Source organism: Myodes glareolus, chromosome 21 (assembly GCF_982192425.1).
Source record: "Myodes glareolus chromosome 21, mMyoGla1.1, whole genome shotgun sequence".
In the NCBI taxonomy this organism is placed as follows: Eukaryota; Metazoa; Chordata; class Mammalia; order Rodentia; family Cricetidae; genus Myodes; species Myodes glareolus.
Genome location: NC_142046.1, coordinates 50,323,753 through 50,433,127, shown reverse-complemented (window position 1 = coordinate 50,433,127; position 109,375 = coordinate 50,323,753). Strand labels below are relative to the sequence as shown.

General features: G+C 42.2%; 1 protein-coding gene, 1 non-coding gene and 1 pseudogene across 4 annotated transcripts; 2 read left to right on the top strand and 1 right to left on the bottom strand.

Annotated features, from left to right (window-relative positions):
• Positions 1 to 17,713: 17,713 nt before the first annotated feature.
• Positions 17,714 to 107,917, top strand: Abcb11 (ATP binding cassette subfamily B member 11). Of its 3 annotated transcripts, XM_085680997.2 has the most exons (29): positions 26,297 to 26,393; positions 30,182 to 30,281; positions 37,550 to 37,652; positions 39,017 to 39,038; positions 41,605 to 41,656; positions 42,651 to 42,889; positions 48,537 to 48,624; positions 49,804 to 49,937; positions 52,296 to 52,467; positions 55,482 to 55,606; positions 58,813 to 58,987; positions 61,540 to 61,653; positions 63,751 to 63,861; positions 65,078 to 65,203; positions 65,779 to 65,982; positions 68,892 to 69,062; positions 69,463 to 69,664; positions 70,497 to 70,566; positions 74,141 to 74,240; positions 79,539 to 79,691; positions 86,369 to 86,473; positions 86,568 to 86,729; positions 90,478 to 90,681; positions 92,381 to 92,622; positions 94,378 to 94,534; positions 100,487 to 100,684; positions 101,935 to 102,141; positions 103,364 to 103,510; positions 104,751 to 107,917. In XM_085680997.2, the coding sequence occupies exons 3-29, from the start codon at positions 37,577 to 37,579 to the stop codon at positions 104,949 to 104,951; spliced, it is 3,957 nt and encodes a 1,318-aa protein (XP_085537123.2). In that variant the 5' UTR covers positions 26,297 to 26,393; positions 30,182 to 30,281; positions 37,550 to 37,576; the 3' UTR covers positions 104,952 to 107,917. The 3 variants fall into 3 exon arrangements, with proteins under 3 accessions (XP_087756162.1, XP_048282302.3, XP_085537123.2); XM_087900036.1 differs by lacking the exons at positions 26,297 to 26,393; positions 30,182 to 30,281 and adding an exon at positions 17,714 to 17,772; XM_048426345.3 differs by lacking the exon at positions 30,182 to 30,281 and having other exon boundaries at positions 26,241 to 26,393.
• On the top strand, positions 31,865 to 31,969 carry LOC125395138 (U6 spliceosomal RNA). Its single transcript, XR_007230464.2, has one exon. It is a non-coding gene; the product is annotated as a U6 spliceosomal RNA (small nuclear RNA).
• On the bottom strand, positions 36,524 to 37,335 carry LOC146890417 (large ribosomal subunit protein uL11 pseudogene; annotated as a pseudogene).
• Positions 107,918 to 109,375: the final 1,458 nt, after the last annotated feature.

Below are 109,375 nucleotides of genomic sequence, written 5' to 3'. Positions count from 1 at the left end.
TCACTACCTCTGTCACCATTCCCTCCCAAGCACTCTTTATCAAGTTAATGCTCTCTATTATATAAATGTACATATTATTAATATATATAATATTATATTAGTGTATTGTGTGTATGTAAAATCTGCTACGTTTGTTTAGTGTGGCATGTCTGTATAGTTTTTAGGGCTGACCACTTGGTAGTCAATAACCAAGGTCTCATCCCTGGTGAAGATTAGTTCTCCCCTATCATTGCAGCTGTTGAAAAATCTATCTTCCAAGAATTTACTGATTGTTTTTGCAGACCACACATGTGTTTAGCTACACACAAGAGGTCTGGCTTGAACGAGTGGGGCGAGGACGGTTACATAGGACAACCATTGTCCAGGGCAAAGAAAGGTAGCGGTGGAGGTAACGAGTAATCAGAGAGAGTAGGGCTTCCTGGTGATAGGGAGACTTGTGAGAAACAAGAACAGAGGCTTGATAAGAAAAATGTGACCCTTAAGAGGGAGAGGGAGGGCTCTCCTTCCAGTGTCAGCATGGCAATAAGAGAACATCCCAGAAGCATCCCTATCATCCACTGACCCGAAGAAAACCCGCAGGGGTCCATCCTACCTCGAGAAGGAAGGAGTGGCTTCATCTTAGGGAACACGGGGATATACCAGCTTTATCAAGCTGTCCTGGTTTTATTGGCTTAGAGTAGTCTTTGCCCAATTATAGTACTGTCCAGCTACCACTTCTCACCTAACCCAGCGTAAAAAACACACAAGGTTCCCTGCTTACTTGAGGGTCTACCATTCTGAAAGCTTCCATGCCACATAAAACCTACATTAGCCTTCTTTAAAAAAAAATCGGGACATCAGTCATAATTCTAGCTATGTGCAAAGAAAGGTCATTAATCCTGGAATACTAATGTTATCAATAAAAGCAGGAGATTTTATTTATTTTATATATATGAGCGACCTGTCCTCAGGCAGACCAGAAGACGGAATCAGATCTCATCACAGATGGTTGTGAGCCACGATGGAGTTGCTGGATTCTCCCTGTCAGGTCTCAGTATCATACTTTGTCCCCAGCAAGGTGGTTGTCATGGCTTTGAACCTGGACATTAACCAGGACACTTTGTGGCTGAAAGTTCTTCCAGGCATCCGCGTCCAGAATGCAGAGTTTCATCTGTATTGAAGATGTCCTCTGGGAAGCAAAAATGAACCAGTTTGTCTAGCGTATCCAAACATTCTTTGTCTTCCCGCATGGCACTTATGGGCAACCTTTGCATGGCACCCAGAGCTAATAGCGTAGTCAGTGTCATAGTGGGATCCAAAGTTCCTCAGTGGGGCAAGCGCAGGGTTCCCTTTGGCTGTGATATTCCAGGACCTGGGCTTCTGTGTCTGGTCAAAACTGCACATCTTTAGAAATCTCTCCATAACTGATAGGCCCTTCCCACTGTATTGCTGTTAATGTTCTTTTTAGGTTTTATTTTATGTGTAAGGGAATTTTGCCTGTGTGGATGTCTGCGCACCCTGTGTGTGTAGTGCCCAGAGAGACTCCAGTTGCTTCCTCTCTGTAAGTCTTTAATGTTTGCTTCACTTAATCTGTGGTTTTTTTGATTTTATGTGTAAGTGTATGTGTACATTCAACACATACACTCAGTCACATACACTTACACATAAAATCAAAAAATAAATTTTAAAAAGAAACCTGTTCATCATACTGAACAGATAACAGAACCACACTGTTCGCTTGGTCTCGGGGTCTGTTTTCCCCTTTCATTTTCAGTTTTGTTTTACGTGGTTGCGAAAATAAAAGGCAAAGTCGTGGTGAAAAACTTCAAAATGGACTCAGAAGGTCCTTCCAGACCTGCAGGATGGAAGCTGCTATCTGGAATGTGAACTTCCTGGTGACCTCAGGCTGCAGGAATAACCAGGAAGTGACTGAGTTGGTGATTTCATGCCCAGAGGCTTCAGATACCTTTCAGACACACGTTTCCATTCTGTTCCTGCGTTCTTCCCCTTTTAAACATCTTTTATTGATTATATATTGTTTCTTAACCTTTTTCTTTTGATTTGCTTACTTCTTTTAAAAATCCATTCGCGCTTTTAATGCCATCTCGGTTCATTCTGACTTTCATGACATCTACTGAGAAGCCAGCTGTTAATCTTGCAGGCAATCATTTGCTTTTCCCTTGGTGCTGAGTGTGTATGTATATGTCCGAGTGTGTATGTGTGTGTGCATGTGTGTGCATGTGTGTATGTACATGTCTGTGTGTATGTATACATGTCCGTGTGTGCGCGTACATGTGTATATGTATACATGTCTGTGTGTGCATATGTATACATGTCTTTGTGTATATATGTATGTGTGTGTTTTTGCAGGTACATATACATATGAAAGCCAAAAGGTAAAGTTTTCCTCTGTAATCACTATCCCCCTAATTCTTGAGACTGGGTCTCTCACTGAACCTGGAGCTTACAAACTCAACCACACTGGCTGACCAGCAAGGATGAGGGAGCCTCCCATGTCTGCCTCCCTGGTGCGGGGTTACAGGCTTACTCTCAGTACTAGCTTTTTTACCTGGGTGCTAGCAATCTGAACTGTCAGGGTGGAAAGACAACTCCCTCCTCCAAAGAGGTAAGAAACAGTACATTTGTGAGCAAATACCACTGACCATGCACTGGGACTACAGATCTAACAGGGTAAGGGCTCTCCATCTTGTCTCAGTCGAAGCCTTCTTTGGTTTCTATCCCCTGCCCTGAAAAGTCCCACGGGAAAACACCCAATCCCATTCTAGAAACTCGGGTCAAAATGTCCCAGCCAACTGCATATTCTTGGCTCTTGCTGAACTGCTTGCTTGCTTCCCCCTGTAACTGCCAACCAGGAAGGATACAGTTTTTCTGAGTTCACTGTCCTTAAAAACTCCCTGCAATGTGCATTTGTAGCTGTTTTGTGGGAAGAGTTTCTGTCCAGGCCGTCTCTGGTGGCTCAATACAGACTTTCAATTCGAACTTTGGTCATGTTGAGTGGTCTTTGGGTCTCTACCCCGCAACACTGATTTCGATTACTCCAAATTCCATGTTCCAATGTGGTAACGGTTTGATGAAATTTTTGTCATAACAGAACAAAGAGTCAAACACATCCTGGAAAGTTTAGGTAGGTGGGGTGAAGAGGGGAAATCACTGCTGTGGGACTCAGGGGCTACCTGACAACCCTTAGTCTTTTGGTTGGTGGAAGCTAAAGATCTGTTAAATTAATGCAATTTAAAAAGTTTGCTTGTGAGTCACAGGCCATGGGATCAGAGATAGAGCTAGGCAAAGAATGGCTGCTAAGGGGGATTTTATAGTTCAAGATAAATGGTAACTAGTCTTTGGACCTGCAATATTGGAAACTCCAAAGAATCCATTCTTCTGCTGCATACAAGAAACACACCTCAACCTCAAAGACAGATATCATCTCAGAGTAAGGGGTTAGGAAAAGTTTTTCAGTCAAATGGACCTACGAAACAAGCTGGTATAACTATCCTAATACTTAACAAAATAGACTTCTAACTAAACTCAATCAAAAGAGATAAAGAGGACATTTCATATTTGTCACAAGAAAAATTCATCAAAAGGAAATCTCAGTTTTGAACATCTATGCCCAAGTAAAAGGGCATCCACATTTGTAAAAGAAACATCACTAAAGCTTACATCACACATAAAGCGCCCACACACTAATGGTGGGAGACTTCAACACCCCACTCTCCCCACTGGAGAGGTCTACCAAACAGAAACTTAACAGAAATAAAGGCACTAACAGATGTCATAACTCAAATGGGCTTAGCAGACATCTTTAGGACATTCCACTCAAACATAAAAGAATATATCTTCTGCTCAGCATCTCATGGACCCTTCTCAAAAATTGACCACATACTCAGTAACAAAACAAACCTCAACAAATACAAAAAATATACAATAACACAATGTAACTTATCAGGTCACCATGATTTAAAACTAGAAGTCAACAACAATACTAATTCCAGAAAACCCACAAACACATGGAAATTAAACAATGCTCACCTGAATCATCAATGGGTCAAGGAAGAAATAAAGGGAAAAATTAAAGACTCCCTAAAATGCAATGAAAATGACCACACGACATACTCAAATTTATGGGACACAATGAAAGCAGTGCTAAGAGAAAAGTTCATAGCACTAAACGCCTACATAAAGAAGCAGAGATCTACAACTAACCACAGGGCCAAGCTCCAGGTGAGGAAAGGGACTAGCAACAATATGAACAAAGGGGTCAAGATCATGATGGGGAAACCCACAGAATCAACAGACCTGAACTAGTTGAAGATCATCGACTTTGAACTGACAACTGGGGAGCCACCATAGGACCGAACTGGGACCCCGAATACAAGTGATGGTGGTGGGGCTTGGGTAGTATATGGGGCCACTGGCAATGGGACCAGGATCTAACTCTAATGCATGCACTGACTTTGTGGAGCCCTTTCTCTATGTAGAGATACCTTGTTCAGCCTAGGCAAGGGGATGAGTAGGGGAGGGCCTTGGTCCTGCCTCAATGAGGTAGTGGGACAGAATTAGTTGACTTCCCAGGGAAGGCCTTAACCTCTCTGAAGAAGGCATGGGGGATGGGGTGGGAGTAAGTGGGGAGGAATCTGAGGAGAGGAGGGAGGGGGAGCTAGAATTGGTATATTAAAAAATTAAATAAATGAATGAATAAATAAATAAAGGAAAGGAATGAAGCAAGCAAGCAAGCAAGCCTCAAGAAGTGAGAACACATGGGATTGAAATTGATGTATCATGTAAACAGATGGAACTAGAAAAGATCAAACTGACTGAGATGACCCAGGTCCAGAACGGCAAATGAAGCCTGTCTCTCACCTGACATTGACAGACCCAAGTCTTTGATGTGAGTACACAATCTGGGATAACCTCAGAAAGCAGGAAAGCAAAAGGGGCCCACATCTGGGCTGGCAATGCTACCCCCAAGAGCTATACTATAGAAAATCTTACAAAAGCCCCCAACACCAGACATGAGATGCCCTCTTTTGAATTGTTGTTCAGGGTTGTCCAAGACACTCCCAAACTTGTAGATGAAATGCTATTGCCCTTGGTTGACACCACCCCCTCTACTCCATGGGTGGAAGGTAAGTCCCTATTGCTGCAGACATTGCATGTCAGACACAGGACCTATAAGACTTGAGTTAGATCTGACCTGAAAGCTTCCTTTCTGAGGACTAGCTTTTACAGGGTCAGAGGTACTGTATGGGCTTCCAGAGGAGGGAAACAGCCAATCCTCTACTAATCTATGAAGCTTATGAACCACAATGACCAGAATGGCAAGATAACCATAAGGATGCCATACGGGCATACATGCCTAGGCAGTAAACAATATCTTCCCAATTGGACTGAAGACCTGGTTAACGGGATGGAGAGATGGCTCAGAGGTTGAGAGCACTGGCTGCTCTTCCAGAGGTCCTGAGTTCAATTCCAAGCAACAGTATGGTGACTCACAAACACCTCTGAGGGATTTGATACCTTCTTCTGGCAGAAAGGGAAATATGCAGATAGAGCACTCATACATAAAATAAATAAATATTTTTTAAAAAGACCTATTCAACAAGAGAGAAATCCTATCTGGTACTGGAAACCTAGTCAATTCCCTGGGGCTAGTAAAGTCATAGATCTTGGAGGTGGGCATACAACCAACACTTCAGTAAATCAGCAAAAATCCCTAATTACATTTTAAACATGTATCCTTATTCCGATAGATAAGTATAGTTCTCACTCTTCATGCAGTAAGACGGAGGCCATTACAGAAAACTGCAACTTATCAAAGGGTAGAATTGTGAAATCCAGTCCCAACTGATTCACCCACAACACAATTCCTGCACCTAAGGGGCAGGGCTCATTGTGGAGGAGAAAGTGGGAAGATTGTAAGAGCCAGAGGAACAGGACACTTGTGAGACAGTTTGTCCTAGAAACACAAGAGACCAAGAAGCCTCACCAAAATGGCTGCCTAAACCCGAGCTTAACAGGGACACCACCAATAGACATGCGAAGGGGACAGGCTTACAAGGCCTCAGCCCTAGACAAAGAACGACAGGCAACGAAGGAATGCTGAGAACAGGAGCAATTGTCTTTCCTGGAGAAGAACACAACAGTTCATTTTCCAATACTAAATAAGTCCTGAAAACATGCATGCAAACAGCATATGGACTGAACCAACTGTATTTGTATATTTATGAATATACACAATGAGCAGGGTATATTTATATATTTCTAATACACACATATGTTACACATATACAGATAACACACACACACACACACACACACATATATATATATATAACAAAATTAAAGAAAAAGAGATCACAAACTTGAGTGAAAGCAAGATAGGGGTACTTGGAAAGGGCTGGAGGGAGAGAAGGAAAGGGGGAAATGGTGTAATAGTGTTGTAATCTGAAAATGTATATTAAAAAATAAGTCTGTCTATCAAGGGAAATTGAAGGTGGAGACATGATGGCATTTCTCTGCTGCAAGAAACAGTGACTAGTGGCGTGGATCTTTGGGGAAAGCAACAGAAGTTTATTAATGTTTTCCTTTCTTCTTAGCCATACAGAGCACACACAGAAGAAGATGGGGGAATGACTGGCATCAGCACCAGACTTGGGGGAATGGAATGGGAGAAGAGAGAAACAGGGGCATTTTACAGCAAAGCTCTCAAAAGGAAGTCGCTGAAGGGAACTCCCTAGCTTGTAGTGGAGCAAGGAGTTGTGGTCTGGACCGGTGCATCAGAGCTGGGTCAGAGGAGACGAAGAAAGAGCCTGAGCAAAGCCATTCAGAAGCGGGAACTGATGTCTGGTCATAGCTGGAGATCAGTCCAGGAAAGAACATTACACCCGGCGGGCAGGTGGCCTTCCTGTCATCTCTGCAGGAAAAAAAAAAGTTGCCCTGGTTCTTCATCCAGCTGGTTCATCTTCAAGGCCCCTGGGCACTGAGACCAGGAAGAAGGAGTGAGCAGGGGCAGGGACTTGGCGGGGGGGTGCTCTTTCTACCACAGCTGTGAGAGGAAGGAGGTCATCCGGACTGGAAAGAGGAGCCAGGAAAGAACAGAAGGAAAAGGCTGAGGTGGCCTTGGGATGAAGCCAGGAGGAAGGGAGTCATCAGTAGGGTTAGATTTAGTAGAAGCAGAGAAAGTCTTCTAGAGCAAGAGACTGTGTGTGTGTGTGTGTGTGTGTGTGTGTGTGTGTGTCTGTGCGTGTGTGTGTGTGTGTCTGTGTGTGTCTGTGTGTATCTGTGTGTGTGTCTGTGTCTGTGTGTCTGTGTGTGTCTGTGTGTGTGTGTCTGTGTGTGTGTGTCTGTGCGTGTGTATGTGTGTCTGGTGTGTGTGTGTCTGTGCGTGTGTGTGTGTCTGTGCGTGTGTGTGTGTGTGTCTGTGTGTGTGCGAGTGTGTGTGTGTGTGCGTGCCTGTGTGTGTGTGTGTGTGTTGGAGAAGTGGAATGTTGTATGGGATTGGCAGAGAAAGGTGTAATCCCCCTTGCCTTCAATAATTAATAAACGACAACCTGATACATGCCCCTGTAAAGTGTCCATTTCTTGCCAAGTCCACTATAGGGAAAACAAGACAAAGCTGGCAGGTCACATTTTCTTGGATCACTCAAGCAATCCACGTACTTCTCTGCTTCCGAGATTGCCCAACCCAAACTCCCTGCACTCAGGGTGAATGCAAGCCAGACAGCACGCTCTTCATGTGCATCAAAATCATAACATGACTCACGAGGTCTGCATGATCAGCCTTCTGCCGGAACGAAAATGAGGGCATAGCCTCTCTAAGGTATGGTTGAGGAGAAGGCTTTTATTGTAGATATGAGGGAGGGAGAGAGCATAGCCAGAGGCTTCTGGAAGAGTCCAGAGTAGGGAGAGAAAGCAGTAGACTAGGCATGGTTGTCAGACTGAACCAGGTCATGAGAGGAGGGGGGGGAGAGGAAGAAGAGAGAGGCAAGTAGACCAAGAGAGGAGAAAGCAAACGGCGCCAAGAGAGCACAGGGCCAAAATGGCGAGGTTATGTAGGAAGTCAGAAGCTGGGGGAGGGAAGCAAAGCTCAGGGGCTGGAGAAGTTTAGGGAGGGGGTAGGGTGAGAAGAGCTCAGAGAATCAGGGAAGCCAGGATACCAGCCAGGGACTCTATTACAGGTACTTTCTGGGGGAGCCAAGAGGCCTGCATGTGATTTGATATGCTAATAGGCATCACAGACATTCGTCCTGGGGTTTCTTTTGGACCTAGCATTGCCCACCTCTCTACCCATGGATCACAGTATCATTTGCCTTTCTCACTCTTCCCCGCCACAGCAGCCTTCTTCTATTTGATTTTTCCGACAGCTTTCCCCGCCTTGGGCAGGCCATACAGGCTGCTTTCTCCTTTTCCTTCTTTCCTTCTCTTGGCCAAGGCCTTTGGCACACCTTCCTCAGACTAGTGTTGTCTAAGTCCTCAAGATGTCAGGGCCCACTGCTCCGCTCTGTCTCTGGAACATTTATGAATAGGTCTTCTCAGATTTTTGTCACTCAAGCGGCAGTTTCCATGATCGTTTATTATTTATTATTGGTTTTCCTCTGGACGGTGAGCTTCATGAGACTACACCTGCTTTGCGTATTATCCCTGTCTGCAGTGTCTACCCAAACTTCAGGCTTTTCTTTGTTGGCTGATAGTCTTGTGTTAAAAAGGTGTTCTCTGAGTGAATAAATGAAAGGAAGCCAGGTTAGAGGGAATTACTATCCTAGTATGGTCTTCTTAGGAAGCAATGAGCTGCGACTATTTCTAAGATATGACCATGCATATGGTTAGATCATCCGTCATGTGGGTCGTGAATGTGGGTGGCCTCCCAGCATCTAGGCTAAGATATGACCATGCATGCTAGCAGTTAGATCATCTGTCATGTGTGCCGTGAATGTGGGTGGCCTCCCAGCATCTAGGCTCTGAGATGGAGGAATTGAAGACTGAGGTCAGTCAAGGAGAAGGAGAGGTCTTTCTCAGGCTTAAGATGAATCAGGAATTTCCAGTAATGGAGAAGAGAAACTGAACGCCGTGGGCTGCTTAGCGACCTTTTAAGGCCATAGATTAATAAGAGAAATTCATCAGAAATGTTAGGCTACTGTGCCTCAGATGAAAGTGAGAACAAGGGACACAGGACTAAGATGCACTCCGACAGCTTGGACAAAGGCTCAGCTGCAGGCCCTGGAAAGGGGGAAACTTTTATTTCTAAAGATTTTTATTTTTGCATATTTCTATTTTTTTGAAAATAGATTCTTTTCTTGTACAACATATCTTGATTACATGCCCCCCCCCCACTTCTCCCACTTCCTCCTTACATCCGCTCCTATCTGTATACTCTCCTGTCTCTCATTAGAAAATAAATACTAGGCTTCTGGGTGGCAATAAGGCGTTGACCCTGAAATGTTAAAAGCAGGTGTGAGGAACCATGGAAGGCCGCCAAAGTGTCTGCGACTGTCTCTCTAGCCAGCCACCATGCCTTTTTCTGGATTGTTTTATCTTATTTTTCTTCTTCTCTTTTCAAAGAATAGGGATCAAACCACTAGAAACACACTTTGGTAAGCCAGATGTTGTGTGTTGAAGGGAACTAAGAATACTAAGTATTTCGCTGTCGTTTCTTCACACCTACACATACGTACACACATATAAATGCACACTCTTGCCCAGAGTATATTAGAGCATTGGATTTCCTTTTCCTGCGGAAGTGGTTATCACACCGGGATTTTAGAAGGTTAGAAGATTTTTTTTCAGGAGAATAGATGGTACTCAAAACGACGAAAGATGACCTCTTAACTCTTTCTGTATTTCGTTACTTATTTTTTTTTTATTTTATCCAAGAACTGCAAATAACACTTGAACCATACTGCTGTTGTACCTTAAACAAAATCCCAGTGGTGGCCAGTGTTTAGTCTATTAAAACACCCTCTTTGGAAAAACAAACAAGCAACAACAACAACAACAACAAAAATCCAACTTTGAAACAAGTCTCTGATTAGCCAGGGTGCGGTATAGATCTTTGCTGAAACAGATAACGGACCGCCCATTTTCTTTGGGAGTGCAGGTGTGGGTGTGATGTGTGTGTTCTGTTTGCATTGAAATAATGTACTTTTGTGTCTCATTTGTGCTTTTCCTGACTTATTTCAGAAATTGAATAGTCTTTTGGGGGGAAGTCTTTTCTGTTAATATATTTACAGTTCATTAATGGAAAGTCCAAATAAATGACTTTTGAAAGCAATTTATAAATCAAAGTGTTAAAGCTGTGTAAAAGCTGTGCCATCCGCATCTGATCCTGAGTCACAGCGGTGCAGTGGCGAAAGTCGGTGTCATGTTCTACCAGAGCTGGGACAGTGTTTCTCGAGGTTTTACTTACACTCTTTTTAATATATATATATATTAAAGTTTATACCCTTTTTAGTATTATTTGGAATTTCAAGATAAATATTATGACAAAAACAACAGAAAAGAAACTATTAGGCTTCTATGAGATAACAACCAAACATAACAAAAGATATAATAAGATAGAATATGAAAAAACAACCAAAAGCAAACAAAACAAAAAAACCCATAAGCAATCCCATCAAATTTGGACAAGACAAACTAACAATGAAAGGAGCGCCAAGAGAAGGCGCAAGAATCAGAGACCCGCCATCCACACACTCAGGAATCACATAAAAACACTAATCTGGAAGCCATGATACAGACACAGAGGACCTGGTACAGACCCATGCCGGCCCTGGACTTGCTGCTTCAGTCTCTGTGAGGTGGTGTGAGCTTTGCTCAGTTGCTTTAGTGGGCCTTGTTCTCCTGTGTCCTCCATTCCCTCTGGTTCTTAGAGTCCTTCTGCCTCCTCTTCTATGGGATTGCCTGAGCTCTGAGGGGAGGGATGTGATGGAGACCTCCCACTTACAGCCGAGTGTTCCAAGGTCTTTCTGCGTGTCTGGTTGTGGGTCTCCGTATTTGTTTGAAAGGGGGACATTTTTAAAGTAAATTCAGTGAGAGTGTGAAGAAAGGGGGGTGCATTTCCTCAGAGGTGGAAGTTATAAGGAATTTAGGGGCTTAAATACTTAAAGGTAAGAATTGAGAAAGAGCATTGGAAATAAGGTAGTTGTACAAACTTACCATATATACATATATACATGTGTATATATATATATATAATATATATATGATATAGACACCCCCCCCACATGATCCTATTTTATGTAGACATCAGTCTGATCACACATGGTTCAATACTAAATTACTAAACTAAATACTAAACTATTATGCTAGTTTAGTATTAAACTAAACACGCAAATACTAAACTCAAATAGTCAGTGTTGGAGACTAGTCTTCAAAGCGGCATACTTTTGCTGATGGTCCCGCAGATAAAAAGCCAAACTGCAGCCCTGCATTCAACACAGCTTCTTTCACTGTCAACTCTTGGGAGCCACCAGGTTGACCAGAATTTTCTCTTTCCGGGCTTGAGGTAGGTGTAGTGGTCCCCCAGGGACTGGACAAGATGACTTTACCTTGGAGGCATTGCCAGAGGTTTAGCTCCGACTTTTAGCCTAGACTTAAGCTCATCATAACCATCATAGTCTTTTCAGTGAAGCTATGAGTCGACCATGTCATGACTTTAGCACACGGACAGCCCGAACGGCTGGCTGAGCCAGTATGATTGAGCCAAGCAATAAGAAAGAGATTCAGGAAACGGAGTGAGGAGGCCGAGATGCTCACCGCTTTAATAGTCGTTATGAACGAGTGACACATCAGGAACTCACGTAAGGGAGATGAAGGAAGTCAAAGGTCACTGAGGTCATGGGTCATGGGCCTAGGGATCTGAGAGGTGAACTGTCTTGTTCTTCCTTTTCTTGCTTTCTTGTATCACCTTCTAAATTCCCTATGTTATGTTAAAATCTACAGAATATATATAATTGCATGCGTGTGTGTGTGTGTGTGTGTGTGTGTGTGTGTGTGCTGTATGACACTATTCTTGAAGAGACATGAAAAAAAACCTGCCTATTTATCCCAGATATGGAGCTAGCTACAGACCAAAGGAAGGATACAGCTGAAGTTCGACTTAGTGCAATAATGAGTTTTATTGCGATTCCTTACAGGAGAATGAGTGAGAGGCTACTTACAGGAGCAGGAAGAAGTCAAAGATGGCTACATCATCCAAAGCCCACCCTGGTGTGGAAAAGCTGGAAACACAAATGCTGGAGACCTGGAGCTCAGTGAATAGTTTGCAGGCAACTCAACAGGTCAGGGACTGCCATTTGCAGGTCGTTCAGCTGGTCTCTGCCTCTCTCAGGCAGCTCTCCTTGTCTGAGAGTGTCTCTCAGCAGTTTTTGCTGCTTATGTAAGCTCGGGGAGGGAGGAGTTTAGTGAATCTGGTCAGTTTCAGGGACTTTCTGAAGCTTTCAAGTTGTTTACTTCCTGAGCTCAGCAAGCTTCCTTTCAAGGTAGAATGTGTTATCTCTGAGAAAATCAATGTGTGAGGAATCTCCCTGTACCTCTTTCTACAAAGTATAAAATGTAATGTCTGAAGCTTTCTGGGTATATAGGCATTGGAAGTTAGTGTATATGCAGAAGGGATATTCCAATGATAATGGCTTAAGTCATAGAGGTGATTGTTTTATATGCCATGAAACCTCACCATATTTGGGCTCAGGGTTGGTTCAATGGGTTAATGCTACCATCATGTCCAAGCTGTTTCTGTTCCCAGCCCCCTCCCCGGCATCCTCAGCACGTAAATCTTCATCATTTGTGTATCATGTCATGGTCACCAGGTGGTTACTGTAGCCCTTGATAGATGTTGAAACAGGAAAAAAAAATGTAAGTACAAAATAATTTCTCCTGTTAAAACTCCTAAAGGCAAGCAGTAAAGATCTTTTGCACTGAACAAAACTGGGTCACATATCTGACTCTCTCACTGAAAGCAGATGAGGGATATAATAACCATGTCTAGTTTGGCTGGGCCTGGGTCTTGTCCTGGAGCCAACTTTCCTTGAATGCGTCTTTGCCTTCAACTTCTATAAACTTGGAAGACTTTTAGTGGAAACTCGTAACATAAAACAGTGACTTTCGGGCAAGGTCCACAGTAAAGCAATGGTAAAACTCTCTAAGGAGCAACTTGACTTCGAGGGTAGGGTGTGAAATGTCATAGACCATAATGCGTCTTGAGTTTTGTTTCTGCTTGACACATGTGTTTGTTTCTATGCATACAGCAGTGATGAAGAATGGAGAGGGTGGAAGGGAGAGGGAGAGCGGGAGGGCGACAGCACAGGGAGAAGGGTATAGTAAACTGCCTTTAGCATATATCCTTAAGTAAGCATAGATGATGCTAAAATGAACTCCTGAGAGTGCAGGAAGTGGTTCTTCCATATCCAATAGCGCATCATTTGAGGCTATGTGAACTCTGGTGTGGGGTCTGTGGGACTCCAGAGAGGTTCTGCTGTTGTAACAGTCACCTCGCCAGCTCTCCCACAGTGGATGCAAGTTGGATTTGGCTTCCGATCTTTTTTCTTTTTCTTTTTTTTTTTCCCTGTCTTAGTTTGAAGGTTGGTGTTTAAGACAGGGTCTGCATAGCCAGCTCCCTTTGAGTTTGTTTTGGTTTCAGGACAGGGTCTTTAACAGAAGTTCCTCACGCTTCTCCTTCCGGGGTGTTGGGATTACAGAAGGGTACCACCACACCTGTGTTGGTTAAGGACTTTCCGTGATTATTTCAACTATGACTCTTCAATTATGTGGCTTCAAAGGGTTAGGGTTAGCAGTGAATTAGTGAATTGGGTCTAGGTAACTCACTGTTTGTCTGACTTTCTTTTTTAACTTGACAATTTTTTTTCTAAGACTTATCTGGAATGAGGGACTCTCAACGAGGAATTGCCTCCATCCTAAAGGATCCCAGGCAAGCCTGTGGGACAGATGTGGGAGGACACGGCTCACTGTGAGCAATGCCACCTCTGGACTGGTGGAATGCAGGCCGAGCATGTCAGTAAGCAGCACCCCTCCATGGCCTCTGCATCAGCTTCTGCCTCCAGGTTCCTGCCTTGTTTGAGTTCCTGCTCTGACTTCCCACAGTGACAACTGTGACCCGGGAGTAATGTGATGAAACAAACCCTTTCCTTTCTCAAATTCCCTATGACCATGGTCTTTATCAGAACAATAGGAAGCAAAGCTAAGAGGCCCGGCACAGGCTCCAGCTAGCACCCCGATCTACCACTGCCGCCATCAGTACCATCAGGTCTGCTGGATCATATGGTCCAGATGCACAGCAGCCTGGACTTGGTAGAAAGCCTCCTGCTCCTGTTCCCACTCAAAGCCAGCAGTTTCCTGAATTACTTGATATATTGGCCAAAATAACACACCCAAGCGAGAAAGGTACCGCTTCCAGAATCCAAAGAAGCCTAAATATTTCTTAGTGGTGGGAGTGCCCAGGTGCATCCTTTGTCTTTGAAGGGACACTTTTGTATGCCCCACTAAGGTAGAAGGTCTCTGAATTTTGGTCAGATATAGTTCCTATCCTCTGACGTGCACATGTGCTGCCAACAAATCCAAAGTGTTTGCTACCTCCTGCCCTCTTAGTCCAAGGAGCATGATGTTGCCAATATAGCACACCAGTGTGACATTGTGTGGAAGAGACAAATGATCAGGATCCCTTCAAACAAGGACATAAAACTGAGCAAGGGAGTTACTGTAAGCTGGAGGTAAAACTGTAAACACACACTGCTGGCTTTGCCAGCTGAAACAAATAACCTCAGTGGTCCCTATGGACAAGTGCTGAGGAAAAATACATTTGCTAGATCGGTACCTGCATTCCATGGACCAGGAGGTGTGTTAATCTGTGCAAGAAAGGACACATCTGGTACAGCAATTGCAATTTGCAATTGGGGTCACTATTTGACTAAGTTTGTGATAACCAACTGTCATTCTCAATGGTCCATTTGTCTTCTGCACAGGTCAGTTAGGAGTGTTAAAGGGATATGCAGGGGAACCCCATCTTTTTTTTTCTTTGTGTAGCTCTGATTGTCCTGAACTAGCTCTGTAGACCAGACTGGCCTTGAACTCACGGGATCTGCCTTCTTTTGCCTCCCGAGTGCTGGGTTAAAGGTGTGTGCCGCCACCACCATGTGGCTGAACCCCATCTTTCAAGTCCTCAGTATGACAATAATTTGTGAAGGCATCTGATTTTTTTTGAGGATATGTAGATTAGGAAACACAGAGGACCAGCAACTTTCTGGGCTCCAGCATCAGTACTGCAGAGACATTAGCCTCAGGAACTGAACAAGTACCAGATTCTTGGCCTTTCCATTAGGAACCAGACCTTGTGCGACTACCTGGACCACATCCTTAAGCCGGCCTAGTAAATCCCCTTTTATTATTATATATTCATTCTACCAGTTTGGGTCCATAAGAGAACCCTGATTAGTACCGTTGCGGTGGCATTTCACAGGCCAACGTCTCTGGCTCTTAAGGTGTCACCCAGCATTAATAAATAAGGGTCGAGAGACTCTATGCAGCCATTTGAAACTCAATAATAAAAACAACGTGCCGGTCTCATTTTCACTCTACATGTGGTTGAAAGTTTAACGAAAGATAGATGCAGAGTTCAGGAGTGTATTTGGTTGTTTTTCGAGACGCGTAGGACTAGCTTGGCAAAACTGTTCCCAGTTCCCAGTCTACATGGTGTGAAGCATGAACCACCTTGCTCTGAGCTAGGGAGTAGTAGACACCACCCACACCAAAGTTATAATTACTTGGCACACACCTCCGTGACCCAGGCTTGCCTGTAAACAGGCACCAGTGAAGAATCATTTCCAAGACGGATGCATCACCAGGAGGGAGGTGTTCTGGATAAAACTTAGACATGAAACCCATCAGCCAAGGCCTTAGGTAGGCTGGTTTCCCTCCAGGGACAAAAGAATCCACGTAACAGTAGTAATGACTGAACACCATGGGTGCAGTACTTACTAGTGACTTCTTTCAGTCTACAGCAGATTTCTCCCTGATTTTCTCATTTATTTTACTTATTCCTCTCTGTTGTAAAATTTCTGATGTTACCTGACATCATCTATAATGGTGCTTCAGGGAAAGAGAAAAAAAAAACCAAGAACAATTATAGTCAAGGTATATGTGTGTGTGTGTGTGTGTGTGTGTGTGTGTATCTATATATAAAGATATAGAGATAGTATAGATATATGTTGTTTGTTTGACAGGGTCTCAGTATGTAGTTTAGGCTAGCCTCAACTTATAATATATTCCTGCCTCGACCTTCTAAGTCCCGGGATCATGGGTGTGTGCCACCATATCTGTCCAGGAGAAAAGATTAGCCAATTAATCATGTCTTTTTGACTTCAGCACTGTGGCTGCACTCCAATCTACTACTATTCCAGTCAGCAATTGGGACTCCGCAGTTACCAGCTTCTCCGGTAGCGGTATGGTCACTCAGGCTGCACCTTGGAGGGAATTCTGTTTTCACAGACACCAGCTCTGTCACTGCCACTAAAGATAGTTTTTGTTTGTTTGTTTGTTTTTTGTTTGTTTTTTTTAAAGCTGTCCTGGAACTAGTTCTTGTAGACCAGAATGGCCTTGAACTCACAGGTCCGTCTGCCTCTGCTTCCCAAGTGCTGGGATTAAAGGCATGTCCAACCACTGCCAGACTGCTAAAGATAACTTTACCTAAATCTCTACCGTTCTATTTCTAAACAAGACTCAAGGTTCAAAGACTAGGGAGAAAACCTGAGAGCTCAGAGAAGCTGGGTCACAACTAGCTAATCTTCTCTCTTTGCTGGTGTCTCTGAAGGAGAGTGTCCTTCTGCTCCCCTAAAGCATAAAAAGCCCTGGTGTTCCAAATCCCTCCCAGTGACTCCCTGTCCATCTATTTAACTCTTCTGGATGCCCCTTGATGCTCTGTGACTGCTTTCTGTTGACTAGTTGCTGACTCAGCCTCCTGACCCAAGGCTAATTTTATTTAATGAACACAAACACAGTTCGCCGTGCGATCAAATATCCCCCGATAGAATCAAGTCTATATTCTAGTGCTTTTTCCTCCATTAGAGAGGGAAAAGGGAAATAAAAACAGAAGTTCTGTCCGAGAGCGGTGTGCTGAAGAAGACAAGCAGCTGGAGAAACCCACATTTCATCTATTTACGTATTTCATAAATTTCTTTTTTTTCATTTTCTTCTTTTTTTCCCCAAAGTTTATTAAATTATTAGTTTCCATTTCCGCCCCTCCTCCCAACACCCTCCCACTCCCCCCCTCCCCCTCCTCCTCCCTCTCCATCCCTAAGAGCAGTCAGGGCTTCCAGCCCTGTGGGAAGTTCAAGTTCCTCCCCCCTCCCTCCAGGTCCAGGAAGGTGAGTATCCAAACAGACTGGATCCCAAAAATCCAGTATATGCAGAGGAAACAGGTCCCAGTATCATAGTCAGTGGCTTTTCAGAAAGACTCCGGGCCAGCCACATTCAGAGAATCCGGCCACATTCAGAGAATCTGGCTGGATCACCTCCTCGTTCAGTCCCAGTCCAACTGGCCTTGGTGAACTCTCATTAGATCAGTGATGCAGGAGAATTGTCTGTATTCTGTCAATCATATTTTAATAAAACGCTGATTGGCCAGGCAGGCAGTATAGGCGGGAAAACCAGACAGGAAGTAGAGGTGATGCAATGAGAACAGGAGAATTCTGGGAAGCAGGGAGGTTCCTCTGCCACTCCTGCGCAGACCACTGAAGAGGCAACATGTAACTTGCCCAGCTGAGAAAGGTATGGAGCCATGTGCTAACATAGATAATGATAATGGATTAATGTAAGTTACAAGGACTAATAAGAAGCCTGACCTAATGGGCCAATCAGTTTATAATCTTATGGAGTCTTGTGCGTGATTTTCTTTGGGCTTGCCAGTTGTGGGGTACTGGGCAGGACAGAAACCCCAACAAGCCGGCCGTCATGTTACATATGGCGCCCAGACGTGGATAAGTGAATCCACAAAAAGCCTGAGAAAGCTTGGGAAAGAATAGAGTAAAGCACATTTTCTTGGTAGCAGCAATTTCTCGGGTCTGCTCTGCTTGCTAGAGGCAAGCAAGCACTCTCATCTAAGGGAGGCTTCCTGACTCAGCTTCAGCTGCAAAACCTTGCAGCTCTTTTAAAAGGTCCTACCACAAAACACGTAAACGGTGTTGGTGAAAAGCTGAACGCATGCTTTTCGGCTTTCAGCCGTAGCAGGAAAAAAGTTGTGCCGTTTTAAAACGCTGGCTTTCTGGGCTGTCCTGCCAGGGCAGTCTCTGACTCTTTCAGGCAGGCAGTACGACTGAGTGTGGTCTGTGAGCAGAATGCTGCAGCTTGCTTGCTAGCAAGGACCTTGAAACGCCATAGAGTTGTGGCAGTGAACACAGCTCTGGCTGGTATCTCAGCCAGGAGGCTGAAAGCTAAGGAATGGACTGGATCTAGCCGTCAAAGCCACGACTTTAAAGGAGAGGATTAATCTTCTCCTTAAAGACTCATGTAGTCAAAAAAGAAAGAGAGATACAGTAAAGAGAGGTTCAAAGATGAAGAAAACCTCTAAAGAGTTTACAGCGTATTAAAAATATATGCAGGCTAAAGGTTAAAGTCATTAAAAATAAAAAAGAAAGAAAGGGAGAAATAGGGTGTGGTGCTACACACCTTTAATCCTAGCACTGGGGAAGCAGAGACACGTGGATCTCTGTGAGTTCAAGGTGTGGTAGCAAACACCTTTGAGCCCAGTTCTGCGGAGGCAGAGACAATGGGATCTCTGTGAGTTCAAGGACAGCCTGGTCTACAGTGTTATTCCAGGACAAAGATATGCAGAGAACCAGTCTCAAAAAGTAAAAGTAAAAATAAAAGAAATAGAGGTTAAAATAAAGCCACATAAAGATGGAAAATACGCAGAGAATCTTGATACTATGTGTTATTATGCTCTCTTTGAATTATTTGAATGCTGAGGAAAGAGCAACAGTTGCTAAAATACTTTTGTTTATAAATGCTGCTGAATTAATCCAAGATAGATATTTTGAAAATACCTTTGCTTCAAAATTGAAGTCAAAAGGTATGCTACTTTGGAGAAGAGATTTTGCTATTGTTTCCACAGAAAATGAGAGGCTCTGGATTTATTCAGAGTTAAGAAAAATCCAGTTTGAACAAGGGAGGCCACCTGAAAAATCTCCGACAGGAATAAATGGCCAGATGGCTGAGTTCTACATCCAGAACAGATTCAGGACTGCTGCCTGAGATGATTGAGACTCAAAGGATACTCCAGACAGGACTTGATTATAACTCTAAATTTTCTTTAGGTCCCCATAAGATTATCAGCGCCCCCAACCAGCAGGAAGTAGCCTGAAATACTACGCCCACATTCCCAACAAATGGACTATGGGTATTTTCCTTTGTTTAAAAAAAAAAAGAGGGAAATGATGCAGGAGAATTGTCTGTATTCTGTCAATCATATTTTAATAAAACGCTGATTGGCCAGGCAGGCAGTATAGGTGGGAAAACCAGACAGGAAGTAGAGGTGATGCAATGAGAACAGGAGTATTCTGGGACGCAGGAAGCTCTCTCGCCACTCCTGCGCAGACCACCGAAGAGGCAGCATGTAACTTGCCCAGCTGAGAAAGGTATGGAGCCATGTGCTAACATAGATAATGATAATGGATTAATGTAAGTTACAAGGACTAATAAGAAGCCTGACCTAATGGACCAATCAGTTTATAATCTTATGGAGTCTTGTGCGTGATTTTCTTTGGGCTTGCCAGTTGTGGGGTACTGGGCAGGACAGAAACCCCAACAAGCCGGCCGTCATGTTACAGATCAGTCCCCTTGAATCAGTGGGTGATCACACCCCTCGCGGTCCTGAGTTTTTTTTTCATGTTCTTCCTCCTTCTGCCCCTCATTTGGACCATAGGGGGCTCAGTCCGGTGCTCCAATGTGGGTCTCCATCTGTATCGCCATCCATCGTCGGATGAAGGATCTATGGTGATAAACAAAATCTTCATCAGTATGGTTATAGGCCAAGGCTGGTTCAGGCACCCTCTCCTCTGTCTAGAGAACAGTCTGGGGATCTCTCCTTGGACCTGGAATCCCATTTATAATCAAATTTCTAACCTGTTTAAACAAGTTTGGATTCTTATTTTAGTGTTTTCTATGTAGGGTGTCTTGCCTGCAGATAAGTCTGGGCACCATGTGCCTGTTCATTACGTTTTTAGTAGGGATTCAAAAGTCACTGGTTTCCTGGTGACATTTGCATATTTATACATCTCTGGTCTTCCTTTGTTTTGCCACATTACTGGTCTCCTTTCTCCCAAACAGTCCTCCTTTTTCTTTCATGCCACAAATACAGATGCACAGACAATTAAACAGATTCCACAAATGAGAAAAACCTATTTTGTCTTCCCCTGTTATTCTCTCTTTTAGAGCCTTCTTTTCCCTCATAGTCCCCCTTTTTACTTCCACATCAGTTGTGTGTGTGTGTGTGTGTGCATGTGCAGACACACGCATTCTGGATCTGGCATATTTTATTTAATATGATGATATCCAGTTCTACCCATTTTCCTGCAATGCCATAATTTCATTCTTTATGGTTGAATAAAATTCATCACACACACACACACACACACACACACACACACACACACCACATCCCTCTATATCTCCCTATACCTGTATCTATCACAATGTTTTTATCTATTCATCTGTTGGAGGGCACCTGGACTTCTTCCACAGCATGAGCAATGTGAACAGTTTGCCAATAAATAGGAATACACAGGTAGATAAGTATGTGATGTTTTAATTAGTCTAAGTATAATCTCTGAGTGTATAACTGAATGCTATCCTTGTGCTGGGTTTAGTTTTGTTGGTGGGGGAGGTGTTCAGGAGACATTCTGACTAGGACCAGGGTAAGACAGAATCCCAATACAGTTTTATCTTCCATTTCCCTAATGGCTAAGGATGCTGAATAACTTTTCAAATATACTTTGACCGTTGGTATTTCTTCTTTGTGAACTGTTTGTTTCATGTATTTGTACATTTATTGGCTGGAGAATTGATCTTTTGCTGTTTTAATTTTGAAGTTCTTTGTAGATGCTCTCCAAGATTTTCTCTCTTTCTGCAGCCTGTCTCTTCACCCTGGGGCCATTCCCTCTGCTGTGCTGCCCTTTAACTTCGGGCAACCCCACCCATCAGTTTTTGGGAGAATTTCTTGTGCTGCTGGGCCGTGTTTCAGAAAGTGCTAACTTGTATTCCATGTTGAAGTATTTCCCCTGCTTTCCTCTAACCGTCTCAGGGTTAAGGTGGCTCACGTTAAGGTGGCTGATGCAGTGTTCAGTAGATCTTTGTTTAGGACAAGACATACAGGTCTGGCTTCGCTCTGATCCAGGCGAATATCTACTTTTCCAGCACACTTGTTGAAGAGACTGTCTTTTCTCTGACCCGTGTTTTCCTCATTTTTGTGAGAAGGTAAGTGGTCACAGCTGCGTGGGTCCTCTATTGTAGTCCTTTGATACTGTCCACTTTTGTGCCAGTATCATTTGGCCTCGTTACTCTAGCTTGTAGTATAATTTGAAATCAATCACGGTGATATCTCTAATGGTTCTTTGTCCTTAGTATGGCTTTGGCTATTTGGAGTTATTATGTTTCCATATTAATTTTTTTTAGTTAAAAGCAATGACATTTTCATTAATTCTTTGAGACCTTTTGAGAATGTGTGTTTTGAACACATTCGTTTGCCACTCTTCCTCTCGAACTCCCTCAAGACCTAGCCTGTCTTCCCACCCCACGCCCAAATTCATGTTCTCATCTTTCTTTTGTTGTTGTTGTTATTTTTAATAAGCCTTCAAGTCCAATTTGTGTTGCTTAAATGCTCATGGGTGTGTGTGTGGGGGGGCAGCCAGAGAAGCAAGGTTGATCTACCAGGGTCAGCCCTTAAGAAGAAACTCTGACTTTTCCAGAAAGTCATCAACTGATTATAGCTCCTCAGTTAGGTGTTATAGTTATAGTTAGTTATAGTTATAGTTTTAGTTATAGTTCTGCAGTCTGTCTCCTTCAGGTGAGAGCATTGACCGGTTGACCTTGTACAAGACCTGTGCAGGCAACCACAGCTACCCGAGTCTTGCATTTCCGGAAGACACTGCTTCTCACTGGTCTTTCGTAACCTCTGGTTCTTACAGCTCTTCCATCCCTCTTCTCCTGACGGTCCCTAGGCCTGCGGGGAGCATTCCCACGTGCGGCCGAGCATTCTGCAGTCACGTGTTCTCTGCTCTCTGACCAGTTGTGAGTCTCTGTGCTGGCCACCATGCGCTGCACAAAGAAACTTCTCTGTTGAGGCCTGAGAGCTTCGGGAATCCATGGGCAAAGAGATGAGAATTTAGAAGGCAGTTAGATGTGAAGCCCCTGTAGCGGCAGTAGTAGCTGGTTTAACTCTTGGATCTGTGAGTTCCCCAGCGTCCTGGTCTGCTCTAACGTGATTTCTCTATATCCTGTGACTGCTGTGTGGTCCCTCAGCAACGGGATATTACCATCGAGTTCTTGTGGGCAACCAAGAATAACGGCAACAGTTTGTATTTTTCTGGCTGTTTGAGAGACATCCCTGAACAATAATTTGAAGGGAGGTATCCCACACCCAGCACTGGCCTTCTTATTTGGCCACCTATGACTTCCATATGAAATTTATTTATTATTTATTTGTTTTAGTTCCGTATGGGATGTGGTAGGAACTTGAATGGGGACTGCATTGCACTGAATCTGTAAAGAAGCGCGGGTAGCAGGCAAATACAGCCCCGAGAGCTGTGTAAACATATTTTATCTCTGCTTTCCACACCCACTAAGCTTGAATCCTCCCGCTGGAGAACCGAGGCTGTGGAGGTTAAGCAGTCTGCTAGGGCTTCAGAGTTCTCTGTCGGTACAGCAGTGACCCACACAGCACATAGCTGGCTCCAGCGGGCCGTCTACCTCCTCTCCTCAGGCTCAGGGCTCTCAAACTTCAGATTTACTCTCAATTATTTCCCTCTTAGCCGCAAAGGGTGGGGTTCTTTTTCTCGGCACACTCCACGGCCTGCTCTGCGCCTCTTCCGGCCTTCACTTTTAGGCACGTAGAGGCCCAGCCTTCAGCGCTCGCCTCCACGGTCTATCTCCCACCTTGGAGTGGGAGCTGGACTCTCTGGTTTGATTATGCCTCGTTACAAGGCTCTCAAAGGATCCCAGTTTAAAGCAGCAAGTTCTCTCTCCAATTGCACCTAGCCATAGACCTGTGAGTCACGGAAAGCGGCGAAAGGAGCTTCCTCTCCATTCACTGGCCTGTCTGGCTGCAAGAGTCACTGATTCATCAAAATCTGCAACTGGACTTGGAGCTTTGTAACACTGTGAATAGGTTTGCCGATCTCTTTTGGACCTGGCCTCCTGGCTTAGCTTTTGGGTGAGATTTCTGCTGTCCTTCCCCATTCAGGGAGCTGAATGGGGTTTCTTTGTACTGAATTGCCCTTCTGTTTCTTTGTGAATTCCTGACTCAAACCCTGTGCTTGCTAACCTTGGAGCATGCTCGCTGGGAGACCTCCCAGGGAGGCTGCCAGTCAGGTGAGAATCTGCTCTGCCCCACATCCAAACTTCACACCTGCAAACTCTCTACCCAGAATGCACAGCACAAGGAGGTCCCAGCAGGAGTCTGGTATTCCCACTCCCTTTTCACAGGTGGAGAAAGGGACAGAGACACTGACTTTGGTCATATAAGTAGCACTACCTAAACCACAGTCTTTGTGATTTCAAACCCCATCTCTTGAGATTGTCTAGCTTTTAACAGGGTTTTGTAGGTACATAGTTAGACCTAATCTCCTAGTTTCTCTTTCAATAAGGGGTGGCCATATGACAGAATCCTTGCGAATGGAATGTGGCCAGAAATAATGAATGCCACGCCCAGGTTTGGCCCATAGAAACCGTTCATGTAAAACACCCCATCTCATCCTTCCCTGTGTCAAGGAAACCCCGAGAGCTGCATCTAAAGGACGATAGAAGCTTTGTCGTCCTAGGTCCTTGGATGAATAAGAACTTTCCTCCACTATCGACTTCATCTCACGCAAAGCCCGGTGGAGTTCATATGGGGGAGATGAAGCTAGCCAAGTCATGACCTTAGCTAAATCAAGTGTCCAGAAAACAGTAGAACCTAAATACGAGGCCATTTGGTTTTGCCTCCCTCTGTAATAAGTGAAACTACAGAAATTACCTCCTTCTATGTTACTTGCTTGAAAAACACGGGTACCCAAGGAAACGACGTTAGCTGTTTTTCTTTCTGTTGCTCCCGGCACTACCCAAGTACAGCCAATTGTATGTATTGGGTTAGATGACTAGGGCTGAGTGTCTACAATTCATTTGGAACCGTGGAATGATAATAATGAAGCCAAAGAGCTCATGGCTGGCCAGTCCCTGCTATTCTGTGCCACTGGGTTAACAGCCTCAGACTGCAACCCTTCTCTCTGCCTCTGAAAGTCTTTCTTGGCCTGTCTTCACTACCTTAGGTAAACATCATGCCACTGGATTGCAACATCCAGCCTTTTTGCTCAATAGCCATCTGTGGGCACGGTGGGCATGCTTTAAGAAGGACTTGCCAAGCACCATCGGTCTTCTTTAGGGTCCTCTGGCTGACCTGGAAGAAATGAAGACATACACCTCTCAATCTGACCATCAGACTACTGAAAGAGTGCACCCCAAAGAAAATGAAATGGCAATTTCCTTGAGAATCTCACGCTGGGAGAGGAAGAGATACCCATGACGGGGGAGGGGAGGGTGTGGGACTTGTCTCTTGAGGTTTCACACAGTTCTAACAACTTCTTAGACCACCTTACAGGAGCAAGAATGAAGCATGGTCCGTGGTGGGCAGGACCACACCTTGGCAGGAACCTCTAGGTGCATTTCTTTGGTGCTCTACTGTGAGGGCACACACCAATGTGCACCTGTTCCACCTTGACTAAAGGGCAGAGGGTTTGAGCTTAGTTTTGCTCTTACAAAGTTGTTGACAACAGGCATGGCTACGAACAAGCGATCCTGATCTAGAGTTAGTTAGTATTTTGGGTATAGAGGTGATCTGCTCCACCTGGACCAAAGGTCAGAGAATTCAAGTCTATTCTTTATGTCATGTTAATGAAGTCTGTTGCTTCCTCCCTCCCCTTTTGGGGTAAAGTATATAAGCATGTGGGGAAAAATGCAGGATTCAGTATTCACTGAATGACCCTCCTGATGCTGTCCTGTGTCTCTGTCTCTTATTTCTCTCATATCTCTGTTCCTTTTGCTTACTAATTCTAATCCTCACGCTCCTACCCTGGAACGTATGAATTTTGCCAAAGCTGGTCCCCAACACTCTGTTTAATAAACTTTGATCTCATTTCAGGAGCCCAGAGACTGGGTGCTCACTGGATCTCTGTCTCTGAGGACCACTGAATAAATCTCCCGTCTCTGCTTTCCGTTATTAACTTGCCTATTTTTATTGGCTTATGAATGACAGGTGGCCAATCCTGACTTGGGGCACAAGTCATGACCCCATGTTCAGTAATAATCCTACAACCATCCCTTTTCAAGGAGAAAAATAAAAAATAAGTAGCATTTTGAGTCATATGATTATGTTACTTTCAAAAGCAATGCAATTCAAATTAATAAAGAAGAAAAGTAGTAAAAAGAATCACCTTTTTTAGACTAACAGTAAGGAGGCAGAAGAAGAGGCCTGGTAGCTCTAAGCATTTTGCCTTGAGTCTTAAATGTGTTTTAAAACAGGAATGTGTTTTAAAAGTCATGCATTTCTACTGCTGCTGGTGGGCAGAACTTGAGGTTACTGACTTATCAGACCAGGGTCAAGGGTCATCTGTATGCTCAGAGCTCTGAGCAGAAGGCAATTGCATGTTATCAATCCTCCACAAAACTCTGGGGCTGGTTCCAGATCATGGAGGGCCTGCAACCCCGGGATGTCACAAGGGCCACCTCAACTTGAGGGGAGAAGACTAGAAGTATTTTTGTCTTGTTAGATTTTTTTTTAAGTAACTTTTTAAAATAAAGGGCTTAGGAAGGAAGAGCCAAGCCTCTCACCAGGCCCTGTACTGTTGGGCCACATTCTAAGGCAAATCAGTTGTTTCGAAAGCTTGTTGATACCCTCTGAAGGTTCCTAGTGCACTCTGGGTTGGGGTTACTGCTTTGAGTACGGTTGACCTTTCCTCTCCTGTCACTGACCTGTGCTAGATCTGCACGCTAGGACATTGACTTGTAAGCAAATAGTCCGTGTTCTGGAAAAAGCCTGATTTCTGTTCAATGCTTTATTACGATGAAAACTGATCTTGGGAATGGCTGTCCAACCCTGACTTTCCACAGTCGAGTTTCTGGCTTCTTCAAATTCACATCTGCAGGTAAGCGACTTGCATTTGCCTGTAGCATTTTAAGTCTCTGCTTTCCAAGTCTGTTCTTTTTTTTCTTCTTTTTAAATCTCAGTTTATGGGGCTGGTGTTTCAGATTTACCAAAAGCCCAGTGTTGTCGTATACTAGGGCTATAGCCCTTGGGTAGATGTGTGAAGATGCAGGGATGCGTTCTTGGTATAATCAACGAGGGAGGCCTGGTGACTGTCTTAGCAGTGCTATTTGTACATCAGTTGTCTTGAAAATGTGTGTGTGTGTTAAAAAAGTAGGTGAATAGATAGAAGAAAAAGTATCATCCAAAGTAAAAATGCCAGAGAGATGCTTTTTAACCTTGGCATTTATAAAAACAAGACCCTGCTTGAACTAATAATCACAAAAATCTCAAGGCTTATCCGAGACTTTAAAAGATCAGTTATTCTCTTCTTGCCTAAAACCTTTCATTAACTTCCATTGTTGATGGGATAAAGCCCCAAGACCCCAGCGTTAAAGAACCAAGGATCAACAGCAGCTCCAGAGGTAGCTTGCACTACCACCCCCACCCCAAGACCCGTTGTTATTCTTCAGTCCTTGCTCCTGTTCTGACTCTGGGTTCTGGGTCTTCCCTATGCTCTTTCCTTTCTTCCTTCCTTTCTTTCTCTGTCTACTTTGAGTTTCTCTCCAGGGCAAATCCATGGTGAATGTGTTCATTCCAGAGATTCCCAAGCTAGTGCTCATGCATCTCCTTCATCTACGGTCATCAAATCTGCAATTTTTCTAGGAGTCTATCATCCATCTTTTGTACACTCCAGAAGCTCCATAAGGGTGAAGCGAATTAGAAGGTTGATGCTCTAGGCAATAGTTTAGTTAAAAAAGACTCACGTTTTTGAGAATTTTCTCACTCTTCTGAACTGACTTCGTGGTAGTGGAGTGGGAAGACTTTCTGTAAAGAGCCAGGAAGTAAATACAGCGAAGGACTTTCGGTTTATGTTGGAGATACTCAGGGATGCGACCCAAGACAATAAAAAAGGGTGAATGTAGTAACTATATTCCAATAAAATCATGATTCAGAGAGAGAGAGAGAGAGAGAGACAGAGACAGAGACAGAGAGAGAGAGAGAGAGAGAGAGAGAGAGAGAGCAGGCAGTCATCTGGTTGCCCTTATTGCAATAGGAATACAAAATTCTTTACTCTGAAACCAGTTTCCGAGCATCTATTTCTCCTTCCTTCCTTCTTTCCTTTAAAAGATCAGTTAAAGCTCCTTTCCTCTTTCCTTTCTTCCTTCTTTCCTTCCCTTCTTCCTGCCTTCCTTCCTTCCTTCCTTCTTTCCCTCCCTTCCTCCCCCATTCCCTCCCTCCTTTCTTCCCTTCTGTAACAGAGTCAGTTGTTAGTGTGGACCGTGCCCTTCGGGAAGATCAATCCTTCCATCAGCTGCTCTAATCTGGAATTTCCATCAAGCCGCGGTGCATCTTGGCCACCATGAGGCAACACAAGAAACCGGTGGACATTAACATTTTGTGTTCCCAGGATCTCTGCCCTGCACCTGCATGGCTCTGAGGACCCTGTGTCTGTCTCCTTCATCTGGAGTGTCTGCCAGGCCAGTGTCTCCCGGGCAACCACGCAGTTTCTGGTCTCTGCCCCTTCTACTCAGCAGTGGTATTCCACAGGTTGCTGTCCACGCTCTAAGTTACGATCAGGAGACTGACCTTGAGTGTTTGTTTCTGAGTTGATAAGATTCCCTCTGTTATCAGCAGAAGTTGAGCAGAAGCTTATATAATAGGCAGGTTAAATATCACATGTCTTTGAACAGCGAAGGACCGTGGGATGTGGTCAGTCAAGTCTTCTTGAGGATTTCCTACCTAGGTAGCCATGTCAGCCAACCACTGCATAGAAAATTTAATTTCTGCCTTAAACTGCTTGATTCTCTGATGTTTCCAAAAACTGATTTTTCCAAAAGACCTTGAAAATTCTCAATCTTTTCCTGAAAGATTTGGAGGAGATAAAATAATTCAATATCTTAAAATTTAAGTAAAAAGAAAATAGCATGAAATTTTGTTTTCAGCTCTGAATTCTCTTATGCCTGTCAAAACATTATTATTGCAAATTGTTAAGAAATTCTGATTATAACTTTCAGCAACAGATAGCGTGGTTTGGGTGCTAATTAAGCATTATAAGGTATTAGCTGAGAAAGTAGTATTCGGTGGCATTGTGACTGCTTCTGTTGGTAAGGGAAAAAACAAAACAGAAAACAAAATAAATTTCCAAAGGAGGAAACCCATCCTCAAGATCCTGCCAAACAAGTATGTTTATCATTGCAAACTGGATTTTTGCATTGCTAGGGTTTCAGTCTAGGAGAGATGTCCCCCAGGACCACTGCAAGCCTTTTCTGAGATCTTTCCTAAATCAGTCAGTGGGTGAAAACATGCTCTTGTAACAGATGGGTTGCATTCTGCATTGTAACGGTATGAGACAATCCATTCTACATTGTAACAGTATGAGACAATTCATTGTACATTGTAACGGTATGAGACAATCCATTCTACACTGTAACAATATGAGACAATTCATTCTACATTGTAACGGTAGGAGACAATCCATTCTGCGGAAGAGTCACAAACGCCTTCAGTCAATCTTCCTAATTTCCCAGGCACTTTCCCCGCACTTAGTGTTTAAAAAGATCTTCAGTATCTTTGTGACCTGAACTCATTAAAATTTCAGCACAAAGGCTTTCACATGTCATCCCTGCCCTGACTGAGGTACCCAGAGATCATGGTGGCACCTTCTATCTAATTCTCACAGAAAAACTGAAGAATGTCTTTGGCCCTGCAGACAGATATCTTGTGAAATATGTCGAAAAGAGACTAGGACTGTAGTTCAGAGTAATGAAGAAAACCAGAGTGGAAAAGCAGCCCCTGACGTCCAGTAGCTGGTCGGCCACTTCAGTTAAGCTCGGCTAATTCTCCTATCAGACATCAGTCACACACACAGCATTAACCTCAGACATTGCTCTGAGAACATACATAATAAGATGGAACAGCAAGAACAGGCAACAGGTCTGCCAAAAATGCAGAGGACAAGTGAGGACTATTTCTTTTTCCATCTTAAAGCTTCCCAACCTTTTGAAAGTGTCTGTTTAGAGCCAACACTCCCTTCCTCATGCCCTTCCTCAACGGACCTGACGGAATCCCAAGTCCCATAGCTGGGCCTTTCTGACACTCTCTACTGAGGTACTTCATGACCACCAATGTTCCCTCCTCTGTCACTCAACCTGTTGATTGACTCAGAGTGCGTTCATGCTGGTCTTTGCTGAAGGACACTGATGATCTTATGTGCTTCAAAATCCACACTTGGAATAAAGCTTTGTCTTTGAGAATGTTTCATTTTTCAGAATAAAATAAAGACCACAAAAATGAATTATAAGGATGCCCAGAAAGACCCAAACTGTAGGAAACCTTGTATGTGGGATTGCTGAGAGGCTAGGGTAAGAGGATGAAGCCATGCTAGTGGGTTGACTGCAAAGGATCCTGGAAGGCAGAGTTGGGGAAGTAGCGAGGGGATTAGGTGTAGAAGCATAAAGGGCAAAAGAAACTTGCGTTCTCTTCCTTTGTGGGTTTCACCAGGATCAGCTTGTAGAGCTGAAGATGGATTAGTCAGGACTCAGAGATATCTTAAAAACCATGACTGGCTTAGTGGTGCTTACTTATAATCAGAGAGGCAAGTTAAAGACCAACCTCGGTGTACATAGTGAGTTTCTGGCCAGAGAGCTATGTAGTAAGATCTTGTGTCAACTCCCATTGTGCCCTCAGTCCAAAAACACCATGCAGCCGCAAAAACAACAGCACGACCTGTGAGAATCCAGAATCCGAGGGAAGACGCTGTACTTTAGTCTCTTACTTCTGCACAGCGGTGAGTAGAAACTTCTCAAATGAAGAAGTAAGTTAGGAAAAAGAATTGGTGATTGAATAAAGAAGAATAGGTCTTGTTGGAATTCAGGGACCCCACCCCTCACTGTTTGCTGCTATGATGCTTCAAGGAGAGGGCGAATCTTTGCCTTTGGTGTCTACTGTGACCCAGCCTCCCCCCCCCCCCAGTCTCCAGTGGATAGTTCCAGGACAGGGGTCACACAAGTGGCTCTGGTTGAACTAAATAGGTCACATAGTGCAACACAAAACTATGAATCTGGAAAAGGGAAAGCAGGGGTTAATAAGAATGGGAAGGAAATAAGAGGGGACACACAGAGAGAGAGAGAGAGAGACAGAGAGACAGAGAGAGACAGAGAATAAATAAGGACTTATTATTTATCTCTCTGAACCATACTTTTCTTGGAATCTCCTTGTTACATCATCTAGTCTGAATTACAAAAGTTCAGTACACTGTGAACTCATTTTCTTGTTATTTTATATTTTCTTAAGCTTTGGATTCCTAAGACATGCTGTAGTAAACACGCTAATACATGTCTCAGCTTGGATCTCATATAATGTGAATTTGAATCTAGGCTCCACCAGTTACTAACCAGTTACTAATGTGCTCGTGAGCACGTAGCTTACTTAATCCCTTCATGTCTTAGAGCCAGTGTCTGGAAAATGTGGAAAGAGCAAGTTTCCATCTCAGGAGACAAGGATTTAATGATTAGTTTTTTGTTTGTTTTTACCCTGCGCATGCCTGTGTGTGTGTGTCTGTGTGCGCTAGCACGCGCGCATATATAGAAGTCACAGGACAATTTGTGGGATTCATTCTACCATTCTACAATTTGGGCATTTAGGTTCTGGGAATTAAACTAGGGCATGCAGGTTAGGTGGCAAACACCTTTAGCTGCTGAGCCATTTCACCAGCCCCTACTAAATGATTTAAAGTCAGGACATATGTAAAGAACATTCCTGGCATATTCTAAATGCCATTTCAGTTTTAATTGTTTTTTAAGACAATTATCAGTGAAAATAATAAACTAGGATATTCTATAACCTGTTGTTAATATATTTAGTCTTGTTTGTATTTCCAATTTGCTCTCCAAAAGTTATTCGATCATCTTATGTTTTTATTACCTGGACGAAAGAGAACTCTCCCTCTGTCCTCTCAGCACTTCACACTTGGAGCTCAGTCCATGCCTGGATTTTGTCCAATGACTTTAGTACCTATTCCTAACCGTGATCCATTTCTTTGCTTCTCTTGCAAAACTTTATTTTTTCCCAACCTTTTAGGTCTTCTAAAACCAGGAATGGATATTAATGATATCAAATAGTTTTTGAGTCTATTAAAATGATCATTTGTCTTATTAACTAACCATATATGCTCTAAATCAACCCCATTTCATTGTATTTTGTAAGCTACTGAATAACATATAGTGTATTTTGCTTAATTTTTGAAAGTCAATTTTCTGGTAAGTCTGTTTTTTCCCCTTATAGCATTCTCTATCTGATGTAAGATTAAAGAATCCTTAGGAAATGAGTTGAGGAGCTGTCCTACTTCACTATTTAACAAAGCAATTGATAGTGTTCCCTTCAACAGCACCTATACTAAAGCAGGAACTGTACAGAGACATTAGAATGGCCCTGAGCAAGAATGGCATGCAAATTTGTGAAGCATTTCATACTTTTGATGATTTTGTTCTTTGCTTCTTGTATTTTTGTTTCATATAATGCACAAGTTAACTAAGACAGAAAGGTTCTTCCAAAAACCTATAAACTAAAATCTAATTTATGTGCAATATTAGAATCATTCAGTCTTTGAAGTTTTATAAAACTTATCTATGTCATTAATCTAAATCTATTTTTAGGGGGGGTTGGGGATGTTTCTGAATATCGAATAAATGTCCTTAATAATGATTAGTTTTTACATTTTAAATTTTTCTTCTAAGCAAAATGTGATAATCCATACCTTTTCTAGAAAATCACTCTTATCCTGGTTTTCAAGTTTTTACTTTATTACATAAAGTTTCTCACAGCATTTGATTATGATTTTAACTTTTTCTGCTTAATCTCCTGCCTATTCGTTTTCTGTTGTTTATTTGCGACTTACATATAATTTCTTGGTATGTTTTCTTGAGTTTTGCCTGGACTTTGACAATCTGAAAAGAATGGTTTCTAAATTGCCCTGGCTTCTCTATTTTTTCCTTTTCTTTTTTTAAGTAAATCTTATTAATTTTGAAATCGTCCTTTATCCCTTTGTTAGGCTGGGTTTTGAACCCAGGGCGTCTAGCATTAGGCCAGTGCCCTGCCACAGGGTGTCCTCCCCAGGCCCTTAGTCTTGTTTTTCAAAGATTCTTAAGGAGAATGGCATTCATTCATTAATCTTTTAATGAATTAAGTGCATTTGTGTTAACCAAACCTTTGAGTGTCCTTTTAGTGGAATCCACGGCTTTTCTGTCTGTATTATCAGGTTCCAAGTTTTTTCTAATTTTCATTCTGAGTTCATCTTTAGCATTCATACATTCTAAAGTCATAATACACACAGTGTGTATAGATCAACAACGTTTAATCTTTTATTTCTTACTCAGTTACATTGATATCAGAATGGATGCTAAAAGTTATATATAGAAATGTTTATTACCGGGGAAGGGAAGACTATGATCAAAATATATTTCATATGCAAAATTTTAAATAAAAATGCAAAATATAGCTACATAGGAAAATTTTGTTCTTTTATTAGTAGTCAAATTAATTTTTTATTTGTCTTTTTAATTATTTGATAACCCCCTACACGTATATAATAAATTTCAGTCAACTTTCATCCTACCTATTTTCCTCTCTTGCTGAAATTCTTCTTCTCACTTTCCCCATCTTACTTGTATATCTTTCTTTTCTGTGTGGCTCATCCTGCTTGACTGGAGTTGCTTGCCAGAGCATAGGTAGAAGGTTACTTACTGGAGCAAGGACAGTTGACGGAAGAAAATGGCTCCCCTTCTCTGGACAGTCGTTAATTGCTTATAGTGTCTCAGGGAAGGGTGGGGCCTCATGGGTCCCACTCTATCCATGACAAGACATTGGGAAGTCCAGCCTTGTGCAGGTCTGGCAGTAGAGAACTCACAGTTTCAGTGAGTTCATGCGTGCAATGACGGTGTCATGCCCGGAAGACACCTTTTTTTTGGCCACACATTCCCCATCGTTTGGTTCTTACGTTCTTTCTGCTCCTTCTTCCATGATGTTCCTTGGGCCTTGGAGGGAATGATAGAGGTTTCCCATTTAGTGCTAAACGTTCCACCGTCTAAACATTCTTGAACCTTTGGCCAGTTGTGGGCTTCTGTGTTAACTACTGTCTAGAAGCTTCTCTGATTAAGGCTGGGCATAGCCCTTATCTGTGGGTATAAACTTGAAGTATTTAGAAGATAGTTCGACAACATGACAATTTAGCAAAAATAATAATAATAGTTTTCCACGACCTCCTCAGCCATGGGGTCTTGACTAGGAAGCACAGACTCTCTCCTGTGAAGGGAATCTTCAGTTCAACCAGAGAGATGTTGGCTGTCCCCATAATAGGCACGCCAGTGTCGCACTAAACCACACATCGTGTCTAGTGTGATTGCCTATTAACTTGACAAGATACGGAAACACCTTTGAGTCTATCTGTGAGGAAGGAATCATCTAGATTCAATATCCTTTGCCTCTGCCTATGAAAGATTTTTTTGATTAGGTTAGTCAAGATGGGAAAACCCATACTAAATGTGGGTGGCACTGTTTCATGGTCCTGGCTGTGGCACCGCCCTCAGACATCAACATGGTCACAGTTGCAGCCTAGATCCTGAGCCTCCATGTGGCTCCTGGGGGCACCATGGGCCACCAGGCATCAACACAGACCCCAGCTGTGGTAGGACCACGGACCCAGACATGGTCTTCGGCAGCAGCCTGGACCCGGATGTCACCTTGGCCCCAGGTGGCTGTACATGCCGCTCAGATCCTCTCGGCCCCCTCAGTAGCATGGCCCTCGGTTGTCAACCTGGCTCCAGGTAGCAGTCAGACCACAAGCCTCCACAGGGCCCTCAGTGACCCCTAAGTGGCGGCAGAAGCCACAGGCGTCATCTCATTCCCTCTCAGCGCTCCAGGGCCTTGGCCCAAGATTGGCCCTTGGCAGAAGCACAGGCCCGGAAATGCACTTGGACTCAGGTGGCTAGCAGGCCCTTCACATTAGCCTATTCCTCGCCACCCTTTTCTCCTCAGATCTGGCTCTTTCCCCAGCCCATGAACGTCTCTACCTCTTTATCTCTTCCACCTCCCTCCCCATCCTGTATCTGCTTACCACAATGGTGTCTGACAATCTGGTGCCATGGGTGCCGGGCGGTACTTGGTTGAGACCCGCTCAGGCCAGCTTCAGGGCACAATGCGGTGCTGTTGCTCCTGCTCCTGCTCTGTTGCATCCGGGGTTAGAGTTACCAGACGGCGGCTCCTGTCCTCCACCTCCACCTCACCTCCTGCCAGCCACATGGCATGGCACAGAACTGTGTCGGGCCAGGGCTAGGGAACCTGGGCTGAATTTAATAACGTTTTTAAAACAGCGGCCATAGATACTTCTGAGAATTAGCTTAACACATTTCATCCACTCATTGAACACCTTACACAGTTTTACTTTTTGTGCCTTTGAAATATGACAGGTTCAACTCCATACCATAGCTTGACAGACTGCACCAAAGTATTTTGTTAGTTCTTATACTCACACCTGGTTCTTTTTCATGGTACTTTCTGGAAACTCTTTTTTGATAAGGTACATCCTGTACTAGGTGCTTGGGTTTGTGAATGGAAACTCCCTTGATTTTCAAAGTCAGGGTTTTTGTTTGTTTGTTTGTTTGTTGTCCAGGATAAATCATCAGGTTAAAAGTTATTTTTCCTTGCACTTTGAAGATGTTTTCCAATATTGGTTATGGATAAGAAAGTGTCTGTCAGTCCATTTCCACTGAGTAATAGATTTGAGGACAGGTTGTAGCTATTCTTCATGCTATACACTCTTGAAATAAATCATCTCTTGACTGAGTTTTGTTTATGCTGATCAGCTTTTGGGAGTGTTTCCAGCTGTCGCTGCTGTAACAAAACACCTTCCACAAACAGCTGAAAAAGAAGAAAGGCTAACTTGGGCTCGTGGATTTGGCTAAGCTCTATCACTTGAGGCCAGAGGCGAGGTTGAAATCATGGTGGCAGAAGTGGGTGAAGGAAGAGCTCTCGCCTTGTTGTGACCAAGAAACAAAGAAAGAGACAGGATGGAGCTAGGCCGTGCTCCCAGTGACTCACCTTCACGGTTCCGCCATCTTCCAATGCTGTATTCAAACTCTGGGTTTGGAAATGGATTGACACATTTATGAAGATAGAATCTTTATTATCTAATGATTTCCCTCACAGCCCCATCTCTGAACAGTGCTTGCACTGGGGACCAGGTTTTCAAGGCACGCAAGACATCAAGTCTACTGTTAATCATTTCGCTGCTCTTAGAAAACCGCTAGCTCTTATTGCTTTAATTCTCCTATCTGTCATTTCCATTCTCGGTGATTCCAACTGGATGAAGGTGGGAGCTTTCCACAAACCCACCTGCAACTCTTTTATCTGTATGATATGCACACACACACACACATACACACACACACACACACACACACACACACACATATATATATACACATACATATATAACGTATATGTGTATAATATATATCATTATTTCCTTATATAACCTTCCTAGATCTGCATTTCATTGTGAGATATAACTCCATAGACAATGATTGGCAGCGAGTTTTCAGGGGCTTCCTGGCAGTGCGGCAGATCCATAATACCCTGTGTCTCCACATGGAGAGAGCCTCTTTACTGCCCTGTTTGGTGTGGGAAGCTTGCAGTCCTCTCCGGATTTTAACTCTCACACCCGTGTCTGTGTCTGGAGCCTATAGTGAAAATACCAGCCATTGTACCCTCCTTCCACTTACGGTGCCTTGAGGTATTTATTTTTATTGTCTTGGGCCTGATTGTAATTTTTATAATATTGCCCGCCGTTGCTATGTATCTGAAGCAGAGAAAAATCGTAAAGAGAGCTGTGATCAAAACTCTTAACTTGCCTTTCTATTCAGTGCCTTCTCTGCTTCCTCGGCTCTGGTTGGACTCACCTCCCCTTGGGGCTCTGCTTACAAAGACCACTGACATGACTTGAAAGAACTTGGGTGTCATTGTACCAGCTACACTTAAGAATGCTGTTGGTTGTTTTCTTAGTGCTTTGATGAGATTCTGTTAAAAAAACAAAGCACAGATAAACAGAAAGAACAAATTAATTTAATAAACCAATCATCTACCCACCAACTAAATAAAACCTTTCTTCTTTTTTCCTTCCTTTCTTCCTTCCTTCTTTTCTTCTTTCTTTTCTTCTTTCCTTGCTTGCTTGCTTTCTAGTTTTCTTGCTTATCAGATAGTCTTTTATTGAAATATTTTTCTTTCATGGCTTTTTAACAAGCTGAGCATTCCACTGCATCAGTGCTGATGTCATGAGGGTCCAGGATCTCCTTAATATTTCCAGAAAGTTCTCTGGCTAAAGACAAGTGCTGCATCTGCTGGGCAATGTTAACAATCTCATCAAAAATGGTATTTCCACTGTGCTTCATCTTCATCTGTTTCTGTCTCTTGGTGGCTCTTTGAGGGCTCTGATGACCAGGCAGAGGGCACCACCTTATCTGGACCTGTCTGTTCTGGGTGGTCAGCTTCACTGTAATTCTCAGACCTTTCCAGTTACCAGGGGCGATGGCAATGTCATCACCAACCTTTTTTGGAGACAGACCCAGGCAACTGATCTCTGGGGCCAAGGCAGATGTGGTGCCCACCTCACCTCTGGCAACCCTCAAGTACACAACTTTGATCTCCTGGGGTTTGACCGTGGGAGGCCTGGTGGAGGCGGCCGGTGATGGATGAACCTGGATTCGGGATGACTGAGGAAAGTTGTACCATGGCCTCCTCTGAGCCAAAAGTCGAAAAGCAAGAAAACTATTTTCAATTGGGCTAACTTTTTGAAAAGTTGGCAAAAGTCATTTGAGTAACAATGAAATCATGACTTTATTCCAGTTTTTAGTTCATCTTTCCTAATATTTAGTCTATTTCACTGAGATGTTATTGGATAAAAGATTTGCTTTTGTTTCAGATTGTCTACAGAAGCTTGCTGATTTGACTACTTTTGTTGAAGAGAAAATATATAATAATTGCAGCAATTGTTTTATTTTACAGGGCTGTTGAGTGCAGACTGCAAACACCATGTCTGACTCAGTAATTCTTCGCAGTGTGAAGAAATTTGGAGAGGAGAATCATGCTTTTGAATCAGACGGAACGTGTAAGTGGCCTTTGAATTTCCTTGAGTCTTATGCAAAGAAAAATAAAGACAAATTGAGACTAACCCATCGAGGTTTTAAGATGAAGAGAGAAGTCAGCTACAACATGTGGAGCTATTGTTGGGTACATGTCTGACATACAGCATCCAGAATCAATGTCATGCCACATCTGGAAGCTCCGTGTTGGTATGCACAGCCTGTGACCGAGGGGCAGCATCTCCCATGAGAACCTCCTTCCTAGATAGAGTAGAGTTGTTCAGCACTGGCCATTATGGTAACTTTATCCCGGTATCATTAATGATCACCGTGGCAACAGTAATTGTTAAGGGCTTCTGCTCCTGGCAGGAATGAGACTGTGTGGGAGGCGCCCTGCAGCATTAGTCCCTGGCATGTTGTGAGCACCGACTCTAAGCTGTCATTCGTTGATTAAGTCGTATGCTTCTATATTTTCCAGACAGAGAAACCAAGACACTGCTAGCTTCTTAAAAGTTGGTAAAATCACAAGAGTGATGACTCACGGAATCATGATTCTAGTCCAGTTTTCCGATTCTCAAGCCCTGTGTCTACATTGTAATAGCTCTTTAGTCTTACTGCGATTGTGTTAAAAATGCCGGTGGAACCAATAAATGATGGCCATGATAACAAATACTCCTTAGGGCTCTTTTCTCTGTGGTTCTTTTATGCCCCGATAGACCCAGTTCCTTTTCTTACCGACATTTGCTGTATGCATGCTGATAAAAATAATACATAAAAATAATACATATTCAACACCAGTATAAAAGACATCTTACAGTCAATTTGTGATCTGCTAAATACAGAGATTTTGATGTTTCTAAGGAACCAAACAATAAATTAATTCCCATTTCCATAGATAATTTTAAATAACCATATTCACTTCAGCCAATTTAGAATTGGGAACTTCCATCAGGCACGGTGACTCACATCTGTAATTCCAGCCCTTGGGAGACTGAAGCAGGAGAATTGCCAGGAGTCTGAGTTTGAGGCCACTCTGGGCTACATAGCTCCCAGCCCAGCTTGCATGACAGAGCGAGAGACCCTGTTTCAAAGAGGAAAAACAAACAAACTACCTTTTGATATTTAGAAAATACAAATATTTTGTGATCTGAAGAAAAAAAAAATCCAAATATATCGTCAAAGCAGTAGGAGGGAGGGATAGAGGGAGAGAGAGAAAGAGAAAGGGGGAGGGGGGATAGGAAAAAAGATGGAGAGAGGTAACAATTATTTTATAATATTTTGTGAGTAAAAGTACTGCATAGAAATGTTTTGATTGGCTAACGACTACGATTGTGTTGCATTTGGACATGATTTTTTTTAACCTCTCTATACATTGTTTTCATCCTGACAGATAACAATGACAAGAAACCAAGGTGAGTGGCCCTTTCAACAACACAGCATCTTCTCTGGAAGGATTTCAGAGTATTCCTAAAAATACAGTAATGGCTCAGCGGTTAAGAGCGCTGTCTGATCTTCCAAAGGTCCTGAGTTCAATTCCCAGCAATCACATGGTGGCTCACAACCATCTGTCATGAGATCTGGTGTCTTGAGGAAGAGACCTGGTCAGTCGTCCTCATCAGCTTAGACCACGAATCCCAATATGAACAAGTTCAACAGAGCCTCCATATACGGGCTGCCCATGCGTGCTTCAGCATTGCCAGGGCATACATTTCATTTCATTCATTTCTGCAAACGCAGAGCAGAGCATTTTCATACCCATCACTTCCCACGCGTGGGCACAGCGCTTCCTTCTCTTTAAAGCCTCACGGGATATCCCTTCCTGGTTAGTCCAGGCTTCTGCCCGCGCATCCCAGTCCACTGCCAGCCCAAACAAGTAGGAAAGCGTGGGACTGTAAGTGTGGTTTCACGAGTGTGAGGAGCTCTTCCAACTTCATTTCTTTCCCCCTGAGGCAACTATACACACCTCAGATTGAATTCCTAGAGCTTTCTCTTCAGCACGCCAGCTTGAGCTGACAGGTAAACATGTGTACGGGGCAGGATTAGCTGGCTCTGCCTCGGAAAGGCTGCATCACGTGAGCTCCTCACGTGGAGGATGGCAGAAGGTTGGTTTGAGAAGTGTGAAGGACTTCATGACAGAAGGAGGTGTGGTAAGATTAACACTGGTCTAGGAGGGATCACGTGGCCACAGTCCTCAGGAAGTCCCACTGGAGGGCAGAGAAGAAACAGAGTTGCTCCGTTACCCAGAGGAGGTGATTTTATTTTGTTCACAAATTTTTTTCATACAACATATTTTGATCATATTTTTCTTCTCCAATTCTTACCACATCCTCCCCATCTCCCTAGGATGAGATCTCTCTCTCTCTCTCTCTCTCTCTCAAAAAAAAAAAACCTCACAAAAATGAAAATCAAAACAAACAAAAAAACCCCAATAAGGCAAAGAATGTCAAAAATAAATAAATAAAATGAATTTAAAAAGTCCACAACAGACACAAGTTATTAGGGAATTTATTTTGTGTCAGCTACTCCTGGGCAAACTATACGCCCCAAACTATACACCCATCGACTATATATACCCGACACACAACTGGAGAAAATGAATTTTCCCTTTGCTAACAGGTATCGATAGCAAAAGCTTCTCTGTTCAGGGTGAGATCCCGTGTCTTCTTTTTCCTCTCAGTTCTGGGACCCTGCCTGGCTTGAAGCTGTGCAGGTCCTGTGTGTGAGTTCACGTGTGCATCAGTCCTGTTACAACAGGACTTTGTGTCCTCCATCACCTCTGGCTCTTAGAGTCTCTCTGCCTTCACTTCTGCGTAGATCTCTGAGCCTTGATGAAGACATCCCATATCGGACGGAGTGCTCCGAAGAGATAGAATAAACAATATAAATTTAGAAAACTTTGCATGATAGCTACTGAGAATGCGTAACTTTTTTTCTCTGATAAGAAGCAAGAATTGGAAGTGAAGGTTTAAGATGTGTGTGGCAGGGCGGATGTTATTAAAATCTTAACCATCCCTGCTGAGGAGATTGAGGAGACTCAGAGTGAAAGTCCAAAGTTAGAATAACTGTCTAACTTTGTGGGTGTCTAAGGAAGAACTTTTTGGGAGGAAGACATTTTGGGAGGGAGCACATTTGGCAAAGGCCAAATACCTGGCTTAAGAAGAACTAGACTATGTTTATTTTATATCTCCTGCTGATTCCACTTACTATTACCTATATATACATGAGTCTATGGCTGACCTCTGGAGTATGGGCAATCCACTAAGGGTCTCATTCTTGAAGAAAATGGACCCCCCTATATACACCTTCAGATGCCACTGACTGCCTGTGACTCATCATCTAGGTGTGGGGCTGTTGACTGAGACTTCTGTCCCACCCAGCCATCGTTCAGCCTGGTTCACGCAGTCGTTAAATCCCAAAGAAATCACACAGAGGTCTATATTAATTATAAACTGATTGCCCCTGTAGCTCAGGCTTCTTATTAACTCTTGTAACTTATATTAATCTATTATTCTTGTCTATGTCAACCACGTGGCTCGGTACCTTTTTCAGCAAGGCATTCTCATCTTGCTTGCTCTGTGTCTGAATCAAGACTGCAGATTGTAGAATCCTCTTCCTGCCTGGTCGCCCTGCCTATACTTTCTTCCTGGCTACTGGCCAACAGCATTTTATTAAACAAGAACAAGAAACAAATGTTTACAGGGTAAAACAATTGTCCCACAGCATGGGGCCTTGTGAGCCTTTCCCCCATCCGTGCTGTCATGTTGACTAGTGTGACCCTGTGTAGGTCTTGTCCAGGCACTCACAGATGTTGAGAGCTCATGTGTGCAAAATACATTAAAATACTGGGTTTGGTCAGAATTTCCCAGCCAGAGGGAACATTCTTTCTTACTAAAGAATGATTCAGGGAGTAATGAGTAGGGAGAAATTCTCATCAGTTTTGGGGGGAAAAGACCTTGAAATGCCTGTTTTTCTCCTCAGGTCACAAGAGAAAAAGAAAGGTGAAGAATTTCGAGTTGGCTTCTTTGAACTGGTAATAAAACCATGCTGACTTATTTGGTTGATTTTGCAACTGCGAATGACTCACATACTGGAGAAAGTGCCAATTCTTTAGTCATATTGGCAGAATTTAGCCCATGACCAACCATACAGTCATGCTCTTTACCTGTGTAGTAACACGCTGAATACTGATTAGAAATTCAGTGCTCTGTAAACTCACAAATCATCTTCAATATCATCAAAACCATTTGGAATAGAATCAGTGGACTCACAATTATAATTTTAATAAGGAAAATCCCTATCACAATAACTCCCAAAACAATAGATCATATATGACCATTCTTTTTTTTCTTCATTTATTTATTTATTTATAAAAATTTCCACTTCCTCCCCTCCTCCCAATACCCTCCCACTCCCCCCACTCCCTCTCCTCCTCCCTCTCCAGTCCTAAGAGCAGTCAGGGTTTCCTGCCCTGTGCGAAGTCCAAGCTCCTCCCCCCTCCCTCTAGGTCTAGGAAGGTGAGCATCCAAACAGACTAGGATCCCAAAGAACCAATACATGCAGAAGAAACAAGTCTCAGTGCCATTATCAATGGCTTCTCATTCTTATGAGAAGTCTTTGGAAATTCCATAGTTTCGGGATTTACCCTAGATTTGTGTAAGTTGGAGGTATTTCAAAGGAAAGATCTGCTCGTTGTCCAGATGGGTTCTCCAAGCTGAGAGGCAGCTTACTGCACTGTTGAATGCTCCCACAGTATATCTACCTGGTAATGGCTCCCATGAGGATGGTTTGCAAGGCAGTGAAGTCAGCTACTGGCCTGAGGAGACTAGATTCAAAGATTCGGATGTAATGTAAGAGTCTAAAGTCTTAGACAATTGATGGCTAATTAGTGTGAAGACCACTGCTCAGACATGACTCCCGCAAGCACCTGGTGTTGAAGGCTGTTTATCAGAATCTAAGTGAAATGAAATAGGCCTTCTACCTGCCCTGCTTTTCATCTGTAACCTCTGAACCCTTTGTTTTTCAAGTTTCGATTTTCTTCATCAACTGACAATTGGCTGATGTTTGTGGGAACTCTGTGCGCAGTCCTCCATGGAATGGCCCAGCCAGGCATCCTTATCATTTATGGTATAATGATAGATATTTTTATTGAGTATGACATTGAAAGACAAGAACTCGCAATCCCAGGAAAAGCGTGTATAAATAACACCATCGTATGGATCAACAACTCCTTCGACCAGAACGTGACAAATGGAACACCATGTGGGTAGGCTATTTTTCTTTTTGTTGTATCTTAAATTAGAATTCAAAACATCCAAAGGAAATGTTGACTGAGTTGGAATGGCACCATATAAAAAAGAACAGAGAAACAAATTTACCCATGTTGATAGAAATTTGTTAACCTTGCAGTTATTTCTGCCCTTTCAGGTCTCAAAACATCAACAGACATTGTTTATCAAGCACCACGGCAACAATTAATGACTTGGTTTACTATAAACCCGAGCAAACACTGTCAATACGTATTGCCACTAAGGAGATTACTGAATTTCACTTGAGTCTCCTAGACAAAAGCTCCTTCCCTTCTAGCCCCTTTCGACTCCTTGGCTTTGTCCTCTCTCCGTGTGTTTCATGCACATGCTACATTAGAGGGATAAGACTCCATAGTTAAAGCCAGTAACTAAGTTACTGTGGGCCTGTGGCCCTGAAGAAATAGCCAGAACTCAGACTGCCTCAGTCTGAGATACACCCAACAGATCACTTTGTAATCAGTGAGTCTGCAGTACGCATGTGCTGACTCACGTGGTGGTGGCATGGACCTTACACTGTCTTGTGTGGCCTCCGATGCAGAACAAGTTCACTGGCACGTATGATTCCATATGCTCAAGCTCGTGAGCCCAAGGAAGGGCATATTCTTCCTTGAAAGACGCTTAGGATGGCTGCCTCAAATATGTTTTTGTTTCTCATATTAAATTTTGAAAATGTTGACAGGCTGAATTTAAATTATAGGTCTTTCTAAGTCATTGAAATTATTCCATAATGTCATCTACTTTGAGGGTCTTTCATTCCTTCAATCAAAAATACTTTGAGATGTCAATTAAGTAACATGAACTTGTGGAGGCCTCAGGGACCCACTACCCTGTGGGCCATATCTTTATGATTGCAGAGGTTTGGTCTGCAAATCAACCAGATGGCCATTCATTCAATGATCATTCACAAAACATTAGTTATAGACTAAAGGTGAAAGATGATGCAAAGCACAAGAGAATTATCCTTTTAAAATTAATAAGCAGAGACTGGGGAGATCGCTTAGTGTGTGTAGTGATCTCTATGTAAACAAGAAGACCTGTGTTCAGATCCCTGGCACCCACAGAAAAACCAGGAATGACATATCAAGTTGAGGTAGGATTACGCTTCTCCTCTTGTGTTAAGGCTGGGCAAGGCAACCCAGTATGAGGAATGGGTTCCTGAAAGCCAGCCAGAGCTTTAGGGACAGGCTCTGCTTCTGCCACTAGGAGTCCCACAAGTAGAGGGAGACCTGGCCCTTTCTGCGCAGAAACAGAGAAGTGGGTTGGGATAGCAGGGTGTGGAGTGTGGTACTGTGTTGTGTGAAGTGAGGTATGGGGAGGGGATGGGAGGATAGGGAGGAGGGGAAACTGCAGTTGGGATGACAAATAAATGAATAAATTTAATTAATAATAATAAAAATATTTTAAAAAGTGATGTCTGCATCTGTAAGTCCGGAGCTGAGGAAAAAGGGCAGGAAGAGACAAAAGGTTCCCAGAGCTTGCTGTCCAGTCAGCCTAGCAATCAGTGAGCTCCAGGAGCGGTGAGAGACCCTGTCTCAAAAATAAGGTGAAAATGTGTGTGGGGGTCCCTCCCATACATGCACATATGGACACATATACTTGCATATGCTGCAATACACATTTGAAAAGGCAAGTTTAAAAAATAGCAAGTCAACTCATTGGAAATAAATTTGCTGGCATCTGAATTTGTGCGTTTCCCTAAACTTGCAAGGATATTTTCTTCTGAGAGGCTCAGCAGTTTCTACGAAGAGACTGATTTCAGTGGGGTCTCTAAAGTTCTGCATTTCCTTTGGAGGGCAGAAATGAGCTAATTTTTGTTTGTTTGCTTATTTTGTTTTTTGTTTTTGAGAGTGGTATCACCACAGCCATTGATAATCACTGGGCCATTAAATCATAAAAACAAATGTTAGGTCAAAATGGGGGGCACTTCCAGCGCACACGAACTGAAGAACGAATCTAGCTTTGATGTTTGCACCACTGATAAGCAAGGGATTTCCTGTAGCTACCAGCACTCCTTGGTTCATCTTACAAGGCCTTTTACCTGGAATTGAACAACTGTTGCAGACTGGAACTTTTGGAAGAACATTGGCCTCAGCTGAATTCCCATGATACAAGTGTTTAATTGATCATTTGATAAAGTATAAAAAAAGATGAAGCATTAAAAATGGTCCTTTGTCTTTCTCTTTCAAAATAACCATATAGGTAAGCTAGAATAGCTTCAGGCTTACTTTTCTTAGATTATTCATTTACCGGGACCTCTTGGACAAGGTAAATCTTCTACTGCAGTTATTGCCACCGCCATTATGAGGACCATTTTTTTATTGTTGTGGGGTGAGAATGTTTTGGAAATGATTTGAAAATGGAGTTGGGTGTATCCCAGGATAAGGGAGACAATGTTTTCTCATGTGTCAGGGTTAAAATGCCTCTCAAGTTACCTAATTCTTTCAAGAGCCTTTCTTGAAAGAACTCATTGTTAAGGATACACAATTGATGTGCTGGTCAGGGATCTGTAAGGCAAAACAATAACTTCAGCGGAGTTTGTGTGCAGGCCGCGGCAGGAGCTGGGTTTGTACTTTTGTTATCCTGAATTGTGCATTCTTCTTTGTTGGGTGGAATGGTAAAACTAAACTCTTTCTAAGAGTTCTTAGTCAGCAACACTGATAAGGGTTAGAGACCAGAATTCACCCAGTGACCGGAATTTCTGCTCAGAATAGTAAAACCAAACGGTGAAAGAAATCTGAGTGAGAAAATATCATAGTGTCATTTTCTCTTTCTTTTTTCACATTAGAGTCTAAAAAAAAACAATTTTTTAACTTAATCATAGCAGAGATCTTCTGTAACTTCTGGTGCTCTTTTGGCCATATAGACCCTGGTATAGTTTGGGAAGCACTATACACACACACACACACACACACACACACACACACACGGGTGGAAGTCTCATGTTGTGTGATGCTTAACTCTTTTGGCTTGGTGGAGTGGGGCACCACTCAACTCCCAAATAAATCACACAGAGTCTTATCCTTAGGTATGAATGCCCGGCTTTAGCTTGGCTTGTTTCTTGCCAGCTCTTAAATTATCCCGACTACCTTTCGCCTCTGAGCTTTTATCTTTCTCTATTTCTGTGTACTTCTCTTTGCTTCTTTCTCCATGGCTTGCTGTGTATCAGGATGGCTGACCCCTAATGTTTTCTCTCCGGGTTCTCTTGCTCCTTTTCTCCCTTGGTTCTCCTTCTGTTTACTCTCTGCCTGCCGGCCCCGCCTATCCTTGTTCCTGTCTCGCTATTGGCCATTCAGCTCTTTATTAGACCGTCAGGTGTTTTAGACAGGCAAAGAATCACAGCTTCACAGAGTTAAACAAATGCAGCATAAACAAAAGCAACACAGCTTAAAATAAAATTTCCCAGCAGTCTCAGGCTCTATTTTCAGTCAAATTTCAGGCTGTTTTCTTGATTATGTTCACTTAATGTACGCATATAAGAACAACTTTCAGGTTTGATGTTTAAGGCCATACATTTCTTCAAAACAGCTTTATCTTGAAATAGTTACTATACCACAGATCCATCCACTTAAAAAGTGCCATGCAGGCAGGTTTTGTTTGTTTGTTTGTTTTGTTTTTTAACGTATATTCTCAGAGGTTCTTTTATCCACCACTTCAACCAGTGTCTGAACATCAGAACATTTTCATTTACAACAAGAGGGAAAAACAGAAAATCTGTACCCTACCTATTGCTCCCCTGCTTCCCATCTGTTATGTCTCCACAACAGTAATTGATTTTCTGTGTCCATATATTAGCATATTCTTGAGATATCATAGAAATGGACTCATGCAACATGTGACCTTTTTAAGACTGGCTTTTAAAACACTTAGCATAATGTTTTTAAGGTTTTTCTATGTTGTAGCACGAATCTGTATTTTATTTCTTTTTTATTTGTGAATATTTTGCTATGTGGTTATAATGTTTTATTTCATTTTGTTGATCTGTTGGTGGTATTTTTTTCTGCTTTTTTTGCTATTGTAAATAATGCTGTTTTTGGCGTTGGTACACAGTCTTCTGTGTGGATGTATGACTTCATTTCTTGCAGTTACATGGCTCAGAACAGAGTTGCTAGGTCACTCACATGTGATGCATCGAGGAACTATCAGACTATTTTCCAAGTGTCTGAACCATTTGCATTCTCTCTAATGGTGTATGAGGTTAGAATTTTTCTACACCTTCACTAACAATTGTTAATTATTATCTTTATTTTGAAAGTGGTTATAATAGGTCTAATGACTCCCTCTGATGTCTGGTCCTAATCCCTGTAACCTATGATTGCTATCTTATATGGAAAAAGTGTCTAAGCAGGGATAACTAAATTAAGGGTCTAGGCTAGGCCTGGTGACATATGCCTCAACCCAGGGAGGCTGAGGTTGGAGGATTGCTATGAGTTCAAGGCCATTCAATCTTCACAGGAGTACCAGGCCAACCAAGATTCCATCTTAACCTCCCCCTACAACACACACACTAATAAAGTAAATAGAAGTAAAAACGGTAAGAAGGTGGACTCAGGAGACTCATGGACTTAAATATTTTTAAACTATCTTTTTTTTTAATAGCTGTATTTGAGATTACTTTCATATTCTAGGCTAGGCAATGAGATTTTTAGACTTGAAATCTGAAGCAGAGCACATTAAAAGAGAAAATGTTTTTTTTTTTTTTTCTATTAGAGCCAAACTCAGGTTACTAGGGAATGGTGACAGCTGAAACCTGCAGGCTGGGGATGTGGGCACTGAAGAACGTCCTCCGTCTTTTCTTTTCCTAAATAAACAGGATCCGTGCCATTAAACTTTAGTTCCTAAAGACCAGTATCGTTTTCAACAAATATGCTAATTCTCACATTGCAGAAGCCCCTTCTTTCCTGGAAACAGCGTCAGAGTCTTGGTTCCTCGCTTTCCCGGTTCTGTTCACCCAGGTCCTGTGTCACAGCGTGACATCTCTGCAGTAGTGGAGAGAGCTGCTTAGGGTTCTGTGCTGTGACTTCTTCTTCAACTTATGAACTAACCCTAGTGAGAGACGCTTGTGGGCTATAGTCAGTGGAAAGCTATGGCTGATGGGAGGATCTGTCTCCCCCCCTCCCGTAGGAATATGACAAACACATTTTAAAATGTTCCTTTGAGGTGGAGAAGGTGACAAGCTGGCTGATTCCCTAGAGGGGTGAACAGTAAGCTCTCGATTGACAGCTCATGTCTTTCTAGAATTGTCTTTGCAGGCAGTCCAACTGACTGTTTAAAAATCTTTCTCTGTATGTGAATGAGCAAAAGGGGTCAAGCTGGATCCCTCTGGGTCCACTCCTTTCTAGAAACTGCCATGTGTTGTCACACAGTTGTAGCATCTTTGTGTAAGAAAATGAAGAGGGTGAGCATATTTGCGGTGTAACTGCTGCTGTAAACTTTATTTAGGGATTTGACTGGATCAGTTATAACACTACACTAATGAAACATAATGCCTTCCCTATTTAAGAGAAATACGTAGTAAGTTTACGTTAAAGCCCTCTAAGCCTACCAATGTAAGCTCTGATAACTGAATCCTACTTGTAAATCTCAGCGCTTTTCCCTCTTTTTAAGGTTGCTGGACATCGAAGATGAAATAATGACCTACTCGGGCATCTACGCAGGAATTGGCGCGATTGTTCTTCTCCTAGCATACATTCAAGTTAGTTGAACCTCTGTTTTCTTTACAGACCAACATCTGGCCTTGTAGACACCACAACGAAATTGGAAATGCTGCTTTTAGCTGTTAAGCTGTTCAGGAACCCTAAGAACCGCAGGGTCTACTTAAGGAAGACGTGAGAGACCTGGACAGTTCAGCCGACGGTTGAACCAGTCAGTGCAAGCCATTGCTCAGGGAAACAGAGCAGGCCTCCCTACCCCTGACCATCCCTGTCTGTTCTGCTCTTCTCAGCCCAGGCATGAAAAACTGCGGTATATCTGTAGGCTGAAGCTGAGCAGCATGGAGAAAGCCGGGCATTGAGAGATTAAGGGAGCCAAGAGTATATTCTTTTCTTTTCTCCTTCTTTGCGGAGGTCTAACCGAGTGGCATTCCATGCCCAATTCTGTAATTCTGAATCAGATTTTCCAGTCTGATTAAGCTTTATTAAAGAAAAAATAAAGTCCAGGACTTTATTAAGTCCAGGTGACTTAAGCTTTATTAAAGAAGAAAGATATTTCATGTTCTGTCACCTTCTGTAGAAACAAAGGTAATGAATTCTCCACTTCTCTTATTGAAGGATTCCAGGTAACATTAATTGTAAAGAGAAACTGATCCATTTCTTACTGTGTCTTCACATGACACTTTTTTCTTTTTTCTTTCTCTTTTTTTTTGGGGGGGGGAATCTATTAGCAAATCAGATTCCCTACTTTGAGCATGACTTTTGTCTTATATTGTCCCCAAATCATTTTTTGAACACTGTACATGGATTACATGGATGCCTAGAGGTTTATACCAAGGAGAAAACGGGGAAGTGATGTGCAAAAAGAGCGAATCTGGAGCATCCGTGTCTTACTGTGGATGCTGTAGCCTGTTTCCTTTGGTGTAGATAGTGAAACCCAACTGGCAAAATTCAAAGACAGTGGCCTGTCCGCCTGCCAGAACCGGAGTCAAAGCCAGATCTCTGGGCACCCCTGCAAACGTTGAGCTCACCTCCCCATCAACAGGGAGTGTCAGAGCTCATACCTTAGTGTCCAAGGAGAAGCACTTTGTGAGTGACTTCCCTCTTCTTTTCCGCGACTCCCAACCGTAACCATGGGAAGTGCGAGCTGTCAGGAATAGGAGAAGAGAACAAACGAATGTGCTCAGCGCTGCAGTGTTAAACACGCCTTTGTCCACTTCCAGATAAAATTCTGGGTCATCGCTGGGGCTCGTCAAACAAGGAAAATGAGGGAAATTTACTTTCAGAGAATAATGAGAATGGAAATTGGATGGTTTGACTGCACTTCAGTGGGAGAGCTGAATTCAAGATTCTCTGAGTAAGTAGCTGGTACAACTATGCTATAATGTATTGTTTTGATTTTTAAAAAAAAACACGGTTATAAGTTAAGTTCTTATTAGTCAAGCAGGTGAAAGCTGGAAACAGAATGATCAGAAGTTCAAGGGTATTCAAGGCCAGCCTGGGCTGTATGACATCTTGGTTTAAAAAAATATCAAATAAATAAATAAAAATAAATTAAACTTTCATAGGTATGACATTTTTATAGATAATAGCTTATAATACAGTTAGTAAAAAAAGACAGGTTATTACAAATTTGTTTGTAGATCATTGGTCAAAATATTAGACATGAATTATTACAGGAGCGAGTTTAGATATGTGACATTGTTTGTCATAAGGTGAAACTGAGAGCCAGCCATGAGACCCTACACACACATGGAAAACATACATTTGCAAGTAATTGTTTTGCTATGTCTACGAAGGCACAGAAACAAACCCAGAAATAAATTCTAAAAGGAGCTGAAGAAAGTTAAAAAGCAGTAACAATAACAAAGCAAAACACAAAAAGTAAACAAACAACAGACCCCGAAACAGCTTACAGTAGTGGGACCCTGAGGAACTGAACTCTGAAGCCCTGCAAAAGTCAGTTAAATATACTGTGCAGATGAGGCAGGCAAGCCTGAGGGATGCTGGTAACTTGGGACTCTGAGTTATACATACCCTCCTGCTCACAGTAATGTACGTGGCAGCCGAGCTCCTGTGTGTGTGTGTGTGTGTGCGTATGCTTACACACACACACACACACACACACACACACACCTTTGAACAATGCACCTAGAACCCTGGACCCCCCACCTGTATCAACTAAATGTGCAGATCTCTCTGAACAATGGGGTAAATTTCTTCTCCCCTAACAACCATCAAACTCGGGCGGTTTCCACTGAAAGTATTTCTGGGTGTGAAGACCAGAAGGACCTGAAGTGCTTTTGAGAACCCGCTCAGCAAAGCAAAACTGTCCTTGGATAAACTTCAGAGAAGATCCTTATTTCCCGTCCTATGCCTATGCATAATTGGGCCGCATATGATTAAAGTCAGACGCATTATAGGAAGAGATATGCATAGTAGGAAAAATAATGATGGTCTGATCCAAACTATGTCCCTTAGCAAGCAGTCCCTCTTTTCTTTATATGCCATAAAAACAGATCTCAGGTTACATGGCACGGAGCCTCTGAGTACTCTCAACTGTGTGACCTGGGGGCGACCTTGACGGTGTATTCTCTGTACTCTCTACTACCACTTAAGTCTGAATAAAGCTATCTGGCTTCTCTAGCCAATGTCAGCGAGCCCTTGTTTTCAGTTCTCTGGATAAGAGGCTAAGAACCTGGAAACAGCTGGTTCAGACCCATCTGCCAGTAACAAAGATGAGAGAGAGTGCAGTTTCCAGTGTCCAGACTCCAGAACCTACTTTTCACTCTCTGTGACCATCAACAGCTGCTTAACCATCACTAAAATACAATGGTCCACCTCTGGGTAATGTCTTGGGTTCCTCTATTAAGTAGCAACCCCTATTTGCTCCATCTAGACAAGAGATAAAGGGAATATGTTTAAACTTGTGAGTTTAATGCAGTTATAGTCTACCAATGTTCTGGAATACTTTACATCCTTGCTCCAAAGTTCTGGAATAACTACACTCCTGATAGGAGGCATAAGATGAGCAAGCAAAGAAGTAATCCAAAGTAATACATATTGGGTGCTCATTATACTGAATATTGCTCTATATACTTGCACATACTATTTAGTCTGATTTTCATAACTGGACACTAAGGTGGGTTCTGCTAATATCATCTTTTTTATAGATGAGAAAACTAATGCACAGAAAATTGAATAATTTTTCCCAAGAAGTGCTTGTATTCAAATTCAGATTGTGGTTGCAGAATTTGTGTTCTTAGCCACCAGTCTCTACTGCCTACAGATAGAATGTAATAAACATAGACACAGTTATAGATAGACAGACAGACAGACAGATACACATATACTTATATAATCAGAGAGATACAGAGAAAGACAGATATATAGACATCCAGACGTATACAGATTAATTATTTTGCTATGGAAACACAGGGAGACAGTATGAACTTTTCCTGGGGGTGATCCCGAGTTTCTGAATCTGCATCAGCTTGAAAGCTGAGTTAAGACACACACACAGCTGGGCCACAAGGAGAGCAGTAGCAACGTTCCAAGGTGGGAGAAGTCTTCAAAGGTTTGAGAAGTAGTCCTCACTTCTCATTAGAGAGCAACAGAGGGCAGAGATATAAGGGAAAGAGAGAGTGAACTGTTTCAACAAACGCTTGAGCGGATGGAATCCAGTTGTATTGATCTGCCTTTCTCTTGTTTCTAGTGATATTAATAAAATCAACGAAGCCATCGCTGACCAGATGTCCCTTTTCATCCAGCGCATGACAACAGCCCTCTCTGGGTTCGTGATAGGGTTCTACAGAGGCTGGAAACTGACTTTGGTTATTATTTCTGTCAGTCCTCTCATTGGGATCGGAGCAGCCATCATAGGGCTGGTAAGAATGTTTGTTTAATTTTTATTATTTTTCGCTTCATGGGAAGATATACATTTACAGTCACGAAAGGCCAAAACGCAACGCTTAGATCCCTTCTCCATGTATGGTCAATGTGATTGTCATTACGTTGATTTCTGATGTTTGATTATTCCTCAGAATTAAATGATGCTTCACAGAATATGAATTACCAATGTTTTAGTAAGGTTTTTATTTGACTAACAGCAGTCTACTGCGCTCATAAAGCATCTTCTGTTCTGTCGGGTACTTTTTAAGGGATTTCACACCCACTATCTCTAATGCTTACTCAGAAGGAAACTGTTAATACCAGTTAGGAGTCAATACATGGAGCTATTTAGGACTTCACAGCTCGATATGCAAGGGAGCCTGATATCAAATCCCACCCGGTCTCCAGCAGTCCGGTTGCTCCCCATGCTCAGATGCTCAAAAAGGCACAAGTACACGCAGATCAGCAATAAGTGTTCCAATGAGATGTCTGGCTTCTCAGCTGTGCCTTCAGGCATTCTAAACCGTTTAAGGGTCAGGCTCTGTGGATTCATTCTGAGTGTCTTCTCTGGTATAGGGTCTGTCCCTCACTTCAGTTATCCAGACCCAAGTGCAGGATTAGGAGTTTGGGGTCCCTGCAGTTGAATGTCCTCCCTTGTTTCAGAAATTGTTATTTTTTTATCAATAGAACATATTTTAAAATGTTTACATCTCAGATCATGGTATGAGGCATGCTGGGGTTTTGCTATCAGTAGAATTCAAAGGGAACGTAGGAGCAATACTTAGACGTCATTGAACAGCAGCAGCTAATCGCCGCGGTGATAGTGTCTAGTAGAGTGTTCACACGCCACCCAGGACACTTCCCAGGCTGGAAGTGTCAGCAGTGAAGAGCTGGCTTTGTGAAGTCATGTGACCTGGCCTCTCACTAGCCTGTATGGCTGAAGAGTGAACGCATTAACTCTTCCAAGTCTCAGTTCCATCGTCTTCGATACAGCCTAAATCGCGCAATAGCTCGGGGTACCACCCGTGTTATACATTAAGCACAGTGTCTGGCACAAAAGCCTATTGTCAAAGAGATATTTTATTATTTTTAAAAACCCACAATGACCTTGCAAACTTTACAGTGGGTTTTGCTGCAAACCTCCTTCTTGCCTTGCTCCAGAGAACCTCAAATTCCACTGAAGACCCTGCTGGGCTCTGAAAAATTTTCAATCGGCTTTTATTTTTCTTTCTGTACTTGTTTAATATTTTCTCCCAGCATATGATAAATTAATATCTGTATTCTCATGGCCCACACACTGTGTTTTCACACCCCAGAGATGGAGTGATTGCTCAATGAACTTGCTTTGAACCAGACTTCACAGGACAGTTTCCAGTGTCACCTAAGTGCCTAAAATTCTAGCTTCTCAGCCGGGCGGTGGTGGCGCACGCCTTTAATCCCAGCACCTGGGAGGCAGAGGCAGGCAGATTTCTGTGAGTTTGAGGCCAGCCTGGTCTACCTGAGCTAGTTCCAGGACAGCTAGGGTTGTTACACAGAGAAACCCTGTCTCAAAAAAAAAAAAAAAAACCCAAAAAAACAATAACAAAAAAAATTTCTAGCTTCTTGTTCTGGAATGTTCCAGTTCTGTGCCTATCTCCCTTTGCATTCATGTCTATGCCTGGTTGTCCCTGTAAAATGATGACTGCAATTTGGTGGCATGTAAGTCAAAGACAGGATACACACACACACACACACACGCACACACACGGTGGGCAATGACACACTAATGCTGATTGTGGGTTTTGTACGTCTTCATCAAACCCTTCTCTTTAGGATGAGAAACATAAGCAATTGTCAGATATTACAAAATATATGCTTCTTAAACTCCCAATATGTCCTATTCTTAAGTAATGTGGCTTTAGAAAAACTCTGATATCACTCATAATTTTTAATGTTCTAACTACTGTGCGAAAATGTGTATGTTTCAGGAATACATTAGATAAAGGTGGGGCTAAAGTCGTAAAACCATCATCCACCGCGCTAGTTTTCAATTTGCAGATTTTATAAAATGTGGACGGAGGAAATACTAAAGATATTGGTAAAGTTGTTTTTATTTATCTTGTATTTTAGAACCCCGTCTAATATTTTGCTAGTAACAGTTCTCCTAAAAAAGCCTAAGGGGGAAACCCTGTTAGAATACACACTTCGGTCATCTACATAGTATATATATTTTAGATTTCTGAGTTAGGTGAGTTCCCATTAACTTCCCCCTTGTTTCTTACTGTTGTCTGCTTGGTTTTGCTTCTGACAGGGTCTCATGTATCTCAGACTGACTTTGAACTCACTATGTGGGTGGGGCTGACCTTGAACCCCTGATTCTCTGGCTTCCACTTTGCAGATTCTGCAATTACAGACGTATGCCTCCATGCCCAGCTGTTTTTCCCTAGGACTTGGTCCAAATCCAATTTTAGAAAGTGACTTTTTGAGAACTACCAAACACAGTGTCTTTTACATTTGTCAGAATTAAAAATTCAGTAAACCCTTTATATTTGAGTCAAAATATTTACTTGGTGCTTTCTCCTTTGGAATTGCTGCAGCAATGCCGTGTCCCTGTGTAGTGTGGTTCTGTCCTTCTCTACTCTGGACATGTGCCTACAGAGACCTTAAGGCTTCGCCTCTGATGTTTGTAGATTCTGCAATGACTTCTTTCCAATAGCAGCAGAATATGTCATAGTTTGACCTAGGAACCTCATTAGCAGAGCAACTGAAACACCAGTCTTCCCAGACTTGAGGGCACTTTAACTCTGAGAACATTTTCATTGAGACAGACTTTTAATATCATTTTGATATATCAAACTCCAAACACCCGGGTTGACGTTTAACACAAGCTAATCTTGGATTGGCTTTTTTCATTTGTTACAGCAAAAATCCAGTTTTTGCTGGTTTTGTTAAACCATACCACCTGTTCGTTTTGCTAACTGAACCACTGACTGACAGGTTCTCTTCATGTTTTCCCCCTGATGAATTTTAGAGTGTTGCCAAATTCACAGAGTTTGAGTTGAAGGCTTATGCCAAAGCAGGATCTGTTGCTGAGGAGGTCATTTCATCGATGCGAACGGTGGCTGCTTTCGGTGGTGAGAATAAAGAGATTGAAAGGTAGGTCATTTTGAACGTCTGCTGCTTTCCTAAATTTCATAAATCGATACAGTTCCCTGATTTTTCTTCGTCTTATACAAAGTGGCAGATCCACTGGCATTTAGAGCAACATGGGGAGCAACAGGAGGGGGTGTTTGTTCAAGGTGGTTCACCCAGAGTGCATTAAAAAGTCTAGAGTAATGTTTCGGGTTCTCATTTTCCCCTGTGGATCTTGCTATATAGACCAGGGTGGTCTTGAGCTCGTGGTCTCCTGCTTTGGTCACCTAAGTACCAGAATGAAAGGTGCATGCTACCACACCCAGTGCAGTATACTTTGGGGGATGGATTTTAAAGAGCTGAGAAAGGCAAGCAACTTGTTTCGAACTCTGGTGATATAGAAGTGTACGCATTATACTTCATGACAGCCTTCGGCAGCATTTTCTGTCTTTAAAGAAAAGCCTACATAGCGCAGAAATGCAAAGGATAAGGAAAACTCAGAAAACAAAACAAAACCCGACACACTGAAAAGCTCCCGGGAACGATGGAAACCGCTCACAGAAAAGACAGCCATCAGAAAGGGAGAAGCTGTGTGTAAAACAAACTTCGCGTCTGACAAGGGATTGATGTAGAGAACTTGGTATAGAGAGACTGGTGTGTAAGGAACTGTAAAAACCTCACTAGTAAGCTAATGATCAATCCAACTTGAAAACGAGCAACAGAGTTAAGTGGACAGTTTGCGAGAAGACACACAGGCCGTCAGTTCTGTGAAAACGGTGTCATCATCCTGAGGAGCCATCAGGGAAACACAACTCAAAACCAGCCCAAAATACTATCTCACCCTAGACAGAATAACGGTTGGCAAAAAGGCTAAATATAACAATAAGGATATGGAGCAAAAGGAACCCTTGCACACTGTTGGTAAAAATACAAACTAGTAGATCTCTTACAAAAACAGCAAGGAAGTTCCTCAGTCCCTTGAACTGAGAACTATGTGACTCAGCAATCCCGCTGCCTGGGACATATCCAAAGGAAATGAAGTCAGTATGTGTAACGTGTCTGCCTAGCATATTTAGTGCAGTGGTGTTCGTAAGAGCTAAGGAATAGAAACAGCCTTGGTGACTATTCATTGATCGATAGATAAAGAAAGTACAGTGCATACATATAGTGAGAGAATTTGGTCATTAAAAAATTAAAATTTTGTTATTTCTAACAATGGGCAAAGTCAAGCGAAAGATTAACGCAATTGCTCTTGTATCTGTGGAGTCTAAAAGCCTTGATAGCATAGAAGTTAGTGTTACATGAGGGCCGGCTTGTTGGGGTATCTGTCCCGCCCAGTACCCCACAGCAGGCAGGCCCCAAAGAAAATCACGCACAGGACTCCATCAGGTTATAAACTGATTGGCCCATTAGGTCAGGCTTCTTGTTAACTCTTATAACTTATATTAACCCATTATTCTCATCTATGTTAGCCATAATGGCTCCGTACCTTTCTCAGCTGGGCAAGTTACATGCTGCCTCTTCGGTGGTCTGCGCAGGAGTGGCAGAGGAACCTCTCTGCTTCCCAGAATTCTCCTGTTCTCATTGCATCACTTCTACTTCCTGTCTGGTTTTCCCGCCTATACTGCCTGCCTGGCCAATCAGCGTTTTATTAAAATACATGATTGACAGAATACAGACAATTCTCCCACACCAAGTTAGAGTAGAAGGATGGCTGCCAGAGGCTGGGCAGAGCAACAGGGAGAGATGGGTGGAGAATGGGCGATGGAAGGATTTGAAGCTGGGAGGAAGTTCTGATAAGCTAATCCACAACTATGGAATAGCAAGGTGCTGCACAGTCCAAAAGCAAAGAAGGATCCTGAAAGTTTGTCTTTGAGGTTTGTGTTTGGATTTTCAATATGTAGCCCAGGTCAACTTTGACTTGCTTTGGACTCTTCCCACCTCTGACTCTTTTGTCCTAGAAAAACTAGTTTGCCGCCATTCCTAGTTGATCAGTGATTGAGATATATGCGCTCTAATTTAAACATTACATTATGTGTACACCCATCAAAGCATCGCATTTCATCCCATCACTACCCATGAGTTTTCATGTATTAGTCAAGAATATAACTTAATTGACATTTTCAAAGACCACGGGAGCCTGGTGCAATGACTCATGCCTTCCATCCCAAAAACAAAGAAAGCTCAGGCAGGAAGATGTTTACATTTGTTAAAATCAGTTGTTCATCTCTCGGGGGAGGGGAGAAAGAAAGGAGAGGGAGAAGGAAATGACAGCATGATCCAAACTGAAGCTCCACATCTTTCATTTTCTTAAGATATTTTATTTATCTGACGGGGAAGAGGGCGGTGTGTGGGCTCAGGGCAGGTGGGTGAAGGGCCGAGCACAACTTACAGCAGTCAGACCGCCCCGTCCACTGTGTGGGTCCTGGGATCAATCGCGGGTCCTTGGGTTGGAGTCATCTGGACAGACTCATAACCTTTCTTTTTAACTGAACATGTTTTGTGAAGCTACTGTGCTGTTAAACGCATTTAATAACTTCTATAATTTTGTATTTAACCAAACAAAAATTAGCCCTGATGAATTATGACAAATCATTCCAGAGACTAATTTTTAATGAGAGTAAAACTTAATTTGCAAAAATAGATGCAGATGTCAAAAATATGATTGTATAGCTGGGTGGTGGTGGCACACACCTTTATTCCCGACTCTCAGCCGACAGAGGCACATAGGTCTCTGAGTTTGAGGCCATCCTGGTCTACATAGCAAGTTCCAGGGCAGCCAGCGCTATACCGTGAAACCCTGTTTTGGGAAAAAAAAGATTTTATTTATTCTTGTACTTTAGCTAATATATTTTGAGCTTTTAAATTTGTTTGTTTGCTTTTTGAGACAGTGTCCCTATATAGTCCTGGTTGGTCTGGAACTCATCATGTGACTAGACTGTTGATTTGGAGATAATTGCCTATTTTCTGATATAAACCTGATATATATTCCAAGAAAGTACTTTAAATATAAATAGTAATAGATCCCAAGCAAAGATATTTATTAAAACATTGTTTTCTCTTGGGGTCAAGTCTACCCCACTGTGCCTCATCCACGCTGTGGCTGACTTAAGTAGCTTTGTTTGGGGGTGACTGTAATCACTTTATAAAATTCTGTATCATGACCTACCTTAAATGTTATACCCTGAGCTGCTCCAGCCAGCATTGACTCAAACCTTTTCTGTTTACAGGTATGAGAAAAATCTCGTGTACGCCCAGCGCTGGGGAATTAGGAAAGGAATGGTGATGGGATTCTTTACCGGGTACATGTGGTGCCTTATTTTCCTTTGCTATGCACTGGCCTTCTGGTACGGCTCCTCGCTAGTCCTGGATGAAGAAGAGTATACACCTGGGACACTGATCCAGGTACTTTGGTCTTGTTTCCTATATATGTTATTTCCTGCTAGTTTATTGGAAAAGTCGTTACAATAGCCATAAGGATTATTGCTTTAATGTCCAAGTCAGGAAAGCCTCAGGGGTTTGCCAAAGGCCATCTGCAGGACTAGCAGTATTAAGACACTTTAGTGAAGAAAGCTGAACACGTGCGGTGATGAAGAGCAATCTCATGATTTCCATAACTAGAGATTTGGCTGCTGTGCAGCAGTGGCCCTCCAGCTGATCCCCAAAGACTATATATCGAGGAAATGGAAAATCATTGGCCTCTCAGCTATAAATGAACAGGTCATAAAACTGACGTTAGTAATAGTACAAGATATGTGCCTAAATATTAGTTTGTGGTTAACACATCACGTCAGAAACGTCTTCAACTGAGTAAGTTATACAGGCGTATTGCATAACTCGATTGTGGGATGTCGTGCCGTCATGAATGCTCCAGCTGCGTTCATTCACAGTGTCCTCTCAGCTAGTCACTCCACGAGCTTTTACCAGGCATCTGCTGTGTCCCAACTCATCCGAGGCACAGTGGACAGCAAAAATATACGGTTCTTTGTGTCCCATTGGGAAAGATAAGGAGTAATTAACCAATCGTGTAAGCGTGTGATGGCTAACAGGGGCATAGAGGGTCAACTAATATATCCAGGACAGAAAAAAAATGTCCTGGTTGCCCCTGACAATGCCTTTCTTCTTTATTTTATCACCTCTGAAGGTGACAGCCTGTACTTTCCCAGCCAGGCTTTGCACATGCATCTAGGCTTGCACACTCATTTATTCTTGAGTTCTCTTTACAGCCTCTGTTCTCCTCCTTCGGGGCACTTGTGTCTTGGGAAGCTTATGCATCTGTCTGCATTTATCTTTACCCCTTTCTGTCCTCAGACAGTAAGTAAGGTCTAGGAGGTCCATGGGGGGCGGGGGGTGGGGTGGAGGGGGCTTGCATTGCTGTGGTGGTGGAAATAGCCCCACGGAAGATCTTTAAATAGAGTGTTTTGGCTGCGGATTCTGGATGGAACAGGTCCCAGTTGAACAATGAAAAGTACCAGGAGCTCACTCCATGAAAATTTATCATTCAAAACCTACTGTTTATTACAAACATCCCTAGGGGAAACTGAGAAACGTTTGCATCGGACATGGGCATGAACGTACAATGCCAGTCATTCTGAGCAATAATGAAGCAGTAGAATGTTTTAAAATTGTGTGTGTGTGTGTGTGTGTGTGTGTGTGTGTGTGTGTGTGTGTATGGGGGGGCAGAGAGAGAGAGAAAAAGACAGAAAGAGTTAATTCTTGGCTATACTTTTTCACAGCAAAACAAAAGTTGAGTACTCTCAAGTTGAGTGAAAGGTTTTAACCCACTAAACCAATTAACAATCAGATTAATTTAGCACATTTTGTGGTGCATAAAACTATTATGGCTTCCTTGGGTGTAAATGAGAAGCAGCTCCCATAGATTACTGTAATTAGTATTACTTGTGTACAGACAAAAACATGCTCTCTGGTCTATTAGGGAAAGGTGAAGAACTAAATGAAGGGTTTTTGTTTTTAGGTTTCAGGGTTCAATAATAAAGAATAATAGTAGTAATAGAAAATAATATTCACTCAGTGTTATAAAAGGCAACAGGCACTGAATGAGGAGTTTGATGCAATTGTCATAAATCATACGCACAACTTTATTCTGTGATTGGTATTATGATTCTACCACTATAGAAATGAAAGGTGACCGTGAGGTTAAGAATATGTGCCAAGTGACAAAGAATATGACTTTTGCTCTGGTCTCAATGACTACAGGCCTGACCCTGTAGCCAGTTTTCCTTCCTCCATATCTATGTTGTAAGGGACACGGAGCCCAGTTCCCTAAAGGGTGCCCCACGCATTGCCTGCTCCCTATAATCTCTCTTCTTACCTTCCTATACACACGGCTAAAGCTATGATGTTTCTAATGAAAACTTCTGCCTGGAATGTGTGCTCTCTACAATCTTATTGGGCATGCGTCTGTCTTCTCTTACTCATAGGCTTCTCTGAGAACCTCCATGAAAAAAATTGTTTGAGGCAACAGCTTATAATGTCAGGCTAAGCACGGGTTTGTCCTCTAGTCTTCAATTGAAGACCCCAATGACTCTGTAAAATAGTCATTGCGCCAAGTACAATCCCTATCCATTTTTTATAAACGCACTCTATTGGGATATGTCCATGGCCATTTATTTACGCATTGCTAAACTTGCTTTTGTGCTCTATGGCATGGGCATACATGGTTCTAGACCCGTATGGCTTGAAGAACCTGAGCTATTTACTAGGGGACTTTTATAGAATGTCTTTGCCGGTCCTGGATCTAGGATGCAAGAAGGGCTTCCTTTGCTGAGGTGGAAGGTTTCTGGAGAGGGTGGTCTTAAAACAGTTTAGATAAAAACTATCCTTATCAGCCTGTTTGGACAATCCCCTCAGCTTTTCTACTCTGCAGGAAAGGGATGCTCAATTTGTTTATAAACTGGCAAAAACATATGAAAACTATGCTTTTCTTTCCATTTCAGATTTTCCTCTGTGTCATAGTAGCAGCTATGAACTTTGGCCATGCATCCTCTTCCTTGGAAGTCTTTGCCACTGGGCGGTCAGCAGCTTCCAGTATCTTCCAAACAATAGACAGGGTGCGTAAAAGAAAAAAGAAATGGGGAGTGGGGTGTGGGCTGCGCAGGTTCTAACAGCTGCGAGGTAGAACAAATTGCGTTCCTGCTCTCACGCTCACACTGGAAGACACCTGCAAAGAAATCACGTTTGTTTGAGACAGGGTCTTCCCACGTCGTCCTGGCTGTGGCCTGGGGCTCGCTCCAGTACACCCAGCCCTAACATCCACAGGCCTCAGGCTTGTGTGTGCTGAGATTAAAGGTGTTAGCCACCTCACTGGCAAGAAATAACCATTTAAAGATAACATCAGAGAGTGCTAGACCTAATAACAGAGATAAAACAGGACTAAGTGTTTTGGCTGGCTAGTGGGAGGGATCTTTAAATGGGGTTCTTGGGAAGTGAGAGCAAGGAAAGGATTCCTGGTTGAGAAACGTCCAGGTTAGGAAGAGATTGTTGAGCTGAAGGAGTTAAGAAAGTCAAGCGTACGTGTGTGTGTGTGTGTGTGTGTGTGTGTGTGTGTGTGTGTGTGTGTGAACAAAGCAATCCAGGGCAAAGGCGGGAGGGATAGGGGGGAAAGGCCTGAAGATCAGGTTTGTGAGCCTGGGTTTTCTGCTGGCAGGGAATCTCTTCAAGTTTTTAAAGGACTTTGGTAGCCCTGGGCGGACTTTGCTGATTAAGGAAGTAGACTGAAAATCATGTCAAATAGCCACAGACCAAGAACAGGAGGAAAGATTTATTTTGTTATTTTTAATAGTGTCTGTGTCTGTGTTTATCTGTCTGCCTGCATGTGGGGGTGAAGGCAGCTGCCTGTGAAGATCAGAGGTGTTAGACTCTTTAAAGACGGAATTAAAAGTGGCTGTGAGCCTCGCTCTGCAGAAGTGGGGTCCTGAACTTATGGACTCAGATGAGCATCGTGCCTTGTAACCATTGAGCCATCTCTCCAGACCTTTGACCTTGTCTGATGCTAACTTCTTAGAGCTGCCATAGTTTCAAATGGAGTAATGACTGTCGAGGGTCCCTATGAAAACAGCTGAGAATTAAGGCATTTAGAATTTATTTTATTATCCTTATTAGACGCTTAAGAAAAAGAAAATAGAATACGGCTTTGGTCATAAATTCTTATTACTAGTGTGGAAGATAGAAATAATTGAACCTGGAGTCTTCCAAGAGGAAGAGATGGCCCTCTTCCTTCTCTGGTTAGCCAGAATGGTTGTTTTAAATTGGTCTCACTGGTATCAGAAGAGTGAATTCAGGGTACAGTCGGAAGTTGGTGATATTTGAGAACATTTTGTGGGCACTTAATTTTACTCATTTTCTGCCTTGGTTACCAAATGCAGAGTGCTACTAGCCCCAGCCTAGCTGACTAGTTATATTTCCCTGGGCAAGAAATACTCTCAGAGGTTCCTCCCTGTCTAACAAGGACATAACAATGTAAATGCAAAAGATATATTAAAACACCTTGTGCCTTGCCTCCTATCATCTCAGTAATATAAATGTGTGTAATATAATACATTACATTAAATGCTAACTATATAACTATATGTTTATATCAATAAACAATTTATTATCATATTATATAATATTAATATATAATCTTAAAGTACTAATTCAACAAGTAATAATAAATAAATAAAACTCTACCATTCTATCAATGTCACATACAACAATAATATATAGTAATATAATAAGCCAACATCTCAACAGCGATGAGTATCATCACTTTTGTAAATATGAAATATGGAAGTAACTTATCTTTAACATATCTCTGCAATATTTTGCCCAAATAAAATTCCACTTTTTTTAAAAAAAACATTAGATTTATTCATCTTATTTTTCTGTGTATTTGGCCTGCATGTATGTATGTACAGCACATGCATGCTTGGTGCCTGTGGAAATCCAAAGAGAACATCAGATCCTCTGGAAAAGGAGTTCTAGGTCATTGTGAGCTACCTACTCTGAGAGTGCTGGCAATTGAGTCAGGGCCCTTGGCCTACAAGAGCTCTCAAGCCCTGAGCCGTGTCTCCAGTCCCAGTGTTACTTTGTGAGTTCACGAATTTACTAAGACAGACACAAAATAGATGCGGTATGCATTATCACTGTATCTTTGTACTGCACTCCAGCAACCCGTCATTGACTGCATGTCAGAAGACGGATACAAGTTGGATCGAATCAAGGGGGAAATTGAATTCCATAACGTGACCTTCCGGTATCCTTCTAGACCAGATGTGAAGGTGAGTGTTTCCATTTTCCTGATGTTTATTATATTATTATTATTATTATTATAATTCATTGCCAGAGCCACACACTGCTTTCTTAGGGTTGACTCAGTTTCCAGGATCAGAGGGCAGAGACGTGTTTCTCTGGAAGTGTCCCTGTGTATTGTGCCAGCTTAGGGACACACTGCATCTCTAAGTGATGACTGCATTGTGCAAATCCTTCTGGTTGGAACATGGTCTAGCCCAAGACTCAGACTAAGTCAGCCGTGTGATCTTCTGCTGAAAAGAGTGGCAGATCCTGTCATTCAGGTTGTACATTTTCCAGTCACCACCTCCTTGGAGATCACGGGAGGTGGAGCCTAATGAAGGAAGTGTGGCTGGAAGTAGCTTTACCCGTCTATAGGTTCTCCAGGCCTCTGGCTGCATTAGTCCTTAGAGGAAGGTCACCTGGTGCTGTTGCTCTTGTGCTTAGTGATTATCCAGGGCACATAGTGAAGGAATGAGACTGTTTTCCAGAACCTCCAGAGCAAGATTGTTAGAGGGAACCCCACCCTCTTAGATGTTAGCAACCATCTGCCCTCTTGAATGAACTGGCTTTGAAATGATGCTTTGTTTTCATTCCGAACATGGCATCTCTGGTTTCCTTTTATCAATAGCATTTCTGTTATACTCACAGAACCGAATCCTAATTCCCACCTTTTGTCCTTGTCCTTCACAGAGGTTTAGACCTAGAAACACAGCATGCACATTTATTAGGCAAAGTTATTCAAGTAATATACTCAGACCGATCAAGTATATCATCTGCAAATTGATCCTTGGTCTATGAATTATCATTACGCTTGTGAATTACAGGAGCTTCTTATGTAACTAATTGAGATTGACTTGAGGTATCTTGGTATGTCAGATGTATTTTAGATTAGATTTCGAGGCCTAGTTTTAAAGGTGACCCTTGCTTATTTACCATTAATACATTATCATTTTATTGTTGGCCACAGTTATTAAGCAATGTGCTAATGATAAACCTTTTTTTCCAGATGGTCTTCTTTTGTTGTTGGTTGATGGGTATGCATGGATAGTACCGTGGTACATAAGTAATCACAGACACACCCACACACATTGACACACATGCAGGGAGTATGGATACAATATACAAAGCATCCTATGTATGGTCTAACTGCTTACTTAAGTACCCAGTGACATTATGAACTTAAAAATGTTCTTTCTTCTCTAGATTTTAAATAACCTCAACATGGTTATCAAACCGGGGGAAATGACAGCTCTGGTGGGATCCAGCGGGTCCGGGAAGAGCACAGCCCTACAACTCATTCAGAGGTTCTACGACCCCTGCGAAGGCATGGTGTGTATCTTCCAGAAACTTCTCAACATGTCAGAGCAAGCGAATGCAAATAGTGACGTTGTCAAATGGATCCTTTGGATTTAACATCATTTTACATTGACCTATAGTGCTTCTTTTGTCTTTCACATTTGCAGTTTCAACTTCTTTGGGCAGCAAAGTATTTTTTGATGAATCAGATTCGGCAGCAAGATTTCCTATAAAGCACACACCTACAAGATAGGAGCTATTGCTTACTTTTGTTGTATCTTTGGAGTCCCTTTTTGGTCACAAGCCAAAAGACAATAAATGTACTCAGAGTATGGTGAGCAAGTGGCTACTCTTCAGAGAAATTAAAATTGTGCCCATTCTGAGGCTACCAAAGAGAAATTAAGTGGATTTTACACCACCCATGTTTTGACAATGAATTTTTTTATTTCAATTATATTCTTATATAAATAGCCACGTTTCCATGGGAATTGTTTGCATTACCGTCTTGTTATTCTCCGGTTATTCTCCCCAGTGGCTGAGTACCACCTAACATTATGATTCAGAAGCTTGAGGGGCTCCAAACTGTGAGACACTCTTCTGCTCTCTAGGTGACTCTGGATGGCCATGACATTCGCTCTCTGAACACCCGGTGGCTGAGGGATCAGATTGGGGTGGTGGAACAGGAGCCGGTTCTGTTCTCTACCACTATCGCAGAAAATATCCGTTATGGCAGAGAGGAAGCAACAATGGAAGACATAGTCCAAGCTGCCAAGGAGGCCAACGCCTACAACTTCATTATGGCCCTGCCACAGGTACCCTCCTTATAGTCCAGGGGGACGCAGATGTCATGCAAGGAAGAATATGTCTTTTTCATTTGAATCCTCAGTCCTTAAATTCTTAATAGCAGGCTCTAGATTTATGTCTGGGAATGTACCATGCTTTCCCTTTCATGTAAAAAATATATCATTTATATAGTTGCCATCTTCCAAACTGGAGATCTCTCTTTCAAAAACACCCCTTTGATGTAGATAGAAGTTCTTTGTCTACCTATTAAGCATGTATTGGAAATATTGCAATATTTGTCATGAAGCAATGCTTGAGAAATGTTTTCTTACTTGTTAGTCACCTTCCAGTTACTGTGACAAAATACCCAAGGTAAGCCAGTTATAAGGAAGAAGATCTATTTGGGCATATGGTTTCAGTCAAAGGTCAGCCGTTTCCTTTGCTTGTGGCAAGATAGAGCATAACTATGGGGAGTGTGTAACACAGCTCACCTCTCAGAAGCCAGGAAGCCAAGGGTGGGGGTGGGGGGAGAGGGAGAGAGAGAGAGAGAGAGAGAGAGAGAGAGAGAGAGAGAGAGAGGCTAGAGTCCTGACATCCCTCCTGCTCAGTGAAACAACTTCCTACCACAGTCACCTCTAAAAGGTTCTACTGGCTCCCAATAATGCCACAAGGTGGATCCAACTACTTGATAAGAAGCAGCTTCAGAAAGGAAGGATTTTTCTAACAGTTTGAGGACACGGTCTAACATGGCGGGGACGGTGTGGCGGCATGAGCATGACCCAGTTGGTCACACATGTTTGTGGGCAGGGAGCTGAGAGAGGGGGATGCTGGAGCTGAGCCAGCTTTCTATTTGCTTTTTCAATTCCAGTTCATGGGAGAGTGGTCATCTGTATTCAGGCTGGGTCTCCTCTTTGCTGATTACCATTTTTAGAAATGCCCTCGAAATCTACCCAGAGGTGTGCCTCCTAGGTGGTTTCAAATCCCATCGAGTTGCCAAGGGACATTGCAGAAACATTGATATAAATCATAACCACCACTGCCCTTATGCTTCCGTTTTCTTGTACTTACACAGCTTACCTATTGTGCTCTTAAACCTGAATCTCACAAACTCAAGAGTTCAGCGTTACGTCTCCATTCTGTGCAATCACCATGTCTACAAAAACTGGCTCTATATTATATCTATTGTATTTACCTTGATGATCTGCTAAGTCACAGGACAATTACTGATAGTATACGCATGGTTTTGAAGATGTTGCAAGCTTTGCTCTAACACTTCACATCTACTAACTCTTAACCCTTACAACCTCCTTGCCGTGTAGCAACTACTATTACGTCCATCTGCAAATGAATAACGATGTTCAGTGAGGTCCGTAACTGCCCCGAATTATATAATCTGTAAGCATGGAAGTCACAGCAGGCGGTCCAGCTCCAGAGTCACTGACCTTGAATACATCACCATCACCCTCTGAGTTAGCTAGGGCATTATTGCTGTGAAGAGACATTGTGGCTACAGAAACTCATATAAAGAAAAACTTTAATTGGGGCTGGCTTATAGTTCAGAGGTTTAGTACATTATAGACATGGCAGAAGCATGGTGACATACAGGCAGACATAATACTGAAGAGGTAGTTGAGAGCTCTCTATATGGATCCACAGGTAGAAGGAAGAAAAAGAGCCTCTGGACCTGACTTGAGCTCCTGAAACCTCAGAACCCACCCCCCCCCCCAATAACATACTTCCTTCAAAAAGGCCATACCTACTCCATTAAGGCCACACATCTCAAAATTATTTGAAAAAATTAATGGCGAATCAATCCCACACCAGTTATGTTTTAAAGGGGTATTTATTTGGGAGGATAAAACTTACATACACCATAAACCGTCAGGAAGGGAGCCTAGTCGCTGGAGCAGGAGCAGGGAGCAGGAGCCGGAACCAAGCAACGGAACCAAGAGGCCAAGCTGAGGCTTGCAGCTCTTCTTTTAAAGAGAAATATACCACGCCCCAGTGGGCTAGTATTTCAGCGGCTATTGGCTGACGGAGTGGAAGGCACTCCCGCAGCACTGTGGGCTTGTGCTTCAGCAACTATTGGCTGAAGCAGCGGAAGGTACTCCCTCAGCAAAAAATAATGCCACTCCCTATGAGCCTAAGGGGCCATTTTCATTCAAACTACCGCACCTTCTAAATCACCTTTTTTTTCATTGTTGCTAAGCGAATGCTATGGTCTAATAGCTAATGGGAGCAAAGCTTTAGAATTCCACTGCCTCAAATTCTCCACCTTCAAGCTTTGTGAGCTTCTTGCCAAGTTACTTAACCCCTTGTGCTCAGAATTTCTTTGTTCAACCAGTAAGACAAATAGCAGTACTTGCCTCCTGGGGTTTTGTGAGGACTACAACAGACAGTATCTGTAGAATTTCAGCATCGTGCTTTGTCTGTGGTAGGGAACTCAACTCTTATGGATCAACACCAAGAAAGTCAAGATTCTGATGTCTAACACTCCACTGCTAAATTTTAGTGTGGACTTAGTCCTGTAGGATACTCGGTCAGGACTTACTACCTCAGCAAGAAGTGTAAAACTAGTTTGATCTTACATTCACAATATAAAGACAGCTTTAGCATTGTGTTTTGCTGTGTTGTTCAACAGTAAGAAAGGTGCCAAGATCGTGATAATGTGACTTAGCCCCCTGTGATGGATTTCAAAGGCTGATTAATTTTTATTTTGGTTGAAAATTTTTATTTGAACATGAACTAAAAAGGAGCATGCACACAGTTCAACGTGTTAACTACCTCACATGCAAATATTGCTTGGTTAATTCATTTTGGAAAGGATATTTCTTTCAGTAAAAGTTGAACCCGTAAAAATTCACACGTGAGGAAAAAGTTAGAAGGGGTACTGGATCACTGTCAGGAGCCATCAACTCTTCTCCCTCATGATTCCTAGCAATTTGACACCCTTGTTGGAGAAGGAGGAGGCCACATGAGCGGTGGCCAGAAACAAAGGGTGGCCATCGCTCGGGCTCTCATACGGAATCCCAAGATCCTGCTTTTGGACATGGCCACCTCAGCACTGGACAATGAGAGTGAAGCCAGAGTACAAGGAGCATTGAATAAGGTTTGTGGAGGGTCAGTTCATTTCTCAGGCCCCTCAAGGAGGGGATGATACCAACAGGTCAGTACATCCAGTCTGAAATTTTATAAAATAGTGGTCAGGTGCTATCTACTTAGAGTTGAACAGAACATACTTGTAATTTATTCCCCAAAGTTGCAATATAAAATTAAAAACTCAAATGAAGATTTAACCACTGCCCCCAATAAGCTATTGATTAATTGCTATCAGAAGAATCTGTGATGAGACTTATGGCTATAAAAAACAGTTGGCTGTTTCTGACATACGCACAACCTGTTTAGGATGTTCCTAGGATCCACAGCTGACTTCCTTGTGGTCTCAGGGGTGGTGTGAAGCTTGGTGTTGGTTCTGTCCTGTTTAAGGATACACCGTGTCTTCTGTACAGATCCAACATGAACACACAATAGTCTCAGTTGCCCATCGCCTATCAACAGTCAGAGCTGCAGACGTGATCATTGGTATGGAACATGGAGCAGCTGTGGAAAGAGGCACCCATGAAGAACTGTTAGAAAGGAAAGGTGTCTACTTCATGCTTGTGACCCTGCAAAGCCAAGGAGATGAACCCCACAAAGAAAAGAATGTAAAGGGTAAGTACTATTCCTTTGGCCTTCTACTAAACAAGTAACATCTATGGTGCTGAATGAATTTATACACTTGTGAATACGTGCTGCGTATTCTCCCAAAGCCCAGCAGTCATTACGCAGTTGAGAGGGGAGGTAAATAAAACACAGAAGGTTAAGTTATCTGATCAAGACACAGGGATGAACTCATGGTCCTCACTTTTCAACTCTACCATTTTTCCAGTAGGATAGGCTTCCTGGAAGTGTCAGGCATATGGAGGTTTCTCGTTATTATTGTATGACTTAAACAATGACCAAATATTTTACACTTATTTTCAAATGGAGATAGACACTCCAGTCCCTACCATGCCTTCTCTTCCTCAGTCTGGAACTTTCAGACCTAATGGTTATCCTGAGCTAATTAATCAACCACTCTTGACTTTCTCTACTGTCTCCCATGTGGGCTCATGAATAACATTAGGCATAACTATTACACATATTTAACATCCATGAAATCTGTAAGCTTTGAATGTTTGCTGATTGTATCAATGGTTTTGTTTGTTTGTTTTTCCAACTTTAGTGAGTTTCCACTAATTTTTAAAAAATTCGTTTTAAAAGATACTCACGTCTATAGAGAGAACAACCAGCCAGTCCACATTTCACACAAGTCAATTTTACTGAGTACTTTGAATTTTTTTGTGGGGTTGAACAAGTTTCAAGATTTATTTATTGTAATTGGCTAATAGGATGTTTGGATATTCCATGCAGTAATTACCTTCTAGGCAAAGTAGAGTAATCTATGTAAATACAGTCCTGCTTTTCATGTGCGCTAAGGAATGGCTCGTGTTGTGTTAAACAGAAAAAGATGCAACTGAAGGTGGTACACTCGGGAGGACTTTCATCAGAGGGAGCTATCGGGAGAGCTTAAGGTAAGCTCCAGCCATGGGATTTTGAAGTTTTCTGATATTTTTAGGAGCTTTTTACAGTTGTGGTCCTTCGGCAATATCTCAGGTTTAAGAAGGAAACCCTTTGCAGACTCCAGGTCTTGTGATGTAAGAGTATGTCAGTTTGTTTAACTTTGTCATTTCATCTGTTGAGAGGAGGGTCATGATAGAGGACTCTTTGATTAAAATGTTTATTGTGCTTAGAATAGACATTTTATTTGTTTTAATGTTAATTTTATGTGTATGAGTGTTTTGCCTGTTTGTATTTTTGTCCACCATGTATGTGCCTGATGCCTACAGAGGTCAGGAGGGGGAATTGGACTCCCTGAGTCTGGAGTTAGAGATGATGGTAAACCACCAATCATGTGGATACTGGGAATTGAAACCTGGAGAGCAGTGAGTGCTCTTACTCATTGAGCACTCTCTCTGACCCCTAGAATAGGGATTTTTTAAAACAACAAGGGTAACTTGGTACTGATATCCATATACGTGGGAAGCTGAGACAGGAAGATCACAAGTTCAAGGCTAGCTTGGACCACATTGTAAGACCTTATCTCAGGAGAAAACATATAAACAGTTACAAACAAATAAACTACCAGATACCTCATCTTTCCCCACCAAGCTTAACCACTGTTTAAAACACTCTTATATGAAGGCGATCTTCACCCATTTAACTCTGTTCTTTATCCTGAGTGAGAAGCAATTGGATTACTAACACTTCTGCTCCCAGAGTAAGGCATTTGGGTTCAAATCATTCTTTAACTGGATGGAATAAAAATCCATGTTTTAGCTTTTAAAGAGGGTGTCCCTCTTTCTGTGTTTTCATATGGAACTATTCACTTTCAAAACATATTTTGGAGTGTGCTGTCAGTGAGACTGTGAATATCATTTTTATGTTGGTTTAAGAATTTTATTTAAGCCGGGTGGCGTTGGCGCATGCCTTTAGTACCTGCACTCGGGGGCAGAGGGCAGGTGGATCTCTGTGAGTTCGAGGCCAACCTGGTCTACAAGAGCTAGTTCCAGGACAGGCTCCAAAGCTACGGAGAAACCCTGTCTCCATAAAATGTATTAAGAATTCTATCTAGCAATATTTATCTGTGTTCGTGAAAATACTGTTAAAACATTTTCCCCTTTAGTCAAAAAACTGCAGTAAGTTATGGCTGATGCTTCTCACTGCCATTGGCCTCGCCATTTCCAAGACATAAAATGAAAGACTGTGCTCAGACTCAGTATAGGGCTTATTCATTCAAGATGGCTACTTGTTTACTGAGAAGGAGTTAAAGCTGTTTAAAAATAGAACATTCTGATAAGAGCTTCATGTAGTTAAAAATAATTTTATTTATTGTTAGTTTTGAAAGAATAATTTACTAAAAAAGTATTTGTACCTCTTTCAAATATGGATAGATTTTTTATACTAATGTATCTTTTCTTTATAGATCTAAATTCTCAGACTTTTTTTTTCTTCTTCTTCTTTAGAACAAATCTACTGAGGAAAAAGAAAAAATTTTAAAGAAGTGTTAGCTTTATTGAGCTGGAAAACAAAGCATTATCTTTGAATTCTATATAGTAGAAGATGTAGATACTACCAGAATTGTCAGGCACATCTTATAGACATGTGGCACTATGTTTGATCATGCCAGTATGTTTAATCACGAGTGAAATACAAGAATCACAACTTTAAAGGAGCAACTGCTTTCTTGACCAGAAACAATGACTGGGCTCCTCTCTCAATCATTGGGTTAAGAAGACATGTATCTTGTGGTCCTGTCAACAGGAGAGTCAATGTTTTATTTATTTTTAAGCACAAAATTCTGTCCATTCGAAGAAGTTTATGATGAAAAACAGATAACCATTTTCACATAAGTGTCTCTTATTTTGCTACTTCGCCCACAAATTCTGCATTTTAATGACTAGGACTAAAAAACCCAGAAAGACAAACTACATACAAAAAGTAGCTATTAACCTCCTGCAGAGAAAGATTTATAACTTTGAATAAGGAGTTCTATTAAAAATATCTCATTGTAAGGGGTGCCAAGATTTTCTTCTAGAAGATGGCTGGATGAAATGTTAATTTCTATCTTGTTTCTTGGGCTCCGGTCTGTCTGAGAGCTGAGCCTTTCTTCAACAATATATTTTAGCTTCAAAAACAAGTTAATTGGCAACAGAAAATAATTTCCTAAATAACAATGTTGAGAAAGAGAGAAAGAGCATTTCTCTCCACCAACATTAGCTGTTTTTATTTGCAGTGAAAAGTGGCCTACAACTTGTGACAAAGTGGGGGTTTCTTAAGGAGGAGGGTTGCACAATTTCTGAAAAGGGGCTTGGTGGAATCTGACCGCCGTGTTTCTGATAAAGCACATGGGGCACCAGCTGGCAGGCAGAGCCCTTGCCCTGCACTTTCTGCTCATGGTCTCATCATAGTCTCTGCTGGAGAGGTGGAAGGGTTTGAGGAATAGGAGAGAGGGAGATTTAAGAACTCACAGGCGAGTCTTCCTACATCTGCAACTGGGTATTAAACACTCAATTAAATATTGACATTGTCAACTGTTGTGAGTTTGACTAGACCCATGGCTTTGAGTTTCACTCATATCATACATCCCGTGATGCCTTTATGCTCACCCTGTGATCTCCAGGAGACACAGCCTTCTTCATAGTCTGGAGAAGTCCCAGCATGAGTTACCTAACCCAGGGAAATAACTCTGTATGCGTCCTCTCCTTATCACTCCGAGTCAGAGTCAGTTCAACATTCCAGAGATTAGGTTGGGGACAGTGAATCAGGTTTCGGGAGTGATTTTCTGCTTGGTCATAATGAGGCTTGGCCAGAGTTTGAATGTGCAGGATTAAAGAAGAGGAGATAGTGTTGAACCTGGGTGACTAAGAGGGAGGCCATTCACACAGGGTGGGAAGAGATTAGCGTAATGAAGCTGGCATGTTACCGATTTCTTGGGAAGCCTGGATAAGCAGATAGTGGCTGGTACCATCTTGGCATTTGTTTTAGTCTAGTTTCCCCTGAATACAAATAATAGAGGACATGTAAATTATTCCATCTAGAGTCGGAACAAGAGGCATGGTCCCCTCTCCTCGATCATCTCTCTTCTTACACTGTATTACTTCAAATTAAGTCTTCAAAACACAAATTTAACTACCCAAAATTTCTGCACAGCGCCCACCGATTCTTTCCTTCCGTGAGCCTTGATTGCGTGCGTTATTCTCTGGGACTTAAACTCCTTGAGAACGATGTCTGTGGTTTGGCTAGTCTTTGTGTTCCCTTGGATTTTTCCACGCTGTAGGGACCCAGTGGATTGCAGGTGAATGAACAAATGCACTAAGCTAAGTTATATTTCAATAAGTTTTTGTTGATTCCTTTCCATGGGCAGTCGAAATACACTTCAAACCTAACTTGGAAGCTCTTTGGCCTGTTGGTGCGATGTGTGATGTAAACTGGAACACCAGTTGAGTCCAGTTACAACCTGTTTGCCATCTATAGCCTATCTTGTCTTACCGTTTTTTTGGTTTGGGTTTTATTTTGGTTTTTGGTTTTTTTTTTTTTTTTTCCCAGAGCTTCCATCCGGCAACGTTCCAAGTCTCAACTTTCTCATCTGACCCACGACCCTCCGTTGGCTGTTGCTGATCATAAATCTACTTATGAAGACAGCAAGGTCAGACACCCATTGTCTGGGGAGGGGATTGGGGCGTAGGAGGAGTCTTTCCCAGGTGCCCAATCTATCTTTAAGTAAATGTGCTTCCTGGGTGTAAAGTAATGACTCACTAAGTCAGATCAAATAGGAGGTTATCAGGACCTAGTCAAAACTCAGTATTTTACACACACACACACACACACACACACCACGCAAAGAACAGAGATTCACTAATTTCTTTGAAGAACATATATTAAGTTAGACTGAATGGTTAAGGGATTGCTGCCAATTTTTAGATGAATAATTATAAAAAACACAGAAAATATGTTTCTTAACCATTTATAGCAAATTATTTGTTTTTATGGAGGTAGCTTTTTAAAGTTTTAAATAATACCTCGAATCATTTTATTTCTTAAAATTTAAAATTTTCTCTTAATTGGTGAAGGTATTTGATAAAACTAGACCTAATACAAATTGTCACAAATTGTTAAATACAAAGGCACGCTCATGAGAATGTAAGTATTGTGCTGTTGCAGACATTGTCCTGCTTATAAGGGACCATGTGCTAAGTCCCAAGTCTTTCCCACCTTGTGCATACTCACTCTTGGTCCCCTATATGCCCTTCATTAGAACCTCATCATGGAACTCTTCCTTTTTGAAGCCATTCTCTTTTCTCTCACTAAATCTTAGACCTTAGACCTCCTGACCCGTTGCATCTGTGTGGAATCTCTACAGGCACTGTACCCAGAGCCTTGTAGCAAGGTTTTCGTTTGTTTATTTGTTTTTTGTTTTTGTTTTTGATTGGAATGAAAAACTGAGTTTCTATGACAAAAATGAAGCCCAAACTTTTCTATGTATCAAATCAAATAAGCCAGGGAATATTTTAATTATAATTACACCCATTATGCATGATGTAATCTCAAAATGCCCTCAATAAAATCCCAGCTTGTGAACCTATTAAGACATTATTACAAACACTGGCTCACAGAGGAGAAATGTGGGACAACTTTTTTTGAATGATACCCTTTAAGATCTTATGAAAGATGGGTTATTCAGGTTCTCTCCTGCCTTGCTCTACTTATCGGCAAATCAATCCCACACCAGTTATGTTTTAAGGGGTTATTTATTTTGGGGGGTAAAACTTACATACACCATAAACCGTCAGGAAGGGAGCCTAGTCGCAGGAGCCGGGAGCAGGAGCCAGGAGCAAGCACCGAACCAAGAAACCAAGAACCAAGAAAACCAAGAAAACCAAGAAACCAAGGAACCAAGAGCCGGAACCAAGAGAGCCTATTCTGGATATGCTTCTCTTTTTAAAAGAGAAATATACCACGCCCCAGTGGGCTGGTATTTCAGCAGCTATTGGCTGACGGAGCGGAAGTCGCTCCCCGCTGCACTGTGGGCTCGTATTTCAGCGACTATTGGTTGAGGCAGCGGAAGTTACTCCCACAACACCTACTAACATTGAATGGAGATTTCAATGTTGAATAAATTCCATAGAAACTTCTTTCTCAGGGGTTGGCAGGATGAGTCACGGCGAGGGAGCCCACATGTGTAATGGTAATTTCTGACCGTAAAGGTGAAGCTCCTCTTTTGGTGCCAGAATTAATTATTTCATTTATGTTCATGGCGCTAGGAGTAAAACAACTGAAATCATTTGGATGGTGCTAGTACAACTTTGAAAAGATGATATTTGATGTTTTCTCTTGTCAAGGAGATGAAAACAAATACAGGGAAAAAGATGTTGAGAAGCTAATATTATGATGTTCAAACTCCAAAAGGAAATGATCTGTTGTCTCCCTGATACTTCTTGTGTATAGAGTAATTGTATCAGAGTCCTTCGACTTGAAGCAAAGACTATAACATAATTTAACCAATGGAATTTCCATTTATTTGTTTTTTAACTAATCAATTTTTAATCCTAAAGAGTCGCTGTATGAGAAGATGTGGCTTTGTTTTAATATTTCAAAGTATTGTAACTCTTAACTAAAGTCTACAAGGCCAAGCAGGATGCTTGTTCTTCCCCATTCTGCTAGAGAAGGCGGGCTTCACCTTCTGTGAAGTGGAAAACGGTCTGATGTATTGCTAAAGGTTCCACGTCCACAAAGCAATTACCTCCACCTTGTGGTTTCTCGGGGTATTTACAGAACACGGAGAAGGGCTAAGGTTTAAGTTGACATAAAGCCAAAGTGGGTAACTCATCCAAAGAGTCAGCTAGTGACTGAGCTAAGCTGGGTCTCCTTTTCCAAGCAGTATCTTTAGCTCCCATAAATGGTATCAGATGGTAGATATCCTGATCAGGTTAAATTTAGGATTAGGGAACGTCTACAGATCAGAGGTTTTTCCAGTCTCTAATATTTATGAATCTTTTTCAGTAAAATTGACATGCATGCATACATACATACATACATGAGAAAAGTGAAATATATATGAATGAAGTCAGGATGAGTTTATTAGATGCTTATAGCTTCATCATTGCTGACTTACTGGGTTTAGTCCTAGCTTAAAACATAGGACAGAGACAGGACTCATAAAAATGGCTGTCTGTGCTGCTGGGTGGTGGTGGCCCACGCCTTTAATCCCAGCACTTGGGAGGCAGAGACAGGTGGATCTCTGTGAGTTCGAGGCCAGCCTGGTCTACAAGAGCTAGTTCCAGGACAAGCACCAAAGCTACAGAGAAACCTTGTCTCAAAAATTTTGGCCACCATTTTAGCATTAAATCTGACAGTCATTATTCAGGTAGGAGACTCCTATTGTTAGAATACAGAAATCAGTGTAAATAAGTATAGAAAGAAGGACATTATATTCCAGTAGGAAGTTTTATTTTACTGTGGTCCACACAAGAAAGCTAAGAAAGAAAACTAGGAAAATCCCGTTGAGCATGGAACTATCTATACAGCAGGTAGGAGACCACTGTATCTTCTGGAAAGACTTCAGCTATTATTTATAAAGTATAAAAGATTTTATATTACTTTTTATTCTTCTGTTGTTCATTTAGACATAACAAATAAAATTCAATAAAGTAAGCCATTGTCTGGGGACTGGCTTTCCAGTTTCTCTACTGCTCACATTGCTTTAGTATAGTAGGATATAACTTTCTTTTTCTTTTCTTTTTTTGGAGGGGTTATTTTTTATTTTGTTTTGCTCTTTTGAGACAGGGTTTCTCTGTGTAGTCCTGGCTTTCCTGGATTTCTCTCTCTCTCTCTCTCTCTCTCTCTCTCTCTCTCTCTCTGTGTGTGTGTGTGTGTGTGTGTGTGTATAGACCAGATGGTCTTGAACTTACAGAGATCCACTTCCCTCTGCATCCCCAGTACTGGGCTTAAAGGGGTTTAAAGGTGGCACCCTGGAGATATAACTTTTTTTAAGATTAATTTTTTTTGTAGCAAGTAACAAAAATTATTCAAGTTAACTAGTTTGGTTTGCTAGTTTATGTTGAAATAAAAACTACAGGGCAAAAATATTTTATTTTGTCGTCAAATATCTCATTGCTTAAGACTTGGGATACTTTGCTGCAAGAAAACCAGGAACAGTTCCATTTTCTTAGGCTGGAAATGGCGTAACCACCCTGTCATTAGGGAACAGGTAGAATTCAGAGAATGTTAACATGACATTTACGAGTCTGCAAGCATCCAGATCTGGACTATCAAAACCTGAAAAGGTCACTTTTGCTATATTGAAAGTCATCCAGTTAGTCCGACATGATCCCAAGGGTGCAGGCAGGATCCACTACAGTCAGAGTGAATACGGAACTACTCAGAGCAATAAAGTCTCTGCAGCTTGGCATTTCTGCACTGGCTCCCCAGATCAACTCCTAGTTCCCAAAAGGAGACGCAAAGGGGTCCAGGCGATACCACCTTAAAGTAAATTTTTAGAGGAGAGAACTTACGGGCTTGGGAGCATGTCTTCTCTCTAGTGGGCAGATGCACTGAATGCTTGGGGTAAAGGGAATAGCTCTGTCTTCCAAGGTAGTTGGCCAGTCAAATATCCTTAAAAAGCTGTCTGGACAAAGGTTAATTATTGTCTTGGGCAGAAATATGATATATCCGACTCCCTCATTTTAATGAGATATTCAAGGCCCAGAGAGTTGAGTGCTTGGCTGTACATTCTGTGGGTGACCAGACAGGGTTCTCCCAAGAACTCCACTCTTCCTCTGGCTGCTGCAGGGGTCCTTTCTCAGGCACCCTTCTCGGCTGCACTGATGGCCTGAGTGAGATGAGACAGCCAAGCAGGAGGATCTGCTGCAGGAGCGAGCAGCAGGGACAAGGAGCGAATGTTGAAGGCAGCCAAGAGAGAACTCAACAGGGAGACGATGACAAATTCATTACCAGCTCCAGCTGCAGCGGTAATGAAACGGCCGTCGCTTCAGCCCTTCATTTAAGCTGAACTGGTCACGTGGCCCTTGGCTTTGAAGAAAAGGGGAATTTTCCCGAAGCTTTGTACCATTTTCTGTTCCCGATATTTAGCTATATTAACTTACACTAGCAAAGAAGGACATTCACTAATTATTTTGTGGAATTATTTTTGTAGCCAATTTTGTGTAGATATTTTTACTATATTTTAACAGAAAAAGTTTAATAATCAATAGAAAGCTGTGTGAGTCACCTAGAATCCTTTCTCGGAGTAGATCTTCAGGTCAACAAATCGTTGAATAAGCAAACAAAAAGATAAAAATAAAACAAGGTTCTATACGTAATTCTTGCCCACACGAGGATGCAAGTTACTAGCTGTGATATTCTAATACCAACTGGAAAGGACTAGAGTGGGGAAATCCTGATTAATATTCTCTCGGGGGCGGGGGGGGGGAGGGAGATGTGCATTTCAGAAGCCCAGCCCCAGGAGTGCTGCCTTGTGTGCGCTCGTTAAGGAAAACGTCATGAACGCGAGTGCATGGTCGCTGTGGACCAAACGCATCTTGACTCAGATACGCTGTTCTGTACCAGAGCTACGGCCCAGCTACTAGCTTAAAGAACCCTGCTTGATATGCGTGGGAAATAAACTCAAAGCTTCCCAAAGTTCTTAACGTGTAAAGCACACTTAGCAAAGTTGTTTTCAAAATGAGGAGTTGCTTTCAGAGATACAACACACTCCTTCCCGCTTGAGAGTTAGCTGGCGTGCGATTGCGAGCGCTAGCAACGCACTACCTAGTGACCTGCCCCACCCCAGCCAGGCCACAGTCCCAACCAACACCAGGGGCAAGTCACCACATCTCACGGGTCTCTGGAGTCACTCATAGTGAGTCAGCCTGCTACTCTTAACCCTGTGGGCGCCAAAGGGTATGAATGTGTTTGGGTAGCTGATGTAACCCTCTCTTTCCCTAAGGACAAGGACGAAGAAGTTGAACCTGCCCCAGTGAGAAGGATTCTGAAATTCAATGCTCCAGAATGGCACTACATGCTGGTGGGAGCCCTGAGCGCGTCTGTGAACGGGGCGGTCACACCCATCTACTGCCTTATATTCAGCCAGATCCTTGGGGTAAGCAAGCCCCTGGGCTCACTTGATTCTCTTCAGATCTTCTGTTTTCAAATCACTGGCTAATGCCGTATCTGACCCAATACCTCTTTGCTTTAACACACTTAGCTCTTTTATTTTTTTATTTTTTGCTAGCTCTCCTGCCCATCCCCAGCTCTAAAGGATGAAAAGTTCATAGTCTCGCTGGGTGGTGGTAGCACATACTTTTAATCCCAGCACACAGGAGGCAGAGGCAGGTGGATCTCTGTGAGTTTGAGGCCAGCCTGGTTTACAGAGCTAGTTCCAGGACAGCCAAGGCGACACAAAGAAATCTTTGTGATAGGTGACACTATCTCGGAAAAATATAAATAAATAAATAAATAAATAAGTAAATAAATAAATAAATATTTATAGTTGCCACCATACGGAAGATCTGAAGGTGACATTCTCATTTGGTTTGGGCCAGCAAGGGCTCTCAGCCATTAAACCTATGAGAAAATAAATAAATATAGCTACAGATTGAGACTTGAAAGTGGGCAGCTTTCCTGTATGAAAAACGTGTTTGTTGAATAAGAATACAATGGGATTCTCGGGCAGTTTTTAATCTTGCTGCCCAATGAGGTTCAAAGCTTGACTTAAAGATCAAGTCACAGTGTGTCCTATGCGAGTCTCTGCTCTGCGACTGATTGCATTAAAATGGGGAACGTGGGAGGAAGTGGGGGAGGGGAGGCCAACAAAGAAGTAAAGCTACAGCAGGGAGAAAGAATAAGCTTATTTTAAATTTTCACTTCCTTGGAGTTTTGCTGTTCTCCATTTGACTATTGCTATAGCAACAGTGACGAACTCTTATTAGGCATCATCCAAACGCTTTGTGTTCATCGTGTTTCCTAATAACCACTGGATGCCCTGATGCTTCTTATTGCTATTTTATAGAGGAGAAGCAAACTGAAGCTCAGAGAATTTAGGGGATGGAGCACATGGTGGAATTGGGGTTCACATCCAGCCAGGGTGATGTAGAGCCAGGCTCTGTTTACTCCTTGGTACCACAAAATTACTCATTAAAAGGCTGACATATTTTCTAGTTCTCTCTCTCTCTCTCTCTCTCTCTCTCTCTCACACACACACACACACACACACACATGCACACACACAGAGGGAGAGACAGAGAGTTCAAAAAAGGAAAACCACACCCTTAAGAACACTGTCAGCTTTCTCAAGGACTTGCCGGCACACCGCGTTGTCAGAGTAATACTTTGAAAAACTCTCATTTTTGTTCCCTTTTCTACATCCCTCTCTGACAGAAATTAGGACCACAAAAAAATAAATGGGTGTGACGTGTATAAAAAGACCTCAATAATCCACTAACAGAATCGTCTGGGCAGAAATGTCCCTGGCCATTTTCGATCACATTACTTTCAGGAAGTCAGGCAGTTGGAAGCACAGCTGGAGTTAATTGAGTTTCTGGCTACATGGTGCCACAATCTTTCAGGCTGAAATTTTTTTTAAAATAATTGATGTATATTTCTTAATTTAATGGTAGGTAGAGTATCCAAATATAAGCACATGTTCTTTTATTCACTCAAGAAGCATTTGTGGATGGTCTCCCTTAGGCATCATGCTAGCAACTTGAGAAATTTATGATTGGAATTTCCAGGCAATGAGGAAGGCAATCATTAAACAGAAAGGAAAATAAAGAACACACACCATCCAACCAATATTTACCCCTGGCTTGTTACTGGCCACTGTTGCTGGCTTTGGCCTGGGCCAGAGGACAAGAGGAGGCCTTGCCTAGCCTCTCCGGCTACCATTCCAGAAGGGAGCGGCTCTGGGTGGACCTCACTGAGCGAGAGGAGCGTATGTTAGTAGAAAGTGTGCATCAGTCTGAAATCCAGAATCCGACAGCTTGATGTTGGCTTGTATAAAGAAAAGTCAGAATATTAACTTCTTTACTGATTTTTCTCTTTCTAAAAATATTTAGACAATTTGTTGTTATCTGAATATTTTTTTGAGAATTTCATACACACCATAGTATACTTTGGTCATGTCCTCTCCATCCCCTTCCCCCATGTACTTCGGACTCCTTCACAACAGTACCCCTCCTCCCTCCATGGTTTGTTAAAAGATCCACTGAATTTAATCAGGGTTGCTTGCAAGAGCAGGAGTGGGGAGGGGCTGTTTACTTTTACCAGAAGCTGTGACACCAAGAGAAATGACCCCCTACGTCCCAGCCGCCATTAACTCCAATAGTTCACCAACTAGAAGTTAGAGTTCAGGAACCTCTCCCTAGTCCATGCTGGAATGTTGGCAAGCTTGATCTGCTCAGGTCAACAGAGCTGCTGTGAGTCCATGACCACCAAGGCAGCGTCCCTTCCGGAGACCGCTGTTCGCAGCACCCCTGCGGATCCTCCAGCTCCTAGCTTCTTTCTGTTACCTCTTCTCTGATGTTCTCTGAGCTTCATGTGTGTGGGGTAGGCGGGGGTTGGTGACGTAACTGAACAAAAGCCCATTGTGTCCGCAGACCGCGTCTCCATTTTCCAGGCGTCAGTCCGTAGACATCTAGGCTGATTCTATTTCCGAGCTGCGGCGGGCACGGATGCACAAGTGTTCCCACAACAGGAAGCGGGGTCCTTTGAGTCTATGCCGACAGCACTGTGTCCCGGCTGCTTAAGGTGCAAACCTTAACAAAAGTGGGATCAAGGAGATAGCCATTCAATTTCACTCAGACCATTTTAGCGACTAGAGAGATTCTTGAGTTCCAAGAGACCTTTCTCCTAAAATTGGCTCTGCTACCTACTGTGACCATGTCCTCGGCAGCCCGAAGTCACATCCAGCTTCTCTGGGGCTCAGTTTCATTACAAAATGGAGATTGACAAAGATGGCCTTGAAGACCTGTTCTAGCTCTAGTAACTGTGAATTCGTCAAATCAGGAAAAGAAACGATTCAGCCAGTTGAGTGCTACCCGCCTTGAGTGCTCCCTCTAACGCTGATAAAGACTTCATTTCCCATGATTCTTCCAGTCAGCACCGGAAGTCCTGGGATGACTTTAGACTGGGCAATCAGACTTTGAAGGAAAGGTTCTACAACTAGAAAAGCGGGATCTAGTTGTTGGACCCAGGGCTGGCTTGTTATTCATGTTCCTGGGGGCAGAGCTGGGGTTAACATTCACTAAGAGAGCGAGGTTGAACCAACCACACCCTCCTCTCTGCTGTAGATAATTTCTAACTCGTCCTAGCACAATTACTACACACTCCCCATTACACTCAGAGGTCTTGAGTCTGTTTCTAGTCCGCCTGTTTTTATCTCGACATACTTCAAGAACATCATATCCATGGCTTATTAGACCACCCCGAGAGACGTGGATCCATTAAATGATTGTGCACAAATAGAAACCTGTTGCTAACCTACCTAAGGCCTCCATAGACAGCTAAACTATAATATGTGTTTCACTTTCCCTGGGTCTGGAATGGAAGCTGTGCCAAGTGTTGAAGCCACTGCAAGCCGGGTGTAGTACGCTGGTAACACATAGACACAAGAATCAGCCAGTCCTGGATAACACAGTCTCTGTGTTATTCGTGTGTACTTCATTAATATGAAACAAGAAGCCTACCTCCTGGGTTGCTGTGAGAAACCTAAATTAAATTAGGATCTAAAGAAATTCTAATTTAAGATTGGGTAAGCCATGCTTTTGACATCTGACACATAGAAAGAAGTTAATGACTCCTTTTCTCCTTAAACAAATGTCGCCATGACAAAAATAGAAAGATGTGTTTCTGAACCACAGCCAGTCTAAAGACAGAGGGTTCTAGTGGTGCATAGCCCTGTCAAGCTGCATTTCAAAACTAAGAATGTACAAAGAACCCACGGAACAGGATTTGGTGGCAGAATGACTATGGGCAAGATGGGAGGCTTAATACCAAGCTAAACAGTCATGTGGAATTTAACACAGCTACTCTGTCTGAACCCTGAAAATACAGACAACAGCATAAACCAAGGCACACCCAGGAGAAAGTCACTGTACCTGAAGCTGGTAACTGGGACTTTTCCTTATTTATGAACAACTCCCAGATGAATGGACCCAGGCCGATGTCTTGATCTTGGTGGCCCTAGCTGTCTATGAGTTAAGTAGGTTCATCTGTAATCCACAGGGACAGTATGTGATTTTCGTGGAGAGAAGTCATTGGCACATAGCAGTTTGAGGTTCCAAGAATATCTGTATAGCTATTTTTTTTTAAAAAAATAACTCAAATTGTAAATTCTTTGAACTGGTTAGTTACACAAGTCTGGCAGGAACAAATGTGGTGTCTTAGAACCCGTTTTCTAGAAGTAAAGGCTGCAGAACCTATCAACTGTCCTAGATCTAGTAATCTCTCTCTCTCTCTCTCTCTCTCTCTCTCTCTCTCTCTCTCTCTCTCTCTCCTTTGTAGTTTGTGTTCAATCCTGAAACAGCATTCCTTTTTTCCCCATTTTTTTTTACCTTTTCTCATTTACAATATATTTTTTAAAATGTCATTATAGTTGCCTTAGCTGCTCTGTAAAACCTGGGATTAAAACAAAGCAAACAAACAGAAATCCAACTCTTTGAGCACACAAACACCAGGTCGAAATAATGACCTCTACTGAACCATTACTGCCAAAGCACTATAGGTTTTAAAATAAGACGCGTGTTGACGCAAAATAAAAGGAGAATGCGTCAGACTTGGGAACCTTGCTTTGATGATGGACAAAGGGAGATGGGTTTGCTTCCTGTTTTCAGTACATCTGGTCCTGGTATCAATCCATTAATGCAGTATTGTCCTGAAACCTGTATTTTCTGTTTCTCTGTATCACTTGAGTCAGAGACCAGACACACAAACACAAAAGGGAAGCAGATTATTTTTGCTTCGCAGAAAAGATTTTGTACATACTGTTTTTGAGAAGATTTGTGTGGTCCACAGTAAGTACTCAGTAAACGTGTGCTGGAGAAATTGTTTCCTTCGAGAGAACTGGCATTGTTCTAGGTACTCACACTATTTCAGAACTGTTGGACTGGAGTCAATAAACAACTTGCCCTGCAAACATGAGGACCTGAGTTCAATTCCCAGAATCCACACAGAAAGCTAGACATGGTAACAAACATGTAATCCCAGCAGTGGGGAGGCCAGAGGATCCTCTCTGGGACTCACTGTCTGAATTGATTAGTTCCAGGTCAGTGAGAGAGCCTGGAGAGAGAAAGGGGAGAGGGAAAGGAGTAGGAGGATGAGAAGAGAGAGAGAGAGAGAGAGAGAGAGAGAGAGAGAGAGAGAGAGAGAGAGAGAATAAGGACTTATATGTTCTCCAGTCCACACTTTTCCTGGCGTCTCCCATTTACTTCTTTTAGTCTGAATTGCAAAGATTTGCTGTGACTAAAATGCTTCTTCCCGAGAACTTTCCCACCACAAGACACTGTTTAGTTCTGGCAACAGCTTAGTTCTCAGCTTGGTGTTTAAGTAACTATCAGCAAATTCATCAAAGATTTAAGAATATCATTTACTGATCAAAATAGACCTTAAAGACCCTATCACTCTGGGCGGGGGTGGTGCACACCTTTAATCCCAGTACTCAGGCAGAGGCAGGCGAATCTCTGTGAATTCAAGGCCAGCCTGGTCTACAAGAGCTAGTTCCAGGACAGATAGGGTTACACAGAGAAACCTTGTCTTGAAAAATAAACAAAAAAGACGCTAGTCACAATTTCCTTGGCCTTTGTGGAGAGAATAGTTCCGGTTTCCTGTAGGACAACAATATCAGGCTCAGATTTCACTTTCTTTCCTTTCCTAGGCTAACAGTCAGTTGTGTAACAGCTGGCTGCTTTATATATATTCTATACTTGTGCATATAATTAAATAATAATTATATATAGGTATATAATTATATAAGTATACAATGTGTAATTATATAATAATACAGTATAATATTATACTTATGTATAACATATATTTTTATACTTATAAACTAGTTTAGATGTGTAAGAGCAGTAAAATAAAGGATACCGGGGTCTAAAAATCATCTTTCTTATGTTCATTATTCATGAAAAATAATCGGTGAAAGAATAACCATATTTCCCCACAGACTGACACTCTCAAATTCTCAATAATGTCCTTCTGTTTCCCTTTTCTTCTTTTCCTCCTCTTTCCCTTCTTTCCTCTTTTTCTCCCTTATTTCTTAAAGAATACTCTTATCTGGCTATCTTTCCTTTTCTTTTTTTTCATCAATATCAGGGAAAAAAACTGGCAGTGCTTAAATCAGCACAGCGGGGGGCTGGGGAGGACTTCTGTAATTGCTGCCATTGGTTTAAATTTTTCAGGAGCCCTGTCACACAGGGGATCAAAAATAAGACACCCATAATGTTTATTACTAACTTTGGTTTAAAAACTAGTGTGTTCAAAGTGAAGCCATATTTTAAAAGTTTCGCAGCAAAATGAAGAGGACGTTCCAGAGATTTCCCTTATACCCCTTGCCTTCTTCTGTCACCCTCCTCCTAGGCCACAGTGGCCATTCGGTACAGCTGTGCTGTGCACCATGACAAGACCCTCTCATCTCTAGTACAGACTGAGAGTGAAGTTCACTCTTGCTGGACGGTCTACGGGATTGGACAAATATGAAGACTTACTTGAACATACAAAACGTATTTATTATGTTATTGTTTATAATAACAAACTTTCTTCCCTACCTATTATCTTCCAAAGATTTTCTCAGTCACTGATAAAGAAGAACAAAGGTCAGAGATTTACAACATGTGCCTGTTTTTTGTCGTCCTGGGCTGTGTATCCATTTTCACACAGTTTCTGCAGGTAATTTTATTTTTCATCAAGGGATTTCCCTACTTCTCCCCCCTTTTTTCCCTCATATAAAAATCTCATCAAAGACTCTTTATTTATGTTTTAGGGTTACACTTTTGCCAAATCTGGGGAGCTCCTTACAAAGAGGCTGCGTAAATTTGGTTTCAAAGCAATGTTAGGACAAGACATTGGCTGGTTTGATGACCTCAGAAATAACCCTGGAGTACTGACAACTAGGCTTGCTACGGATGCCTCCCAAGTTCAAGGGGTAAGTCTTGGGAGTGTCTGTCCATTTTGGATGTTATAAAAAAATATCTTAGATGAGGCAATTTGCAAATTATAGACACGTTTTCATCATAGTTCTGTAGGTTGGGAAGTTTAAGACCAAGGCAGGGCAGGTTACATTTGATAAGGGTATATTCTCTCTCATTTGAAGATGGCATCTTCTTGCTCCATCTTCCTGTGGTAGAAGGTTAGAGGGGCTGGAATTCTGTCATCACTTTCTCTTATTCTTGTTTTGTTGAACCTGTATGGGAAGACAGATTTTTCAATCCTATCGTGCCCAAAGGTTCCGACAGTAACACCCTCCAGTGGGAATTAGATTTCAACATGAATTTTAGGGAAACACATTCAGCTGTAGAACAATAAGGCTGTATGCACTACAGAGATGTTATTTCCAAAGAATGTTCTGAGAATTACCCATGTTTCCCCTGGGATGAACCTGGCAGGGCTGGGATGAGCCAGAGACGTGCGACAGCAGCTACTGTACAGTGTCCTGTAGGCAGTGCCTAGAACCAGTGTTGTGACACACATCGGTATGCTAGGATTTGGGATTTCATCTTCTGAGTCTAGCAACAGATGTTTTCTCAGATGTTTCTAAGACCCGAGGCTTGACTTTCACCAGACTCAAGTGCGCCCCCTAGAGGTGGAAGAGGGAGGAACAGGTACTCAGCAATGTCTTCACCTGCTATCCAGAGTGATGTCCTGAACAGGCTGTGAACAATCCCCCTTGGGAAGTGGGGGAAAGAAGAGGTGGTTGCTGTCGAGACTCTCTCAAAGACTTCAAAGAACGATATTTCTGACCCAGGGACCCACGGAGACAAAGCTATAGTTTCTAGATCCCACAACCTTGTTAAGAGATATAACACACCTGGGGGTGATCAGCCTGGTTCTTGACAAAGCCAGGGGTTGGGACTAAAGTGATGAGAGCCAAATTTACCTCCCAAATCTCTACCAACTTTCTAAGTGAGAAGAAAGCAAGCATGATTGGTGAAGCTTGGGGAAAAAAGAAAAGAAAAGGAAAGGAAAGGAAAGGAAAGGAAAGGAAAGGAAAAGAAAGAAAAGAAAAGAAAGAGAAACAACCCTCTTCGTATTAGGAGTGTTGTATGTGGTATGCCTCAACTCCTAGCCAGTTCAACCAAAATACAAAATGTTACGTGTTTCATCAACCTTGGGATTATGTTAAAGGAAGGTCCCTAGAAACAAATCACTTTGATTCTCTTTTCTTTAATATACAGACATGTTTTCCATAGACTTAGAAGCACTCTAGATAGGTCATTTCTGCCTTTATTCCCCTCCAAAAAATTGTAATGGGAGCATATTTTCATTGTTACATATTCTTCTACAAGGGAATTTTAAAGCAATGTAGTACATAATTTTAATGAATTATCACCTTTATTATTTTGAACTCAAATTAACTGTACAAATTGGTGGGATTCTTAGGCTTGTGTCCTGCATTGATTATGACCCTCCACCTTTCATCTCCCATGACCCACAACCCTCAACGGTTTCCCCACTCCTTTGCAATGCAAATTGTGTGTGTGACACTCACACACCCATGCATGCGTGCATACACACACACACACACATACACACAGATACACCTTAGCTTCCACATATGAGAAAGAACATGCAAGTACATGTGACTTATTTCACTTACGCTCTAGCTCCATCCGCTTTGATGCAGATGACAGGATTATGTTCTTCTTTATGTGTGAATGATATTCTATTTCAATTACATACCATATTTTATTTATCTGGAAGTCTACTGATGAGTAATCTAATCCCACATTTTAACTCTTGTGAATAACTCTACAATAGACATAGATATCCAAGGGTGAGATGACTGGATCTTATGAGACTGCCATTTTTAGTTTTTTTTTTTTAAAGGAACTTCCAGCTGTTTTCCATAATTATTTCCTGAATAGTTGTTTCCATAATAGATCTTTTCATTCTTTCGTGTGTGTGTGTGTGTGTGTGTGTGTGTTTTCAATATGTAGTTCTGGTTGTCTTAGAACTCACCATGTAGACCAGGCTGGTCTTGAACACATAGAAATCTGCTTGTCTCTGCCTCCCAAATGCTGAGATTAAAGAGATACTTTTGTTCAAACAGGACTTATACTTTTCCATGCCATCTTGCTAATTTTCTTTCCTCCACTTCTGGATATAAAACTCCATTAAGCATCTTTTGTTTAACTGGTCTGGTATCCATAAAGTCCCTTTGTTGTTGGTTTTTTTCCTTTTATTCACAAATATTTTTCTTTATTTATGCATGTGTTTATGCATCTGTGTATGCATATGTGGGAGTCAAAGAACAACTTTCAGGAATTGGTTCTCTCCCTTCCACCATGTTAGTCCTGGGGATTGAACTCAAATTGACAAGCATGGCAGCAAGCACTTTTACCAGCTGAGCCATCTTGCCATCCCAGAATACCCTTAGTTCTTGACTAAAGGAGAAGGTCTTTATTTTGCCCATGATTGCCTTCTTGGGTGTGGTAATCCCTATTGGCAGCAACCTTCTTCCAGGACTGAAAATACGCCATCCCACGCCCTTGTAGCCTATAGAGTTTCTGCTGTGAGTCTAATATCATTGTCTTTAACTAGGATCTGGTGATTTCCTTTTGGAGAGTTTAAAATTCTATCTTGTCCTGACTTTTTTTTTCTGCCAGTCTATGTTGGGGTGAGACTCTTTTCTGGTTGTGTTTCTCTGGACCTCTATAGGCATTCTACTGTGGGATGCTCATGCCTTCCCCAAGGTTAAGGAAGTTTTTTGTTTTTGTTTTATTGAATACATTTTTATATCTTTAACCTTTTTTAAAAAAATTTCATATCAATCAATAATGCAGACATTAATTTTTTTTTCCACAATAGGGCTTCTCTGTATATTCTGTGTAGCTTTGGAGCCTGTCCTGGAACTTACTCTGTAGACCATACTGGCCTCAAACTCACAGAGATCTGTCTGCCTCTGCCTCCGAAGTGCTGGGATTAAAGGTGTGTGCCACCACCACCCAGCTTGACATTTGATCTTTGAATGGCATCCCAAAGATCTTGTAGTCTCTCTCCATTTCTTTTCTTTTCTTATTTTTGTTTGAACAATGATATTTTAAGGGAACCTTTGCTCAATCTTTGGTATTCTTTCTTCTCTTTGGTGTAGTCTGTTAGTAAATTTCCAATTACATTCTAATATAACTTGTTGGTGCCTCACTTTCAGAATTTTTGGTGATAATTTTTCAAAATTATTATTTAGTGGATGAATAGATAAACAAAATGTTGTCTGTACATGCAACTGAATGTTTATATTTTCAATGGGAATGAAATTGTAATATGTACCACAATGTAGATGAGTTTTGGATAAATATTATATAACCCCATTAGAAGAGGTACCTAAAAACAGACAATTCATACAGAGAGTAGAATCACAATTAACAGTGGCTCAGGGGAGGAAGGTGAAGTGGTCACTCGATAGGTAAAGAGGAGAGGATGGAAAGACTGAGTGTGGATGTGATGGCCACACACCACTGTGAGGGTTTTCGTTTGTTTTTGTTGGAGAGTTGTTTGCTCGTTTCATCTTCATGTCTCTGCATTATGCATGTATGAATGTCTCAAAAACTAAATATCTTCATATATATTTATCACAATAAAAAGAATTTACCTTTTGATATAAAATAGCTTTTCACATAACAGTGTCTAGTGAAAGAGACAATGTCTGAGACGACCTGGTTGCCTTTGATTTGCAGGCTGCTGGCTCTCAAGTTGGGACGATGGTCAACTCCTTCACCAACATTGCAACGGCCATACTCATTGCCTTCATCTTCAGCTGGAAGCTCAGTCTGCTTGTGCTGTGCTTCTTCCCCTTCTTGGCTTTTTCGGGAGCCCTCCAAACAAAAATGCTGACAGGATTCGCATCTCAAGACAAGCAGGCTCTGGAGAAGGCTGGCCAGGTAATCTTACAGACCTATTTTTCCTACTTGTGGCTGAGTTGAGTGGTTGCCAAGTAAACCATTTAAAATGATAAGTACCGAGAGACACACGTGCCTCTGCCTGAAGGCTACGACAGTAAGGCTTCGGTGCATACACCTGATCAGGCAAGGAGAAAGTGTGGTAAACATAGAGGCTTATATGTTTGGTTTCCTCAGTTATTCATCCTACATTTTCTATGTTCTCACTTGCAGAGGTGAGAAGTTCTATTAAAGTTGCTACTGCTGTTCCCTTACATTGGCGGATTACCCAAGGTTTTGTTATCTACACAGAAAACATGCTTTCAACTTTCACACTTTAGCATTTGCTGGACTAGCGGCAAATGTCTTTCTCAAATACAATCAAGAAGTACAGAATAGAGTTCAAGTACCTTCAGGCTTTAGGTATTCTAATTTTTATAGTCTAATTAATATCTGAACCTAAGAATAAGTGAGAGGATGATGGCATAGACATTTGTCAATTGAAAAATAAACACCATGGCCTGGTGACATACCCAGCAGGGATCCCAGAACTGGGGATGGAGATCAAAGGATCGGAAGTTCAAGGCTATCCTCAGCTACATAGTAAGTTAGGGTTCAACCTGGGTACTAGATGCTGTCTCAAACAACAATAACACACTGGAAGTGAAGAAGGGAAGGAAATAGGGACCAAGAGATCAATCAATCACATATAACACGCATTTCTTTTGTTTTTCTTTTCTTATTTTTTTTTTTTTTTGATTCTAGAGCCTGAACATAGGGACTAGAGCTTACTATGCAAAGTAAGCGCGTTAGAACTGAGGCATACCCCAATTCTTTATTTTAGTTACTGTCTTTTTAATTTTTTATTTTTATATCTATCATCTGTCTGTCTGTCTGTCTATCTATCTATCTATCTATCTGTCTGTCTGTCTGTCTATCTAACCAGGTAGCCCAGATGGCCTTGAATTCACATTGGAGACCAAGCAGATCTTGAACATAGGATCTTTCTACCTTAGCCTCCCAACCATTAGCATTCTGGGCTTTTACTACCAGGCCTGAGTCACACACTCATGCTTCATAAACTCACACATGACTATGTTCTGGTTGAGACAGAGAATATGATGCTGTCCAAGTAGACAAGACACTTTAGATGGCCAGTGTAGAAAATAGCATCTCTAATAAAGTGTATCCCAGTTCATGCAGAGTGGACCTTAAACTCTGTATTTACGCACATGCTCACCATGTAGACTGAAGATTAACTTATATTTAACTTTAACAATGTTCAGTGAGCTGTTCTTAGAGAGAATGGTTTGCTGGACAGCAACTTTTTAGAAAATAGTCTCTAGTAACTTAAATTTTATCAAGTGCCTGTTTTGTTCCAGAAGACATCCGAAGACAGTGTTTTAGACATTTCAAATGAATTAGCAGAGAAATGTTAAAGCACATTTAGGACAAGCATGGGAGACCTTGTCTCATACTGCCGCCCCCCGCCCCTCACCGAGTAGAGGTAGTGAAACCCTGCTAGAGCCAGGCAGAGTCTGAGTCTAAGTAACAGATGGCCCCATGGTCCAGTTGAGTTGACCCCAGCAACTCCTCTGTGTTACTTTCTGCCATTTGTGAGCAATCTAATCTGTGAAACGGCTGAAATGTCATGGAAAGAGAGAGTCCTTCTTTTTGATTCCTCAGACTCTTCCCTTTTCAGATCACCAGTGAAGCCCTTGGCAACATCCGCACCGTTGCAGGGATGGGCGTGGAGAAGAGATTTATTAAAGCGTTTGAAGTTGAGCTGGAAACGTCATACAGAACAGCTGTGAAGAAGGCGAATGTCTACGGGCTCTGCTTCGCCTTTTCCCAGGCCGTGTCGTATTTTGCCAGTTCTTCTGCCTACAGATATGGAGGTTACCTGATTGCTGAGGAAGGGCTGCACTTCAGCTATGTCTTCAGGTGAGCCATCTCCAAAATGACCACACGAGATGGACACTCCAGGGAGAATGCCTGGATTTGTCCCTTAACTTCCTTGCTGCCCAGCAAACCATTTCCTCTAAAAGCAGCTGGGTTTGTTCTTTTTCAAAGTTCTACAGTGTGTGAGACACTTTCTCTGGACTTGATTGCCTCACAGACTTCTCTGTGTGTGTTTGTCTCCAGAAGGCCTTGGTAGCAGCTGTGCTTGCTTCCTTCATGAATTATTTTAGGGGCCCATATTCAACAGAAGCAGCATGTCCTACGTTGTAAGCAGGGTCAAGCCTCTTCATATTTCGTTTACCGAGGGCTCTTTGGCAAAGGAAATGCACACAATGAAGCCTAGGCTTAAGGATTTGAGACACAAAGCCCATGTTTGCACTGAGGAGTGCAAAAGAGAAGATGATCACAGACAGATGAAATACCAGATGAATCATTGTAATTAAATTTACGCTCATTAAAGCTGAGGTCCTCAAAGCCTGGAACAAGACAGGCCCAAGGACGATTGTAGTTGAACTCTGTTCCTCGCTTGCAAAGACAACAGGTTTCTAGCCACTTCCTCTGAAAAGAGACAGGGTAGGCCAGAGGAGGGGACTTCTGTTCTTCGAGGCAGAGTCTGCTGTCTTCCAAAGGGGAGGGCCTAAGAATGAGGCCTCATCCTTACATGAGGATGGTAGTGGGAGGTAGTGAGAGCAGAGGCAATCTTAGGTTTGGAGGATATGATCCTCTCACCTGATCCCTTCCTTCCAGAACTTTCCTGCTAGCCCACTATACCCACATCAACAGGAACATCTCTTCTCTAAGCCCTTGCATATTTAATGCTGTTAACCCAGACCAGGAAACAGCAATCCTTGAGTTCTTTCTGCCAGTGCATCCGAGGTATGGGACAAATTCTTGGCCAGTATGTGAGAATCAAGAGCCGAGAGAAAACTTCCAGCTGCTGGCTTTGCTTTAAGAACTAGACAGACATCCTTAAGCATTTCCTAGCGTATCCCCAAAGCTTCCATCCTCTTCAGCCTTCTCCTGGGCTCCTAGAGAATATGGGTTTCCAACCCTGTTGAAACAATCACTGGTTACAAGCCGAGCAGTAAGATACACGCTTGTACACGCTCTACCTCTCGTTCCACCCCGTTTCCACCCTCTGAAAGATGGCACTGATGGGCAACCTTATGGGTTGCTATGCACATTAAGGGTCAGGCAGCAGCATGGTTGTCTCTCAGAACTAATTTAGACATATGCTCATTCATTCCTGAAGTCTGTGTTGATAGAGTTAGCAGCAGCTGGGACAAACAGAAGGATACAGACAACTGCATTTTCCTTATCCCGTGTGAAGCATGGCTTCCATGGGTGCTCAGCATGGAATAGGGCTCCCATTGCCCGCACTGCCTCTGTCTTTTACATTCCTGGAATGTTACAGTGGGAAGAAAAGCCAACTTAATCTGATCATCAAATTTCTCTCTAAAACAATATTTTTCAAAAGTCTCCTCCACTACCCCCACCACCAAAAATGTTTTAATGTGGTGGATCTAGGATTTGGAGGTCTAACCCCATTCAGCCTAACCCCGGACCCTTTTACAGAGAGCACAGTTTGAAAACTACGAATCTTTCTAACTCCCACAAGATCAGACATGTCTAAAGTGACTTGCTTAAGCCATTTGGGACTAGCACCCAAAACTTTTGCCTCTGAGGCCTTCATACTACCCGCAGCCCACGTCTCAGTTCCTGGGTGTTTGGTTGCAGGACAGCCTCTTCGGTGATGATGAGCGCAACAGCTGTTGGCAGAACCTTCTCTTACACCCCAAGTTTTGCCAAAGCTAAAATATCGGCCGCACGCTTTTTTCAGCTGCTAGACCGAAAACCTCCAATTAATGTCTACAGCGGAGCGGGTGAAAAGTGGGTAAGTACGGGACTGGGAGAGGTACATGTGTGTGTACATGTATGTACATGCATGTTCATGTATGTACATGTATGTTCATGAGTGTGCATGGGTTTGTATACAGAAAAAGCCATTGAAGATGGTCAGATGAGGCCATTTTAGATTCTAAATTTTAGCAGCCTGTGCTCATCCATATGCACCCAGAATGGACAAACAAGGGACTTATGAATGTAAAGAAAGGAAATGATTGACATGAAAAATCAGGTGTTACATTGACATTTGAATAAGACAACAATGTGTAATTATATCAGTCGGTTTCCATCACCACAACTCAAGGATTGTGTAATTTGTACAGAGTGTGTTGGGCATGCTGGTACACCCCTGAGCCAGGAGGCTAAGGCGCAATGATTACAAGTTTGAAGCCAACCTGGCCTTCCGAGCAGAAAAGAGGTTTATTTAGTGCACACCTCGGAGGCTGAAAGTACACGATCTGGTGGTTCCATCATTTAATCTTTTCATAACCCCAGACTACAATGTATCCTAGTGAGTGGTATCCTGACAGAAAGGCATTAGGAGGAAAAGATCACTTGGTGAGGCAGAAGCCAGAGCATGGGGACAGAGGGAAACAGTCTCATTTCTATGACCACCCTCTTGTTTTGATTTGAGAGTTCTATACATGAGCACATTGTATTTGCATCTTTTCTATGTCCTCTCCAACTGCCCCATGTTCCCCCAACCATTCCCTCTTGAACTCATGATCTCTTCTTTGTATTAGTCTCTCTCTCTCTCTCTCTCTCTCTCTCTCTCTCTCTCTCTCTCTCTCACACACACACACACACACACACATACACCACACACTGGAACTCATGATTTCTTCTGTATTAGTCACACACACACACACACACACACCACCACCACCACCACCACCACCACCACCACCTACAAAGTCCAAGTAGTATTGTCCTTACTAGCAGTGTTTAGGAACGCAAGGTGTGCTGGTTCCTAACCATGGACTCCCTGTAAGTCTTCATCGATGGGTGAGGCCGTGAGGGATTTTTCTTCCATGTGAACTGGTTCGTCATCTGGTGTGGTCTTTGCTGGTTTTGTGCAGACAGCAGTGTGGCTAAGGACGCCTGGAAGCAACATTCCCATGCTGTCCATAACAAGCTGTCACAAAACAGTCGTCCTGGTCCTCAGACTCTCACTATCGTTCCAGCCCCTCTTTCAAGATGTTTCCTGAGTCTTAGGTGTAGGAGTTACGTTACAGACGTCACAGTTGGGGCTGGACATCTCATGGTCACTTAATTTCTGCATTTTGACCAGTTGTGGGCCTTTCTATTGGTCTCTATCTGCTGCAAAAGGATAAATGATTTTTTATGGTTTTGATGAAGTGTGAGAGCTGCACTCGTCTATGGACACAGAGATGAATAGTTAGAAAGCAGGTGGAAAACTACAGTACTTTAGCAATATGGTCAACAGGCCCTCCCTGAGAGTTCATGGGATCTTGAACACGGGATTTTCTTTTTGCTAGGTTTACAATATCAGGTATGATTTCCTTCCTGTTGAGCAGGCTTTAGGTACAGTTAGATCGCTGTGGGTTTCCCTCAAGACACAAGTGCACCTAGTGGGAAATCTTGCTGGTTCTGACACTGTTGTGCTTCTCAGACTTTACACCTGGGTAGGGCTATTGATACCTTCTTTCTTGGTAACTTGAATAGTTTCTTCCAACAGTATGAGAGTTAGCCTTCAGAAAGGAGGCTTCCAGGTCAGTACTGACTTGATTTCCCCTAGTCTTGCAACTGAAGTGTATGGTATCTTCAGCAATAGAGTTTTGTCTTTGTGTTCCCACAGTAACCAAGAGTGGGTGCAATAGCCTGTATTGTCTAGGGGGTCTCTTCTAACCCCCTACCCAGCAAGTCATAGGGAGGTATCCTCTGCCTAGTTCTAGGGGTTTGTGTTTGATAGATAGATAGATAAATAGATAGATAGATAGATAGATAGATAGATAGATAGATAGATAGATAGATAGATAGTTGGGTGGGTGGGTGGATGGATGGATGGATGGATGGATGGATGGATGGATAGATAGATAGATAGATAGATAGATAGATAGATAGATAGATAGAGAGATAGAGAGATAGAGAGAGAGAGATAAATAGAGAGATAGATAGATAGTCTGTGACTTCTAGAGGAAACATTATCCTACTGTATGGGGTAACTACATTAAAACTATAAATATAAACATATACTATATGTATTTTAAAGTAAGCTTATAAAATAATAGGCTTCTCTAGAGCTTCCCAAATTTCCTTGGTGTTATTTATCTCCTACCCCACTCTCTATCACCCTCTCTCATCCATCTCCAGTTTAATAGCTACTTCCAAGTTTCCCCTTTCTATATACAGAACTATGTCCTGCTCTTATCCTCTCTAGGGCCCGGTATTCTCTTCTCTAGAGCTCCTTCTCACCCCCTCAATGGTCTTTCTCTTCTCTTCTGGCTTCTGTGGCTACTCCGGCATCTCACCTCCTTGCAGGAACTATCCAACTCTCCCAAGACACTGTATTCTAAGCTTCGCCTCTCTCCTCTTAAATGTTCTATACTTCTAAACATCACCACACCAGGGTCCACATATGCCCCACATAAACCATAGCCTTGGTGGATGATGAATTTTTTATAATTATGAAACACAAGTTACAGAATGAATGAAGACACATGTCTTCTCAGACTTGTCTGGACATGCTTTCCATTGATATTTTGGTACGAAATAGAAAGGTTTAGGTCTTTTTGTCCAATAAAACTGGTTTGATTCATGTGTATCTCAGTTCAAGCTTTAGTTCATGTGACTTAGAGAAAATCAGTTGATATTCAGCAAAATATTCTTTGCTTTTAATTTATTTAATATCAGGAGGCTTTTAACTTTCCCTGCCCATTAAAAAAATCTCTATATGTTCAAGAGAGCAAAACACCAGTAAAGCTAAGGTAAATTATGAAATTTTTGGTCAAGTGACCTGTTTCTCCTTCAGCTTGATAGGATTATTCTCTGTAAATATTTACCCATTTTAGAGTTCATAATTCAGTGTTTTAAATTAATATTTTATGGTATAAAACAGTATCTATTATCTTATGTAATAGGGTTTTTCATGGAATTTACATACATGTACATCATTATACTTCTATCTATTATCTTATGTATCTATTATCTATTATCTTAAGTATCTATTATCTTATGTAATAGAGTTTTTCATGGAATTTACATACATGTACATCATTATACTTTTATCTATTATCTTATGTATCTATTATCTATTAAGTATCTATTATCTTATGTAATAGGGTTTTTCATGGAATTTACATACATGTACATCATTATACTTTTATCTATTATCTTATGTATCTATTATCTTAAGTATCTATTATCTTATGTAATAGGGTTTTTCATGGAATTTATATACATGTACATCATTATACTTTATGATCATTTGTTACCCTCTCTCACCCCTCCCTGCTTCCAGAACCCTCCTCTAGTTGTTCCCTTCCTCTACCTAACTGCCCCCTCTGCTTTCTGAGTACATGAATGGTCTTGCTCTCCTCCTGTTATCTACCTTCAGATCTCTTCCTCACTTCTCCTTTGTAGTTTCATGAGCTACACACAGATGCATATAAGTTCATACCTATGTATATATACTCTTGTGATTTTATTAGATTTGATTTTTGGTTTTTTGAGACAATGTTTCTCTGGCTAACAGCCCTGACTATCCTGGAACTTGCTCTGTAGACCAGGCTGACCTCAAACTCACAGAGCTCCACCTGCCTCTGCCTTCTGAGTGCTGGGATTAAAGGCGTGTGCCACCACTACCCAGTTATGATTTTATTTTATTTTATAAGTATGTATATATGTGAGTGGGTTTGTGCATGTGAGTGCAGTACCTACAGAGGCCAGAAGAGGGCATTGGAACTCCTGGAGCAGGAATTACAAGCAGTGAGGTACCCAACGTGAGTGCTGAAATCAAATTCAGGTCTTCTGGAAGAGTATTTCATGTTCTTATACTCTGAACCATCTCTCCAGCCCCCATAAATTTAAGTTTTGCATACAAGAAAAAAACATAGTGTTTACCTCTCTGAATCAGACTTATTTTGTTCAATGTAATGATTTATAGTTCCCTCCAATTTCCTGAGAATGTCATGATTTCATTTTTAGGGCTATCTAAAATATATATTGTTTATTTTAATGTATATATTTTTTATGAAGTTATTTGTTGATGGATATCTAGGTTGGCAAAGTAATCCAAGAACTGAAAAATAGAATTGCATGAAATTAAAAACCTTTTGCATGAAAAGAAACAATTCCAGAATGAAGGAACTATAGAGTGGGCAGAAAAGAAAAATTCCCAAATATTCATCAGATAAAGGATTAATACTTAGGATCTGAAAGGAACTGTAAAAATTGAACTACCAAATTATCTAAGCAATAAATGGGCCAAAGAATTGAGTCAACAGTCCCCAAAAGAAGAAATACGAATGGCAAAACACACTTGAAGAAATATTTGGCATCCCTAGCCATCAGAGAAATACAAACCAAAGTTGCATTGAGAGACTATATAACCCCAGTCAGAATGGCCATCACCAAGACAACAAACGCTGCTGAGGCTGTAGGGTAAGAGCAACCCTAATTCACTGCTGATAAGAATGTGGATTTGTGCATCCACTGGTGAAATCAGCCTGGAGTTTCCTTTGTTGGTGTTGTTGTTGTTGTTATTTTCGGTTTTTCGAGACAGTGTTTCTTTGTAGCTTTGGAGCCTATCCCGGAACTAGCTCTTGTAAACCAGGCTGGTCTCGAACTCACAGAGATCCATCTGCCTCTGCCTCCCAAGTACTGTGATTAAAGGCGTGTTCCATCATCACCTGGCAAGTTTCCTTTTTTAAAAAATGAAAATAGACTGTAGCAGACTTTTTTGGACCACCAGCCCCAAGTCAAGACACAGAGACTTACTACTAATTATGAAAGCTCAGCCTATATCTTAGGCTTGTTTCTAACTAGTTCTTATAACTTAAATTAACCCATTTCTGTTCATCTATGTGTTGCCATGTGGCTTGTGGTTTTTACATCGCCTTCTGCATGCCCTGCTTTCTCTGTGTCAGGCTGGAGACTCCACCTTTCTCCTTCTCTGAGACATCTCTGTCTGCAGAAGTCCTGCCTAACCTCTTCCTGCCTAGCTATTAGTCATTCAGCTCTGTTTAAAACAAATCACGGTGACACATCTTCACACAGTGGAAAGGAATATTCTGCCACAATAGACCTACCATATGACTCAGCTATACCGTTCCAGAGTATATATTTGAAGTCAACATACTAGGGTGACGCTTTCACATCCATGTTAATCGTGAGACTAGTCACAACAGCCAGGAATTGGAACCATCTTAACTGTCCACCAGATAATTTTGAAACACCTTGAAATATTCATCTTTGTCGTCCAGACTCCAAACAACTTTGTTTTTAATACATTATTTGAAAGAACAGGGTCATAACAATTCAAAGACTCGCTGGCTTCCTTGATGAACTTTGCTATTCTCTTCCATTTTTTTCCTCTAAAGGAATAGGTGATAAGGAACTGCTCTTACTTCAGAATGAGGTTAAGAGGTCAAGTGTCTTTAATTTCCTGGTCTCTCTTTATGCTAAACCTGCCAGCATTGGGAAGAAAATGTCATTTTGTAGTGGTATTCACCTGCTTGCTTGTTTTGAAGCAGAACTCCCCTATGTAGCCCAGGCTGGCCTCCAGTGAATTCACTATCTTCCTGCTTCAACTTCCTGAGTTCTGGGATTGCTGCTATGTACCACCATCCAGACTAGAATGTCACCTACTGAGTTGCTGTTTCATAATGCACAATTTCATACCATTGTGTACATTTAGGTACATCCTCTGTGTTCTCGGCTCCAGCAGGAGCACGTGTAATTCCGGTCCTCTCGTTCACAGGACAACTTCCAAGGGAAGATTGATTTTATTGACTGCAAATTTACATATCCTTCTCGACCAGATACCCAAGTTCTGAATGGTCTCTCGGTGTCTGTGAATCCAGGGCAGACACTGGCTTTTGTTGGAAGCAGCGGTTGTGGCAAAAGCACCAGCATTCAGCTATTGGAACGGTTCTATGACCCTGATCAGGGGAAGGTGGTAAGTGGTACCAATGCTCCTAACAATTTTGCCTTCTCAATAAGATCTGCCCCCAGGTGGTCTCCGAGGCTGCGTCTTGCCAGATTAGTTTGTCTTTCCCCTTAGCCCTGTGGATGTTTCCATTTCCTTCGTTTGCTGGTTGACCTGATTCTGCTCCGTAGCTTCTAACAGCATATTCTTCCCAGTTCCAGATGGTCTGCCGACCCGATAGGAAAGAAAATGGAACACACTGCAAAACTAGAGATGAGCATGTTTGAGAGGCCTCTATTTACCTGTAAATGGAGCAGAAAGGGCAGACTAAACAGGAAACTAAAGGCTGGGGATGGGAACAAATGGGGTAACAAGGGACACAGTGATAAGTAAGCGAGACAAGGGAGCGAGCATGAAAAACTTGAGACAATCCTGGTCCAAAGAGCTTAAGCCAAACTTATAGATAAACTCACATTGACAAAGCCCTGGCATAGACAGTTGACACATCGGTGAGCTGCTTTATTCCTTATTCTGAGTTTTTCTTTCTCTCTTTTCCTCCCCCCTTTCTGCTCAGGTGATATATTCACCAGACTTTACAACCAAATAATAAAGATTTTTTAATAAAAAGTCACATTCCTCTTTGTTTGCTCAAATACAACTTTCTTCACCATTTCATGTTTTGAGATCTCCTAGTAATTATTGCTTCTGTGTCTCTAAAGGCTCCGATTTCTGTTTACATGACTTAACTAACTTAGACTCTCTGTTGATTTTTTTTTTGTTTTTTACTTTTCTCCAACATACCCCAGTACTTCAAAAAATGTTCCTTCTTATCTTCCTAAATAATGTAATCTTCATAGCAATGGGAGCAGGTAACAATTTAAAGAGAAATACCGAAAGGTGAGGTTCTCTTGCATAGAGCAAAGAAGCCAGTAGATAGTAGCAGAATCCAGGAGGGATGAAAATAAGGAGCAGGAATTGATTCCTTGTGGTTCATGACCCTTGCTGCTATTGGTTTTAGATATAAAGATTTTAATTTATGTGCAAGTATTTGGTGGCTGATGAACTTGGAAAGTGTGTTGCCCTAGAGATCTGATCTCTACAAGGGAAAGGGTTCCGTTTTCCAAAATGTCAGCTCTGCCATGTCTGTTGTCCAGGTAGATGTGAATTGCTGCAACTTGACTTCGCCATGTTTGATCTTTTCAACTTAGCATGAATACTAAGTATGTGTTGTCCCAGGGACACTAAAACTTCCTGACCTTCATTGTCATCTCTTTTTGCAGATGATAGACGGTCATGACAGCAAAAAAGTGAACATCCAGTTCCTCCGTTCCAACATTGGAATGGTGTCCCAGGAGCCAGTGTTGTTCGACTGTAGCATCCTGGAGAACATCAAGTATGGGGACAACACCAGAGACATCTCCATGGAAAGAGTCATAGCTGCCGCGAAGCAGGCTCAGCTGCATGACTTCGTCATGTCTCTCCCGGAGGTAGGCACCAAGTCTGTTCCATACGGAGCATAGTGCTGTGGGGAGGCAGGATACCCAGGAAGTAGAAGACTGTGGATCGAGTCGAGGTTCAAAGGCAACACAGCTTATTTCCCAGTGTCTTATATTGTCTTCGTCTTTTAAGCAAAGCAAATGGCCTCCATCACCACACTTTAGGAAGTATTACACTGTCAAACAAAATGCATGCTGTAGAATTTGTTGCATATAAAACAATACCCAAAGCAGGCAATGTGGCCTTGTAGAAAGAAATATAGAGGTTTAACACAGGTTTGAAGGCAAGCTTTCTCATATACTATCTGAATGAGTGAATTTGGGATGCCTACCTATCCAATCTCAGCTGCAAAATGCAAAGAACACCCAAAATATGAAAATGAGGGCATAGAGGTCAAAGGGCAGAGAAATGACTTACTGGTAAAGTTCATAGCCAGGATTACACAGTGAGAGCTTGCCACCATGTAGAAGAGGAGGAGGAGGAGGAGGGGGAGGAGGAGGAGGAAGAGGAGGAGGAGGAGGAAGAGGAAGAGGAAGAGGAGGAGGAGGAGCTATAGTAGCAACAATCCCCAAAGCAAACTGAATGCCTGTATGTGTGTTAACTATTTTTAACTTAGCCTTGCTGGGCATCTAGCTAGACATTTTCTTTCCTAATTTCATAAAAAATGCACAGCAAATATGCATGCTAGATACTAACACTGTATTTTGCAGGTGAGTTTTGCAGGCTCAAAGACATTTAAACAAGTTGTTGATGTTCGCCAGGCTAGTAAGCAACAGAGTATAACTTCAAACCAGGGCTTGTGTCCCAGAATATTCTCTCCAGGGAAGGAGTCAAACAGAAACCCTTTAAAGGCATCTCTATCCTGGGGATTAGCCTAGCTTGCCGAGCTCTTTGCATGAAAGTCTAGAAACCAGAGAATCTCAGACCAAGGAAGATCTCTTATGTGGAATCTTAGCTGGACATAGGAAGAGAACAAAAGCAGAATAAAGAAATGCAGAAAACTGGAATTATAGCCCTCACTTTCCAGCCCAAGCTTCATATAATTAATATTTCTAACTGGAGTTGATATATTTTATTGCTTTTAATCACTATTTCTAAGTTCAAGAAGGAAAAAACATAAATTCACAGAAGAGCCATTGCTGTAGGCTCCAAACAGCACAGGAGCCATGACTGTGTTCTCTAGTTTTCAAACCTGCTATTTTTTTTTCCTAGAAATATGAAACTAATGTTGGAAGCCAAGGCTCTCAACTCTCTCGAGGGGAGAAACAACGCATTGCTATTGCTCGGGCCATTGTACGAGATCCTAAAATCTTGCTACTAGATGAAGCCACATCTGCCCTAGACACAGAAAGTGAGAAGGTATATATTAGTTTTCTTTTTAAAAAAATATTTTTATTTTAATTTTTTTATTCATTGTACATACCAACCACAGTTCCCCATCCTTCCCCTTCTCCTACTTCTTCCCATCCCCCAATCCATCTCCCATGGGGAGTCAACAAAGCCCCTCCTCCCTGCATCAAGACTGAGCAAGGCATCCCACCACAGGGAATGGGGTCCAAAAAGTCAGCTAATGCATCAGGAATGGATCCTGGTTGCACTGCCAGGGGCCCCTCACACAGACCAAGCTACACAACTGTAGCCCAGGTTGCAGAGAGCCTAGTTGGGCCCATGCAGGCTCCTCAGCTGTCGGTCTGGAGTTTGTGAGCTCCCACGAGTTCAGGTCAGCTGTCTCTGTGGGTTTCCCTGTCATGAGCTTGACCCCCCTTGCTCATGTAATCCCTTCACATGTTAAGTTTCTAAGCTCTTAGGTTACTAGAGGTGTCTTTGCTGGAAGATTTGTACATATAAAATGACATTTTCAGTCACCTTATTCGTTTGTAGTAGAAACTGACAATATTTTTCTTTGGACACAAAAGATAGTAATCTACAAATAGCAATCTAACAGGGCTACTGCCACTAAAAAGAATTCACTTTGAAATAATTGTTCTTATAGGTACTTTAGGTTAAATGACATTTTTCAAAGGCCAAGAGTTTTCTTACATACATTAAAACAACTTAGGTCATTTGTGAAACTTAACATGTTTTATAGTTTTTAAAATATGTGGCAGAGTAAGTAGCCAATACACAGCACCTCAAAGGAGGTGATAGCCATGGCCAGTTTCCATAGTAGAACATGTAGCCGAGAGAAGATCAACTGTGAAGTTCGGAGTCTATGATCTACGTCTTTAAAATCGAGATTCCACTTTGGAGCACGCTAAAATGTCCTCAGTGAAGGGAGTATCAGAAACCATTAACTACTCCCCAGCCCTGCTCTTTGGTTTTATCCTTGTAAATTGGACAATTCAGTACTGTGAAATTGCACGGTGACATAGTATTTAGCTCATTCTTGCTTCACTGAACTTTCTCTAGCATGTGGGCTGCAATTTAAATAAAGCATAGAGGCGTTGTATGTTTAGCTATTTGCTTAATCTCCTTTAGTGCTCAGGGGTCACCCTGAGCAACAACAGTTGCTCAGGTGGTGTTTGAAGTGGACCCTCATAGGAGTGAGGCTGGGAACAATCCCGTGTCTTTCCATTGATCCTCCATCTTCTTTCTGTAGACCGTGCAGATTGCCCTGGACAAAGCCAGAGAAGGTCGGACCTGTATTGTCATTGCCCACCGCTTGTCTACCATCCAGAACTCAGATATCATTGCTGTCATGTCCCAAGGGGTGGTGATTGAAAAGGGGACCCACGAGGAACTGATGGCCCAGAAGGGAGCATACTACAAGCTGGTCAGCACGGGAGCCCCCCTCAGTTGACCCTACTCAAGACCTTCACGCGCGAGACCAGGAAGGCTGCAGATTGTTGTACCGATACAGAGCATCGTTAACGTTTTACAGATATCGTCATTCGCTGGGACCTACGCTAATTTTGAATGACCTTCAGTGTAATAATTCAGTTTGAAATGTCTGCGTAGAAAAGAGAGAACCAAGGGTCAGAGTGAGTGGAAAGCCAAGGTTAGGCAGCTGCTTGCCTACCACCCAGTGCTGCCCTGGGTGGGAGCTGATGGCTGAGGCGGGATCGCTGAAGCGGGATTGCTGAGAGGGCCTGGAGTCTGCCTCTTGCACTTGTGAAAGCTCCTTGCACTTGTGAAAGCCTGGAGTGTAATCCGCACTCAGTTGTTGTTGGAGTTAGATCAAGGTCAAGGTCAAAGGACAAAGGCTACTGGTATTTCTTGATGAAGTTTGTTTTCTGTACAGAAGCAGATCCATTTACCTCTAATCCTGTGAAAGGAGCCCTTTTACATTCTGGAGTGTCTCAGGCTTGGGCAGGCCAAAGGTGAGCTAAGGAATAGCAGAGGTTACCAGTCAGGTGTACTGACTTAGACTGAAGACTCGGGTGTTGGTGTTGCCGCGCCCTACAGTCGAATATGTCAGTGTGGAGTGGGGACTCTCTCCCAGGACTTCTGCTACTCCTTCCCTGCCCCGTATTGCCTGATGTCCCTTATTCCTGTGAAATCCCGATCATAGAATGGGAATGCAGCAGCTTCCGAAGATGTTTCATAATAATCTAGTTAAACATCGTAGAAAAACACCCGTGGTTGTCATTTTCTTCAGAATACCACTAAATGCCACTTCTTACCATATCAAAGGAGGCATGAAGCCTTAGGAATAAAGAAAATTTCAAAATGATGCCAGGGGGAAAAATGTGTGAGCTAAATTTCTGACAATGGATTTCAAAGACCAGAGGAAACTGGCAGGCAATCTGTTCACCAGGAAGAGCTTGTAGACACATTTCCTACCACAGACCCTGGAAAGGCTAAGATACAAAAGTCTCGGGGTCCTTGTGGAAGGAGGAGTCAGAGGGACAAGTGAGCCCAAAGTTAGAAGAATGGGCTGAAAACCAGTGTAAATCTTGTGGGTACACAGCTCACTCTTGCAGCAGGCTGGTAGCCCTGGTTCAGTTTCAGAAGGACACTAGCTACTGCTTCCCTTGCCCACAGGCAGGCTTGAGTGTAGGGACATAAGCTATGACTGAAGGGGTGAGTCCTATACAAGAGATGAGGGCCTGGGTATAAGATTCTAGATGAACAGAAAAATCTTGCGACTGCCCTGTCTGGCAGGGGAACCAAAGAATTACTCTCTGGCTGGAGCAATTGGTCAGTATAAAAGCGGAAAGTCTATGGTCTGATGCTAGGAAAGTTTCCTGTCCACACACAGTCCTACCATGAAGTCCACCAGCATGCATCCACTGAGTGTGGTGCCTCTCTCAGGAGGAAACAGACCAGCTGGGATTAGTAGAACGCACTTTAACAAGTAAAGCAACCACAACAGGAGATAGGAAATGACAGCTAACAGACAAAGCAGAGATTAGGGAAACACTGAGAGAGACAACATAATTCCGGCTATCCAAATAAAAATAGGGCTCTATGAAAATGACCACACAGAAACATGTGCATGCTGGCACACTCATATCTCTCTCTCTCTCTCTCTCTCTCTCTCTCTCTCTCTCACACACACACACACACACACACACACACACACACACACACGCATACATTATGCAGACACACACTAAATATACAGAAAATAGCTCATGATTAAAGCAATGAAAAATTAAATAACAGAACAGCCCATGGGCCATACTGTGATTGCAACACCTCCCCCTCTTCCAACTTCCTCCCAAGACTGTCTTCCCATGTCTGTCAAATGACTGTCTGTCTATAGCTTCTTCCCATGCCCACCAAATGGCTAGCTGCTTACAGAGAAAGACTGAGCTGTGATATTTCGAAATGGACAGTCATAGCTGCCATTGTTATGTGTCATTTGCTGTTGCCTGGTAGACAACTGCCAAGGTGGGCTAGCAGGTTAACCTGAAAGGTCAGACTTGCTGAAAGTGCCAAGCTGGGGTGGGGGACAGAGGGCAGAGGAATGCCTCTAGTCCACGGAAAAGAACAGGGGCAAGTAAGTTTCAGAACAGATGACTGCTAAAAAGGAACTAAGGCCTGTAGTAAAACTTGTTTGTCCTCAACTCTTGAATCAGGAAGACTACAAGTCACTTGGTTAGGTTTGCAGAGGGTGAGGAGGGGCTGTGTTCTGCGAGGTCGCCTGTTTCCTAGGAAGACATCTGTGGAATGCGTGCAAGAGGAATGAATAAATGTTATCCTTTTAAATAAAGCAGTTCTAAGTAATAGACGGGAGAGAAAGGGCTGACCAGACAAGTTGCTTCTGGCTATATTGTTTATCTCAGCAATAGAAGTCTAGCTGATATGACTGACCTCCTGATTCTTTCGTCCAAAGCTCTTTCAACTCCAATGGCTCTGCGTCTGCTCTGCATGCACATGGGCTAAAGCATCCCAGCGAAAGGAGGACCATGAGTTCAGAGCTGCATGCAAACATGCAAGTGTCGGCAACAGGGTACTCATTCAGAAGTGGGGAGCCTGAATATCTAATATTGTGTCCTGGTGGAGAAAAATGTATGGGATCCCAATGACGAGTATTTTTGTCATGTATTAGTCAAGCGTTAAATTTAGTCAAGCGTTAAATTTAAGTTTCCTATCTTAAGAAATATTGGTGGATTTGTGAGATGGCTCAGCGGGTGAAGACACTTGCCGCCAAACTGATGACCTGAATTTGATCTTCAGGTCCCACATAGTGGAAGAAAACAATAATAGATTCCTACAAGTTTTGTCCTTTGACACACAACACGTGTATGTGTGTGTGCACACACACACCCAGAAGGAGAGAGACAGACACACACATCAAATTAAAAAAGTAAAACATAATTTTTAAAGCTATCTGCCTTTTTTTTAAAAAAAAAAGTGATCAGAACATTCTCACAGGACTAGCTGACTTTGGATCTAATCTCATCCATTTTCCTAAGGGCTTGGTTGATTATATATTTCTTAATGCATGCAAATCTCCCTGTAATCGGGCCACAGAAAGATGTCAGTAGAGAATTTTAAAGGAACTGTAGATTTCATTGCTGTTTCCCAGCATGCTTAGAGAGCAATTTGCATGCACACAGGCACTGTGGTAAAATAGGCATTATGTTCCTTTGTATTTTCTGAATCTCGGGCGTCAGTGAATAATCTCACCTGCATAGGATGACAAGCCAAAGGAACTCCCATAAACAACAAAACTCCATTGCAGTTCTTTCAAACTGTGTTCAATTAAAAGCCCAATTAATTTAAATGGATAGACTGTAAATAAAATAATGCACATGATTATCATCTAATTAGCACCGGCCAGCATTAAAATGTGCTCATTAGTGAGTTGTAGAGTATCCTAAGGCTCATAATTAGTAATCAGGGTGTACGTGATTGGCATGGGTAGCTGCCGCGATGTAGCTACTCAACCCAATAAATCAGAGTTAGGGTGAAATATACCTTATAAATGGGAAAGAGGAGTACATAGCCAGTTGGTGAATTGACATTTTTCTCCTTTCTGTAATTAAGGTGCAATCCCTACTCTCAGACACAAACAAATAAATCTAAGAACAACAAAACCTCTAGAGGAAAATAAAAATGTGCACTCAAGATGAAACAGGAAGTTCCAATAATTGCCATAAGAGAATATGAAAAGGAAAGAATACACACAAAAACATCCCTTTGTGTTCATTAGCTGGGAGCATGAAATTCTGCTAGAGTAAGTACAGAATAAGAGGAAAGATAAGCAAGGTCTTAAGCTTTTGTGCATGTTGAAAATTCCGATAATTATTTCAATATGACTGTAACACATGTTGTAATTTAGAGAGTACCCTGCCTTTATAATTTCACTGTTAGTGTGAAATCAAAATAATTTCAATGTTAGTGTGCAGAGGACAGACACAATGAAAGTTACATTCATATCTAAATGAAGCCATCATGGCAGATGCTGTTGATTGGCTACACTATTTTCCCTATTACAAAGGCTAGAATTTATTTACCTTTTCAGACTCTCTTGCAGCTAGAGAAGGTCAGGTGATTCTGGAAGACTTACGAAACATAGGCACTGGACTCTTTGTGGACTTTTCCTTCCTAAACAAAGCCTGGACAGGGAAAATAACTGTTTCCCTTCTTGTCTAGACGCAAGCAGCCACACTGTAATGATTTAGACAAGGACATGGTACTCTATGACAGCAGAGCGGAAAAGACCAAGCCTTATTCCTGTATATCCCCCAGCTGGTTCACCAGCCTTGGCTATTTACCTCACCCACCTTGGTAAAAGAGAAAAAGGCACATTTTGATTGTATAAGGCCCTGG

What these genes read in the sequence shown, in the direction of transcription:
- Abcb11 (XM_087900036.1), top strand. Translation starts at nt 37,577, where the DNA reads ATGTCTGACTCAGTAATTCTTCGCAGTGTGAAGAAATTTGGAGAGGAG. An exon ending in CTGAATTCAAGATTCTCTGA is followed by an intron (nt 49,938 to 52,295) that starts GTAAGTAGCTGG and finishes TCTTGTTTCTAG; the next exon opens with TGATATTAATAAAATCAACG. An exon ending in CACCTGGGACACTGATCCAG is followed by an intron (nt 58,988 to 61,539) that starts GTACTTTGGTCT and finishes TTTCCATTTCAG; the next exon opens with ATTTTCCTCTGTGTCATAGT.